The following is a 144,179-nucleotide window of genomic DNA, read 5'->3' as shown; positions in this document are numbered from 1 at the left end:
TGGCACAGAGGGTGGTGAGTGTCTGGAACGTACTGCCAGAGATAGTGGTGGAAGCAAGTACAATTTTGTCATTTCAAAAACATTTGGATAGGCACATGGAAGGGATAGGTATGGAAGGATACAGACCAAACACAGGCAAATGGGACTAGTTTAAATTGTGAAAACTGGGCAGCTAGACAAGTTGGGTCAAAGGGCCTGTTTCCATGCTGTAGACCTCTATGACTGTATGGGTCTAAGAACAGAAGTGAAGGACCGCATACTGACAAAATATCAGCGAGATAGCGCTGCACTGTTGGGAGTGGTGAGGGAGTGCTGCATTCCTGGAGGTTGAGTACGCGCTGTCAAAGGGTCAGTATTGTGGAACGGCTGCACAGTTGGAGTGTCGATCCTGTTGGATTGCTGAACCTTCTGAGGGTCAATGCTGCAGTATTGGAGGTCATTACTCAGGTATTGACACACTGTCTCATAGTAAGTGGTGAAAGCACTAGTGTGCTGGCCATCTCCATTTTCTGATTTTATACCGAGACCCAGTCTGCTGTCTCCTGCTGGTGGATGTAATTGGTTCAAGGCCAATATTCCTTTTGAGGAAGTGCTAGAAGTTTGCCCTGAGTGTCAAAATATGTATCTCGGTCACCAAAAAAAAATGCAGGACATGTGGTATATTGCATTTTTTTTAGATCCTCATTGTGTGAAAATTAGCTCTAATGATTCCTATGTGTAAAACAGTGACTACATTTCAAAACTATTGTTTGCAAAGTCCAATTTAATGTCCCCAACCAGGTATGAAACACTACATGGATTCTGGGCCCACCTGCTCGGAGTTGCAGGTTCTCACCCACTGAACCCCTTCTCTGGGAGGGACATTGAGGCTCCTGATTAAGATCTCTTTTTGACATTACATGTCATTTACTCGTTCTCTCGCCTGCCACTCCTATAACCGACACACTCATGTGCTGGAGTTTTCTTCCATATAAGGTATGGAATGTGGAGAGTCTCTGCAGTTTCCGTTGGGGCAGGTTCCTGCCCTCAGGGTTCTCTCTGCCTCACACACTCTGCCTTCCTGTGTGTCTCACTGGCCCGTGCTCAGGCTTGTCTCAGACTCTCCAACTTTTCAATGTATGCCTCAAAACTTTTAAACTGTTTTCCACTATTTGCTTGTTTGTGGTTGGCATAGAATTTACAACCCGGAAACAGGGCATTCAGATGTCTGGTCTGTGATAGTGGTTTTTTTCACTTCTTTCACAGGATGTGGGTATTACTGACAAAGTCAGCATCTGTTGTCCGTCCCTAAATGCCCTAAAACTGAGCGGCTTGTTCAGTTGTTTCAGAGGACAGTTAAGAGTCAACCATTTTGTTGCAGATCTGGAGTCACATGCAGGCCAGGCCGAGTAAGAACAGCAGATTTCCTTCTCCAGAGAACACTATTAAACTAGTTTACATTCTACATAAGCCACCTCTTTGCCATTTCACAACTGATTTCAGCAAAGAAGGATAAAAGGATTGACCAAGGGGGAGAAATAGAATAGGAGCGTAAGCTTGCCAGGACCATACAAACTTGGTGAGGGACAAAAATACTGTGGATGCTGGAATCCAAGGTAGACAAGTAGGAGGCTGGAAGAACACAGCAAGCCAGGCAGCATCAGGAGGTGGAGAAGTTGAAGTTTCAGGTGTAATCCTTCTTCAGGACTGATGAAGGAGCAGCGCTCCGAAAGCTAGTGCTTCCAATCAAACCTGTTGGACTATAACCTGATGTTGCATGCTTTTATAGATCTCTATAAGATCATCCTTCAGGCTCCTGTGCTCCAAGGACAAAAGGCCCAGCCTTTATAACTCTTCCAATCCAGGTAGCATCCCAATAAATCTTTTCTGAACTCTTTTTCGTTTAATGATATAGTAGGGTGACCAGAACTACATGCAGTACTGCCAGTGTACCCTCACCAATGTCTTGTACAGCTGTCCCAATGCCCATACTTAATGCTCTGACTGATGAAAGCAAGCACACCAAAAGCCTTCTTCACGTGTCTACCTGTGACTCTACTTTCAAGAAGCTTTGAACCTGTACCCCTAGATCCCTTTGTTTTTTAACATTTCCTTACAAGTGCTGCCCTGGTTTGACTCACCAAAATGCAACATCTTACATTTATCTAAATTAACCTCCACCTGCCATGCCACAGCCCATTTGATCAAGCACATGTATATATCCAGATAATCTTCTTCACTGTCAACTATACCAGCCAGGCTTGGTGTTGTCCTCAAACTTACTAACCATACCTCCTAAATTCTCATATAAATCATTTGTATAACTGATGAATGACAGTGAACCCAGCACCTATCACTGTGGCCCACCATTGGTCACAGGCCTCCAGTCTGGAAAACAGTCCTCTGCCACCACCTTCCGTCATCTACTGTCAAATCAATTTTATAGAACATAGAAAAATACAGCGCAGTACAGGCCCTTCAGCCCTCGATGTTGCGCTGATCCAAGCCCACCTAACCTACACTAGCCCACTTTCCTCCATATTTGAAAATGTGTTGCTGGTTAAAGCACAGCAGGTCAGGCAGCATCCAAGGGTTCCAGCATCTGCAGACCTCACTTTTTACACTTTCCTCCATATGCCTATCCAATGCCCGTTTAAATGCCCATAAAGAGGGAGAGTCCACCACTGCTACTGGCAGGGCATTCCATGAACTCACTTTGTATTCAATCGGCTAGCTCTCCCTGGGTCCCATGAGATTTAACCTTACTCAACAACCCACTATGCAATATCTTGTCAAAGACCTTGCTACAGTCTACTGCACTGCCCTCATCTACTTTCTTGGTCACCCCAGTTGCTATACCAAGCTGTGATGCATCCCAACAGGATGCTTTCTGTGGTGCTAGGAGTCATTGTGGACATTTATGTAACGGCAGACCATATAATGACAAGGCCTGTTGTGTGCGGTTTGGGGTAAGGACATGGGAGGAGGTACCTCAAACCCTAAAATCGTTGAATTTGATATTGAATCAAGAAGGCTGCAGAGCTCAGCAGCAGAAAATGAGACCGTGTTCGTCCCGCTTGTGCCAAGCTGTGCTGGAACACTGCAGCCAGTCTGAGACAGAGATGTTGGCCAGGGAATATGATGGTGTGTTGAAGTAGCTCCTGGAACTGGAAGCTCAGGGTGATTTTTTTTGCAGACAGAATGTAGGTGTTCTGTGAAGCAGTCACTGAGTCTACCCTTTGTTTCCCCAATGTAAACGAGACTACACTGTGATCAGCGAATGCACTAGACTAGATTGAGTGAAGTGAAGGTAAATCACTGCTTCACCTGGAAGGTGAGCATGGGGCCCTTGGATACTGAGGAGGGAGGAAGTCAATGAGCAGTTGTTACACCTTCTGTGGTTACAGGGGAAGATGCTGTCAGGGGGATGTTGGAGTAAAGGTGGAATAGACCAGGGTGCACCGGAGGGAACGGTTCTTGTGGAAGGCTGACAAGCGAGGGGAGCATGTGTCTGGTGGTGGCAGCATCACCAGGAGCTGGCAGAAATGATGGGTAATGATCCTCTGGATATGAATGTTGGTGGGATAGTAGGCGAGGACAAGAGGGAATCCTGATGAAAGGTGCCGACCTGAAAGGTGGACTCTCCTGCTTCTCTGATGCTGCTCGACCTTCTGAGCTTTCTCCAGGTCCATACTTTATTGACGAGGATGCTATTGTGGGAGGGAAGAGAGAGGGTGAGGTCTGAAGTGCAGGAGGTGAAAATGGACCCGGCTTAGGGCCCTGTCAACTACTTTGGTTGAAGCAGGTGGACAACCTTGCGGCCCCTTTGTCAGAGTTAGCATCATCAGAATAGATGTGACAGAGACCGAGGAACTATGAGAATGGAACAGAGTCATTACGGAAAATAGGGTGTGAGGATGTATCGTCAAGATAACTTTGGAAGCCAGTGGTTTTGTAGTGGATATTGGTGGCCAGCCTATCCCCAGAAATGGAAACACAGACGTGGAGGAGAATGGAGGAGTCAGAAATTATCCAAGTGAACGTGAGAACAGGGTAGAAATTAGGAGCGAAATAGATAAACTTTTCCAATTCCAGATAAGGAAGGGAAGCAGTACTGATGATATCATCGACAGAGCTGAAAATGGAGGAGAAAGTGAGGTCTGCAGATGCTAGAGATCAGAGCTGAAAATGTGCCAGGCAGCATCCAAGGAACAGGAAATTCAACGTTTCAGGCATAAGCCCTTCCTCATATCATTGACAGACTAGAGAAAGTGTTGTGGGTGGTGACCAGAACAGGATTGAATAAGGAACGTTCCACACACTCTACAGACAGACATCACTGGGGTGTGCAGATGGGTCTGTTTCCATGCTGTACGTCTCTATGACTCTATGTTAAGAGCAAAGACAAGCTCTGCCAAATGGAGGTGGAATAAAGGCCCAAATTATCTTCATCCTCCACCACCCTCCTCATCCTTGAGGACCTTCTGACAAGGTGTGTCCAAATGTCTTTTTCAATGTTGTAGTTGTACTCCCCTCTACAAATTTGTTCAATTTACACACTATTCTCTGGAAAAGTTACCCCTCAGCTCCCTTTTAAACCAGAGATGAAGTTACTAGGGGTGGTAATGAAAATTGTAAATCATTGAAAATGGACCAGCTAAGCTGGGAACTCATACAGGACAGGACCTAGAGATATATGGGGTAAGTAACAAGCCAGGAAGAGGGTGGTTCACATTCTGATATTGTAAAGCTGGAGGGTAGCTGGCTGGAAGAGGAGAGGGTCCTCCAGCTTGTGTTAAGCTTTGCAGTAGGCCAGAGACAAATGTTAACAACAACACAACAGCATTGATGTGGCAGGCCCCTGGAAGCTGTGATTTTTTTTTTTAAAAAAACCATGTCTTTCTCTATTTAAGCAATATCTTACAGGCCAAGACCAGATTTAGGCCATTTAGCCCAAAGTCTCCTCCACCATTTGATCATGATGTTTTTCCACCTCATTAAGATGGGTGGAGTGGCCTTCTTGAAGGAGTGACCCAAGAAGAGGGAATGCATTGGTGGGCATTTCCAAAATTCTGTAGACTACAAAACAGTCCCCCCACAGTGGTGGGTGGCTAACATTGCCTCTTGTATGCAAGAGGCAGAGGAAGGTAAAACCAGAAATTACAGACTGGTCAGCCTGGTGTCCATAGTGGGAGAAGAATGTAAAGATAGACTAGAGGTTTCTGTTGACTGGCAAAATTCAAACTAGAGGCTACAATGGGCCCCGTTTTATAGGGATAAAGTTAAAGGCATAAGGCTGAAATTTAGAGAATTTCTTTGGTGGTGAACCTGTGGCATTATTTGCCATGAAAATGCTTCAGACAAAATTGAATATTTAAATAAAGTTACATATAGCACAAGAGGAATCAAATCATACAGGGGTAAAGCAGGAACAGGCCAAGTTATAGGATCATGAGGATTGTAGAGCAGGGTCAAAGGCCAACTCTTGTTTCTGTCTGTTCCTTGTAAAGTGATTAGAGTCTTTTTAAAAAAAAAAAATTTAGTAATTGACAGAGCAAGTAATGATTGAGACAAGATATCCATGACCAAAAGTCCATTTTATTATTCTACAATTGAACATGTATAAACAAACAGTTATGTAACATTTCATAGTTTATAAGCTTCCAGAAATCCAGAACATTGGGATTGGAGCAAAAAGGCAATGCCTGCAAGCTCCAACATCCCAAAAATCTTCCAATCCTATCATGAGCTATTGACAGGTTTAAGTGATTTCTTGAAGATGCTACTTGGTAGTGTGCACAGCTGCATACAGGCAAGGTTTCTGTTACTATCAGAAGTTGCAATTGGAAGTTCTCATGTTGGGTCTGATTCTCAAGTGGAGCATAAATGCTGCTTTCATTCCCACCACTGTCTTTAAAAATTTAAAGACAACTCTTGGCAGTCATTCCAAAAAGGAACAAAAAACTTAGACGTTTCACTGAAAAAAAAAAGCAGGCTTCAATATTTCACACATGCCATTTCACCCAAGAATCAAAAGATGATCTTGGATTCAAGTGGGTTTCAATGTGGCAAGGTGAAAGTTAGACCAACCAAATTCATCAGTAGAAAAAAGTTTTTGGGGAAAGTGACAATCAAGACAAGTCTAAATTAGTTCTGACCCCTACAGCAAGTTAGAAGCACTTGCGATGGACAATGGATGGCCCAGACTCATCATACTCCTGCTTACTGATCCACATTTGCTGGAAGGTGGAGAGAGAAGCCAAGATGGAACCTCCGATCCATACTGAATACTTCCTCTCGGGGGGAGCTATGATCTTAATCTTCATTGTGCTCGGAGCCAAGGCTGTGATTTCCTTCTGCATCCGATCAGCAATACCTGGGAACATGGTGGTTCCCCCAGACAGGACAGTGTTAGCATACAGATCCTTCCTGATATCTACATCACATTTCATTATACTGTTATAAGTGGTCTCGTGGATACCAGCTGACTCCACACCAATGAAGGAGGGCTGCAACAGGGTTTCTGGGCACCTGAAGCGCTCGTTGCCGATGGTGATGACTTGACCATCAGGCAGCTCGTAACTTTTCTCCAAGGCTGAGGAGGTGCTGGCTGTCTGCATCTCAGCTTCAAAGTCCAGGGCCACGTAAGCAAGTTTCTCCTTGATGTCACGCACAATCTCCCTCTCGGCTGTGGTCGTGAAGGAATACCCACGTTCGGTCAGGATCTTCATCATGTAATCAGTGAGATCCCGGCCAGCCAAGTCCAATCTCAGGATGGCATGAGGCAAGGCGTACCCTTCATAGATGGGCACAGTGTGGGACACACCGTCACCAGAATCTAGCACAATGCCAGTCGTACGCCCGGAGGCGTACAAGGACAGCACGGCTTGGATGGCGACGTACATGGCTGGTGTGTTGAAGGTCTCAAACATGATCTGGGTCATCTTCTCTCTGTTGGCTTTGGGGTTGAGGGGTGCCTCCGTGAGGAGAACAGGATGCTCCTCTGGGGCCACTCGCAATTCATTGTAGAAGGTGTGGTGCCAGATCTTCTCCATGTCATCCCAGTTGGTCACAATACCATGTTCAATTGGGTACTTCAGGGTCAGAATGCCCCTCTTGCTCTGGGCTTCATCTCCAACATAACTGTCTTTCTGACCCATTCCAACCATCACCCCCTAGAACAAAACAGAGGATGGAACAAATCAGGGTATTCTCAGGAGGCAGCTTGACTGACAATCTTGGGCTGTAAGTGGTTTTGGAATTCCTTTGTATTGGGATTAAGATCATGTTCTAACTTGTTACTACACCTAGTGATTAATAGGCCATTTCACATGTTTAGCCATTATTCAGCCAACCTTTTACTAACTAGCGCAACAGGACCAACTAGATCTTCCTTCCTAGTGGAGGGATTAATTGCAATTCAAGTTTGGTGAGAAAGTTTTAAACTACAAAGGAATTAACAAGCTAGTACAAAAGAGTCATGGTATAAAAAGACTGCTTGCTAGTTTAGTCTACAGGGATATCACATCTGAAGAGACAAGTTCACTTAATTAACAGTTTATTTATGGCTGTGGCCCAGAAGTGTTTAAACTCCTTTTCCCTGACCCCCTAAATTTCCAATAATTAATAGGCAAAGAAAAAAAAAGTGAGGACAGCAGATATTGGAAACCAAAGTTCAGATTAGAGTAGTGCTAGAAAAGCACAGGTCAGGCAGCATCTGAGCAGGAAAAACAACAAAAAAAAAAGTGTTTTGGGCAAAAGCCCTTCATCAGGAAATCACCTAGAAAGTTGACTTGCCTGCTCCCCGAGCTGCTGTGCTTTTCTAGCATCACTAATCTAAACTTTGCAGATTTCTAGCAAAGTGGGAATTGGGGCTTAGCCAGGATAGTGTTTATGAAACACTGAGTTTCAATAATAACACATTGTTATCACTAACAGTTCATAGCATAGAAAGGAGGCAAAGCTTAAGCCTACAGTGAATTCAATTTATACCTTCCAGTGATTAATTGAAGGTGTTCTGTACAGATGCAAGGGTGGACAAAGTCAGAAAATCAATGCTGGGGGACTTCACACAAAAAGGAACAGCACTCAAAGCTTGTAGTTTCAAATAAGTCTGTTGGACTATAACCTGTTGTGACTACTGACTGTGCTCCACACTAACTGGTGATTAAAAGTACACTTGAGTACTGGGAATCAAATTGTACAGTTTGAGTGCGACTACTTCAATTGGAACATCCCACAGACAGTAAGCCAGTGTTTGAAAGATCTTAGAGGAGACATTTACATAATGAAATAGGAATTCCTCACAGCTCTAGGTATTTCCAGTACCTGAGGAGATGCACAACTTTCTGAACAAAGGTAGGCACCTCTTAGACAGCCCAGCATTAGAGCTTATCCACAGGGCAGACCATTACTGAAAAAAGTCTGTCAATTTTCTCAAACTGAAGGGCCATCACCTACATCAAGGGGAACAGCTAATTAATGACATCAAGTGACACCCATATTCCAGGAATTGAGTAAAATTAGCTAAACTGCCACTTTATGGGAGGGGCTAAGGGGAAAAGGAACACAGAGGTGCCATTCCCAGTCTATTCTGGGGAGACTACTCTTTGTACTAAAGTTGTATCAGAAGGGTAAGTTTTTTTTAAAAAAAGCTTAAACAAGCTTGGAAAGGTTAAGATACCAAGAGGCAAATCACCTAACACAGCTTTGATAAACTCAAGCCACCTCATGTTGCCAGTTTTGAAAGTGATAAGGTAAAATTTTGGTCCTGTTGTAACCCTCACTCAGTTGAAGTAGGCTCAAACCCTTGCTTCAAAAAAAAAAGGGTCAAAGAGAAGTCAATTACATCCCACATTTGTAGATAAGTTTCCCCATCACTAAGTGAATGAAATTAAGTGGACAAGTAAATCAGTTGTTCACATTTTCATTTCAGTAATTGAAAAGCACTACAGCTTTAAGTGACTAAATTAGTTCAAGTTAATTGACATTTACATCTTGAATAAGCCAAAAAGCAGTAAATCACTTCTCATTTAAAAACTCACCTGGTGACGCGGGCGTCCCACGATGGAGGGAAACACAGCCCTGGGAGCATCATCACCTGCAAAGCCAGCCTTACACATTCCAGACCCATTGTCGACCACCAGAGCTGCAACCTCATCATCTGCCATGGTTTAGAATCTGCAGGAGCTGACTGAAAGAGAAAAACAGGAAAGAAAGCCATTAAAAAAATGGCCAAAGTACACATTTACAGACCAAATTGATGTCCCCTCAAACACAATTTACAAGAATCCCAGCAACTTGCACAGTTTAAGAGTAACAGCATCAAGTTTTGGGAATAAAAACCTTCCCATCACCTTCTGGAAATGATCCTGTTTGAACTGTTACTTCCAAGGTAACAGATATGCTTCCTTACAGAGCCACTTTCTTTAAAGAGCATGAATCTCCACCCACATTCCCATCACATGAAGCAGCCAGCCAATGACGTGCAACCAGACAAGCCATTGATGTGCAAGTGGGTGGAGTTCAATCATGCAATTATTTTGTGACTTCCTGGTATTATTCATTCCTTGAAACATAAAATATCCCATCCCAAGCCTAATTTTGGTATTCATTTCTCATTTGAATTAATATTCATAATTGGATTTAACCATTTCGTGAGTGGACCTAGTAAGTCCACAATTCCCTGGTGACTATCAAGTGATTCTAAACTCAGGCACCATACCCTGGACACAGAAGGCATAAGCAGCAATTTGAAATGATGCTGGTTCATCCATTTTAAACACTGAAATATTTTTCACGAAGGATTACCAAACTGATTTATACACTGAATTAGTTAAACCGGTGGGTTTTGAAAGAGCTCCTTAAAGGATTGGGGAGAGGATTAGGGAGGGAATTTCAGAACAAGTAAAGCCACAGATGTCAAAGGTGCAATGATTAACATGGGGAGATGTCCAAGATGTGGCTGTGAAGCAGACATTGTGGAGTGTTGTGGTGCTGAGGAGGTTACAGAGATAGGGGATGAGTTGTAAAAATGGAGAGATTTGAAAAGAGAGGTAAGAATTTGAAAGTGAAGTGTTGGTGGAGCTGGGCCCAGTGTAGGTCTGTGAGGTTGGGGCATGATGATAGGAGAATGGGACTTGGAGTAAGAAATTTGCCCAGATATTCACTGTTGATAAGATGTAAAGGATACTCCAATCTTGAGCTGGTAGGTTTGGATCATAACACCTGACCTTTTATTTCTGTGCTCCGTTGAGTGAACCCGGCAAAGAAAGAGTAAGTCAGCCTTAAATTATCCTGAATCTCCCTGAGTAGGTTAGGGCTGGGGAAATAGAACATACTGTTGTTCATCAGTGGCTGTAGTGATCCTCACCAGAGAATGTTTCCTCTCATGCTCAATATTCACCGTTTGAGTTTTGGATGGAAAGAATGACAGCTCACTGCGAGCTGGCAGAATGTTCTTATAGCCAGCAAGTTTCAGTTCCAAAGGGCTGGGGAGCAATCAGTATCAGTACAATGGCAATCACCGTAAACCAAAGTGTTCCAGCACACAACGAGTTAAAGCACACACATTCCGTGCACTGTCTGACAAGTTGCACAGAATTTACCTTCTTTGGTAATTTACCTGCAGAGCTTGCTCAGCCACACCTTGATATTTAAAGCAACAGGCTAATGGAGAGCACCGAGCGAACTTTACACAGTGTTCTCTGGTCCCAGAGAGTCTCCAGCTCATGAGGGCACCAAAATGAAACCGGACTTGTGCCAAATTAATTGGTTTCCACAACAGCAATCAGCACTGTTTCTATTTCTTTTGTTTTGGGCAAAAGCCCTTCATCAGAAATGAGGCGGAGAGCCTTGTTCCTGATGAGGTGCTTTCGCCCGAAACATCGACTTTCCTGCTCCTTGGTGCTGCCTGACCTGCTGTGCTTTTCCAGCATCATACTAATCTAGTCCATGAAAAGATCAGCTATGATCTTATTGAATGGTGGAGTGGGCTTGAAGGCCCAGATGGCCTACTCCTGCTCCTGGCTCTTATGTTCTTATATGGGAGATTGATAAAGAAGGTAAAAGCACATCCGATCCAGGGCATATGGTGAGATGGATCCAAAACTGGTGTCATTGTAGGAGTCAGAGAGTGGTGGTGGAAGGCTGTTTGTGTGACTGCAGATTGGTGTTCAGTGGCATACCACAGGGACCTGGGCTGGGTTGCTTATTGTTTGTGATATATATATCAAAGAAAATGTGGGTAGATGATAAGTAAATTTGCAGACACAAAAATTGGCTAGTAGGACACTAGCAAGCTCAGAAGAACAGAGGAATCTTGAGATCCTTGTCCTCAGATCCTTGAAGGCAGAGGAGAGATTAATAAAGTATTAAGAAAGCATATGGGACACTTGTGTTTATCAGAAAAGGCAAAGATTATAAGAACAGGGAGGCCATGTAGAACTGTACAAAACTTTACTTAGGCCACATTTGGAGTATTCTGTGCAGTTGTACTCACCACTATATAGGAAGGATGGGATTGCATGGGAGGGGATGCACCATGTAATGTCCTGGGTTAAAGCATTTAATGATGAAGAGAGGCTGGATGGACTCAGGTTGTTTCTTTAGAGCAGAGATGGCTGGTTGGGAAAGAGATTATAACGGACAAGTACAGTGTGGATAGGAAGCAGCCGTTCCCCTTAGGTGAAGGGTCAGTATTGAAATGGCATAATTTTAAGATGAAGGGCAGGAGATTTATTGGGGATTTGAAGAAGAGCTTTTCTGATCGAGAGGGTGGTGTTAATCTGGAATGCACTGCTTAGAAGAGTAGTAGAAGAGGAAATCTTCACAAACTTTAAAGGTTAGTGCGACAAGCACAGCCTTCAGGGCAATGGGCCTAGTGCTGGCAAGTGGGATGAGTATAGATAGGTTGGTGCAGACAGAAGGGTGTCTTCTGTGCTGTAAGACTGTATGACTTCAGATGAAGAGGGGTGGAAGGGGGTGCATGTGTAGCCCCAACATAGATCTGTTTACATTTCTCATGTGAGAAGACATTAAACCTGAGTATCTATCAGCATTGTTATTTCTAATTGGCCTTTGTGTTTTTAATCTCAGCTGGGACAGGTATCACCAGAAAGGCTAATGTTGCCCTCCCCGGTTTCCCTGTTTTCAATACCATTCAGTAGTATTTTGGGTCACTTCAGAGAGTATAGAATGTTGGTATGGGTCTGGGGCCAGGTAGAATGGGTACGAACAGTAAGTCTCTCTCCCTAAAAAATGTTAGTAAACCAGTGGAGCTTTTGTGACAACCCAATAGTTAACTCTGCTTTCTTCCCACTGATGCTGCCAGACCTGCTGAGTTTCTCCAAGACTTACTGGATTTGTTTCAATATTTCATGGTTACCATTTCTGAAACTAATGTTTGCTTCCCTGATTTTTTTTGACAGAACGAGTCAGAGAAATGGGAAGGTGTGGCTGCAGAATGTAGGGAGGGGAGGAACCTGCCAGCGTAAGCACCAGGTAAACTCAGCATTCCTTACCTTATATGGGAAAAACCTCATGCACAGCAAGGAGTCATGTATCTGACGGTAAACAGGATGATAAGGGGGATGGGAATGCTGAAGGTGTATACTTTATTATCTGGGCAGTTTTTAAGTTGCAGGGAGCAGTGTCTCCTGGGCAATTTGTACAATCTGCACCATGAGACCTCACAATTTATGACAAAATCTTACTGTATCTTCCACCTTCTCCACTCCACAGACACACTCTAATTCCCTTACTCACACACATTCATGTACGCAGTCACTCATGGTCTCACACACATTCGTGCATTAACTCACCGCCCCTTACACATGTACATACACACACTGACACAGACTTTCACACAATAACTCATACATACACATAATGACATACGTACACATACATGCCCAATCACATGACAGATACATTCAGAAACATACTCTCTCAAATGCAAGTGACGTTCATGCACATTCAGACTGACACAACCCTTGCAGTTGATAGTACCACTAGTGGATAGTGGTATTGTCACTGGATTTGTAGTTCTGTGGTCCAGGTACGCGTGTTCAAATGTCACCACAGCAGCTGAGGAGTTTAACTCCAGTTAATTAACTTGAAACTAAAAGCTAATCAAATGGTGTCCATGGAAGTGCTGTTGATTTATCATGTGGTTCACTAATATCCATCAGGGAAGGAAATTTGAAGCCCTTGTTTGGTCTGGCCCACATGGGACTTTGGATCCACAGTAATGAGAGTAACTGTTAAAACATTCCCCTCTACGTCTGTCATCAGGATAAACACCACCTTAGCTGCTTTCAGTTCTGATGATGTGTCACTGAACTCAAAATCTTAACTGTTTTATCTCTCCACATCTGTTGGGTTTCTCCAGAACCTTCTATTTTTGTTTGTGAAAAAAAGGTGATTGGGTAGATGAAAGCCACTTGCTAGTTTGATGAGAAAAGCATCTTATCTTAAACAAGATGTAGTCTATTGCATGTGCATTATTAATTACAAGTCACACTGTCATGATTGACATTCTTACAAAGACTATGGGGTGAACCTTAACCTTTTTGGCTAAGTGTGAGTTATGTTAAATTCTTTTGGAGGGTTTTTGCAGTGAGGCTTGATGAGATTGCTCATCATTTCTTACCAAATTTGCATCATCAATTACCTACCCAACCCATAATGTTCATCAAGTCTAATTCAGGCCTTGTCCTATCACATGTGCCATTTCCAGAAAAACTGACCACTCAGCGGATCTCCACTAGAAGATGAGCACGTCTTGTATCCGTGCAGTATTTGATAGTATGTTGTACACCCTGACAAACACTATCATCCAGAGCTGCCTTGCACAGCTCGGGACATTGACTTCAGACATGATAGGCCAGATGTAATTGATGCCATGCTGTGCAGCCAGGGTGCTGGAGGTACTGCTGGTTGGGTGGAACAAAGGCAGAACTCCCTCTTACCCCAGGGCCAACAGTAGAGGCCGCAATATCAGACCATGCCAGCCTGGTCTGAGATTGCCACCCAGTTTAAAGCAGCCTCAGCTGTCTGCAAGAAGAAGGTCAATGACTTGCATTTTGGAGAGTCAAATCAAGGTAGGTGTTTCATGGTGAATGGTAAGGCCTTAAGGAGTGTCGTGGAACAGAGGGACCTTGGGGTTCAGGTGCATAGTTCTCTGAAAGTGGAGTCTGAGGTAGACAGGGCAGTGAAGAAGGCTTTTGGCACACTGGCCTTCATCAGTCAGGGCATTGAGTATAGACGTAGGGAAGTTATGTTGCAGTTGTACAGGACGTTGGTGAGGCCGCACTTGGAGTATTGTGTTCAGTTTTGATCACTTTGCTATAGGAAGGATGTTATTAAATTGGAAAGAGTGCAGCAGAAATTTACAAGGATGTTGCCTGGACTTAAGGGTCTGAGTTATAGGGAGAAGTTGGAAGCTAGGACTTTTTTCTTTAGCGCGTAGGAGACTGAGGGGGGGTTCTTATAGAGGTGCATAAGGTAATGAGAGGCATGGAAACAGTGAATGCACTCAGTCTTTTTTCCAGGATTCGGAAATCAAGGACTAGAGGGCATCAGTTTAAGGTTAGAGGGGAAAGAACAAAAGGGAATTTGAGGGGCAACTTTTTTAAACAGAGGATGGCACACATATGGAATGAGCTGCCAGCAGAAGTGGTCGAGGCAAGTATGTAAACAACATTTAAAAGGCATTTGGACATATACCTAGATAGGAAAGGATTAGAAGGATATGGGCCAAGTGCAGGGAAATGGGGTTGGCATGGATGGATATTTTGGTTGGCATGGACCAGTTTGGGCCAAAGGGCCTGGCTCTGTGCTATAGGGCTCAATGACTTTCTCCTCTCCAGCAGGGTAAGTGCCACCATCTTCTCTCTGTTATCTCACACTCACAATATCCCTGCTACTATCCTGGGACAGGCTAAGCAAAGACATGCCAGAGAATTCCTAGAGCCTTGGCACTCCAACCACAACGCCATAAACAAACGCATAGATCTAGGTACCATCTCTCAACCCCTCAGAAAACGAACAGGAAATGACATCACCACAAACCCTAGGAACCCCATCCAGGACAAACATATAAATAGAAAGCAGGAGACAACAGCTTCGTTTCACTTGGAGGTCGTCACTGATGATGTTACCTAGCCAGGTAATGAAACGTCTGGATATCAAACCTACAGCTCAGCGAGCAAACCTACACCCTAAACCTCATCCCTGCTACTGTACCCACTAAGGCTCAAATGCTATTATTTTCCCCAGTGCCTGTGATAACTTCGCTGACTCACTGTCACCTACCCTAAACCCCAACAGCACTAACCCCTTATGCAGCCTATCCACTCACTCAGGTCACTTCCCCACATGCACCAAAAGTAACAACTATGGCACCCACTTCCATTTCCCTTACTACCCACATTTTAAAAATTATGTTAATGGGTTGTGGGCATCGCTGGCTAGGTCAGCATTTATTGCCCACCAGAGGGTAGTTTAGAGTCAACCACATTGCTGTGGGTCTGGAATCACATGTAGGTCAGATCAGTTAAGAACAGCAAATTAAATAAAAACTGAAAGAATGCAAATGCTGTAAATGAGCAAAAAATCCAAAAATTGCTGGAAAAGCTCAGCAGGTCTGGCATCATCTGTGGAGAGAAATCAGAGTTAATGTTTAGATCCTGTGACCCTTCCTCAGAACAGATTTGTGGAAGATTTCCTTCTTTTCTTGAACCAGATTTTTTTATTTACAACAATTGACAGTGGTCTCATGGTCTCCATTCCAGATTTTCTTTTTGAATTCACACTTCACCATCTGCCATGGTGGGATTTGAGCCCATGTGCTCAGCGATAGGGTTCTGAATTGCTTGTCCAACTAAAATTATCACCTGTTACATGACCATATGTTCCAGTCACTCTTCCTGCTTTGTCAAAAGCATGAAAAAAACCCATCATTTTCCAACCTCTTCTAATTCCAAAGAATTCCACAGTCATATTGGACTTTAGACAGTAACTTTGCTTCTCATAGAGTCATAGAGATGTACAGCATGGAAACAGACCCTTTGGTCCAACTCGTTAATGCTGACCAGATATCCCAACCCAATCTAGTCCCACCTGCCAGCACCTGACTCATATCCCTCCAAACCCTACTCATATACCCATCCAGATGCCTTTTAAATGTTGTAAGTGTACCAGCCTCCACCACTTCCTCTGGCAGCCCATTCCATACACATACCACCCTCTGTGTGAAAAAGTTGTCCCTTAGGTTCTTTTTTATATCTTTCCCTCCTCACCCTAAACCTCAGCTCTCTAGTTCTGGACTCCCCCACTCCAGGGAAGAGACCTTGTCTATTTATCCTATCCATGCCCCTCCTGATTTTATAAACCTCTATAAGGTCACCCCTCAGCCTCTGACACTCCAATGAAAACAGCCACAGCCTGTTCAGTCTGTCCCTTTAGCTCAAATCCTCCAACCCTAGCAACATCCTTGTAAATCTTTTCTGAACCCTTTCATGTTTCACAAAATCTTTCCGATAGGAAGGAGACCAGAATTGCACGCAATATTCCAACAGTGGCCTAACCAATGTCCTGTACTGCTGCAATATGACCTCCCAACTCCTGTACTCAATGCTCTGACAATAAAGGAAAGCATACCAAACGCCTTCTTCACTATCCTAAATACCTGCAAATCTGCGTTCAAGGAGCTTTGAACCTACACTCCAAGGTCTCTTTGTTCAGCAACACTCCCTAGGACGTTACCATTAAACTTATAAGTCCTACTAAGATTTGCTTTCCCAAAATGCAGCACCTCGCATTTATCTAAATTAAACTCCATCTGCCACTTCTCAGCCCATTGGCCCATCTGATCAAGATCCAATTGTAATCTGAGGTAACCCTCTTCGCTGTCCACTACACCTCCAATTTTGATGTCATCTGCAAACTTACCATCTATGCCTCTTATGTTCACATCCAAATCATTTATATAAATGACGAAAAGTAGTGGGCCCAGCACCGATCTTTGTGGCACTCCACTGGTCACAGGCCCCCAATCTGAAAATCAACCCTTCACCACCACCTTCAGTCTTCTACCTTTGAGCCAGTTCTGTATTCAAGTGGCTAGTTCTCCCTGTGTTCCGTGAGATCTAACCTTGCTAATCAGTCTCCCATGGGGAACTTTGTCGAACATCTTACTGATGTTCGCGGCACGGTGGCACAGTGGTTAGCACTGCTGCCTCACAGCGCCTGAGACCTGGGTTCAATTCCCGACTCAGGCGACTGACTGTGTGGAGTTTGCACGTTCTCCCCATGTCTGCGTGGGTTTCCTCCGGGTGCTCCGGTTTCCTCCCACAGTCCAAAGATGTGCAGGTCAGGTGAATTGGCCATGCTAAATTGCCCGTAGTGTTAGGTAAGGGGTAAATGTAGGGGTATGGGTGGGTTGCGCTTCGGCGGGTCGGTATGGACTTGTTGGGCCGAAGGGCCTGTTTCCACACTGTAAGTAATCTAATCTAATCTGATGTCCACATAGATCACATCTATTGCTCTGCCCTCATCAATCCTCTTTTTTACTTCTTCAAAAAACACAATCAAGTTTGTGAGACATGATTTTCCACGCATAAAGTCATGTTGACTATCTCTAATCAGTCTTTGCCTTTCCAAATACATGTACATCCTGTCCCCCAGGATTCCTTCCAACAACCTGCCCACCACTGAGGTCAGGCTCACCGGTCTATAGTTCCCTGGCTTGTCCTTACCGCCCTTCTTAAACAGTGGCACCACATTTGACAACCTCCAGTCTTCCGGCAGCTCAGCTGTGACTATCCATGATACAAATATCTCAGCAATGGCCTTCCTAGCTTCCCACAGATGTCTCGGGTACACCTGATCAGGTCCTGGTGATTTGTCCACTTTCATGTGTTTCAGGACATCCAGCAATTCCTCCTCTGTATTATGGACATTTTTGAAGATGTCACCATATATTTCCCTACAGTCTATATCTTCCATATTCTATATTCTCCACAGTAAACACTGATGCAAAATGCTCCTTTAGTATCTCTCCCATCTCCTGCAGCTCCACACAAAAGCCGCCTTGCTGATCTTTGAGGGGCCCTATTCACTCCCTAGTTACCCTTTGTCCTTAATGTATTTGTAAAATCCCTTTGGATTCTCCTTAACCCTGTTTGCTAAAGCTATTTCATGTCCCAATTTTGCCCTCCTGATTTCCCTCTTTAGTATACTCCTGCCTTTATGCTGTTCTAAGGATTCATTTGATCTATCTTGTCCATACGTGACATATGCTTCCTTCTTTTTCTTAACCAAACCCTCAATTTCTCTAGTCATCCAGTTCCCTACAACTACCAGCCTTTCCTTTCACCCTAACAGGAACATACTGTCTCTGGTTTCTCGTCATCTCATTTCTGAAGGCCTCCCATTTTCCAGCCGTCCCTTTACTTGTGAACATCTGCCCCCAATCAGCTTTTCAAAGTTCTTTCCTAATACCATCAAAATTGTCCTTCCTCGAATTTAGAGCTTCAGCTGTTAGATCTGGTCTGTCCCTATTTTAAAATAAAAAGAATTATAGTCGCTAGCCCCAAAGTGTTCCCCGACTGACACCTCAGTCACCTGCCCTGCCTTATTTCCCAAGAGTAGGTCAAGTTTTGCACCTTCTCTAGTCGGTATAAATTTTGATGTTGTTAGGAAGTAACTTCTCTGGTAGGTACACCCACATACTGAATCAGAAAAGTTTCTCGAACCCACTTAGGAAATTCCTCCCCATCTAAACCTTAATACAGTGGCAGTCCCAGTCGATATTTGGAAAGTTAAAATCCCCGACCATAATTACCCTATTATTCTTACAGATAACTAAGATCTCCTTACAAATCTGTTTCTCAATTTCCTGCTGACTATTAGGGAGTCTATAATACAATTCCAATAAGGTGATATCCCCTTTTTTATTTCTCAGTTCAACCCAAATAACTTCCTTGGATGTTTTTCCAGGAATATCCCCCTTCAGTATAGCTGTGATGCTATCTGTTATCAAAAAGGTAACAGATAGCATCACAGCTTGTCTCTTGCCTCTCTTTCTGTCCTTCCTGTCACACCTCCACAGATGCTGAACTTCTCGAAAGCTTTCTGTCTCTTCTTCAGATCTGCAGCATCTGCATACTTTGCTTTCATTTTATCAAATATCCTTGATTACTTGTCTTGTAATTTAAAAATGGCCTTCAGATACACTCAGCTAAACATCAGCCTGGTTACATGTAAACAGAAACTCTGCAAAGTGATAAATCTAGCTGGCATTACAGTTGCATAGCTACACATGTTCCAATGCAATACTTACTGCTAATGATGTCCATTAGTCATATAGACTGTATTTGTAATGTACATTAAGACCATAACACACAGGAGCAGCCCTTTAAATCTGTTTTACTATTGAATGAAATCATGGCTAACCCTGCAGTTTCCTCATAACCCTTGATTCCCTGAATAATTAAAAACCTGTCTGTCTCAGCTTGAATATACTTAATGACCCAGCTTTGACAGCTGTGGCCAAAACATTCCCCAGATTCACTGCCCTCCGAGAGAAGGCATTCCTCCTCTTCTCTGTCTTAAATGTGCAATCACTCATTCAGAAATTACACCCTCTAGTCCTGGTTTCTCCCAAAAGGAGAAACAACCTAGCCATGTTTACCCTGTCAAGTCTTCGAAAGATCTTGTATATTTCAATAAGGCTGCTTCTCATCCTTCTAAACTCCAATGAGTACAAACCCAACATCCCCAAATTCTCCTCATAAGACAGTCCTTCCATACCTGATATCAGACTCGTCAAATACAGAAATTACTGGAGGAACTTGTAGTGACTGTAATGAGGTAAAATCAATGACTGCAGATGCTGGAAACCAGATTCTGGAAGAGCACAGAAGTTCAGACAGCATCCGAGGAGCAGTAAAATCGACGTTTCGGGCAAAAGCCCTTCATCAGGAATAAAGGCAGTGAGCCTGAAGCGTGGCTGCCTTTTTTCCTGATGAAGGGCTTTTGCCTGAAACATCGATTTGACTGTAATGAGGTCAGCCAGGTGGACAGAATATGAGTTCCCTGATTGAGTCTGTTAATCTGGTCCAATCACGGAGCCCTGGCTGACCGATATAAACAGGGGTGTAACAAAAAACGGGAAAAAATAAAAACATGGTCAAGACATTCATTTTAATGCAAAAAGCTTCTGTACTTTAAAGTTTATTTACAGGTATAATGCTTTTGTTAATTAGGTTTATTGCCACATTCACATAATTATTTTTTAGATTAGATTACTGACAGTGTGGAAACAGGCCCTTCGGCCCAACAAGTCCACACCGACCCGCCGAAGTGCAACCCACCCATACCCCTACATTTACCCCTTTACCTAACACTACGGGCAATTTAGCATGGCCAATTCACCTGACCCGCACATCTTTGGACTGTGGGAGGAAACCGGAGCACCCGGAGGAAACCCACGCAGACACGGGGAGAACGGTGGGCAGCACGGTGGCACAGTGGTTAGCACTGCTGCCTCACAGCGCCTGAGACCCGGGTTCAATTCCCGCCTCAGGCGACTGACTGTGTGGAGTTTGCACGTTCTCCCCGTGTCTGCGTGGGTTTCCTCCGGGTGCTCCGGTTTCCTCCCACAGTCCAAAGATGTGCAGGTCAGGTGAATTGGTGATGCTAAATTGCCCCGTAGTGTTAGGTAAAGGGGTAAATGTAGGGGTATGGGTGGGTTGCGCTTCGGCGGGTCGGTGTGGACTTGTTGGGCCGAAGGGCCTGTTTCCACACTGTAAGTAATCTGATCTTAAAAACATGCAAACTCCACACAGTCAGTCACTTGAGGCAGGAATTGAACCCGGGTCTCTGGCGCTGTGAGGCAGCAGTGCTAACCACTGTGCTACCATGCCGCCCAGCATTTTCTAAAGCATTTTCAGCCTACCTTGCCAGCACTTACTTTCTGAAATAGATAACCAATTCACCTGTTCCTTTTCCAGTGCCTGCAAATATGTCTTTTTAAAGTGTTTACCCAAATCTCTTTGAGAAATTACAACTGAATCTATTTTTTAGGTTTCAGTCTGGTTTTAGCCAGTTATCTTCATTCATGTTAGGAAAATATAAACAGGAGTGTCAGAGGTTTTGTTCAATCTGAGAGCTGGCTCTGAGGGAGCTGGATCAGTGTCAAGGACTCTCCATGTGTGATTAAAGGTGAACTTGGTGACAGGATACCAGTCTCTGTGGAGTTATTTCAAACTGAGCAGCTCTGGCGATGTCTGTGGAGAGAAATCAGAGGTAACATTTTAAGTCCAGTGACCCTTTTCCAGAACTGAAGAAATTTCTTTTTTTGTGTGTGTTTGAGATTTCAAACATCTGCAGTTCTTTGAAATATTATCAGCCAAGTGGACCTTTACTGAGTCAAAGAGGCATAGAGTTATACAGCACAGAAACAGACCCTTCGGTCCAACTCGTTCATGCTAACTAGATATCTTAAACTGATCTAGTCCCATTTGCCATCATTTTCTTGCAACTTTGGCAACATAAAGTGTTCTAAAGAGCACAAACAACTATGTAATGGAATATTAGCATCCCAACCATATTTATCACCTTTGACTGGATTTATGTGGACACCTTAGTGCTGACTCTCTGTGGCATTGCTCACAAACAAACCGCAGAGATTGAGAAATTGGGCATTCACCGTAAATTGCGACACTCATTTCCCGCTGTCGGAGGTGAACAAGTCATGTCAATTCTTGTCACACTGACCGTGGACACCAATCAAATGGCTCATAGAATGTTGTCCTTTGAGGTTCATAACCAAAAGGAAGGATTTAGTGCTGCTCCCATTTCTCATTAGAATCCTGTTGTAGCATTCTGGTCAGACTCCATGTGATCCCTGCACTCAGTCCTGAGCACTTCACCTCATGTTGGATAGAATGACTTCGAAGGGGATGCAGCCCCGGTTCACCCAGAATGATACTGGGGATAAAAAGGGTTAAATTATGAAGGCAGTTTAAGAAGACCAGGTTCGCATTTCCTTAACAGATTAAAGGGTGAGCTATTTGAGAAGCTGGAAATGTTCAAAGCATTGATAGAGTACAAAGAATTAATCTCTGTCCCTTGATTTGGGCAAAGGCACTTAAATGGAGTTTAGATACAGATCAGCTATTGAGTGGTAAAACAGCCTCAGGAAGCTGACTAGCTGAAGAATGCACCTAATCTCCTTTGGAGGCTGGAATTGTATCCACCCATTTAATAATCCTTTTACCTGGAGCATCCCATCAGGCCCTACCCCCTGTCTGGTGATCTTATAACAACAATCCGCTGGGCTTGCATTTTCTGCCATATAAGGTATGGAATGCTGAATGTAGCTGTTGCTTACGCCAGGACAGGTTCCTTACCCCGAGGCACTCTGCAAGGTAAAAACCTGTGTTCACCTGTCATTGCGCAGTTTGAGGTAGTTTTCAAGTCGCCCACATTTTTGGAATCATTTTGCATCACGGGCTCCACCCTCGCGGTGAGTGCCGACAGAGTGCAGGTGGTGAGGGCAGGGAGTTGTGAAAGATGGGAGGAAATTGGCCTCCTGCTGTGTAAACCAGGTTTGTATGCTGTACTGCAATAGCGTATCCTTTTCCAAAGTTCATATTTTAAGTCTGAGTGAGTTGTTCTCCCCACCAGAACTCACTGCAAACAATTTACATGTGTGTTACTGTAGCATGTGCTCACCTCTCTGGAAGTGGTTCACAGTCAATGAAATAGTTTTGAAATGTAGTTATATTATACTGTAGAAAATACAGCAGCTAATTTGCACTGAAGCAAATTCGCCTGCACATTGAACATAGAACAGTACAGCACAGTACAGGCCTTTTGTGCCAACATTTTATCCTACTCTAAGTTCAAACTAACCTACACACTCTGTTCTCCTTTGAATAATGCCTAGACATCTTTTACATTAATTTGTCAGAACACATGAAGTCTTGGTTTAATGGTCCTATCTGAAGCAGGAGACTTTTGATAGTGCAACACAGTTTCTGTACTGCTTGTCCAAAGTGCAGTATTCCTTTGATCAGGACTGATCCTCCAACAGTGCAAAGCTGTGTTTGCACTATCCTCTGACAACTCAGCTTTTCCTCTGTACTTACACTCCGACAGTGCAGCATTCCCTCATCATTGACAACACAAAGGTGTCAGACTTCCTCAGACTGACTCTCTGATCATGTGGGTCTCCCTCAGTACTGACCCTCTGTCAGTCAGCTCTTCCTCAGTACTGACCTTCCCTCAGCGTGGCATTCCTTCGACATTGACTGACAGTGTGGCACTCCCTCAGCATTAATCATCTGATAATGCGGTGCTTCCTCAATACTGACTCTTCGACAGTGCAATCTTCCTCTGTACTGAACCTCTGAGAGCGCAGCACTTCCTCAGCACTGACCATCCAACAGTGTGGCACTCCCTCAGCACTGACCCTCCGACAGTGTGACACTCCCTCAGCACTGACCCTCCGACAGTGCGGCACTCCCTCAGCACTGACCCTCCGACAGTGCGGCATTCCCTCAGCACTGACGCTCCAACAGTGCGGCACTCCCTCAGCACTGATCCTCCGACAGAGCGCCAATCCCTCAGCGCAAACCCTCCGAAAGTGCGGCACTCTTTCAGCACTGACCCTCCAACAGTGCAGCACTCCCTCAGCACTGACCCTCCGACAGTGCGGCACTCCCTCAGCACTGACCCTCCGACAGTGCGGCACTCCCTCAGCACTGACCCTCCGACAGTGCGGCATTCCCTCAGCACTGACGCTCCAACAGTGCGGCACTCCCTCAGCACTTATACTCCGACAATGCAGATCTCCCTCAGCACTGATCCTCTGACAGTGCAGCAATCCCTCAGCCCTGACCCTCCAACAGAGCAGCACTCCCTCAGTGCGGACCCTCCGACAGTGCGGCTCTCCCTCAGCACTGAACCTCCGACAATTCAGTCTCCCTCAGCACTGACCCTCCAACAGTGCAGCGCTCCCTCAGCATTGACCTTCCAACAGTGTTGCACTCCCTCAGCACTCACCCTCCAACAGTATGGTACTCCCTCAGTCCTGACCCTCCGACAGGGCGGCACTCCCTCAGCATTGACCCTCCAACAGTGCGGCACTCCCTCAGTATTGACCCTCCAACAGTAGGCACTCCCTCAGCATTGACCCTCTGACAGTTCAATCTCCCTCAGCACTGACCCTCCAACAATGCGGCACTCCCTCAGCGTTGACCCTCCAACAGTGCGGCACTCCCTCAGCACCCACCCTCCAACAGTGCGGCACTCCCTCAGCACTGACCGTCCGATGGTGTGACACTCCCTCAGCACTGACACTCCGACAATGCAGATCTCCCTCAGCACTGACCCTCCGACAGTGCGGCACTCCCTCAGCACTGACCCTCTGACAGTGCAGCAATCCCTCAGCCCTGGCCCTCCAACAGAGTGGCACTCCCTCAGCGCGGACCCTCCGACAGTGCGGCGCTCCCTCAGCACTGACCCTCCAACAGTGCAGTGCTCCCTTAGCATTGACCTTCCAACAGTGTTGCACTCCCTCAGCACTCACCCTCCAACAGTACGGTACTCCCTCAGCACTGACCCTCTGACAGAGCGGCAATCCCTCAGCCCTGACCCTCCAACAGAGCGGCACTCCCTCAGCACTGACCCTCCGACAGTTCAGTCTCCCTCAGCACTGACCCTCCAACAGTGCAGCACTCCCTCAGCATTGACCATCCGACAGTTCAGTCTCCCTCAGTACTGACCCTCTGACAGTGTGGCACTCCCTCAGCACTGACACTCCGACAATGCAGATCTCCCTCAGCACTGACCCTCCGACAGTGCGGCACTCCCTCAGCACTGATCCTCTGACAGTGCAGCAATCCCTCAGCCCTGACCCTCCAACAGACTGGCACTCCCTCAGCGCGGACCCTTCGACAGTGCGGCTCTCCCTCAGCACTAAACCTCCGACAATTAGTCTCCCTCAGCACTGACCCTCCAACAGTGCAGTGCTCCCTCAGCATTGACCTTCCAACAGTGTTGCACTCCCTCAGCACTCACCCTCCAACAGTACGGTACTCCCTCAGCACTGACCCTCTGACAGAGCGGCAATCCCTCAGCCCTGACCTTCCGACAGAGCGGCACTCCCTCAGCATTGACCCTCCGACAGTTCAGTCTCCCTCAGCACTGACCCTCCGACAGTTCAGTCTCCCTCAGCACTGACCCTCCAACAGTGCAGCACTCCCTCAGCATTGACCATCCGACAGTTCAGTCTCCCTCAGTACTGACCCTCTGACAGTGCGGCACTCCCTCAGCATTGACTCTCTGACAGTTCAGTCTCCCTCAGCACTGACCCTCCAACAATGCGGCGCTCCCTCAGCATTGACCATCCAACAGTGCGGCACTCCCTCAGCACCCACCCTCCAACAGTAGGCACTCCCTCAGCATTAGACCATAAGACCATAAGACCATAAGACATAGGAGTGGAAGTAAGGCCATTCGGCCCATCGAGTCCACTCCGCCATTCAGTCATGGCTGATGGGCATTTCAACTCCACTTACCTGCATTCTCCCCTTAGCCCTTAATTCCTTGAGACATCAAGAATTTAACAATCTCTGCCTTGAAGACATTTAGCGTCCCGGCCTCCACTGCACTCTGCGGCAATGAATTCCACAGGCCCACCACTCTCTGGCTGAAGAAATGTCTTGGCATTTCTGTTCTGAATTGACCCCCTCTAATTTTAAGGCTGTGTCCACGGGTCCTAGTCTTCTCGCCTAAAAGAAAAAAATTTCATAGCGTCCACCCTTTCGAAGCCATGTATTATCTTGTAATTGACCCTCCAACAGTAGGCACTCCCTCAGCACCCATCTTCCAACAGTAGGCACGCCCTCAGCACTGACCGTCCGACAGTGCAGCGCTTGTTCAGCACTGACTATCTGACAATTCAACACCGGCCATCCCAGTTCACAAGGTTCTTCCTAGATGGAACACAATTCTAACAATTGAGAGTAGTTACTAAATCTATTCTCAGAATTGTCATTGGCAGGGCCAGAACAATTAATCCCATCATGTACATATGTCTCACTTTAAGACCAAATCACCGAGTACCACTCCCTTATATTTCCCCGTAGTCTGCAAATGTCCACTTTTCAGATAATCATTCAGTCACTTTAAAATGCTTCGATTGAACATATCTCCAGCACATTCCCAGAGCCTGAGCACTCAGTGCATGAAAATAGTATTCCTTTTATCACCAACTGAACTCAAGGTGCAGTGCAGATTAATAGACATGTTGTGCCATTTTAAACAAAAGGCAAGTGCTGCCAAGCATCTAGGAGAGATTCTAAGAATCTTTTTAGTATTTCCTCTGTCTTCCCCTACATTAAAGGGAGGAGGCAGTGGTGGCGACAGAGTTGCAATGTTAATGATCTAGCAATCCTCAGTCCCACAGTAAGCCCTGGAGGGCATAGGTTCAAATCCCACCCTGGTGAAATTTGAATAAAATGAAGAATGCTGTCTTAATAATTGACTGTTGTAAAACCCATATAGATCACTAATGTCCTTTAGGGAAGGAAATCTGGCTACATGTGACTCCAGACCCACAGCAATGTCATTAACTGGGATTAGGGTTTGGTAATAAATACTGACACTCACATCTTCCAAATTAAAGCAAAAGGACAGTGGCCACTTGAGACTTGAGAATGGGACCTGGCAGGGACGAAGCCAGCTGTAGTCAATCAGACACCGTACACAGACCAAAGTTGCAAACAGAACCCCACTCACAGTCCTGCCAATGTCCTTGTTGTACCATTGCAGTAAGGTGCATTCACTGTTGTACTCCAATCCCTCTTGTACGAAAGCTAACATAGCATTTTCCCTGTTGATTGCTTTCAGAGTTTGTATGTTTAATTTCTATGATGCATAAGTTGAGGGTAACTAAGCATTCTGGAGATGAAGGTACTTTTATTTTTTAATTTTTGGTCCCACATCCCTTCATGGACTTCATTTGGGATTAATTTGTAACACAGTTTCTGGGATACCAAACCATGAAAACTTTCGTATAGCTCTGTTTTTCTTGTCACCGTCCCCATGTGCCTTCCCTACTCTGCTCTTATGCGTACTTTACCATCCCATTGCCTGGTGTTCTTTATTTTACTTCGTAAGGGATGTTAAATCTGAAGTACAGTCAGGTCTTTCTGAATACCTAGTCTCTTGAAATTCTGCTCCTTTATTTTTGTTTAGAATTAATTAGAATCCCTACAGTATGGAAACAGGCCCTTCAGCCCAACAAGTCCACACCGACCCTCCAAAGAGTAACCCACCCAGAGCCACTCCCCCCCCATATTTACCCCTGACTAATGCACCTAACCTACACATCCCTGAACACAATGGGCAATTTTAGTGTGGCCAGTTCACCTAACCTGCACACCTTCAGATTGTGGGAGGAAACCCACGCAGACATGGGGAGAATGTGCAAACTCCACACAGACAGTCACACAAGGCTGGAATCGAGCCTGGGACCCTGGTGCTGTGAGGCAGCGGTGCTAACCGCTGAGCCACCGAGCCACCGTGCCACCGTGCCACCCACATTAATCTGTCAAAGTGAATGCAGTCATTTGTTGCCAGACAGTTACTCCTTGAGGAACTCCAGACAGTTCGCCATTTTGTTGAATGGTGGGACCAGTGACCAGGCTCAAGGAGAATCTTTGACCCAGGCTAGAAAAAAGGTAACTTCAGGGAAACAAAGGATCCTACAACAGAATAGAGAGGATAGCAAAGCTCAACTGTCAACAGGTGCTGGTTCTAAATATTGAGGAACTAACAGGATTTACAGTCAGTCAACCAGCCACACCCTTTCACCTAATCTGTTCAATGTGGAAGGAATGTACTTCTATAGTGCCCTTCACCTCAGGGTGTCTTTTGAAGTCTCGTCACTGTTATAATGTGGGAAATACAGTGGCAATTTTATGCACAGCAAGATCTCACAATAGCACATGTAAACTTATAAATGGAGATAGGAGTAGGTTGTTTGGTTAGCTCAGTTGGCTGGATGGCTGCTTTACAATACAGATTGACACCAGTAGTGTTTGTTCAATTCCTGCTCCAGCTGAGGTCATCATGAAGGTCCCACTTTCTTGGCCACACTCCTTGCCTGAGGTCTGGTGACTCTCAGGTTAAACGTTTTTTTATTTCAAAGATATACTTCATTCATAAAATAATTTGATGGTCTGTACAGTTGATCATGCCATACATATGTAAACGTTTACATACAGAGATCAGAATTTATCATTTTTTATATACAGGTCTGTACGTTTATCAATCATACGCCCATATATTTAGCTGAGGCGTCAGCAGAGCCCAAATGACTGCGTGGGCCCCCTGTTCTTCTTTAGGCAGGCAGATGTTACACGGTGGTCTTTCCCCACCGCGCCTTGGCGGCAGCTGCCCCAAGCTTCAGCGCATCCCTCAACACGTAGTCCTGGACCTTGGAATGTGCCAGTCTGCAACACTCAGTCGGGGTCAACTCCTTCAGCTGGAAGATCAACAGGTTTCGGACAGACCAGAAAACGTCTTTCTCCGAGTTGATGATCCTCCAGGTACAGTTGATGGGTTAAACCCGCCACCAGTGCTCACTGTCCAATGAGAGAGTGGGACTATGGCTATGTCCATTTGTAGACTCCTCATTTTCTGTTCACGCTCTCAGGTTCCTGTGAGCTACCCAATTGACTATCCATGTTAATATGTCAGTCCTTACACAAATGTTAATTGCTCAGTGAACACTGTTCAGTTAATCAATAAAGTGACAATGAGCTGTGTTTTTAGCTACATTGATGGAAAGACATATATTGACCAGGATACTAGAGATAACTACCCTACTCTTCAAGGATAGCGGTGGGCCATTTTATTTTAACAATTTCTTTGGTATTATTGCCTGGGCTTACTTCATAACCATTCCTAATTGCCTTGAGAAGGTGGTGATGAGCACCTTCTCAAACAGCTGCAGTGCATTTGGTGAAGGTAGACCCACAATGTTGTAAGGAAGTGAATTCCAGGGTTTAGACCCAGCAACAGTGAAAGAATGGATTGATATATTTCCAACACAGGATGGTAAGTAGCTTGATCAGGAACTTGCAGGTTTCCATGCATTTGCTGTTCTTGTCCTTCTATATCGTTGTGGGTTTGGAAGGTTCTATCTCAGGAGCCTTGCTTAATATCAGCAGTGCATCTTGTAGATCGTGCACACTGCTGCTCCTGAGCGTCAGTGCTGGAGGGGTGAATGTTGAAGGTGAATTGGTGCAATCCTGGCATTTGTGATGCTGGAAAGCACAGGAGGAGCCTGTGGACGGATGCATGTATTGGGCACTCTTATCATTGAGGGTGCGGATCTTTCTTGAGTCTTCTTCTCCTGTTAAATGTTTTATTGTCTACCACAATTGATGACTGGATGTGGCAGGAGTGCAGAGCTTAGATTTGATCCATTGGTCATGGGAACTCTTACTTCTGCCTGTTACTTGTTACTCATGCAATGTAGCATGCAAGTTTGGTAGCTTCACTCGGCTGACACTTCAGTTTTAGGCATGCTTCATGCTGCTCCGGGCATGCCATCCTGCATTGTCCATTGAACTAAGGTTGATCCCCCGGCTTGATGGCAATGGTTGAGTAGAGGATATGCTGTGCCATGAAATTGTAAACTACACTGGAATATAATTCTGCTGCTGTTGATGGCCCACAGTGCCTCACGGATGCCCGGTCTTGTGTTGCTAGATCTGTTCAAAGTCTGTCCCATTCAGCACGATGATAGTGTCACACAACATGATGGAAGTTATTCTCAGAGTGAAGCCAGGACTCCACCTCTACAAGGACTGTGCAGTGGTGGCTCTTACCGATACTGTCATGGATAGATGTATCTGCAGTCGTCAGATTGGCAAGGATGAGGTCAAGTAGTTTTTTCCTCTTGTTGGTTCCCTCACTACCTGCCGCAGACCCAGTCCAGCAGCTATGTCCTTTAGGACCCAACCAGCTCGATCAGCAGTACTGCTGCCAAGCCACTCTTGGTCGTAGACATTGAAATCCCCTAGTCCTATGGATCTCTGGGAATTTGGCAACTTTACTGAGATTTTAATATTAGGTTCATACTGAATTTGAATTTCAAATGTGGAACTGCTTAATTCCGTGTAACGCAGGCTGCATCTCCTTTTTGGCATGGAAGTAATCCAGTATTGTAGCTTCACGTGTGGTATCTTATTTATGGTATGCCTCATGCTGCTCCTGGCATGCTCTCCTGCATTGAACCAGGATCGATCTCCTGGCTTAGTGGTAATGGTAAAGTGGGAGATCTGCCAGGCCATGTTGTTACGGATTGTGACTGAATACAATTTTGTTATTTTTGGTGGTATTATCTCATGGATGCCTGTTTTGAGTTGCTAGCAGGACTTATACACTTAATGGTAAGGTCCTAGGGAGTGTTGCTGAACAAAGAGACCTTGGAGTGCAGGTTCATAGCTCCTTGAAAGTGAAGTCACAGGTAGATAGGATAGTGAAGAAGACGTTTGGTATGCTTTCCTTTATTGGTCAGAGTATTGAGTTACAGGAGTTGGGAGGTCATGTTGCAGCTGTACAGGACATTCGTTGGAATATTGTGCACAACTCTGGCATCCCACCTATAGGAAGGATGTTGTGAAACTTGAAAGAGTTAAGGTAAGGCACGGGCGGCACGGTGGCACAGTGGTTAGCACTGCTGCCTCACAGCGCCTGTAGACCTGGGTTCAATTCCCGACTCAGGCGACTGACTGTGTGGAGTTTGCACGTTCTCCCCGTGTCTGCGTGGGTTTCCTCCGGGTGCTCCGGTTTCCTCCCACAGTCCAAAGATGTGCGGGTCAGGTGAATTGGCCAAGCTAAATTGCCCGTAGTGATAGGTAAGGGGTAAATGTAGGGGCATGGGTGGGTTGCGCTTCGGCGGGTCGGTGTGGACTTGTTGGGCCGAAGGGCCTGTTTCCACACTGTAAGTCTAAGTCTAAGTCTAAGTCTAAGATTTACAAGGATGTTGCCAGGGTTGGAGGATTTGAGGTGTAGGGAGAGGTTGAATAAGTTGGGGCTGGAGCATGAAGGCTAAGAGGTGAGCTTATAGAGGTTTATAAAATCATGAGGGGTATGGAGAAGATAAATAAACAAAATCCCTTCCCTGGGGTCGGGGAATACAGAACTAGAGGGCATAGATTTAAGGTGTGCGGGGAAAGATATAAAAGAGACCTAAGGGCAACTTTTTCACACAGAGGGTGGTACGTGTATGGAATGAGCTGCCAGAGGAAGTGGTGGAGGCTGGTACAATTACAACATTTAAAAGGTATTTGGATGGGTATATGAATAGGAAGGGTTTGGAGGGATATGGGCCCGGTGCTGGCAGGTGGGACTAGATTGGGTTGGGATATCTGGTCGGCATGGACAGGTTGGACCAAAGAGTCTGTTTCCATGCTGTACATCTCTATGACTCTCTCACTCTCTATGACTTACCTTTCCCCAGCAATCTTTGTAATTGCCTTTGTGATGTCCCTTGTCATCATCTTCAGTGATTGAGGTTCCTAATGCTGTGGTTGGCAGGATGCCATCTTTCAATCATGTTGTTCATAAAAATTGACAACAGAGGGTGATGGTGGTGTAGTGATAATATGACTGGACTCATTAATGGGAGGTCCAAGCTAATGTATCAAGTCCCATTGCAGCAGCTATGGGCTGGAATAATTCATCAAAGAATGAAAATAAAGAAATGATATTTTATTGTTAAAATCCCCAGCTGGTTCACTAATATCTTTCAAGTGAAGAAAGTCTGCCATCCTTACCCAGCCTGGTCTACATGTGATTGCCAATGATATCCACCTCCAGTGAAAGAATTTTTAAAAATAACAAGTTGCATCTGATCCCATTCACCTGCTATACATGTGGCTCTCTGACCCACGCCATGTCAAGCTTTGGTGACATCTCAAACATACAATTCTCCTGTGTTTAAATTGCACCATTACCTTCCCTGTCTCTGTAAATCCTTCCAGTCCTATGATTCCACAAGATCTCTGCAAAACTCCAACTTTGACCTCTAACACACCCATTTTTTTAATCACGGCATCATTGTGCCGTCAGCTGCTGAGACTCTAAATTGTAGGATCCTCTCCTTTAAGCTATTCACCTCTCTAGAATCTACGGATTATTACAATCCTGCAAGCCATTCTGTCTATGCTGGCCCTCTGAAGGAGAATTCAGCCAGTAGCAACTGCCCTGTCTTCTCCCATAACCCTTCAATTTTCCATTTTTCAGATAATGATCTAATTTCCTTTCTAAGGCCTTGTCTGAATCATTCTCCAACACATTCTCAGGCAGAGCATTCCAAAATAAAAGCGCAGATGCTGGAGATTTGAAATAAAAACAGAAAGTGCAAGAGAAGCTCTGCAGGTCTGACAGAGAGAGAAACCAAGTTAACATTTCAAGTCCAAAGACTCTTCGTTACGTCTGAAGGAGTGAGAGAATTTCTGAAGAGACATGCCAGACTCAAAACACTAACTCTGACTCTCTCTCCGCAGATGTTGCCAACTTGCTGAGTTTCCAACACTTTCTGTTTTATTTTGGTGCGTCCATAATCTGAACCACTTGCTGTGTGAAAATGGTTTTCCTTATGTTACTGTTGCTTCTTTTTGCCAATTACCTTAAATTTGTGTCTTCTTGGCTGTAACTGTTCCCCCAATGGAATTTCCCATTCCAGTTTATCTAGGGCCCCCTCAATTTTCCAGACTTCTATTAAATCTCTTCTCAACTTTCTGTTCTCCAAAGAAACAGTCCTCACTTCTCCATTGAGCCTCAGAATTGAAGTTCCTCTTTCTTAGAATCAGTAAATTTTTAATTACAGATTTAGCATAACTTCTTTGCTTGTGTACTGTATGCCCATCTTGATATATAATGTTTTAACTAGTTTCTCAGCCTGTCCTGCCACCTTTGACAATTTGTGTACATATACACCCTGTTCCCTCTGCTTCTACAGGTCCTACAGAATTGCAGTTTATTTTATATAACTTGACCTTGCTCTTCCTACCAAAATGAATTGCCTCATGCTTCCCTGCACTAAATTCCATAGAGTCAGACAACATAGAAACAGGCCCTTCAGCCCACCATGTCTACGCTGACCAACAAATAACAAACTACACTAATATCATTGCCTGCACTTGGTCCATAGCCCATCATGCTGTGGCATTTTAATTGATCATATGAATGCTTCTTAAATGTTGAGAATACCTGCTTCCAACACCCTCTTAGGTAGCATGTTTCATACTACCTTCCAGGTGAATTGTTTTTCTCAGATCTTCTCTAAGCCACTTAGTCCTCACCTTAAACTTGTGGGCTCTGGTCTTGGCAATGTCTGCCATGAGGAAAAAAATCCTCATGATCTACAGTGTCTGTGCCTCTCATAATTTTGTATACCTCAATCAGATTCTCCCTCAGCCTCCTTTGCTCCTAAGAAAACAAACCCAGCCTCTCCAGTTTCTCCCCATAACTGAGACTTTCCATCCAGGCAACATTTGGCTCAAACCCCTCTATATTTGGCTTGCTGTCTTTCTCTCCTCTGCGCTCTCTCGCTGTCCCTCACGATGGCTCAATCTCTTCGCAGAGGGTAAGTAGATTAAAGTAAGAAAAAATGCTGTGAAGACAGGAAAAATAGTAAAATCAAATGAAGCAGTTGAGCTCTGGGCAGGAGCATGAATACATTGAGGGTAAAAGGATAATTAGGGAAAGAGGATGTAGGTAAGGTTCTGAACGAATAATTTGTGTCGGTGTTCTCTAGTGAGAGGGATGATTTCGGCTTAGAAATCAGAATAAGAACCATAATGTACTTAAATTAGCAGAGACAGGTTCTGAATGACCTGGCAGGCTTAAAAGTAGATAAATCTCCATGGCCACATGAAATATATCTCAGGCCATTGAGTGAGGTGTGGGAGGAAATATTGGGGTCACTGACAATCATTTTCAATTGCTCTCTGGCCACAGGAGAGGTGCCAGAGGTCTGGGAGGTCAGGCAATATGGTACTGTTATTCAGAAGAAGGGAGGAACAGATAAATCAGGAAACTGAAGGCCAGTCAGTCTAACTCCGGTAGTGGGGAAACAATTCTGAGGGACAGAATTAATCTGAATTTGGAGAGGCAGAAATTAATTAAGAAAGGTTAGCGGATATAATGTCTGACCAGTTTGATTGAATTTTTTGAAGTGGTGACCAGAATTGTAGTTGAGAGCATTCAACACAGTCAATTTGGACTCCAGCAAGACTTTTGATAAAGTCCTGCATGGGAGACTGAGAGTGAAGTTAAGAGTTCAGGGACTCCAAGGAAATGTGGCCAGTTGGATCTACAATTGGCCAAGGCACAGGAAGCAGAGACTGATCATTACTGTTTATATCTAAATGATTTAGATTTGAATATGGGAAAGTTGGTCAGTAAGTTTGCAGATGACATGAAAATTGATGGGTGAAGAGGATAGACATAGATGACAGGTGGATGTAGCTGGGCAAATGGAATTCAATCCAGATAAGTGTGAGATGATACATTTGGGCAGGACAAACAAGGCAAGGGAATACATGGTGAAGTGTACCTGGAAAGTACTGAGGATCAAGGGTCCTACATGGGTATGTACACTGGCCCCTTAAGGTAGTGGTACAGGGAGATAAAGTTGTTATAGAATGCATATGGGATGCTTAACAGTATTAGCTGATGCGTAGAATTTAAATGCAGAAAGGTTTTGCCAGAGCTGTATAAAATGTTGAGTCGGCCATGGCCAGAGTATTGCTTACAGTTCTGGAATCCACATTATAGGGAGGATGCATTAGCACTGGAGATGTGTACAGAGGAGATTTAGCAGGATGTTGTCTGGGCCAGAAAGTTTCAGTGATGAAGAGAGATTGGACAGACTAGGGTGGTTTTCCTTAGCACAAAGAAGATAGAAGGGGACATGATTAGATGTAAAAAAATTATAATGGGCACAGGTAAGGTAGAAATGAAGATACTGTAGATGCTGGAATCCAAGGGAGACAAGCAGGAGGCTGGAGGAACACAGCAGGCCAGGCAGCATCAGGAGGTGGAGAAGTCAACGTTTCGGGTGTAATCCTTCCTCAGGAATGTGGGTGGATGTAAGGGGAGCTGCAGATAAAGGGTTATGGGGGGGCAGGGTGATGAGGTGGGGATAGGTGAAGGCAGGTAGAGGGTAAGACCTGGTTGGTCAGTGGGAGTAATTAATCCAGTTGGTATCTGGAAGGAAGGGTGGATGAGAGGAATGGAAGCGAGGGGGGAGGGGCTGGGAATGGAGTCAGGGGATGGGAAGGGAGGTTATATGAAATTGGAGAAATCAATCTTGAGTCCTCTCAGCTGTTGGCTGCCCAGGTGGAAGATAAGGTGTTGTTCCTCCAATAGATAGGGTAGGTAGGAGGAACTTTTGGGAGAGGGATCAATGACTGAGGCAAAGTAAGGAGCAGTAGGTTTAGAGGGGATATGAGGAAAAGTGTTTTCACCCAGAGGGTGGTTGGTATTCTGGAGCTCACTGTCTGTAAAGCTGGTAGAGGCAGAAACCCTCAGAGCATTGAAGATGGATTTAGATGTGCCAAGGCATACCAGGCTATGGGTTTGAGTGGTCTGTGCTGTAGATCTCTATGACTAAGGCAGCTCACCATCATCTTCAGCAGGACAATTAGGATGCCAGGGACACCCACATCTTATGAATTGATAAATAAAAAAGGACTTGTTTCTCAATCTTATTATCCATTTGACATCAGTCATAAGTATACTTCTCCTTTTACATTCCCCTGTCTCTTTGAGCAAGCTTTGAGTCACTTGCCTTAATATTTCCTTATATGGCTTGTTTCAAATCATATTTGACAATGCTCATGTAAATTGCCCTAGGATGTTTAACTACATTTGTGGAACTATATTAGCATATTTTTTTTGGTGTTGGTTTTTGTGATGAGCTGATCAATCTCTTTTCCCCTTTGTCGAATGGTTTGGAACCCTCAGCAAGCTGTGTTACATTGGTTCAACCCTCAAAGTGTTGTAAGTTCGCTTTTGTGGTTATCCTGTTTCATCACGAACCATTGTGCTGCCCGACTTAAAATTGTGACCATATATGGTAGCGCAGTAGTCAAGTTGCACAAGGCTAGCAAGTCTGAAGAGTACAATTCTCAGAATGCATTCAAACTGGCAATTTGCAGCCCAATTTGCCAGATCTGGTGCAGGTGTCAGGTTGTACCTCGCATGGCCTGGCTTTTAAAATAATCCAGCAGTTTTCATGATATGGGCCCAAAACACAGCATCCACACTTTAGTTTCTGCTTGTCATTTTTGTTTCCTTTCCGAATCATTTTAAGGTGTGCCCCCTCATTCCTGATCCCTTCACCAGCAGGGACAGTTTCTCCCTGTCTGGTTTGTAACGTGAATTAGCTTCCATGTTGAACACCATTTGGAGGAAACACTAAAGGTGACAAAGACATGGTATGTTCTGGGTGGGGGGCCTCAATGTTCATCCCAGAGTAGCTCAGTAGCAACACCATTGTCTGCGTACCGAAGGATGTAACAGCTAGACTGCATCTGCGGCATGTGGTCAGAGAACCAATAAAAGGGAGAAATCTATCTGTGCCCTTCATCAGCTCCCGTTGAAATTATATCTTTCCGTTAGAGTATCAATAGCAACAGCCACCGCATGGAGATAGTGTTCTGCCTTCACATTGAGGTTACCAGCCATCGTGTTGTTTGACACTAACACTTTGCTAAATAGGACAGACTTCAAACAGATCTGTCAGCTCAAGTCTGGGCACTATAACCAAGTCAGAATAGGTTAAAAATTCTGCAGTGAATAACTCACCTTCTGGCTCCCCAGAACATGTCCGCCATCGATAAGGCAGAAGTCAGGAGTGTGCTGGAATGCTGTTCAGAATTAGAATTAAAATTAGATTTTACTCTCACATGTACTCAAGTACAAGAACACATTGCTGGTGAAAAATGTACAAAGAGTAAAAAGTGAGGTCTGCAGATGCTGGAGATCAGAGCTGAAAATGTGTTGCTGGTTAAAGCGCAGCAGGTCAGGCAGCATCCAAGTAACAGGAAATTCGACGTTTCGGGCATAAGCCCTTCATCAGAAAAATGTACAAAGTCAACATTGCTGGCGCCATCTTAGGTAAAAAGGTACTTAAGTACAAAATCAGATAAATTAGAAAAAAATAAGGAAACAAAGTAAACGGTTCAGCGTTACTGTTTTTCTAAAACAGAGCATTCCAAAAAAAGATGCACACTGGGCCTTACTGTGAGGATGGCAGTCTGCTCTAGGCCTCACTGTGAGGATGGCAGTCTGCTCTGGGCCTCACTGTGAGGATGGGAGTCTGCTCTGGGCCTCACTGTGAGGATGGGAGTCTGCTCTGGGCCTCAGTGTGAGGATGGGAATCTGCCCTGGGCCTCACTGTGAGGATGGAAGTCTGCTCTGGGCCTCACTGTGAGGATGGGTATCTGCACTGGGCCTCACTGTGAGGATAGATGTCTGCTCTGGGCCTCAGCGTGAGGATGGGAATCTGCTCTGGGCCTCAGCGTGAGGATGGGAGCCTGCCCTGGGCCTCAGTGTGAGGATGGGAGCCTGCCCTGGGCCTCAGCGTGAGGATGGGAGTCTGCTCTGGGCCTCAGTGTGAGGATGGAAGTCTGCACTGGGCCTCAGCGTGAGGATGGGAGTCTGCTCTGGGCCTCACTGTGAGGATGGAAGTCTGCTCTGGGCCTCACTGTGAGGATGGGAGTCTGCTCTGGGCCTCACTGTGAGGATGGGAGTCTGCTCTGGGCCTCAGTGTGAGGATGGAAGTCTGCACTGGGCCTCAGCGTGAGGATGGGAGTCTGCTCTGGGCCTCACTGTGAGGATGGGAGTCTGCTCTGGGCCTCACTGTGAGGATGGGAGTCTGCTCTGGGCCTCAGCGTGTGGATGGGAGTCTGCTCTGGGCCTCAGCATGAGGATGGGAGTCTGCTCTGGGCCTCAGCGTGAGGATGGGAGTCTGCCCTGGGCCTCACTGTGAGGATGGGAGCCTGCACTGGGCCTCACTGTGAGGATGGGAGTCCATTCTGATCTTCACCTTGGAGCTTGGTGACCTCGAGTCCGTGCTGGGCCTCACTAAAGTTCCACTCTGGCCTTGGTATAGTGTCCACGCTGGCTCAACTCACTGCCAGTGATGCCATCTGAGAATGGAAGGTAAGTAGAAACAAAAAGAAATGAAAAGTGAAAAATCAAAGAAAGGAAATGGCCGAAGAAGAGGAATGTTCTGTTGCCTGGATGAATGCAGCTCCAATAACATTCAGGAAGCTCGACACAATTCAGGAACCTACTTAATTGGCACCCAATCCACCACTCTCAACATTTATTTTCTTCACCAGTAACACACACTGGCAACAGTGTGTGTCATTTACAAGATGCAATGCAACAATTCACTGAGGCTTCTCTCACATACCTTCCAAACCTGCAACCTCTACCACCTAGAAGGACAAATCAGCAGATGCATTGGTTTAATGGAGGGTGCCAGGAGGCTGTGACAGGAGAAGCAACAAGCTTACCCAATGAAGGATTACTTGTGAGCCAATCCATAACCACTGGATCAGTTCTAAACACTGCAGTCCGGCCACATCCACCTTTGAATGGTAAAACTCCACAGTCTGGAAGCATCGTGGGGAGAAAACAGAGTTAACATTTCAAGTCTGATGTCTCTTCAGCAGCACAGTGATCATTCCTCGTTATATTAAGAAACAGATGGAGACTCTGGATACTACAAAGTATAGGCCCTGGCAACATTCTGGCAACAAAGTTGAAAACCTGTTCTCCAAAACTTGATTTGCCTCTAACCAAACTGTTCCGGCATCACTACAACATTGGCATCAGACCATCACGTCAAATGAAAGGCAGTCGTTCAGCCCATCACGTCTGCTGTGCCATTGCTGATCTGATAATTACCAACTCCATTTTCCTGTCTGTTCCCTTGAACTGTTGATTCCCTGACTAATGGCAGGCAGTGACCAGTGGGGTACTGCAAGGGTCCGTGCTGGGACCCCAGCTTTTTACAATATATGTTAATGATATAGAAGATGGTATCAGCAATAACATTAGCAAATTTGCTGATGATACAAAGCTGGGTGGCAGGGTGAAATGTGATGAGGATGTTAGGAGATTACAGGGTGACCTGGACAAGTTAGGTGAGTGGGCAGATGCATGGCAGATGCAGTTTAATGTGGATAAATGTATGGGTTATCCACTTTGATGGCAAGAACAGGAAGGCAGATTACTACCTCAACGGAATTAATTTAGGTAAAGGGGCAGTACAGAGAGATCTGGGTGTTCTTGTACACCAGTCAATGAAGGCAAGCATGCAGGTACAGCAGGTAGTGAAGAAGGCTAATAGCATACTGGCCTTCATAACAAGAGGGATTGAGTATAGAAGCAAAGAGGTGCTTCTGCAGCTGTACAGGGCCCTGGTGAGACCACACCTGGAGTACTGTGTGCAGTTCTGGTTGCCAAATTTGAGGAAAGACATTCTGGCTATTGAGGGAGTGCAGCGTAGGTTCACGAGGTCAATTCCTGGAATGGCAGGATTACCTTACACTGAAAGACTGAAGCGACTGGTCTTGTATACCCTTGAGTTTAGAAGACTGAGAGGGGATATGATTGAGACATATAAGATTATTAAAGGATTGGACACTCTGGCAGCAGGAAACATGTTTCCGCTGATGGGTGAGTGCCGAACCAGAGGACACAGCTTAAAAATACGGGGTAGACCATTTAGGACAGAGATGAGGAGAAACTTCTTCACCCAGAGAGTGGTGGCTCTGTGGAATGCTCTGCCCCAGAGGACAGTGGAGGCCCAGTCTCTGGATTCATTTAAGAAAGAGTTGGATAGAGCTCTCAAGGATAGTGGAATCAAGGGTTATGGAGATAAGGCAGGGAGCAGATACTGATTAGGAATGATCAGCCATGATCATATTGAATGGCGGTGCAGGCTCGAAGGGCTGAATGGCCTACTCCTGCACCTATTGTCTATTGTCTACTGTCTATACTTAATGACCCATGCTTGACAGTCCTCTCCGTTAAAGAATTCTACAAATTCTCTACTCCCTGTCTTAAATGTGCAACCCCTTATTCTGAGATTATACCCTCTGGTCCTAGACTCCTCCTTTTCACATTTTCTCTGTCAAGTCCCCTAAAAGTCTTGTATACTTCAGTAAGGTCGCCTCTCATTCTTCAATAACTCGACAACATGGAAAATTACTCCTTGTACAAAAGGACAAATCCAACCAAGTCAATTACCACCCCATCAATTTACTCTCAACCATCAGTAAAGTGATGGAAAGTGTCACCAACAGTGCTATCAAGCAGCATCTGCTCAGCAAAAACCTGCTCAGTGACGCCTAGTTTGGGTTCCACCAGGGCCACTCAGCTTCTGACCTCAATACAGCCTTGGTTCAAACAAAGGAGTGACAACCCTTGACATCAAGGCGACATTTTACCATATAATGGTATCAAGGACCCTTAGCAAAACTGGAATCAATGGGCATCAGGGGCAACCTGTCTGCTGGTTGGAGTCATACCTGGTTATGGTTATTGGAGGTTAGTCATCTCAGCTCCAGAACATCCCTGGAGATACTGAAGCAGTCCGTCTTCAAATGCAACAGTATCCAGGCTTAGGCTTTACGTGCCACACAAATGCCAGACAATGACTATCAGAGATAATCTAGCCTTTGCCCCTGACATTCCCTGGCATTACCATCACTGAATCCTGTACAATCAACATATATGGGGTTACCATTGACCAGAAATTCAACTAGACTAGCCATATACAGAGGCTAGGAATCCTGCACTGAATAACTCACTCCCAAAGCCTGTTCATCAGCTACAAGGCATAAGTCAGGTGTATGATGGAATGCTCCCCACTTGCTCGGATGAGTGCAGCTCCAAGAACACCCAAGATGCTTGACACCATCTCGGACCAGCAGCCCATTTGATTGGCATATATTCACAAACATTCACTTCCTCCATCACTGACACTCAGTAGCAGTCGTGTACTATGTACAAGGTGCACTGCCGAAATTTGCTGAGGCACCTTAGACAGCACCTTCCAAATCCACAATCCCCACTACTATCTAAAAGGACAAATGCAGTAGGGAACACCATCCCACCAAGTTCCTCTCCAAGCCACTCAACATGTCTTGAAATTCTATTGTTGTTATTTCAGTGGCACTGGGTCAAAATCCTGGAATTCCCTCCCAAACAGCATTGTGGATGTTACACACCTCAAGAGCTGCAGCTGTTCAAAAGGCAGCTCACCACCACTTTCTCAATAGCAACTAGGATTAGATAGTGAATGCTATCCCTGTCATCAAAAATGTTTTACAAATCCTTCAGCACTAACAAGCCAACAGAGCAATGCCCCCTCAGACTGGTTGTCCCATAGAACACTGACCCTTCAAAAGTGCAGCTTGTTTTCCAAACTGACCCTCCAACTTCCATGGCACTGACCCTCTGACAGTGCGATGCTTCCTCAGCACTGACCCTCTGACAGTGTGACGCTCCCTCAGCACTGGTCCTCCGACAGTGCAGCACTCCCTCAACACAGGTCCTCCGACAGTGCCCACTCCCTCAGCACTGACCCTCTGACAGTGCGATGCTCCCTCAGCACTGACCCTCCGACAGTGCAGCACTCCCTCAGCACCCACCCTCCGACAGTGCGGCGCTCCCTCAGCACTGACCCTCCGACAGTGCGGCGCTCCCTCAGCACTGACCCTCCGACAGTGCGGCGCTCCCTCAGCACCCACCCTCCGACAGTGCGGCACTCCCTCAGCACTGACCCTCCGACAGTGTAGTGTCCCTTAATATGTGAGTGTGGGCTTCGGTTTAATGCACAAGTCTCAGGTTTGGGGCTGGAATCCAGGAGCTTCAGAGCTCGAGAAGTAAGTGCTACCCATTGAACCTCAGTTCTGGTGCCATTGTAACCCCTCATGCGCAATGCCTTTCACCGATCCACACACCCCCCCCCCCCACTCCTTTTATGTTTTATATATTGATCAGCTTGTTGTCTTTCTCTGCCTGCAAGGTTTTGTTCCAGGTTTGGGTGTTTGCTGGGTCTTATGGGGGATATACTGTGAGCTTCCAGCAACACTCAGCCCTGTTGCAAGAGTGCACACAGTGAATAGTCTCAGGCAAGAAAACAGGAAGAGTGGTTAGGTCAATATGTTTAGGAACAAAGCTGTCATATGACTTCCCATCAAAAAAGATTGACAGAAGTTTCCTCATATTCAACGACAAACAGCACAAAATACAAGAGGAAACCACATTGTGGCGAAACTCTGATTGGTGGAGCTGTTCCTCTTTCACCACACTGCATCCTTTTCATGTCATCCTTCTCCCCCCCCTCCCCCATCTCAAAGGAGACAGAGTTTGAGGGCACAGAGTGCAGACTGATCTAGTTGTGAAATGGGCTATCCCGTTGTTCCTCTGTAATGCAGTAAGCCTTTAGAATTTAAATTTTCTTTTCATTCCATCATGACTTTCCCCTCATGAAATGCTAAATCAACTTACCTGCATTAAATAGCTCTGAAATGAACCATTGTTGTAATGTAAGAAATGTCACCGCCAATATGCACAAGATAAACTCAGAAAAACAACAAAGCAATCATGGTCCAGGATTCTCTGCTGTAGAGTGATGTTGGGTGAGAGATATGTACTGACCCAGGAAAATGCAGGAGAATGCCTTTGCTCAATATTTTCAGAAACATGAATAAATGTGGAGTTGTACATTTCAGTCTGAAAAACAGAAAGGAAGAATATTATTAAAATGGTGTTTTGTTGAGAGGAGTGGGTGTACAAAGGGATCTGAGTGACTTTGTACAAGTAGACAAGCAGGTGCAGCAAGCAGTTAGGAAGGCAAATGGTACCTGGGTCTTTATTGCAAGAAGATTAGTGTTCTAAAGTAGGAATGTCTTATTGCAGGGCCTTGGTGAGGTCACGCCTGAAATAATCTGAGCAGAGTTGGTCTCCCTTCCTAAGAAAGGATATAGTTGTCATAGATGGAGTGATACAGAGATGGCAGCACTGTTGTATGAGGAGAGATTGGTTCGACAAGGCCTTTTTCTCAAGAGTTCAGAAAAATAGTGGGGGTTCTAATTGAAACATATTAAAATTCAAATAGAGCTGGACAGACAAGATGGAAGAAAGATGCTTTCCCTTGGGGAGTCGAGAGCTAGGATACCTTAGGACTGAGATGAGGAAATATTTCTTCAATCAGATGGTGGTCAACTTATGGAATTCTTTCTTGGTCACTGAGTATATTGGAGTCATAGAGATGTACAGCACGGAAGTAGACCCTTTGGTCTAACTCGTCCATGCCGATATTCCAACCCAATCTAGTCCCACCTGCCAGCACCTGGCCCATATCCCTCAAACCGTTCCTATTCATATACCCATCCAAATACCTCTTAAATGTTGCAATTGTACCAGTCTCCACCACTTCCACTGGCAGCTCATTCCATACACGTACCACCCTCGGTGTGAAAAAGTTGCCCCGTAGGTCTCTTTTATATCTTTCCCCTCTCACCCTAAACCCATGCCCTCTAGTTCTGGACTCCCCAATCCCAGGGAAAAGACTGCCTATTTACCCTATCCATGCCCCTCATACTTTTGTAAACCTCTATCAGGTCACCCCTCAGCTTCCGACGCTCCAGGGAAAACAGCCCCAGCCTGTTCAGCCTCTCCCTATAGCTCAAATCCTCCAACCCTGGCAACATGCTTGTTAATCTTTTCTGAACCATTTCAAGATTCACAATATCTTTCCAATAGGAAGGAGACCAAAATTGCACTCAATATTCCAACGGTGGCCTAACCAATGTCCTGTACAGCCGCAACGTGACCTCTCAACTCCTGTACTCAATACTCTGATCAATAAAGGAAAGCATACCAAACACCTTCTGCACAATCCTATCTACCTGCAATTCCACTTTCAAGGAGCTATGAACCTGCACACCAAGGTCTCTTTGTTCAGCAACACTCCCTAGGACCTTACCATTAAGTGTATAAGTTCTGCTAAGATTTGCTTTCCAAAATGTAGCACCTCGCATTTATCTGAATTAAACTCCATCTGCCACTTCTCAGCCCATAGGCCCATCTGGTCAAGATCCTGTTGTAATCTGAGGTAATCCTCTTCACTGCCCACTACACCTCCAATTTTGATGTCATTTGCAAACTTACTAACTGTACCTCTTAAGCTCGCATCCAAATCATTTATGTTAATGACAAACAGTAGAGGTCCCAGCACCGATCCTTGTGGCAATCCACTGGTCACAGGCTTCCAGTCTGAAAAACAACCCTCCACCACCACCCTCTGTCTTCTACCTTTGAGCCAGTTCTGTATCCAAATGGTTAGTTCTCCCTGTATTCCGTGAGGTTCCGTGTCTCATGGGAACCTTGTCGAATGCCTTACTGAAGTCCATATAGATCACATCTACTGCTCTGCTCTCATCAATCCTTTTTGTTACTTCCTCAAAAAACTCAATCACGTTTGTGAGACATGATTTCCCATTCTCAAAGCCATGTTGACTATCCCTAATCAGTCCTTGCCTTTCCAAATACATGTACATTCTGTCCCTCAGGACTCCCTCCAACAACTTGCCCACCACTGAGGTCAGGCTCACCGGTCTATAATTCCCTGTCTTGTCCTTACCACCCTTCTTAAACAGTGGCACCACGTTTGCCAACCTCCAGTCTTCCGGCACCTCACCTGTGACTATTGATGATACAAATATCTCAGCAAGAGGCTCAGCAATCACTCCTCTAGCTTCCCACAGAGTTCTAGATTATACCTGATCAGTTCCTGGGGATTTATCCACTTTTATGTGTTTCAAGACCTCCAGCACTTCCTCTTCTGTAATATGGACATTTTCAAGATGTAACCATCTATTTCCCTACAGTCTATATTTTCCATATCCTTTTCCACAGTAACTACTGATGTAAAATACTCATTTAGTGTCTCCCCCATTTTCTGTGGCTCCACACAAAGGCTACCTTGCTGATCTTTGAGGGGCCCTATTCTCTCCCTTGTTACCCTTTTGTCCTTAATATATTTGAAGAAACTGTTTGGATTCTCCTTAACTCTATTTGCCAAAGCTATCTCATGTCCCCTTTTTGCCCTCCTGATTTCCCTCTTAAGTATACTCCTACTTCCTTTATACTGTAAGGATTCATTCGATATCTCCTGTCTATACCTGACATATGCTTCCTTCTTTTTCTTAACCAAACTCAATTTCTTTAGTCATCCAGCATTCCCTATACCTACCAGCCTTTCCTTTCTCCCTACAGGAATATACTTTCTCTGGATTCTCGTTATCTCATTTCTGAAGGCTTCCCATTTTCCAGCCGTCCTTTTACCTGCGAACATCTGCCCCCAATCAGCTTTCGAATGTTCTTGCCTAATACCATCAAAATTGGCTTTTCTCCAATTTAGAACTTTAACTTTTAAATCTGGTCTATCCTTTTCCATCATTATTTTAAAACTAATAGAAATTGACTACTTTTTTCGGTATTAAAGCTATCACGGGGGAGGGAGAGCTACAAGGAAATTAGCATTGTGTTGGATGATCAGCCAAGATCATATTGGAAGGTGCAGCAGGCTTGATGGGCCAATTGGTCACTCCTGCTCCTACTTTCTACGTTTCAAAGCTTGATGACCAGTGCAGACATAATGAGCTGAAGAGCTTTTCTCCATGCTGTTAAAAGTTTGTTTACTCTAAAATTCTATGTACTTTCACCTATTGGCATGGAAGGAACAGCAGTAGATTTTCAAGTCAGAATGGTGAGTGCTTTGGAGGGGAACTTGCAGGGGGTAGTTTTCTATTGCATCTGCTGTCCCTTTCCTTCTAGCAGCCATGGGTTTGGAAACTGTTGTTTAGGATACTGTAGAGAATTCAGTTGCTTCATCTTCCCTGCTTCAGAAGGTCAGAAGTGGGGATGTTCACTGATGATTGTACATTCTGAACTCCTCAGATACTGAAGCTGTCTAAGTCCAAAGATCTGGATAATATCCAAGCTTGGTCTGGAAAGTGGTAAGTAACATTCTTACCACATAAATGCCAGGTGTCACCCCCCACTGATGGAGCATACTGGAAATCAGAGTCATCACAAAAGATAAAGACTTTTAAAACTCCATAAAATTTCTCAATTTACCTGTCTTTCACACACAGGTTGACAAAAAGCATAGACCAGGCCTCTGTACTTAACAAGAATGACTATTTATCCCAAATAAATACTCTAGCTACAGATAAACAATTATGAACCTTCAGCATATAATTTACATGTTAAAACTCTAATCCCACTCCTCTTTATAAACTCCTAATTGTATAAGCAGTACACACAATGCTTTTAAAAAGTGCAGCAGTCCTTCAACAATTCTTTGTTTCTGAGATAGTCCTTTAGCTATTTCAATTCACAATCAAAAAATCAGAAAAATATGAAGATAGAATCTTTACACAGGCTCATCTTTTATGAGACAGAACCTAACCACCACCTCTTGACATTCAATGACATTATCATCACAAAATCTCCCAAAATCAACATTCTGGGATATCATTGACCCAAAACTGAATTGGATCAGATATAAAAATACTGTAGCTCCAAAAGCAGGTCAGAGGCTAGGAATACTGCATTGAGAACTCACCTTCCTGACTCCCACAAGCCTATCCACCATCCACAAGGCATAAGTCAGGAGTATGATAGATAGATGCAACTTGAATAACACTCAAAACATTTGACACTATCCAGACCAAAGCAGCTCCTGCTTAATTGGCACCACATCCACCACCTTCAACATACATTCGCGTCGCCATTGATATGCTGCGGCAGGGGATGTAGTATCTACAGGATGCGCTGCAGTAACTCTCAAACTTCCTTTAACATCATGTTCTAAATGTATAAGCTCTACGACTCATTTAACCTGTGGCTTAGTTTTCATTTTCTTGGCTTGCCTGCATATATGAGTACATCTTTGGGTTTCAATCAGTTTAACAAAACGTTATTGAGACTTCAGTGATTGATCCCAGTCTTTACTAATAATCAGGTGGAAGAAGGGCTTATGCTGAAACGTTGATTCTCCTGCTCCTTGGATGCTGCCTGACCTGCTGCGCATTTCCAGCAACACATTTTCAGCTTTACTAATAATCAGTCAACTTAACCGTCTAAAGATTCTGTTGTTTTTTTGTGTGAACTATGTCCCTCATGCAAAGTTCATGCTGCATTTGGGATGTCAGACAATGGTGGGACATATTATCCAATTCTCTCTCACCTCGGGTTGTTTCTGAATAATTGCCTTCACCTTGCTATTGCTTATCTGTGGTTTTCTCCCACCCTCAAAATCAGCTTTTACAAGATGCTTTAACTAGAAATTTCAGCTTTGGAACTTGTTATCCAAGGTCTTATTAGAGGCAAAAATTGTCTCAGTTCTCCCTTTGTCAGATTCCATTGGAAATTAACAGGATCTTTTAGGTGTTGGAAGCAGAAAAACACATAGATGAGCAAAGGTAGCTGAGATGATGATTTCATAGGCTTTTGGGTTAATTCCTTAGAACTGCACGTTCTGGGGCCAACCAAAGTGGAGGCTATAATAGACTTGTATTGTGCAATGAGATAGGACTCATTAATGACTTTCTCATGAAGGTGCTGTGACACATCAGTGATCATAGGAAGGTTGAGTTTTACATTCAGTTTGAGGCAAAGAAGTGTTGTCCATGTGGTCCAGGACATTCAACCTCGGACCTTCGGGTAACTATCCTACAAAGTGGACTTTGGGATAGGCAACAATGCAGAGTGGCCAAGCAGAGGCTGATAGCCAAGTTCAGTACCCATGGGATGGCCTCAACCGGGACCTTACACTACAGGTGACCCCGCTGCATTATACACACAGACGAACACACACAGAGAGACACACAGACACTCAGACCCTCTCTCATACATTCATGCATATACTCCCACACACAACCTCTCACAGACTTAAACCCATTTACACTCACAAACAAACACACACACTGACATGCACAAATACATATATAAGGTTGTGGCGTGAATTTGTATTTGCAGAATTACATTTTACTTTGCTCAAAAACTGCATGAATCCATGTAAGATTCTGAAAATCCCTTGTTTAGAATCAGTCTGACCATTGTGGCACAGACAGCCTCACGGAGTTAACACCTTCAGTACCTTATCTGGGCCGACATGACACCGATTGTTAAAGTGCACTTGAGAATGTAACTTTTTAAAAAAAGTTTTGCGATTTACATTAGAAAGAACTGAGACCAACATGGTCATTTTAAAAGATGAGAGACTTAACAAACAATTGAGTGTTTTTCAATATATAATTTCAGTTACATCACACTGGAAATAAATTCTGTCTTACAAACTTATTCTCCACAATCAGCTGTTGAAGGAGCAGTGCTCCGAAAGCTAGTGCTTCCAATGAAACCTGGTGTTATGTGATTTTTAACTTTGTACTACCCGGTCCAACACCGCCGTCTCCAAATCTTGTCCCAGACTGGCTTTCAATACTTAAAAAGGGCAACTATGAGGGCATGAAAGCAGAATGAGCCAAAGAGAACTGGGAAATTACATTCAAGGTTAAGTCATTAGAGATACAGTGGCCAAGATTTGAGGGTCTTTTCAGAATATACTCTCTCAAACTGAATGTAAAATTTATCATTACTACAACTGCTGATATGTAACAGCACCTTCAATAGAAAGGCATTCATTAGTCCCATCTTGTTGCACAATACCAGGTCTGTTATAGCCTCCTCTTTGGTACATTCCAATGAGAAAGAAAAAATTCAGGGAAGGATCTGCCACCTATGGTTAACTAAAACATTAAGGATGGTACCAAACTTAAAGAAGAAGCATATTGTGTAAAGAATCACATAGGTAAGAGACAAATCAGAAGATTTGACAGAATATTTTAAAAAGCAAATAATGACTAAAATATTAATAACGAAAATGAGAACACAAGAGAAAGGCAGCAAAAAATAAAAAAAAAGTTAGTAAACATTTCACCAGTTATTTAAATTGAATTGAATTGATTATCATGTGTACAGAGGCACAGTGAAAAGCTTTGTTTTGCGAGCAATACAGGCAGATCACAGTTAAATAGCACAGACAGTAAATAATAGGTAACCAGTGACAGAAACAAAAACACAGGTACAGGTGAATGCTAAGTGTTTGAGATTCCATTCAGTATTCTAACAACAGTAGGGTAGAAACTGTTATGAAACCGGCTGGTGCGTGTGTTCAGGTTTCTGTGCCTTCTCCCCGATGGTAGAGGTTGTAGAAAAACGTTGCCAGGGCGGGATGGATCTTTGAGAATGCTGGCGGCCTTTCCTTAACAGTGGGCCTGGGAGATGGATTGTATAGATGGGAGGTTGGCCTTTGTGATTGTCCGGGCTGAGTTCACCACTCTCTGTAACCGTCTCCGATCTTGAATGGTACAGTTGCCATACCAGGTAGTGATACATCCAGACAGAATACTCTCAATGGTGCACCTATAAACGATGGCAAGGGTATTCGCCATCATCCTAAATTTCCTCAGCTGCCTGAGGGAGAGGAGACGCTGTTGGACCTTTGTAACCAGTGTGTCCGAAACCAAAGGGGTATGAACATGGGTGTTGGTCCTAAAGAAAATGTTTTGGGGTATTAATGATGGGAAATAAGGAGAAGGGCGGTGAATTTTGCATTGGTCGTCACTATACAGATTACAAGGAACATCCCAGAAATAGTTGTAAGTCGCAAAGTGGAAGGGAGGAAGGGGCTCAGGAAAATCACAATCACCAGAGAAGTGATTTTGAATAAATTGTTGAAGCTGAGGGCTAGCAAGTGCCCAGGTGCTGATGGATGTCGTCTGAGGATCAGAAATGAAGTGGCTCGTGAGATGGTTCAAGTCTTGGTTTTCATTTTTCAAGATTCCCCAGATTCTGTGAGGGTTCCATTAGATTGGAAAGTAGCAGTGATAAATCCTTTATTCAAAAAGGATGGGAGACAGAAAACAGGAAAGTACAGGCCAGTTAGCTTAACAGCTGTCAAAGAGAAGGTGTTAGAGGTTAATATTAGCAAGGTACCTGGAAAAATTCGAGGTAATCAGGTAAAACCAACAAGGTTTTGTGAAAGAAAAATCTTGTTTATTTGCAGAAATAATGTGTGTTGTGGGATAAGGGGATCCAGTGAAAGTACTTAAAAGGTACTTGATAAGTGTTGCATCAAATGTAATTGCAGAATACAAAAACTCATCTTGTAAGGGGAAGCATGTTGGCAAGGATAGTGAACTTTCCAGCAAACAGAAAGTAGGTGTAAATAGATTGATTTCTGGTTGGGAAGATGTAACAAGTAGTGTGCCCAGAGAGCAGTATTGGGGTCTCAACTGTTTAGAATTTATCGACATTTTGGATGAAAGGACAAATGTTTTGGTAGCTAATTTTATTGATGCCATAAAGTTAGGTGGGAAAGTGAAGAGGACATGATGTTTGAAAGGTGGGACCTGCATGGTAACATCAGTGGATTTAGGAACTAAACCTGTGCAGTTGATATCACTCTACATTATGAACTAGCTGTCCAGCCAACTGAGCCAAATGACACTCCCTTGCCCCCTCCCCTTGCCCACGACATATTGAAAAGGCTACAAACATATAGAAAGATTAAGTGAGTGTGTAAAAATCTGGCAAATGGAATACAATGTGGAAGATGTGAAATTGTCCATTTTGTCAGGAAGAATAAAAATGACGCATATTATCAAAATGGTGTGAGAGTGCAGAACTCAGAGATGGTATCGCAGTGCTCAAACTGCAGAGCTTCATTTACAGATGTAGCGTGTAATTACGAAAGTTACTAGAATGTTTTCATTTATCACAAAAGGAAGTCAATACAAAAGGAGGGAGACTATCTCTCACTTATAAGGGCATTGGTGGGACTACATCTGTGGTATTGTGCACAATATTGGTCTAGGAAGCATGTAAAAGTATTGGAAGCAATTTAGAGATGGCTGATTAAGCCAATAGCTGCAATGATCGCATTGTCTTGAAGGATCTTGATAAGGGAGGTGTGATAAGGGTATTTCCTCTTGTGAGAGAATCTCCAACTGGGGTCACTGTTTAAAAGTAAGGAAATGCTATTTGAGATAGGGATGAGGAGAGATTTTCCCTGTCAGAGGCTTGTGAGTTTTTCAAACTCTTTTCCTGAAAGAGTGGAAGCAAAGTTGTTGAATTATTTTAAGGCGGAAGTAGATTGATTCGTGATGAGCAAAGGGAGTGAAAGGTGATTGGGTTTGGTGGAAATGCAGAGTATTCAAATCAGCCATTGTTTCATTGAATGGTAACGGAGATTCAAGGATCCAAGTGGCCTACACATGCTTCTGATTCCTACATTCATATGTTCATCTGTTCACATGGAGTCTTGTCATCCCAGGAATTAGTCTTCTGTTTATTTTCATTCTATCCTTGTCCTTTAAGAATTCTGGTGATCCAGTTAGTTTTTAATAGCAACCTGCAAGTTTCCCTGGTGAATTTTCATCCTGCTAGCCCACAAATTTGCATCAATCCATTTTCACAATTTGCTTTAAACACCAAAGATCAGACTTGCAACCATTTACTTCCCTCTCTGTTTTACACTCAGTAAAAAAAGCTCAGTCACTTCCCCTTTCCTGGTCCTGTTTCCTCATTTTGAAACTTTTTCTCCTGGCATTTGGTTGATTTCAATCACATCTCCCCATCAGCTCCACAACTTCCTGATGTTAATAACATCATTGACTCTCACAGCATAGAAGGACACCATTCGGCCCTTCTAGCCTTTGCCGGCTGTTTGAAAGAACTATTCAATTAGTTCAAATCTACTGCTCTCTCCTCAGAATTGCTTTGTGCATATTTCATCTTAAAGCACTTCTCCAGTTCCTTTTGAAAGTTACCATTGAATCTGATTTCATTTCCCTTTTGAAGAATCCATTCCAGCCCAGAGGAATTCACTGCGTAAGACTCCCCATCCTACTCTTTAGGCAGTTGCCTTAAATCTGGGTCCTTCGGTTAGCAGATCTCCAGCCAGTGAAAACAGTTTCTTTTTATCTTTCATTACAATTCAAGATTTTGAATAATTCTACTAAATCTTACATTAGGTTTCTCTGATCTAAGCAGAATGATCTCAGCTTTTCCACTTATTCCATTAATTTTTTGTTCATTTAGGAGTATTGCTGGCTGGGCCAACGTTGATTGCCTGTCACTAGTTGCCCCTGAGAATTTGATGGCAAGCTGCCTTCTTGAACAGCCACAGTCCATGTATTATAAGTAGACCCACAATACCCTTAGGGAGGAAATTCCAGGATTTTAGCCCAACACAGCTGAAGGAACAGCGTAATACTTCCAGGTCAGGATGGTGAGTGGCTTGGAGGGGAATATGCAGATGATGGTGTTCCCATGGATCTGCTGCCCTTGTTCTTCTAGATGGGGCTTGGAAGGTGTTATGTAATGATCTTTGGTGAATAACTACATTGCATTTTGTTGATGGTGCACCCTGCTGCTACTGAAAGTCAGTGGTAGAGTAACTGCAAGTTTCTGGTGCCAGTCAAGCAGGCTGCCTTTCCCTGGATGGTGTCAGGATTCTTGTTGAAGCTGCGCTCATTCAGGCAAGTGGGAAGTATTCCACCATACGTCTGACTTGTGCCTTGTAGATGGTTGACAGGCTTTGGGAATCAAGAGATGAGTTACTCATTGCAGTATTCTGAACATTTAACCTCTCTTTTCTGCATTTATATGACTAGTTCAGTTCAGTTTCTGATGAATGGTAACCCCTAGAATACTAGCAGTAGGGTATTCAGTGATGGTAACACCATTGAATGTCAAGGGGTGGTGGTTAGATAGTCTCTTATTGGAGATGATCATTACCTGGCATTTGTATGGCACAAATGTTACTTGCCATGTTTCTGGATATTGTCCAGGTCTTGTTGCATTGGACATGAACTGTTTCATTATCTGGGGAGTCACAAGTGGTGCAAAACATCTTCACTTCTGACCTTATGATGGAGGAAAGATCATTAATGAAGCATTTAAAGATGGTTGGACCTAGGACATAATCCTGAGGAGCTCTCACAGAGATGTCCTGAAGCTGAGATGACTGATCTCCAAACATCACAATCATCTACCTATGTGCCAGGTATGACTCCAACCAGCAGAGAGTTTCCCCAATGATTCATAATCCTCCTTGATGCCACACTTGGTCAAATGCGGCTTTGATGTCAAGGACAGACACTTTTATCTCCCCTCGGGATTTCAGCTTTTCTGTCCATGTTTGAACCAAGGCTGTAATGAGATCAGGAGTTGAGTGGCCCTGGCTGAACCCAAGCTGGGTGTCACTGCTCAAGTTATTGCTAAGCAACTACTGCTTGATAGCACTGTTGATGGCATCTTTCATCACTTTACAGAGCAGACTGAGGGGGTGGTAATTGGCTTGGTTGGATTTGTCCTGGTTTTATGTACAGGACATACCTGGACAATTTTCCACATTGTCAGGTAGGTGCCAGTATTGTAGCTGTACTGGAACAGCTTGACTAGTGGCTAGTTCTGTACTATTGTGGTACTATTGTCATAATATTGTCAGGGCTCATTGCCTTTGCAATATTCGGTGCCTCCATCCATTTCTTAATATCAGGTGGAGTGAACCAAATTGTCTGAAGACTGGTATCTGTGATGCTTTGGACTTCTAGAGGAGGTTGAGATGGATCATCCACTTGGCACTTCTGGCTGAAGATTGCTTCAAAGGTTTAGCCTTATCTTTAGCACTGATGTGTTGGTCCCTTCCATTATTGAGCATGGGGATGGATTGTGGAGCCTACTCTTGAGTTGTTTAATTGTCCAAAACCATTCATAACTGGATGTGGCAGGACTGTGGAACTTAGATCTGATCAATTGGTTGTTGGATCATTTAGCTCTGTCTATCAGTTGCTACTTATACTATTTGGCATGCATGTAACCCTGTTTGGTAAGGTCATCAGGTTGACACCTCATGTTTTAACTATGCCTGCTACTACTTCTGGCATGCCCTCCTGTACTGGCCATTGAAGCAGAGTTGTCCCCTGGCTTGATGGTAATGGTTGAGTGGGGGAGTATGCTGGGCCATGAGGTTACAGATTTTGCTGCTTTTGATGCTGTACAGCGCCTTGTGGATGTCCAGTCTTGAGCTGCTAGCTCTTTTTGAGGTCCATCCATTTAGCATGGTAATAGTGCCACACAAAATGATGTAAGGTATTATTAATGTGATGGCGGGACATCATCTCCACAGGGACTATGTGGTGGTCACTCTTATCGATACTACCATGGACTGATATATCTGCAGCGGCAAATTGGTGAGGATAACATCAAGTGTTTTTCCCTTGTCTTGGTTGCCAAGTTTCCTGCCACAGTCTAGCAGCCTGTCCTTTGGGGCCTGACCAGCTCCAGCGGTAGTACACCAGTCTTGGTGGTGGACATTGAAATCCCCCCACCCAGAGCACATGTTTGTGTCTTTGCTATCTTCAGTGCTTTCTCCAACATGGGGGAAACACAGAATCATAAGGATGGTATATGATAATCAGCAGGAGGTTTCCTTGCCCATGTTTGACCTGATGCAGTGAGACTTTTATTGAGGCCCAGAATCAGTGTTAAGCTCTCCAAGGACAACTCCTACGTGACTGTGTACAATTGTGCCTCCAGCTCAGCTGAATCTGTCTTGTTGGTGGGACAGGACATTACCAGGGATGGCATAGTGGTGCCTGGGACATTACAAGGTATGATACCATGAGTGTGACTATATCAGGCTGTTAACTAGTCTGTGAGACTGCTCTCCCAATATTGACACTAGTCTCTAGATGTTAATAACTTTACAAAGTCAACAGGGCTGTTTTTGCTATTATCATTCCTAGGTCAATACGAGGTGGTCTATCTGGTTTCATTTCTGTTTTGAGACCTCATAGTGATTGATACAATCAATTTACAGAACAGTAACTATGCATCTGAAATCACATGAGGCCAGACCAAGTAAGGATGGCATATTTCCTTCCCTGAAGGACATTAGTGAACCAGATGGGAGGCAATGGTGTAGTGGTATTATTGTTGGGCTGCTAATCCAGAGACCAAGGTAATATTCTGGGGAATCGGGTTTGAATCCTGCCCTAGCAGATAGTGGCATTTGAATTCAATAAAAATCTGGAATTTATGGTCTAATGATGACCATGACTCCATTATCAATTTTTGGGGAATCCCCATCTGGTTCAGTAATGTCCTTTAGAGAAGGAAATGGCCATCCTTACCTGGTCTGGACTGCATGTGATTCCAGACCCACAGCAATGTGGGTGACTCTTAGCTGCCCTTTGGGCCACTAGGAACAGGCAGTAAATGCTGGCCTGGTCAGCAATGTCCACATCCTGTGATTTTTTTTTAAAATGGAGTTTTCCTGACAATTGGCAATAGTTTCATGGTCATCATTAGATTCTTAATTCCACCATTGCCAGCAACTCGGGTCACCTGATTAATAGTCCAGCGAATACAACTAGGCCATTGGCTTCCCTTAAGTGAAGTCCCTCCTGTCTTTGTTTTTTTTTAAATTCCTGTCAAAGATGTGAGTGTAAGTGGCAAAACCAACATTATTCCCCATCCCTAATTCTTTTTGGGTAGCTGGGTGTGAGCTGCCTTCTTGAGCTGCTGTAGACTCACAATGCCCTTACAGAGGAAGTTCCACAATTTTCACTTAGTGACTCTTAAGGAATGACGTTATATTTCCAAGTCAGGATGGTGGTTGGCTTGGACGGGAACTTGCAGATGATGATGTTCCTATAGAACATAGAACATTACAGCGCAGTACAGGCCTTTGGCCTTCGATGCTGTGCTGACTTGTGAAACCAATCTGAAGCCCATCTAACCTACACTACTCCATTTTCATCCATATGTCTATCCAGTGACCATTTAAATGCCCTTAAAGTTGGCCAGTCTGATGTATCTACTGGTCTTGTCCTTCTAGATGGTAGTGGCCATTGGCATGGAAGGTGCGTTTGAAAGAGCCATGTGAGATGCTGCAGTGAATCATGTATTTAATATTGGTGTAACTGTGTGGTGATAGTAGAAAGAGCAAATGTTGAAGCTTGTGGATGTGGTGCCAATCAATGGCTGCATTGTCTTGAATGGTGTCAACTTCTTGAGTGTTATCAACTTCTTGACTTGGGTCTTGTAAATGTCGGACAGGTTTTGGAGAGTGAATTGCTACAGGATTCCTAGTCTCTGACCTGCTTTTTAAACTGTTGTATTTATATGGCTGGTGCAGTACAGTACCTGGTCTTTGTCATCCCCCAGGATGTTGATAGTGGGGGGTTCAGTATTGGTGATGGCATTGGATGCCTAGGAGAGATGTGATATTTACTCTTGTTGGAGAAAGGCATTGTCTGGCACTTGTATGGTTTGAAAGTAATGTGTTATTCATGATTTGTTGTGATTGGAGGTTACACCAAGTGAGCAGGTGACTTTGGTTCTCAGGTTCCCAAATCTCACAAGCACCTCAAAGAACATAGAACATTACAGCACAGTACAGGCCCTTCGGCCCTCGATGTTGCGCCGCCCTGTCATACCAATCTGAAACCCATCCCACCTACACTATTCCATGTACGTCCATATGCCTGTCCAATGACGACTTAAATGCATGAAAACTTGGTGAATCTACAACCATTGCAGGCAAAGCATTCCATACCCTTACTACTCACAGAGTGAAGATTTGTTTTTGCTCCCTCTCTCTGACTCAGGGCTTGTTTCTGAGCAGACACACACTTGCGTGTAAGGGGCCTGCAACACTGCAGAAGCCTCCTGCCTCCCCCTCCACCCCCCGTCAACGGGATTGACACAGCGAGCACTTGCTAAGTCTGCTCCCAGTTCAGGAGATTAGGCAGCTGCCCACCGCATGGGAGCTCCTGCCCCCACCTCACCCTCGCCCCCCTCAACCCTGTCCAAACCTGCCTCCCATCTAACCCCCACACAGAGAGAGCGAGAGATCAGTCATTTGGAGATGGTGCCTGGACTCCCACCAATGTCCAGGACTGCTCTCAGCAGTATTTCAGTAAGCCGAGATCATTTCAGTCTGGGTCTGCCGTGACTTGGATTGACCTTAAGACCATAATACGTAGCAGCAGAATTAGATCATTTGGTCCATTGATTTTGTTCTGCCATTTGATCCTGGCTGATATATTTCAAAAATGTGGTGCTAGAAAAACACAGCAGGCCAGGCAGCATCTGAGGAGCAGGAGAATCGACGTTTCGGGCATAAGCCCTTCTTCAGGAATGAGGCAGGTGTGCCAAGCTGGATTGAGGTAAAAGTAGGGGGGAGGAAATTTGGGGGAGGGGTGCTGGGAATACGATAGGTGGGTGAAGGTGAGTGTGATAGGCTGGAGAGGGGGTGGGGGCGGAGAGGTTGGGAAGAAAATTGCAGGTCAAGAGGGCGGTGCTGAATCAGGGGGTTGGGACTGAGATAAGGTGGGGGGAGGGGAAATGAGGAAGTTGGAGAAATCTACATTCATCCCTTGTGGTTGGAGGGTTCCTAGATGGTAGATGAGGCACTCTTCCTCCAGGCATCATGTGGTCAGGGTCTGGTGATGGAGGAGGCCAAGGACCTGCATGACCTTGGCGGAGTGGGAGGGGGAGTTAAAGTGTTCAACCACGGGGCGGTTGGGATGGCGGTGCGGGTGTCCCAGAGGTGTTCCCTGAAACGTTCTGCAAGTAGGCAGCCTGTCTCCCCTATGTAGAGGAGACCACATCGGGTGCAACAGATACAGTAAATGATGTGTGTGGAGGTGCAGGTGAATTTGCGTCGGATATAGAAGGATCCATTGGGGCCTTGTAGGGAGGGGAGGGGGGAGGTGTGGGTGCAAGTTTTGCATTTCTTGCGGTTGCAGGGCAAGGTGCCGGGAGTGGAAGTGGGGTTGGTGGGGGGTGTGGACCTGACGAGGGAGTCACAGAGGGAGTGGTCTCTCCAGAACGCTGATAGAGGTGGGGAGGGAAATATATCCCTAGTGGTGGGGTCTGTTTGGAGGTGGCAGAAATGACAGAAGATGATACAAGGTTGGTGGGATGGAAGGTGAGACCAGTGGGGTTCTGTCCTGGTGGGGATTGGAGGGGCGGGGTTCAAGGACGGAGGTGCGGGAAGTGGAGGAGATGTGGTGGAGAGCATCGTTGACCACATTGGAGGGGAAATTGCGGTCTTTGAAGAAGGAGGCCATTCGGGCTTTTCGGTATTGGAATTGGTCCTCCTGGGACCAGATGCGGCGGAGGCGGAGGAATTGGGAATATGGGATGGCGTTTTTACAGGGGCAGGGTGGGAGGAGGTGTAATCTAGGTAGCTGTGGGAGTCGGTCAGTTTGTAGTAAATGTCTGTGTTGAGTCGGTCGCCCGAGATAGGTAAATTTGAGGTCTGGGTGGAAGGTGTTGGTAAAGTGGATGAACTGTTCAACCTCCTCGTGGGAGCACAAGGTAGCGCCAATCCAATCATTGATGTAGCGGAGGAAAAGGTGGGGGGTGGTGCCAGTGTAGCTGCGGAAGATGGACTGTTCCACATATCCAATGAAGAGGCAGGCGTAGCTGGGGCCCATGCAGGTGCCCATAGCTCCTCCTTTGGTTTGGAGGAAGTGGGAGGATTGGAAGGAGAAGTTGTTAAGAGTGAGGACCAGTTCAGTCAGTCAAAGGAGGGTGTCAGTGGAAGGGTACTTGGGTCGGCGGGAGAGGAAGAAGCGGAGGGCTTTGAGTCCTTTGTGATGGGGGATGGAGGTGTACAGGGACTGGATGTCCATCGTGAAGATAAGGTGTTGGGGGCCGGGGAAGCGAAAATCATGGAGGAGGTGGAGGGCGTGGGTGGTGTCCCGAACGTAGGTGGGGAGTTCTTGGACTAAGGGGGACAGGACAATGTCGAGGTATGCAGAGATGAGTTCGGTGGGGCAGGAGCAGGCTGAGACAATGGGTCGGCCGGGGCAGTTGGGTTTGTGGATTTTGGGCAGGAGGTAGAAACGGGCGGTGCTGGGTTGTGGGACTTTGAGGTTGGAGGCGGTGGATGGGAGATCCCCTGAGGTGATGAGGTCCTGGATGGTCTCGGAGATGATGGTTTGGTGGTGGGAGGTGGGGTCATGGTCACGGGGGCAGTAGGAGGAGGTGTCCGCGAATTGGCGTCTAGCTTCAGCGGTGTAAAGATCGGTGTGCCAAACTACCACTGTGCCTCCCTTGTCTGCCGGTTTGATGGTGAGGTTGGGGTTGGAACTTACGCCAATACAATCATCGATTTAGCGGAGGAAAAGGTGGGGGGTGGTGCCAGTGTAGCTGTGCTACGCCAATACAATACAATACGAGGAGGTTGAACAGTTCATCCACTTTACTAACACCTTCCACCCTGACCTCAAATTTACCTGACCATCTCAGACTCCTCCCTCCCCTTCCTAGATCTTTCCATTTCTATCTCGGGCGACTGACTCAACACAGACATTTACTACAAACTGACCGACTCCCACAGCTACCTAGATTACACCTCCTCCCACCCTGCCCCCTATAAAAGCGCCATCCCATATTCCCAATTCCTTCGCCTCTGCCGCAGCTCACCTTGTGTGAAAAATTTGCCCCTTAGGTCCTTTATAAATCTTTTCCCATTTACCCTAAACCTATGCCCTCCAGTTCTGGACTCCCACAATACAGGGAAAAAAACCTTGTCTATTTACCCCATCCATGCCCCTCATGATTTTATAAACCTCACCGCTCAGCCTCTAACACTCCGGGAAAACCGCCCCAGCCTGTTCAGCCTCTCTCTATGGCCCAAACCTTCCAACCCTGGCAACATCCTTGTAAATCTTTTCTGAACCCTTTCAAGTTTTACAACATCCTTCCTATGGGAGGAAGACCAGAATTGCTCACAGTATTCCAAATCCTTCAGAACTCCATTGACTACAGACATAGAGTCCTCAATTGCTCCTCATATGATGAACCCTTCATCCCTGGGATCAATCGTGTAAGCCTCCTCTGGACCCCTCTAACGCTAGCATGACCTTCCTTAGATATGGGGCACAGAACTCACCATATTCCAAAATATAGGCAGCATGGTGTCTCAGTGGTTATCACTGCCGCCTCACTGTGTCAGGGATCTGGCTTCAGTTCCACTGCCTGAGCGACTGTCAGTGTGGGAGCTTGCTCATTCTCCTTGTGTTTCTTATGTGGGATTTCTCTGGGTGCTCCAGTTTCATTCCACAGTCCAAAGGTGTGCAGATTAGGTTGGATTGGTCATGCTGAATTGCCCCTAGTCCAGGGCTGTGCAGGCTACGTGGATTAGCCATGGGAAATGTAGGGCTACAGAGATAGGGTAGGAGATGTGGTCAGGGTAGGATCCTAGTTAAAAACAAGGGCTGCAGATGCTGGAAACTAGATTCTAGACTTGAGTGGTGCTGGAAAAGCACAGCAGTTCAGGCAGTATCTGAGGAGCAGGAAAATCAACGTTTCAGGCAAAAGCCCTTCATCAGGAATAGAGCCTGTTTGGAGGGTTGGTGTATACGCAATGGGCCAAATGGCCTCCTTTCACACTGTAGGGATTCTATTCTATTCCAAATATAGGATCTCATCAGAGTCTTGTACAACCTCAGCAGTTCATCTCAGCTGTTGTATTCTAACCCTCTTGAAATTAATGCCAACATTGCATTGCATTGTATTGATAGTCTTTTGCCTTCTGGCTCCCTTCCTTCTTAAACAGGGGTGTTATATTAGCCATTTGCCACCCCTCTGGGTCTTGCTGCCACATCTCTGTGATACCCACAGTATCACACCTGCCAATTTCAATCTGCATCCCCCTTCTCATAGTTGTCCCCTTATTGGCTGTGCTTGAAGTTAGATACCTGACCCTTTCCATAGTCCTTGTCTTGTTATTTGTTCTGGAAACTTTAACAACCTTTGCTGAGCATCCCACACACCCCTTAAATTTCTCCATAATATTTCAAGCAACTGAACACAACTCCCCCCCTCCCCCCCAACTCAGTATTCGGTTTAAAGTGCTATCCACAGCCCTGGGTATGTGATTCGTCCCAGCGTGGCTTAGGTGCAGCCTGTCCCACTGGAAGAGCTCCTTCTTTCCCCAGCACTGCTGCCAATTTCCCATGAATTCAAACCCGTTTCTCCTAACCAAATCCGGAGCTACCCATTTATCTCTTTAATCTTGTGGATAGTCTTTGGGGACAGAAAACAGTGTCTATTCCCTGACTATGCTATCCCTGATTCCAATTACATTTGTCTTTTCTCTCTTCCTTGAATGGCTCCCTGTACTATGGTGCTATGGTCAGTTTCCTCATCCTCCCTACAGCCACCATTCTCATCCACACAGGAAGCAATAGACAAGCTCAAAGGCTGAGGCTCCTTCAGCACTACCTCCTGGATCCTTCCACCTGCCTCTTCTGTCCCTGACCACTGACTGGATTCGAGTTAGTGAATCTGAGGGGTGTGACTGCCTCCTGAAACACTGCACCCAGATAACCCCTTCCCTGAGGTGTTGCAGTGTTTGAAGCTCAGACTCCAGCTCATCAACCCTGAGCCAGAGTTCCTCAAGCAACCAATATTTGCTACGGATGTCGTCACAGAACCATAATAGAGTGCACCCCTATCTTCCATATCATGTAGGTACAACACATCATCTGGCCTGCATCTCTATTTTAATTAGTTTGTTCTTAATATGATATGAAAACTTTTTTTGCTGGTCTTGTAATTTACAGCCTGCAAATATTTACCTTATTTACTTTTAATCTGAAAGTATCATATAAAAGGTAGTCAAATTAGTAGCTGTCACCAGTCGATGAACTTATGGTTCAACTATCATGTCAATTCTTTGTGGTGGGCACCTGATCCTGGGCTTCAATTTATCCTGTTAAAGAAAGACTACCAAACTGTGAGCCAAAAAAAGGCTGAAAGCACCTCCTCCCCTTTGCACTGAATTCCCAGATTGCCTTCAAATTCACCAAATTACAAACTCATTTGGGCTGTGTCTCACTATGGATAGGATCTCTCCTTCCTGCCTGTGTGAAAGTAATTGAGATTGATATGCATTAGTTACATTATTGTTGTATCACATGATTAACAGAACAATGTATGGTGAATTAGATCAAGCTTAAAAATCACACAACACCAGGTTATAGTCCAACAGGTTTAATTGGAAACACTACCTTTCAGAGCGCCGCTCCTTCATCAGGTGGTTGTGGAGGATACAATTGTAAGACACAGAATTTATAACAAAAGTTTACAGTGTGATGTAACTGAAATTATACATTGAAAAATACCTTGATTGTTAAGCCTCTCACCTGTCAGAGTGACCATGTTAGTTTCCCATTTTTTCATATGTAAATCACAAAAGTTTTCTTAAAAGTTACATTCTCAGGTTAACTGTAGCAATTGGTGTCAGCCCAGATGTGTTGAAGGTGTTAGCCCCCTGTGTTCCCTGTCTGTGCCATAATGTTTAGACTGATTATAATCTAAAAAAGAATTAACAGAATCTTACATGAATGCGTGCAGTTTTTGAGCAAAGTACAATGTAACTCTGCAAGTACAAATTCACCCACAAACATATATTTGCATGTGTGCATGTGGGTTTGTGTGTGTGTGTGGGAGGGTGGGGGGGTTGTGAGTATCTGTGAGAGAGAGTGTATATGCATGTGTGTGAGTGTAAGAGGCTCTGAGTCTGTGAGAGGATGCATGTGTGAGTGAGGGAGTGTGTGTGTTTGTGTATAGGAGTGTCTGTGTCTGTGTGTGTGTGAAGTAAGAGTGCCTCTGTCTGTGTGTATGTGTGTAGGAGTGTCTGTGTGTGTGTATGTGTGTGTATATAGTGCGATGGGGTCACCTGTAATGTGACATGAACCCAAAATCCTGGTTGAGGCCCTCCCTATGGGTACCGAACTTGACTATTAGCCTCTGCTTCCAATTAAACCTGTGGGACTGTAACCTGGTGTTGTGTGAATTTTAACTTTGTACACCCCAGTCCATCTCCAAATCTCGATCAAGCTTGATCTTTTTTCACTCCTGTGATTCCTTTCTTTTGATGTTTCCATTTGATATTGCCGGGACTTTGTGTTCAGATTCCTCTGGCATTTGTTAGTCTCATCTTATCTAGGCCTTGGCATGGATTTCTGCCCTCTCCAGCCTTGCATTGATAAGTGGCACGTTACCATTTGCAGTAATGAGGCACATTTCTACTCCATCAATGCTGCAGGTCTTCTGATCAAACATTAGATCAAAGAGATCTATTTGGTGTCAAAACATCAATACTGCTTCCAAACCACATCCAGGTCAGTGTCTGCATACACAACAACTATGATCTTTTTGTTAATATCCAAGCTCAAAGCATGTGAGTACTCGTCATTCCACATTGCTGGCCAGAAGCCTGAGTTGAACATTGTCAGCTGTAGCTCAGTGAGTAGCATTCACATCTTTACGGCAGAGTGGCCATCTGGAGAAGACTTTGCTGAGTAAAGACAAAATAGTGATATGCCCATATAGCAGGTTATTGCAATTGCATTCTGATTGGTGGAGGTGTTGCCATGGAGAATGCATCCATTAATGCTGATTCACAGTTAACTGCCAAGCTCTGTTTAAATGTAGAACCAGGCAGTTTGACTAACTTCTCAGGGCATTGATCTGAGAACTGAACAACCCTTGTTGCTACTGCAGAGTAACAGCTAGCTTCACCTGTTCGCTCACTTGGAAAAAGAATGGATCTCAAAACTTTCAGCAGTAGTTGAAGTGAGCTGTTTCATGCTGCTATTCTGCAGCAGCAGTTCTTGTGGTGTTCACCACGAACAGGATGCTGCCAAAGAGGCGTCCTGTCTATCACACAAATGAGTAATGTGGTATTTGAATTTCAGTTCCGGTGCGATGCTAGATATTTAGGCTATAGATCTCAGTGACTGATAGATTCCATCAAACAGCATGTCTCTTTTTTGCTGTTTGCTGTAAGCAAGGCACTGACTGTATGCAATCAGACTGCACTTGTAAAAATCATAATCATGTCCAACATTCGGTGTGATTCTGTAATTGGTCAGCATGTGCTGAAATCCTGAGCGTGTGAAGAAATACATTGACAACCAGTAGTTTAAATTGTCAGTCTGGTTTGCAGTGGGCAGTGCTCACATATACTGAATCAGCATCTCTCCCAAAGTTCGCACTAATGAATGTTACTGATTATAACGAGGTCAGCCAGGTGGACCTCATAGAGTATGAGTTCCCTGATCAGGAGTGTTAACCTGGTCCAATCAGGGAGGCCTGGCTGACAAATCAGAACAAGAGAGTCTAAGACATCCGACTTGCTCTGACAGCTGGCTCTGAGGGAGCTGGATCAGTGTCAAGGACTCTCCACCTGTAAATAAAAAGGGACTTGGTGATGGGATACCAGCCGCTGTGCACTTATTTCAGTCCAACCTACCCATGCCAACCAGATATCCCAACCTAATGTAGTCCTATTTGCCAGCACTTGGCCCATATCCCTATTTACAGAGTCTGACATGGATTCATGCAGTTTTTGAGCAAAGTAAAGTGTAATTCTGCAAGAACAAATTCACCCCACAAACTTATATGGGCATGTGTGCGTGTGGTGTGTGTGTGTGTGTGTGTGTGTGTGTGTGTGTGTGTGTGTGTGAGATGAGTGGCTGTAAGAGAGAGAGAGAGAGAGAGAGTGTGTGTGTGTGTAGTGTGATGGGGGTCACCTGTAGTGTGACATGAATCCAGGGTCCCGGTTGAGGCCATTCCCTTGGGTACCGAACCTGGCTATCAGCCTCAGCTTGGCCACTTCTCGTGTTGCCTGTCCCAAAGTCCACCTTGGAGGACGGTCACCCGAAGGTCTGAGGTGGATGATGCCTTGTCACGGTAGATGCTGCAAGACATGTCAGAATGTCGCTACCACCATTACGCATGGGGACACCTCCCACCATATACGTGGCAGGTACTCCTGCAACTCAGCCAATGTTGTCTATCTCATACACTGCAAGCAAGGATGCCCTGAATCAAGATTAGAGTGTTTTTGCCCAAAATGTCAATTTTCCTGCTCCTTGGATGCTGCCTGACCTGCTGTGCTTTTCCAGCACCCCTCTAATCTTGACTCTAATCTCCAGCATCTGCAGAACCCACTTCTGCCAAGAATGCCCTGAGGCATGGTACATTGGTAGACCAAGCAGAGGCTACGGCAATGGATGAATGGACATTGCACAACAATCAATGAACAGGAGTGCTCCCTCCCTGTCGGAAAGCACTTCAGTGGTATGGGACATTCAACCTTGGGCATTCGGGTGGCCATCCTCTAAGGTGGACTTTGAGATAGGCAGCAACGTAAGTGGCCAAGCAGAGACTGATAGCCAAGTATTGAAATTCATATACACCACACCAACTGCATTTCCCTCATCTATCTATTTGGTCACCATCTCAAAGAACTCAATAAGGTTTGTGAGGCCAGACCTACCCTTCACAAAACCGTGTTGACTATCTCTAATCAACTTATTCCTCTCTAGATGATTATAAGTCCTATATCTTATAACCTTGGGATTGATGGAATATGGGCCGGGTGCTGGCAGATGGGACTAGATTGGGTTGGATTATCTGGTCGGCATGGACAGGTTGGACCAAAGGGTCTGTTTCCATGCGGTACATCTCTATGACTCTATGACTTTACCCACAACCAAAGTAAGGCTCATTGGTCTATAATTACCAGGGTTGTCTCTACTCCCCTTCTTGAACAAGGGACAAGGGTTTAATTTATCTAAATTCAACTCCAACTGCCACTCCTCAGCCCATTGGCCCATCTGATCAAGATCCTGTTGTAATCTGAGGTAACCTTCTTCAATGTCCACTACACCTCCAATTTTGGCGTCATCTGCAAATGTACTAACTATACCTCCTATTTTCATATCCAAATCACTTATGTCAATTTTGCAAAGTAATGGACTCAGCACAGATCCCTGTGGCATACCAGTTTTACATTGAAATAGCTAGTTCTCCCTGTATTCTATGAGTCCTAACATTGCAAACCAGTGTCCCATGGGGAACCTTGTCGAACGCCTGACTGAAATCCATATAGATCACATCTACCGCTCTGCCCCCATCAATCCTCTTTGTTACTTCTTCAAAAAACTCAATCAAGTTTGAGAGACATGATTTCCCATGCACAAAGACTATCCTTAATCAGTTCTTGCCTTTCCAAATACATGTCCCTCAGGATTCCCTCCAACAACTTGCCCACCACCGAGGTCAGGCTCACTAGTCTATAGTTTCCTAGCTTGTCCTTACCACCTTTCTTAAACAGTGGCACCAAGATAGCTAACCTCCAGTCTTCAGGCACCTCACCTGTGACTATCAATGATACAAATATCTCAGCAAGAGGCCCAGCAATCACTTCTCTAGCTTCCCACAGAGTTCTAGGGTACACCTGATCAGGTCCTGGGGATTTATGCGTTTCTTTTCCCTGGGGTGGGGGAGTCCAGAACTAGAGGGCATAGGTTTCGGGTGAGTGGGGAAAGATATAAAAGAGACCTAAGGGGCAATATTTTCACGCAGAGGATGGTACGTGTATGGAATGAGCTGCCAGAGGAAGTGGTGGAGGCTGGTACAATTGCAACATTTAAAGGGCATCTGGATGGGTTTATGAATAGGAAGGGTTTGCAGGAATATGGGCCGGGTGCTGGCAGGTGGGAGTAGATTGGGTTGGGATATCTAGTCGGCATGGTTGGGTTGGGCCGAAGGGTCTGTTTCCGTGCTGTACATCTCTATGACTCTAAGACTAACTGAGCTGTCAGGCTTCACAATTGGTACAACTGGTGCTGCCCATTCTGCAATCTGCACTGGTTTAATGATTTCTTCGGTCTCCAGCCTCCTGTGTTCCACCTCTACTTTTACCCAGAAGGCTAATGGTACCAGGCAGGCGTTGCAAAACTGCAGAATTGCTTCTTGGTCAACATGGAAAGTGGCTTTGGCCCCTTTGATATTCCAAGCCCTTCCTGAAAAGTCCTGGGTATTTCACTAGGACTTCACTGAGGCAGCCATTTTGTATTCAAAAAATGTTGAGCCTATCAGGGTGAATCCTTCTCAACCAATTGCTCCAGTAGGCTTGGCATGAGTCTTTTACTACCATCAGTGGTAACTGTACCAACTGCTTCTCATAGGAGACCGGAACCAAAGTCATAGCCTTTATTTGCAACGGTTCCCCCGTGTATGTGCTCAGTCTGGCTGAGGTTTTGTGCAAACTGAAGGGTTGGAGTCCCAAATGAATCTTGTTAAAGACAGATTCAGCAACCACATAAAGCTGGACCAGTATCAACCTCCATAGGAACTGGGTGACCATTTAACCAAACATTAATTTTAATCGGTTTCAATTTGGATGTTGCTAAGCCATTTAATTGTTCCAACCCACATATAGAGGAATTTTCCAAGGTGTGCACTCTCCTGGGTACCGGCCTGTGAGTTGTCTTACTCAAGACAGACCGTGTAAGACTCCTTTGCTGTTTAGAGTCCACATACTGACAGCAACTACAATGGTTTGTCAGCCCAGATCCTGAAGAAACTTTTAACCATTTGGCTGAGCCTGGCTTTTTTGTGGGGTTCTGCTGTGGGTTGGCCTAGGGTCCCTCTGCTCAGGATATGTCCTGCGTGAAACTCTTCACTCAGGTTTCCCAGGCTCAGCTGGACAGGTGAGGGTGACTACTTCCGTTGGGATGCCCTGCAGCTCCCATGCTCCACTTGTCACATTTCCTTATGACAAGGCCAGCTGCAGTGCCTGCTTGAAGTCCAGTTGGGCTTCAGCAAGTAGGCACCTCTGCATGGTTACGTGATTAATCCCACATACTAAACAGTGTCTCCCCATCTTGTTCAGAGTTAACCCAAAATCACACGCCTTTGCCAGTCTTCTTAACCACGTTAAAAATCCCAATATGGATTCCCCTGGTTCTCATCAGCTAAATAAAACCAATAGTGTCTTTTGATTAGAGGAGGTTTGGAAATTTTAGTGTCTGGTGCCTCTGGGAAAGTTAAGCCCCTTGTAACCAAAGAATGCTGTGGGTCCAAAAGCAGTAAGAAGGATTACTCGTTGCTTTTCATCTGCCTGCAAAAGATATTGCATTCTTTCCAAATACTAGGCCCAGTCTTCGATAACAGGCTCAAACCAGTTGGACTTAAGAGTCTGTTTCTGTGTTGTACACCTCTATGATTCTATGAGTCAAGCTTTCCAAATAAAGGCATGATGCCAAAAATGCTTACCCCAACTCCAGATGACTGTTCCAAGCGAATGTTCTTGAAGCACATCCTGTTTACCCCTGTCGCCACTGAAATATCTGCATAGAGGCCGGTATCCTGTCACCAAGTCACCCTTTAGTTACTTGTGCTCAGTACACTGGGCTGTGACCTGCCAGCTCAGAGTCAGTCCCCAAACTGAGGAGATTCTAAGTCTCCTGTTAAATTTGTTTTGTATTTACATGTTTTATATTATTTTTTAATGTGATAACCATTTAATTTGGGCCAGTTAATATTTGAGAATACACCCATAACAAATCATGGAATCAGAGTTTACAGAGATACTCATATCTTGCTGCAATTGGTTCCTCTGCAGCCTCAGTGAAAGGAACGCTGCAGTCAGCCTCAAAATTACACACCCTTCTGTTCCCTCTGAACTCTCCACAATGTCTCAGCACTCTTTCTCAGCTGGGCTACTCATCATCTTTCAGAATTTGATTGATGACATCAGTTACATCGTCTGCACTGAATACATATGACAGGCTGAGGAAGACTTCATCCTCTATGCCATACGTACCCTTTACCACGCTGGATACTGGGCAAATCTGTTTCAAATTCTTCCCAATGGGTTCAGTCAGTTCAGCAACACTGAGGCCAGTGGCCCAGTTAGGATATCCTTTCTGTTTAATCACTTCATAAACACCATCTGTCACCATTTTGTGGATGTCTTTCCAGTTCTCTTTGTCCTGAGCAGTTCCAACATCAAGGCTCAGCTGCTGTAGTCCAACTCCCGCTACATTGACAACACTCCAAACGGAAACAGTAGAATCTCCGTGTTCACCGAGCACAACCATGGCAACTGGATGGATGGAGCCCACGTTTCTCAGCCACCAGGTAATGAAATCGAGCAGACTCCAAATTACAGCTGCTACCAATCACACAGTTCTTTGGAAATCTGCTCATCTTCCACCGTATGTACGTCAGAATATTAACTGGGTTGAATACCACAATGAGTGTGCAGTTGACGTTGTACTTTACAATCTGGGTATGATAAATTTAAAGATATTGACATTTCTCTGGACCAGATTCAGACGGCTTTCACCCTCTTGTTGACAAGTTCCAGTTACAACCACAACTCAAGAATTCGCAGTTAACATATAATCTTTATCAGCCATAATCTTTGGAGTTTTGAGAAACAGGCTGCCAAGAAGAAGATTCATCATTTCTCCCATCCGTTTGTCTTCCAGAACATCAACAAAGGCCACCTCATTGGTTAGTTCCCTTAAAAGAATGCTAACAGCACACGCCATCCCACCTGGCCCATACCTACAATGGTGACCTTATTTCTTGAGGCTTCAGATCCATCTCAAGAAACAGGATTGATAAGTTTCTGCAGCACTGTTGCCATGCTGTCTTCCAGAAGTTTGCAATTTGGCATATTGGTTGACCACGGCTTCCTGATTGGCCTAGGTTACAACCCCAATCATAGTCAACAAGGTCCGCCTGATTCCAATCACTACAATTCCCAAGTGGAAAATGAGGTACTGTTCTTCCAGCTTCTGCTCACTGCAGCAAACCTGAGGCAGGGATGTTGACCAGGGAACATGATGGTTTGTTAAAGTGGCAGGCAACTGGAAGCTCAGGGTCTTTTTTGCAGACAGAACGTAGGTGTTCTGTGGAGTGGTCAGGCAGTCTACGCTTTGTTTCCCCAGTGTAGAGGAGACCAAATAAGTAGCAAATGCTATAGACTAGATTAAGGGAAGTGCAGGTAAAGCACTGCTTCACCTGGAAGATGTGTTTAGACTGTTGGATACTGAGGAGAGACAAAGTAAATAGGCAGGTGTTACCCCTTCTACGGTTGCCAGGAAAGATGCTGTGGGAGTGATGTTGGGATTGAAGGTGGATTGGACCCGGTGTGTCCGGAGGAAACGGTCTTACAGAAGGCTGACAGGGGAGGGGAGGTGGCACCCCCTGGAGGTGATGGAAATGGCAACCAATGATCCTCTGGATGTGGATGTGGATGCTGGTGGGATGGTAGGTGAGGATAAGCGGGTCTCTATTGCTGTTGTGGAAGGAAAGAGAAGGGGTGAGGATAAAGTGCAGAAGATAGATCAGACCCAGTTGAGGGTGCTGCCAAGTACCATGCTGAGGAATCCTCTATTTAGGAACAAGATGGAAATTTTGGAAGCCTCTTGTCAAAGTTGGCATCATCAGAACAAACATGACAGAGACAGAGGAAGTGGGAGAATTGAATAGAGTATTTACAGGAAGCAGGGTGTGAGGATGTGTCCTAAGGGAACTATGGAAATTGATTGGCTTGTACTGGACATTGCTAGCCAGCCTATCCCCAGAAAAGGAAACACAGATGTTGAGGAAGGGAAGGGAGGAGTCAGATTTGGACCAAGAGTGGGGTGGAAACAAGAAGTAAAATTGATAAACATTTACACTGTCAGGTGAGAGGGGGAGCAGCATGGATGATATCATTGATATCCTGGAGAAAGTGGGTTATGGGTGGCAGCCAAAATAGGATGGAACAGGAAATGTTCCATGTACCGCACAAAGAGACAAGCAGAGCTGGGGCCCTGAAGAACTCCTGAAGAAGGGCTCATACCCGAAACATCGATTCTCCTGCTCCTTGGGTGCTGCCTGACCTGCTGCACTTTTCCAGCAACACATTTTCAGCTCTGACCTCCAGCATGTGCAGTCCTCACTTTCTCCCATGCAGGTACCCTTCTGACTTGAAGAAAATTAGAGGAGTTAAAAGAGAAGTTATTTAGAGTAGGATGAGCTCAGCCAGGTGGAGGAGGGTGCTGGTGGATGGGGATGGTTCAGCCTTTTTTCCAGGAAGAGGTCACCACATTAGATGACCCATTTGGCTGCAGAGTCGACAAGACTGAGTTATGCCCATTGGAATCAAAGGTGTCCTGGCTCCCACGTCTATACTGGATCCCTGATGATCCCTGTAATGGTAGGCCTAACATATGATGAACGGTTGAGGATCCTGGGATTGTATTCATTAGAATTTAGAAGGTTGAGGGGAGATCTAATAGAAACTTACAAGATAATGCATGGCTTAGAAAGGGTGGACACTGGGAAGTTGTTTCCGTTAAGCGGGGAGACAAGGACCTGTGAGCACAGCTTTAGAATTAGAGGGGGTCAATTTAGAATGGAAATAAGGGGACATTTCTTCAGCCAGAGAATGGTGGGCCTGTGAAATTCATCGCCACGGACCATGGACCACAGTAGAGGCCGGGATATTAAATGTCTTCAAGACAGAGATTGATAAATTCTGAATCTCGCAAGGAATTAATGGCTATGGGGAGTGTGCGGGTAAGTGGAGTTGAAATGCTCATCAGCCATGATTGAATGGCGGAGTGGACTCAATAGGCTGAATGGCCCTACTTCCACTCTTATGGTCTTATGGAGCTTAGGTCTTTCCTTGGGCTAATGAAAATTATTATGAAAAGTTCCAACATAACCTGGCCTTCATCCTGATATTGTTGCACTAACTCTTAAAGAAGGGTCAGCCTTGGAAATGGTCACATAGCCAAACTATAGCTTTCAGGGAAGTGAAGAATCTATCATCCAGTAAGGCATTGGCACATTATGACCCCAAGTGAGATCTTTATTGACATGTGATGCCTCCCTGTACAGCATTGGCATAGCATTAGCTTCTAGTTGGCCCGAGGGAGAGGAACACCCAATTGCGAATGCATTCAGGACTTTGGCTAATGCAGAGCATAAATAGTCCAGGTAGAGAAGGAAGATTCAATGGTCATATTTGGAGTCAGGAATACCATTAAGGACATACATTTGTAATAATAACAGACGACAAACCCCTAGTGGTCTACTTAAAGAGGAAAGGCAGTGCTGCCCATAGTTTCAGGCCGAATTCAGTGCTCAGCCCCAATTCTAATTGGTGTAGAGTTGCAAGTTGGAACACCAGTAGCAAATGCAATTACATTGAGCCACCTCCTGATACCACAACCAGAAGAGTCTGGAATGGTTTTAAATTTTCTGGGCACACTTCCAGTCACAGCTGCCAATATCAGGATTTGGATACAGAAAAATCCAGGCCTGGCATAACTGAAACAGCTGCTGGTGATGCAGGAAATCAAAGGGCTGTAACAACCCGAACTGAAACTTCTTTGGACCCAGAGAGACCCGATCACAGGAGAGGATGGCATATTATGGGAGCAAGAGTGATTACCCTGGTCAAAGGTCGTCGCCAGATACTGGTTAAACTCCACCAGGGTTGTCCAGGAGTTTCCAACGTGAAGATGTTGGTGAGACATTATGTCTGATGAACAGGATTAGATGCAGACATAGCTCTGTTGGTGGGGCAGTGCCCAGAGTGCCATCAAGGACAGAAATTGCCAGCACTCGTCATTTTTGTGGGAACAGCCAGATAAACCCTGAACTTGGTGACACATTGACTATGCAGAATCTTTTAGGCTACATGTTCTTAGTCATTATGGAGGCCCACTCAAAGTGACTGGTCCTTCATAGAATTCATTCGTCAATCATAGGGATGACAATAAAAAACTGCGTGCATCTTTTGGAATTCACGGAATCTTGGAAGTGTTGGTCACAGACAATAGGGCTTCATTTACCAACAGGTAATTTGAGTATTTCCTAAAGTTGAATGTTATTCGGCATATAGGGACAGCTCCATACCATCCATCATCCAATGGTCTGGCAGGAAAAGGAATCTGAACTTTAGCAGGCTTGAAAAACAGCCTAAGGTTTTACTAGATACCAAACTGTCCTGGTTCCTGTTTGATTATAGGACCACCTCATATACAACTATAGGCATAGCTCCAGCAGAGTTGCTAATGAGAAGAAGACTGCGAATCCTCTTGCAAGGATGCCTTCCTTGAAGAAGCTCTCTTCCTCCTTCTACAAGGATTTCAGTGAGTCTCTCTCTCACTGCACCCCCCAGGTCATCTCCTCTGCACAGAAGCTCTTCAGCCACATTCTCAAACAGGAATTTCCTGTTCCATGGATGCTGCCTGACCTGCTGCGCTTTAACCAGCAACACATTTTCAGCAACATCAGGTTATAGTCCAGCAGGTTTATCCAGAAGCACTAGCTTTCAGAGCGCTGCTTCTTCAGCAGGTGGTTATGGAGCAGGACCTTCTTCAGGACCTGATGAAGAAGCAGCGCTCCGAAAGCTAGTGCTTCCAGATAAACCTGCTGGACTATAACCTGGTGTTGTGTGATTTTTAACTTTGTACACCCCAGTCCAATACCAACTCCTCAAAACTTAAGACGTGACAAATTGTCTTTTTTGTTGAAGTATTAGGTCATTCAATCCCCAGATTAATCCACTGATCCATAAATGATTAGACAAGAAAGTAATTTTATGTTTTGCTATGGGAGGACTATCTGGTGCCAGGATTGGAGATGTCACTGAGAAGCTGCAGGGCACCCTGAAGAAAAAGAGTGATAAGGAAAACATTGTACCAACGATATAGGTAGAACAAGGGGTGAGGTTTTGCATGAAGTGTTCAGGAAGATAGGCAGTAGAGTAAGAAACAGGACCTTGAAGGTTATAATGTCAAGATTACTTCCAGTAAAGAAATAAGGGAGTAAAGCAGATGGATGCATGCCTCAAGAGTTGGTGCAACAGGGAGTGTTTAAGATTCCTGGGACTGTTTCTGGAAAATGTAGGACTGCTACAAATGAGACGGTCTGAACATGAACCAGAATGGAATCAACATCTTTGTGGGAATGTTTACTAGTGCTGTTGGGAGCATTTTAAACTAGTTTAGCAGGGGCAGGAGGCACAGTGCATTAGTTTAATGTGACACAGCATAACTTAGAAAAGGAGACAAGTTCAGCCATGTGGTGCCTCAAAGGCAAGTCTGGATGGCCTCTACTTTAATGCCAGGAGTATTAGAGGTAAGATGAGTTAAAGGTATGAACTGACACGTAGGACTGCAATGTTGTCATTGGAGAGACGTAGTTGAGGGAGGGACAAGACTGACAACTTAATATTCTGGGATGAAGGACCTCCAGGTTGGACAGGGGAGAGTGTAAAGGTGGAGGTGGTGTTATGTTATTAGTTAGCGAGTTAGTTACTGCAATAAGGCCAGATAATACGTTGGAAGGGTCATCAAGTAAGGCTCTGTTGGTAGAGTTTAGGAATAAGAAGGGAGCAGCCACATTGTTAGGAATGTACTATAGGTCCCCAAACACTCAGTGGGCAATTGAGGAGTAGGTATGTAGACACTTCACTAAGGCATATAAAAATAATAATAGGGAAATATTAGGGAATTTTAACTTTCCTGATAATTGGAATAATCAGAGTATAAAGAGGTTAGAAGGGGCAGAATCCTTGTAATGTACTCAGGTGAGCTTTTTATCTTAACATGTAGAAGGTCCAACAAGGAACAGTATGGTGTTGGAGCTAATTCTAGGGATGAAGCCAGACAGATGTTTGAGATGACAGTGGGAGCATGTTAGTGATAGAGAAACCCCATATTGTATTGTTTAGATTTGTAATGGAGAAGGAGAAAGGGGATCTGCAAAAGAGAGTTTTGGATTGGAGTAAGGCAGATTTAATTAAATTAAGGCAGTATCTGGCCAGAACAATTGGGAATAGCCACTTGAGGGTAAACCGACAGCAAAACAGTTGGAGGCATTAAAAAGGTCTGGGGGGAGTACTGGCCCAACATGTTCCCTTTAGGATGAAATGTAGAAGCAAACAGCCCAGAGAAGCTTGGATACTGAGGGCTGGACAGAAAGGAAACGAGAGCTGGAAATAGGTACAATGGGAGCAGAACAATTGAGGCCCAGGAGGAGTATGGGAAATGTGGGAGGGACTCAAAAAGCAAATGGGAGAGCAAAGAGAGGATTGAAGTAACACTGACGGACAAGTTTAGGGAGACTCCCAAAATATTCTACAAGTATATTAAGGGAAAGAGAATAACCAGGAAAAGAGAAGTGTCTAATCAGAACCAAGGAGGCAGTCTATACTTGAGGCTGGAGGTTATTGGTAGAGAGTTAAATAAGTATTTCACACCTATCTTTAATCAGGATACGGAGGGTGTAAGTACAGAATTCAAGAAGATGGACTGTGAAGTTTTTGAGCAGATTGACAAAATAAGCAAAGAGGTATTGGATTTAAAAGGGGATAAATCCCCAAGTCTGGATGAGCTAAATCCCAGAGTGCTGTGGGAGATGAGCGAGGAAGTAAAACAAAGTTTGAAATCATCTCTGGCCATAGGGGAGGTGCCAGAGGACTGGAGGACAGTTAAAGTGGGTACACTTTACAACAAGGGTGGTAAAGATAGACCAGAGAACTATAGACAGTCAGACTCACTTCAGTGGTAGGGGAACTATTGGAGAAAACACCGAAGGAGAAAGTTAATCTCCATTTAGAGAGGCAAAGTTTGATCACCAGTAGTCAGCACAGCTTTGTCAGAGAGAGACCATGCCTCACAAATCTGGTGGAAGTTTTCAAAGAGGTGACCAAGTGTTTGGATGACGGTAGGGCAATTGCTATGGTGTATATGGGTTTAAGCAAGGCCTTTGACAAGGCCCCACATAGGAAATTGATGAAGAAGATAAAAGCTCATGGGAGTAGAAAGTGAGGACTGCAGATGCTGGGATCAGAGTCAAGAGTGTGATGTTGGAAAAGTGCAGCAGGTCAGGCAGCATCCGAGGAGCAGGAGACTCAACACTTCTGGCATAAGGCCTTCGTCAAGAATAAAGGGCTTATTCCTGATGAAGGGTTTATGCCCGTAATGTCAATTCTCCTGTTCCTCGGATGCTGCCTGACAGGCTGTACTTTTCCAGCACCACACTCTCAACACTAAAAGCTAATGGGATCCAGGATAACTAGGCAAGTTGGCCAAGTGACAGGAGACAGAGGGTGGTGACACAAGGCTGTCGGTGTGACTGGTGCATAGTGGGTGGTGATGTATGATAGGGATCAGTGTTAAGGTACAGGAGGATATAAATGGATTGATCAGATGGGCAGATCAATGGCAGATGGAATTTAACTCTGATAAATGAGAAGGGACACAGAAGGAACTAGACAATGAAGTACTCAATGAATGGCAAGACATTAGGAAGCTCCGAGGATTTGTGGGATCTTGGGGTAAATGTTGCACAACAGGTTAGTAGGGTAATTAAGAAAGCATACAGGACACTTGCCTTTATCAGAAATGGATAATACGAGCAGGGAGATCATGTTGGAGCTGTGCAGAACTTTGGTTACTACAGCCCTCCTTAACTCTTCATGTTCCTCCAACTCCACATAATTCCCAATCCACATTCAGCTCCTTCAACCATCCTTATCTCTGTAAACTCCTCCAAACTCCTGCAGTGCTACCTGCCTCCAAAATCTCTTCCAGATCCTACATCATTCCCTTATCTATGCAACTCCACCAGCCTCTATATCCACCCCATCTCTTTAAGATCATAACATACATGAGCAGGCCATTAAACCCAAAGAGTCTGCTCTGTTATGTAATCGTAGCTGATACATTCTTCAACTGCATTCTCCTGCCTTCTCCCCGTAACCCTTGATCCCCTTACTAACCAAGATCCTATCTATCTCTGTCTCAAATACAAGGATTTAGTCTCCACAGCCTCTGCAGCAATGGGTTCCACAGATTCCTCATCTCCTTTCTCAAGGGTCGCCCTTCCAATTTGAGGTACTTGTCTCCCTTGTCAGTGAAACCATCTTCTCCATGCCCACTCTATCCAGGGCTGTCAGTGTTCTGTAAATTTCATTGTTCTAAACATTGAGTACCGACCAAAAATCCTCAAACGAATCTTGGAATCATCACAGAATCCATACAGTGTAGAAGCAGGCCATTTGGCCCATCGAGTCCACCCCTCCAAAGAATATCCCACCAGACCCACCCCCCCTACTCTAACCCTGTAACTCTATTTCCCATGGTTAACCCACTAAGCCTATACATGCCTAGACATGATGGGCAATTTAGTATAGCCAATCCTCCTAACATGCACATCTTTGGACTGTGGGAGGAAACAGGACCAATTGGAGGAAACCCACGCAGACATGAGAAGAATGTAAAACCTTCACACAGACAGTTGCTCAGATCCCTGGTGCTGTGAGGCAGCAATGTTGTCTGTGTAAACCTTGTCTGGACCCCCTCCTAGGCTAAAACACCCTTTGTTTGATATGGGGCCCAAAACTGCTTGCAATTTTCCAAATAAGTGGTCTGTGCAGAACATTGTGAGAAACTTGGGCCGTGTATCTAAGGAAGGATGTGCTGGCTTTGAGAGGGTCCAGATGAGATTCACAAGAATGATCTTGGGAATGAAGGGCTTGTCTTATGAGGACCATATAAAGATGGTCCCAATCTCTCTTAACTCCTCCAATTCTTACAACTATACTCCATCTCCACAATCTCCCCACATCCTTGCATCCCTCCCTATCTCTTGACTACCTCCAGTCCCCTCAACCATCCTAACTCTGCAAGCTCATTCAGTCCTTCTTCATTATGGGAGGCTGTTGTGTAGTAGCAATGTAATTTAGTTAGTTACCAGAACTCCAGGGTAATGATCTGGATATATGGGTTTAAATCCCACCTTTAGCAGATGGTGAAATTTGAACTCAATTGAAACTAAAAGCTAGCCTAACGCGAACCACAAAGCCATTATTTAATTTTGTGAAAACCCATCTGGTTCATAAATGCCCTTTAAGGAAATCTGCCATCCTTACCTGGTCTGGCCATATGTAACTCCAGACCCACAGCAACGTGGTTAAATCTTAACTGCCCTCTGAAATGACCTAGCAAGCCACTCTGTTCGAGTTGGAGATGGCAACAAATGCTGGTCTAGCCAATGAGGGTCACATCCCTTGATCGAATTACAACAAAATCATTCCTATCCATGTAATGTATTCTAACCCTGTGTTCCCTTTCTCTGTAATCTCCTTTCGACCCACAGCTGACTGACATCTCCATCCTTCCTTAATTCTGGTCTCTTAAACAGTCACAATTTTCATCAATTTACCATTAGTAACCATGGTATCAGAGTTTGGGATGCAAGGTCTGGAATTCTCTCCCTAATAAATATTTAAGGTGCTTCTTGAAACCTAACTCTTGGACCAAACTTTGAGTCACTTCTCCTAATGCCTTGTTGGTATTTTTTTTCTGATGATGCATCTTGCAAAACCTTGCTATATCAACGGCGCAATATACATCAAGTTTGATGTTGATGCTATTGTCGTATTTATATTCAAAGTCATATCTATCCGCAGACATTCCTAGTAATAAAAATCCCAGAAGGTTGGGGATGGGGGAGGAAGGGTCTGGTTGTGGTTGGTAAGACTGGCATGAAGACAGAGGGAAATGTGGTGGTGAGCCTCTGAGCTCTGTGACTAAGTCAAATGGAAGCCACCATGGAAATCTTGTTGCCTCCTGGTCTCCTCAAATTACATGGCGCCAGGTGAAGCAATATTATGGAATCCTCCCACCCATTATGACTACCTAAAAACCACCACCAAGATTCCTCGCCTTACATTGAGAGGGTACAGAAGTGATTTACCATAATTGTTTCAGGGATGAGGGATTTTAGCTACAAGATTTGTTTGGAGAAACTGGGGTTGTTCTCTTTGGAGGAAAGGGGATCAAGGAGAGAATGAACAAACTTATGGCGGTTTGAGATAAGATGGACAAAGGAAAGCTGTTCCCATTAGTCGATGATCGATGGACTAGGGGACACACATTTGCGGTGATAGGCTGGAGATGTTGAGGAGAATGTGAGGAAGAACATTTTATCTCAGCGAGTGGTGACAACTTAGAAACCAGTGCCCACAAGGATGATGGAGTGATGCCAATTAATGATTTCAAAAGGAAGTGGGAAGGGCACTTGAGAGCATGCAGAACAACAGGAATGGAGCAGGCGATTGGGCCGAATTGGATTGCTGTATAGGGAGGCAGCGTAGACTCCTTGGGGCAAATGCCCTTTTCTGTGTCACAATGAGTCCTTGGCTTTGTGACATGCTTTATAACTGTGAGCAGAGTAAAGTATTCCTCCTTGTGCTTGTTGCCCAATTCCTATAGTTTACATAGTTGAACACAGTGTGAGGAAATGCCATTCAGGTAGATGATCATCCATGGCTTCAAATGACAGAGCAGCTTTCTGGGACCAAATGGCCTACTCTGCTCCCATGTTCCTATTCTCCTCCATTGCCTGTCCTCCATTCAGAAAATGTTAATTTTGCTTCTATTTGTCCAGCCATAACCAGACATTCTACTGCAATGGTTTCCCTCCACTGCCTCAGCACAATTATATCAGTAACCCCCCACATATCTATACTTAGCTCCCTGCTGTTTCTCAGTTTGTGCTGTTTCCCCAGCACATCATCACAAAATACAGTGTTAGCTTCCATTGTTGATCACTCTAAACTATATCACTCTTTTTATCTCTTCCAACCTGTCCAGTTCATATTACCCAGAGCAACTGCCATGTAACAACTTTACTTTAAACAGGAAGGAGACAAAAAAAGAGGTCACTCTGTCAGCCAGTAATCCCAATGTCTGTTATTGGGAAAATGTTAGAATTAATGTTAAATGATGTAGTAACAGAACATTTAGAAATGCATTAAATGATTAAGCAGTCAGAGTGACTTCATGAAGTAAAAGTCATTTCTGAGAAATTGACTAGAATTCTTTGAGGAGGTAGACCATTCAGCCCCTCAAGCCTATTCCAACATTCAATGAGGTCATGGTTGATTTGTGGCCTAATTTCATATACTTTCCTTTGGCCTATATCTCTTAATACTTTTGCTTAAAAAAGAATTATCTCAGGTTTAAAACTAACAACTTACCTAATATCAACTATAATTTGTGGAAGAGAGTTCAAAATCTTTACAATTCTTTATGTGTAGAAGTGCTTCATAATATCTCTCCTGAACTGCCTGGCCCAAATTTCCTTGACACCCAAAGAGAGCACCAGTGGGCAGTTTAGTGATAAGCAAATGCAGCTTAGTAGTCCTGTCGATGACACCTTCCTTCGCTGTTTCAGGATGGGGAGATCACTGACTGGACTGGATTTTCCTGCTGTTTGTGGAAAGTATTTGGACAATTGTTTTTACATTATTGAGTAGCTGCCAATGTTGGAACTTTACTGGAAAAGCTAAGATGAGATGGAGCTAGCTCTTGAACACATTTTCATCTAGAATGTTAATAGGTGCATAAACATAGCTGTATCCAGTACCTTCAGCCATTTCTTGATACCTCATAAAATGGATTGAATTGAATTGATTGACTGAACATTGGTCTATGCAAAAAGATCTCTCGCTGAAACTCAAAAGAAGAAATCCAAGTCAATTGTTGGAACAATCTTGTTATTATCATCCAGAAAGCTGGGTAATATCAAGAAGAACAACTAGAGATGCTGAGATGGATGTGCGCCATTTTGGTCTCTGCATTTAAGGAAGAATGTAAGTGCATTAGAGACAGTTCAATGGAGATTTTCTCGATTAGTATCTGGGATTATTAGGTTGTCTTTTGAGGATAGGTCGAATGAGACTGGGCTTATTTTCATTGGAGTTTATAAATGCAAGGCATGATTTGATTGAAGTGTATAAGATCCTGAATGGTCTTTGATAAGATGGAAGTGGAAAGGACTTTTCTTCTTGTGAGTCAGCTCAGAACTCATAGCACTGTTTAAAATTCAGGGTCACTCTTTCTGGACAAAGATGAGAAATACTTTCTCTCAGTGGATTGTGCAACTTTGGAACTCTCTGCATCAGAAGACGATGGAGGTTGGATCATTTAATATCTTTAAAGTGGAGGTAAGGCAATCGGGGGTTAGTGTAGGAGGTGAGAATGTGGAATTCAAACACAAACAGATCAGCCATGATCTTACTGAAAGGCAGGGTAGGCTTGAGGCATCAAATGGCTTATTTCTGCTCTTACTTCGTGTGAAGAACAGCAACACTTAAAATAATGAACCAGCAGAGGGTCGGTGAGAATCGTGTGGACAAAGAAAGTAGAAGAGATTGGATTGGTCTGGTCACCTATTGAGATGACAAAGAGGAAAAAGGCGTGTGTGTATGAATGTTTGAGATGGAACTGTCAGGAAGAAGGGGAAGACAACAGCCAATGGAAAGGTGAGGTGGTAAGAGACTATTATATTGAGGGGTTGGAAAGGGAATGACAGGAGGAGATGAATACAGAGGTGACCAACTCTAGTTGTGACTTCATATGAAATGGGAGAAAAAGATGACAACAGGATAACATGGAGGTGGGGATTTCATTCGGGGTCTGAGACTGATAATTCATTTAGCATTTCTCACTTTGCTTTTGTATTGACCTGCTGACCATCAATGATAGGAACGCGGAGAGTTCAATAAGTCATTTGATGAAGACCCTGATCATAGGCAGTTAACTAAAATTGAAGCTTATGAAGTGGAGGGCAAATTATTGATCAAAGGATGTCCTCTCTAATCTTGCAATAGTCTCCACAACAACAGTATGGTGGTCACTCCGACTAATACGGTCATGAACAAATGCAGGTAGTGTGGTGAGGATGAGGGCAAGTAGGTTTTTTTCTTCCTCTGTTACATTGATTGTTCCATCACCTGTACAGACCCAGTCTAACAGTTCTGGGGTGGCACAGCGGTTAGCACTGCTGCCTCACAGCACCAGGCTCCTGGGTTTGATTCCAGCCTTGGGCAACTGTCTGTGTGGAGCTTGCACATTCTCCCCATATCTGTGTGGGTTCCCTCCGGGTGCTCCAGTTTCCTCCCATAATCCGAAATATGTGCAGGTTAGGTGTATTAGTCAGGGGTTAATAGTATGTAACAGATGTATGGTGATAGGGACTGAATTCCCCTCTCCAGACTACACACAGTCTCTTTGTACCAGCCTTTGTGATGCTCAAGGAAGGTTCATCAGTAGGATGAAGGGAGCAGGAAGTAATCATTGGGAGGTTTCCTCACCCACATTTAATCTGTGCCAAGAGACATCGTGGAGGCTGGAGTTGACTGTCAGGATCAGTTTCTCCTGTGTTATTGTACTACTGAATAGAGGTGACATTGAGACAGGACCAACCAAAGGCAGTACTGAAGGATCCTGGGAAATTGTCTGTCAGGCAGTAACTTAGAACAGTGCTGCTTTGTTAGCTTCAAGCTGTAGCTTGTCCCACTGTCTCTCCTGACATCCCCAGTTACAGACTAAGGGAATGCAACAAGGTTGCCTATGCTGTGTCTTTATGGAGTCAGTATCAAGTGGTTTGTCAAATCTTATAAAACCGCTGAATAGCTTGCTAGGGCAGTTCAAAAGATATTTACCTTTAAAGTAAATGGTCATTCCAAATTTGTTCTAACATACCCCACTTCTAGAATGAGATTTTAAACTCCTGTTCCAAGACCATTAGCTCAATGCTCCGGATTGCCCTTATATCCTCATTATCCTCCTAGACAGTTATTAAAATTTAATTCTTCACAGCCTAAGTGTATTGCTGACAAGGCATTTCTAGATAATAGACTATCATGCAGATGGGATGATTAGTGAAACCCATTCGAAGGTTACAGATTAGAAACATCTGAAGTACTGTTAAAACTGAAGCTAATAAACACTGAAGGTACCAACTAAATTCAGTTGATAGAACTGTTTTAGCAGGTCATATGACTGGTGTGACTACTTCGATTAGACTATGGCTCTACAGAACTAGTGTCATCCATACATTTAAACAAAGTCCTCCCAAATATTATGGAGTATCACAATTAAAAACAGTTTAAAGGTCTTTTAATACTCACTTATGATGAGGCATTTCATTAGTGATGTGTGTTTGCTGCTGTGTCCATTCTCAAAAATGCTTTCACATGAGCCCAGAGGCAAGGAGAATCCAGAGTGTCTGGGTAAACGTGGCAACTGTAGTCAATAACCAGTGCTTTTGCATTTTTATTCTTTGCTGCAGCTAGCCTAGAATATTTATCATGAGTTAGGTATCTCCCTCTTCTTCCGATATAGGGAAGAAAAGTGAGGACTGCAGATGCTGGAGATCGGAGTCTGGATTAGAGTGGCGCAGGAAAAGCACAGCAAGTCAGGCAGCATCCACAGAACAAGGGGGAAAAAAAAAAAAGCAGCCTTTTGGGCAAAAGCCCTTCATTCATGATGAAGGGCTTTTGCCCAAAGTGTCGATTTTCCTGCTCCACAGGTGCTGCCTGACTTGCTGTGCTTTTCCTGCACCACTAATCTAGACTCTGAAGGAATGATATAGGTTAAGAACCACCGAAACCAAATAAGCTAGTGAGCCCAGTATGTATCACACTGTCAACTGAGCTAATTATCCCTTTCATTTACATAAAAGCCCTTGAATGAAAGGGTAAGCTTAGCAGTTATGACTTCTAAACTTCAGCATTTCCACTGAAATCATGACTTCCATTCTGTATTAGAAATTTTCATGGACTGTTATTGAGTGGTCAAGATGGCTTTTCCTAGCCATTTTGAATAAGGTAACCAGTTGGTTATCAATTTGCTTGAATTTTATGGCTGTTTGTATGTAAATGGCAATCTACACTTAATACAATAAGCTAAAGGATCAGAACTAAATAGACCAGAGGTCTGGGCCTGCATATTTGACCTTTATCTCCATGTCCAAGGCCATTACATGCTACTGTTTATGATAAACCTGACTAGCTAACTTACATGGCAGATTGACCAAATAGTTACAATGAAGAATCACAACATAGCTGCAGTCTTCAAGAGGTCCATATTTCATCAGTATAGCCTTATTCATTGCAAAAGTCAACATCCCTATCCCTGCTGCTGGGTACTTAAACCTAGAAATCAGTTTAAATTCTTAAAAAAAAAAGGAAGAGAACAAGAAATCAATTCAAGAATTTTTATTTCGGAATGTCAAAGATAAAATACAGACTCATTACAAAAGCAGATTTCTCAACTGTAGCACTGAAGCCTCGAGACTTGCATAATCCTGCCTGCTCCCTCTGAAATATTGGTATTCCTTGAAGCAAACTCTGGAACAATTATACCATTTCATATCTCAGACTGGTCTCCATTATCTATTGGAATATTAAACAGCTGTTCTCCTAGCTTTGAACAGAATTTAGAGGGAAGGACGTAAAAAAAAGGCACTAGGAAAGGCAGGATGTATGCAACATGTCACAGTGCGCAGATGGAGAATTGACAACCTGTGAAACAGCAGAGACTTAAAGTCACGTTGAAAGTGACTAAGCTCTGTACAATGGCTAGAGCCCTAGAAGCAAGTTAGAAGCACTTGCGATGGACAATGGATGGCCCAGACTCATCATACTCCTGCTTACTGATCCACATTTGCTGGAAGGTGGAGAGAGAAGCCAAGATGGAACCTCCGATCCATACTGAATACTTCCTCTCGGGGGGAGCTATGATCTTAATCTTCATTGTGCTCGGAGCCAAGGCTGTGATTTCCTTCTGCATCCGATCAGCAATACCTGGGAACATGGTGGTTCCCCCAGACAGGACAATGTTAGCATACAGATCCTTCCTGATATCTACATCACATTTCATTATACTGTTATAAGTGGTCTCGTGGATACCAGCTGACTCCATACCAATGAAGGAGGGCTGGAACAGGGTTTCTGGGCACCTGAAGCGCTCATTGCCGATGGTGATGACTTGACCATCAGGCAGCTCATAACTTTTCTCCAAGGCTGAGGAGGAGCCGGCTGTCTGCATCTCAGAGTCAAAGTCCAGGGCCACGTAAGCAAGTTTCTCCTTGATGTCACGCACAATCTCCCTCTCGGCTGTGGTCGTGAAGGAATACCCACGTTCGGTCAGGATCTTCATCATGTAATCAGTGAGATCCCGGCCAGCCAAGTCCAATCTCAGGATGGCATGAGGCAAGGCGTACCCTTCGTAGATGGGCACAGTGTGGGACACACCGTCACCAGAATCTAGCACAATGCCAGTCGTACGCCCGGAGGCGTACAAGGACAGCACGGCTTGAATGGCGACGTACATGGCTGGTGTGTTGAAGGTCTCAAACATGATCTGGGTCATCTTCTCCCTGTTGGCTTTGGGGTTGAGGGGTGCCTCCGTGAGGAGAACAGGATGCTCCTCTGGGGCCACTCGCAATTCATTGTAGAAGGTGTGGTGCCAGATCTTCTCCATGTCATCCCAGTTGGTCACAATACCATGTTCAATTGGGTACTTCAGGGTCAGAATGCCCCTCTTGCTCTGGGCTTCATCTCCAACGTAACTGTCTTTCTGACCCATTCCAACCATCACCCCCTAGAAAAAAAAGTGAATCAGTTCACAATGAATTCAAATAAGTTTGAACTCTAGCCATCAGGGACCCAGTGATGAGGAATATTCCAGATATTGTGCTAACAATTGAATTTTCTCAGATAAGGTTAGGCATTGTTTAGAGAGATTTCTCAAAAGTTGCTTATCACCTTTAAGGACAGTGAATTTTTATTTTAACATCCAGGGACTGCACATCACTTGGTAAAAGAGGTTGCAATGCATTTTGGGACTGAGATCAGAAACTTTTATTTCTACAGCTGCCTTTTACAATTATATTTTGGTGATCATCTTTACTTCATTTCAAGAAATGAAGATTCAGCAAGAGAGAGATAGTGACAACAGCAAAAGAGCAGGCAGATCCAAGCTGGTTAGTAGTGGACATTGAAGATTTTGGATAAACGTGTTATGGATATTCAAAATGGTGGTGATGGAGTTGATTCGTTTAAAAGCAGAACTACTTTGTTTAAGGTGGACTGGGATCGTCCAACACTGCGTGTCACTATAAGACAGGACCAGACAGTCAGCATTTACAAAAGTGATGACTGCTTGACAAATCTACTAGAATGAGGATGTTGAGTAGAGTTAACAAAGGGGAGCCAGTGTTGTTTACATGGACTTTCAGAAGGCTTTCTGTAAGGTTGTACATTAGCTTGGAAAGTTAAAAGTATGGGATTGGGAGTCATTTACTGAGAACTGGAATAAGGCACAATGCTAACAGATGCTGGTCTAAGAAAACGAAAGAGAGATAATATAATTAATGTTGAGTATGGCATGTCCCTTCAGTTCCATGTATCATACTGGATTAGAAACACCTTTCTCTGCAGGTGCTGCCCAACCTGCTGATAAGCACAGATTTGGAGATACCTTAAGATACCTGGGCAGCACAGTGGTTCAGTGGTGAGCACTGCTGCCTCAGCACTAGAGTCGATTCCAGCCCCAGGTGACTGTGTGGAGTTTGCACATTCTCCCCGTGTCTGCATGGGTTTCCTCCCACAGTCCAAAGATGTGCAGGTCACGTGAATTGGCCATGCTAAATTGCCCGTAATGTTAGGCACATTAGTCAGAGGGAAATGGGTCTAGGTGTGTTACTCTTCAGAGGGTCAGTGTGGACTGGTTGGGCTGAAGGACCTGTTTCCACACTGTAGGGAATCTAATCTAATCATTAAGTGTGGTAGATTTGGGCCATTTGACCCAATGGCAGATGATATTCAATCATAGCTGATTGTTTCTCAACCCAATTTTCCTGCCTTCTCCCCATAAACCTGGATCCCCTTACTAAGGAGAGGCCCCACCTGTCTTAAAAGGCCTCCACAGCCTTCTGCAGCAGTGAGTTTCACTGATTCACCACCTTGGGTAGAAGGAACTCCTCAGTCCTAGAGGGTTGCTCACTTGTGCCCCCGGGTCCTCATCGCTCCTATAATGGAGAGATGTTCTCCACACCCACTCTATTCGGTCCTCAATTTGAGAATTTCAGGAGATCACTCATCCATCTAAATTCTATTGAGTACAGATCCTTATGTCTCTGTTGCTCCCCATAAGTCAAGGCCTTAATCCCAAGTTCATTCTAGTGAAGCTCCTCTGGACCTCTCCAAGGCCAGCACATCCCTCCCCAATCTGCTGACTGTTTCAAATGCAGTCTGATCAGGGCCTTATAGCCTCAGCAATAGTAACCCTTAGAACTGAGCTGCTTTTGTATTCTAGCTTTTCAGATGAATTGCATTTTCCTTCTGACTACCTGATGCTGCAAGTTATCCTTAAAACTGGAGCTAGGATTCCATCCCTTTGTACTTCAAAGATCTGAAGCCCTTCCCATTTGGAAAATAGACTATACTTCTTATTCCTGTCAAGTACATTAGCTCACTTTCCCTCATTAGGAAAAAGTGGCAGGTGGCACACATTCTCCTAGCAACCTCCCCACCTCAACACTACTGTCCCTACACTCATGTAGTATCTGCAAACCTAGCCACAAAGCCGTCAGTTCCATCTTTCAGATCATTACAGTATAATGTGAATAGTTGTGGTCTCAATTCAGACCCCTGCAGAACTCAACTAGTCACCAGCTGCCATCCAGAAAAGACCCCTTACCCCACCTCTGCTTGCTGCCTGAATTGCTGTGCTCTTCTGGCACCACTGACCCAGAATCTGCTTTCTGCAAGTCAGCCAATCCATTATCATGCCAGGAGCTTGGCTCTGACACCATGGACTCTTATTTAGCAGCTCCTGTGGCACCATGTCAAAAGCCTTCTGGAGATAGAAACAGAGCACATCCACCAACTTTCCTCTAACTTGCTCATTACCTCAGTTCCAATAGATTTGCTAGACATGACCTTCCCTTGAAGCCATGCTGACCCAGCCCTATTTTACCATGCACTTCCAATTACTTCACAATCTCATTCTTGATAATGGACCCTGAAAATCTTACCAAGAACAGAGGTCAGGCTAATCAGTCTATAGTTTCTGGTCTGCTGCCTCCCTCCCTTAAAACTGTTTTGGGGGCGGGTGTGGCAATGGGGTGTATTAGCCATTTTCCAGTCCGCTGGGATCCTCCTAGATTCCCATATTTCCTGGAAGATCAACATCAATGCCTCCACACAACCTCCTCAGTTATCTCCTTCAAAAGGGGGATAAGTCCATCCAGTCCAGTCTTTCAGCTTCCCAGCATGTTCTCCTTAGCAATAGTCACCGCAATCACCACTGTCCCCAACCACCCAAAGATCTGCTAAAACTACAGTGCATCAGTTTTCATGGTGGAATACAAAGTACCTATTCAGTTCCTCCACTATTTTGTTTGCTTATTCCAACTTCACCACACATTTTCCAGAAGTTTAACAACCACTCTTCCTATTTCCCTTTACATAGTCTCAAAATAACTTCTATTCTTTTGTTTTATTCACTAACGTACCATATTTCATCTCACCCCCCCACATTGCTTTTTAAAACTTGCCCTCTGCTGGTTTTTAAAAAAGGGCTTCAAATCCTCTGATTGGAGAGAAATCTTAACCATGTTGTTTACTTTCTCTTTTGCTTTTAAGTTGTCCCTGACTTCCCTCAGCCACAATTGCCTCATCCTCCCAGGAGATGGTTTCTTCTTTGGGACACAAATTTTTGCTGTGCCTCCCAAATTATCCCCAGAGCCTTCTAACATTGCTGCTCCACCACTATCTTTCCTACAAGATGCTCCTTCCAATCAATTTGTCCCTCACATTTCTGTAATTACCTTTACTCCATTGTAATCCTGTTATATCTGCTTCCAGCTTCTCCCTCTCAAGCTACAGGGTTAATCCTATCATATTGTGGTCACTGCTCCTCAGGAGTTTATTCATTCATTGGATGTGGGTTTCTCCATAAGGCAGACTTTATTAGGAAGTCAAGCATCACTAAAATCCAGAATTGCCCATTTCCTAGTGGGCTGTACCACAAGCTATTCCAAAAACCCATCCTGTAAACATTCCATAAACTCCTTTTGTTGGGACCTAGTATTAACCTGGGCTTTCCCAGTCCAACTACATATTGAAGTCCCCCAGGATAATTATTGTTAAGTCTTTCTGACATGCCTTTTTATCTCCTGCTTTATTTTCTGCCTCTCATCCTACTGATGGGAGGCCTGTACAGGGTCTTTTTCCTTGGCAAAGAACTGGTTTGGAAGACAAAAAACATCAATTAAAAAAGTATCTGTTTTCTGAGTGGCAGGCAGTGCCTAGTGTATTACCACAAGAATCGTTGACTAGATGGGGCCCAAGCACTATGTATTAATGATTTGGATAAGGGAACCAAAAAGGTAATACCTCCAGGTTGCAGATGACAAAGCACATAGGATAGTGAGGAGAGACAAACAGAAATGCTTCAGTGTGATTTGGGTAAGTTTTGTTTCAGACTGAAAAGGAGAGATCGGATCAGTTTGTAAAAAGCAACAGACAGGATGCAGAGCTGGGCTGAGAAGTGACAGATGGAGTTCAACCTGAATAAATGCAAAGTGATGCATTTTGGAAGGTCGAACTCAAATGCTGAATATAGGATTAAAGACAGGATCCTTGGCAGTGTGGAGGAACAGAGGGATCTGGGTGTGCAAGTATGTAGATCCCTCAAAGTTGCCACCCGAGTGGATAGGATTGTTAAGAAAGCATTTGGTGTTTTGGTTTTCATTAACAGGGGGATCAAGTTTAAGAGCCGTGAGGTTTTGCTGCAGCTCTCCAAGTCCCTGGTGAGACCACACTTGGAATATTGTGTCCAGTTCTGGTCACCCTACTATAGGAAAGATACAGAGGCTTTGGAGAGGGTGCAAAGAAGGTTTACCAGGATGCTGCCTGGACTGGAGGGCTTCTCTTAAGAAGAAAAGGTTGAATAAGCTCAGACTTTTCTCTCTGGAGAGAAGTAGGAAGAGAGGAGACCTGATCGAGGTATACAAAATAATGAGTGGAATAGATAGAATCAATAGCCAGAGACTTTTCCCCAGGGCAGGATTGACTGGTATAAGGAGTCATAGTTTGAAGATATTAAGAGGAAGGTATAAAGGAGACGTCAGAGGTAAGTTCTTTACGCAGAGAGTTGTGAATGCATGGAATGTGTTGCCAGCTGTGGTGGTGAAAGTGAAGTCATTGGGGACATTTAAGCGACTACTGGACATGCACATGGACAGCAGTGAGTTGAGGGGTGTGTAGGTTAAGTTACTATATTTTACATTAGGATTAAATCTCAGCACAACAGCATGGGCCTGAGGGCCTGTTCTGTGCTGTATGTTTCTATGTTCTGTGTCTATTGACTGAGTTTAGAAGAATGGTTACAGTAGAGGTGGGAGTAAGAGGGACAGAATCTTAAAACTCTACAGTACTAGACAGAGTAAACATTAGGAAGAGTTTCCCTGTTGTAAGGGGAGTCCAGAACCAGGGGTCACAGTTTATAGATGCCAGATGACTATTTACAAGAGAAATGTCTTCACCCAAAGAATGGTCAACCTGTGGAACTCACTGCCATAGAAAGCAGTGGAGGCTAAACATTGAATATTTCCAAGAATTAGATATATTTCTTAGGGCTAAAAAGGGACCAAAAAAAAAAAATAGGGTACGGGAGAGAAAGTTGTAACAGGGTACAAGTTTGATAATTAGCCTCAATCTCAGGAACAGGCTTGAAGGGCTAGATGACCACTCCTGCTCCTACTTTCTAAGTTACTAAAATTAGAGGGGGAAAAAGAAAAGGGACAGGGTTAAACCACTGGGACGAGACTATAGGTTGATTTTAAAATTTGTATCATGATTGACCAGGTTTGAGGGAAGACCATCTGAGCTGTACATAATGAACAGGAGTCTGCAAGCAGCATTAATGTGAATTTCAAATCACTCCGTTATGCAGGAAATATCTTGCAATGAAAACACACCCTATTCAACAGGTTGGGAAGGTTGTTGCAATAATCCAATACAGACATGGGCAGAGCTGAAACACTACTTACTTCAAACAGCCACATTTCACAGGCAAGAAGAAAAAAAAAAGAGGGGGGTTCCTTAGCAAGACAGGGCAGCATGTTAGCTCAGTGGTAAGCACTGCTGCCTCACAGCACCAGGTTAGATTCCAGCCTCGGGTGACTGTGTGGAGTTTGCACAAATTCTCCATGTCTGCGTGGGTTTCCTCTCAGTCCAAAGGTGCGGCAGGGCAGGTGAGTTGGTCATGCTAAATTGTCCACTAGTGTTAGGAGGGAAGTGGTTCTGGGTGGGTTACTCTGAGGGTTGATGTGGACTAGTTGGGCCAGAGGGCCTGTTTCCACACTGTAAAGGAAATTAATCCTCCATAACATTTCCCCAACCCAGCTCCAAAGTGGAGATCAAACAAAATCATGTCCACAAAACAGACCACTGTTGCTTTGTTTATCTAGACTCTCCTTCCACTGGAAGAGCTCTGCCCTACTGCCCTTTCATTCTTCCTGTTAAACTTCTCAATCATTAGGCAGTCTATTGCTGAACTTCACAATCATCCCCCATTCTCCACCTGGAAACTTCAAAGATCCCAGCCACTGGTCTGTTTCTCTAAACCTTGTCTAGTAGAATTGAACAGGAGGTATTCAGCCCCTTGATCTGTTTTCTCAAAAATATTCAATTTCCCCCAAAGACCTTCCCTGTAGCATTCAAATGCAAATATTTCAGTTTAAGTATGGTCAAAGTCCTTTGTCAGAGGCATCACACCCAGCAAATTTTGGAATTTTCCAGGTGGTGTTCAGGTATGTAGGTGTGGATGGTGCAGCTATGCTTGCACAATACCACTAGTTTTGACAAGGTCCCACATGGAAAACTGAAAGGCCATTAATGCCTTTGGGATCACAGGGCAACTTGGTAAGATGGATCCAAAATTGGCCGTGTGGCATACCATAGGGTCGATCATTGTTTGAGATACATTTAAAAGAAATAAGAATGTTGGGTAGGGGAGATGTATTAATTTGCAGATAACACTAAGTTGGCTAATAATAATGAATGTACTCTTGGGCTGACAAAGATTAGACCGCTTTGTGGCTCAGTTGTTAGCACTACTGCCTCACAGCAGAGTCAAGGTTCAATTCCAACCTCAAGTGACTGAGTTTGTACATTCTCCCAGTGTCTGCGTGGGTTTCCTCCCACAGTATAAATGTGAAGGTTAGGTGAATTGGCGATGCTAAAGTTGCCCATAGTGTTTAAGGATGCTTAGGTTAGGTGCATTAGTCAGGGGTAAATAAATAGAGTAATAGAGTTGGGGAATGGGTCTTGGGTTACTGATCAGAGGGCCATTTCCATGCTGTAGGGATTCTATGCTTGATCAGGTAGGCAGAGCAGTAGCACATCAAGTTTAACCTTGAGAAGGCCAGAGCTGAGGACAATGACATTATACAGAGCCAGGCCAGAGGTTAGATCAGGAAGAATTTCTAACAGGTGAAATTCACTACAAAGCCAAATAAAGTGTTGATACAAGTGGTAACGGAGGAAGTACTTCACAATTTAAAACAGGCCAATCAGCATCAGTACACAAGCATATCAACCCATATAAAGCAAGGTTTCAGATAACCAAAAACCACAGCCTAATTTGAATCAGAGAAGTGGTTCAAGGAACTGAGTAACTTCCTCTCACTGCTTCTCAGGCACATTGAACCATTTACTGACAAGGTTAAAGCACAGCACAGAGATTATAACTGTACAGAATGAAGAGGAATCCTAAGGGAGGAGTAAACATCTCCTGGAGCAGTGTTTCAGGCAAAGAGACTGGGAAAGGAATGCCTAGGTATAAGCTAAATCATCCTACACCTGGCTCAACCCTGTCCTGGCCACAATTCAAGGCCCAAAAAAAAATCTAGCTTTCAGCCATTGGCAGTTTCCCCACTGACACCAGATAAGGCCATCTGAATTTGCCAGAAACAGGAACAACTCAGTAAAGGGATCAGATAGAACCCTAAACAGGAACAACCCCACACTGATGGCCACACCCAAACTGCAGCAGTAGGAGCTAGCAAGGGTTAAAGTCAAACCCCAGTCTCTAAAAGGAAAGAGAATGCAGACCACAAAGTGCAGCAAAAGATGAAGCCGTAACAAGTGACAAGTTTATAGTTACAAGAAACAACAGTCTCTACATCCAAAGCAGAAAGAAAAACCCAGTCATAAAAGGATAGGGACATCAAAAGACATCCCCAGAGAGCTCACCTGGTGACGGGGGCGTCCCACGATGGAGGGAAACACAGCCCTGGGAGCATCATCACCTGCAAAGCCAGCCTTACACATTCCAGACCCATTGTCGACCACCAGAGCTGCAATTTCATCTTCGGCCATGGTTTAGAATCTGCAGGAGGTGACTGAAAGAGAAAAAAAGAGGAGATGCCCATTGACATGGACACAAGACAGAGGAATTTAAAAAAAGCACTAACACAATACAGGAAGAGACATGGCTCACTAACTTGAAACAGACTTTATTGCAACTTCTGGAACTTCCTTTTTTTCCCCAAAAGAACAAACCCCAACACAAGCTACAGACCCCCTATCCAACCAATGTCCCCGCGTTCAAAACTGAGAGCCCATTAGACACCCTCTGGGCATGGGCAAGGGCAAAGACAAGCCTTCACTCCTACCACACCTTACTTTCCAAGCAGCACCTACCTCTCACACAAAATGCTGCCTCTGCTTCTGCAAGAAGGAAATGAGACTGTTACTCTGCCTGCCTGTTGTCTTTATTAGTACTGAGCACACCCCAGAATCATCACTCAGCAGCCAGCCAATGAGCTGCAAGGGGAGGAACTGGTCCAGTTCAGGCTGCCTGTCAGGCAGGAGCTTCCACCTTCACCTTTTCGACCAGGGCTTTGGTGCATTATATAGCATAGCAGAGAGGGTGTGCTGCACTGTCAGAGGGTCGTAACTGTGGGTGTGCCACATTGGCAGATGGTCCATTCTGGGGGAATGCTGCACTCTGCTGTCAGAGGGTCAGTGCTGAGGGAGTGCCACACTGTCGTAGGGTAAATGCTGAGGGAATGCCACACTGTTGTAGGGTCAATGCTGAGGGAATGCCACACTGTTGTAGGGTCAATGCTGAGGGGGTGGGCACTGTCAGAGGGTCAGTGCTGATGGAGTGCTGCACTGTCAGGAGGGTCAGTGCTGAGGGTGTGCCGCACTGTCAGAGGATCAGTGCTGAGGGAGCGCCGCATTGTTGGAGGGTCAGTGCTGAGGGAGAGCTGCACTGTCGGAGGGTCAGTGCTGAGGGAGTGCCGCACTATCAGAGGGTCAGTGCTGAGGGAGCGCCGCACTGTCGAAGGGTCAGTGCTGAGGGAGTGCCGCACTGTCGAAGGGTCAGTGCTGAGGGAGTGCCGCACTGTCGGAGGGTCAGTGCTGAGGGAGTGCCGCATTGTCAGAGGGTCAGTGCTGAGGGAGCGCTGAACTGTCGGAGGGCCAGTGCTGAGGGAGTGCCACACTGTCGAAGGGTCAGTGCTGAGGGAGTGCTGCACTGTCGGAGGGTCATGTTGAGGGAGATTGGCACTGTCGGAGGGTCAGTGCTGAGGGAGTGCCGCATTGTGGGAGGGTCAGTGCTGAGGGAGTGCCGCACTGTCGGATGGTCAGTACTAAGGGAACGTTGCACTGTCGGAGGGTCAGTGCTGAGGGAGTGCTGCACTGTCAGAGGGTCAGTTTTGAGGGAGATCAGCACTGTCGGAGGATCAGTGCTGAGAGAATGCCACACTGCCGGAGGGTCAGTGCTGAGCGAGTGCTGCACTGTTGTGGGGTTCAGTGCTGTGGGCACACCTTACTGTCAGAGAGTCAGTGCTGAGGGAACGCCACACTGTTGAAGGGTCAGCGCTAAGGTAGTGCCGCACTGTTGGAGGGTCAGTACTGAGGGAGTGCTACATCATCAGAGGGTCAGTGCTGAGGGAATGCCACACTGTTGGTGGGTCAGCGATGAGGGTGTGCCGCACTGTTGGAGGGTCAGCAATGAGGGAGTACCGCACTGTCCAGAAGGTCAGCACTGAGGGAGTGCCACACTATCGGAGGGTCTGTGCTGAGGGTATCACCGCACACCAGGGGGTCGGTACTAAGGGCAGGCTGCACTGTCTGGGGTCAGTGCTGTTGGCACACCAAACTGTCAAAGAGTCAGTGCTGTGTGAGTGCTGTATTGTTGGAGGGTCAATGCTGAGCAGCAGTTACACTGTCAGAGGCTCAGTGCTGAGGTATCAATACAATGGTGGGTAAATTAGAGTCATAGAGATATACAGCGCAGAAGCAGACCCTTCTGTCCAGTGCTGAGGGAGTGCCACACTGTCAGAGGGTCAGTGCAGAGGGAGATCTGTACTGTTAGAGGGTCAGTACTGAGGGAGTGCCACACTGTCGGAGGGTCAGTGCTGAGGGAGAGCTGCACTGTTGGAGGGTCAGTGCTAAGGGAGTGCCGCACTGTCAGAGGGTCAGTGCTGAGGGAGTGCCGCACTGTCGGAGGGTCAGTGCTGAGGGAGTGCTGCACTGTCAGAGGGTCAGTGCTGAGGGAGCGCTAAACTGTCGGAGGGCCAGTGCTGAGGGAGTGCCGCACTGTCAGAGGGTCAGTGCTGAGGGAGTGCCGCACTGTCAGAGGGTCAGTGCTGAGGGAGCGCTAAACTGTCAGAGGGCCAGTGCTGAGGGAGTGCCACACTGTTGGATGGTCAGTGCTGAGGGAGCGTTGCATTGTCGTAGGGTCAGTGCTGAAGGAGTGCCGCAGTGTCAGCAATGAGGGAGCACTGCACTGTGGGAAGGTCAGTGCTGAGGGAGTGCCGCACTGTCGGAGGGTCAGTGCCGGGGGAGTGCCGCACAGTTGGGGGGGGGGGGGCGGGGTCAGTGTTGTGGGCACACCTTACTGTCGGAGGGTCAGTGCTGAGGGAGTTCCACACAGCCTCAGGATCAGTGCTGCAATATCAGAGGGTCTTGTTATGCTAGATCCACAGTCAGATGGTCAGTATTGAGAGAACACTATTGTTGATGGCTCAGTGCTGAGAGGATGCCACACTGTTGCAGGTTTAGTTATTAGGAATGGTTGCCATGTCCGAGAGTCAGGTGTTTGGGGGGGATGGGGTAGGGAGTATGGTGGCAAAGTGATTAAGGCTGCTGCTTCACAGTATCAGGGACCAGAGTTTTATTCCAGCCTTGGGTAACTGTGTGTAGTTTTCACAATCTCTTCATATCTGCGTGGGTTTCTTCCAGGTGCTCTAGTTTCCTGCCACAATCCAAGGTGTGCAAGTATGTAGATTGGCCATTGAATACGCAGGGTTACAGGGAGAGGGTAGGGGCGAGATGCTGTTCAGTGGGTTAGTGTGGACTCAGACTGTTTCACCTCTGTCAGAGACTCTCCATGCCAAGTGAGCACCAGAGTTTCAATGGTGGAAATATTGTCACTCACCGCTATTCCAATCTACTGTGGATCCCCTCTATTTTTCCACAGTCCTACAACTCAAATCTTGTCTCATGTCCTTCTGTGCACTTTATTTCAACCCTAAAAACCAACCCAGTTTGGTATCAGCATGTACTAAGCCCTCCCACACCATTCTCATCAATTTTAAAAAATTTTTTAATTACGAAGAGGTGGATCTGTTGATATTCCTTGCCCATCCCTAGTTACCCTGAAAAAGCAATGATCACTGTACTGCTATCCCCCTCCACATATGTTGCTTATTCCAGACCTAAGCACTCAACTAAGTGTGGGTAGCCACCTTAGTGTGTTATGAGAAAAGCAATCTCTAGAAAAAAAAAGTATAACCTGTGAATAGTTGCAGTCAGGTGAAGGCTTTTCTAGAGCCATGGCAGTTGGAATACATCGCAGGATCAATCTGGAGGCTCTGCTTCAGGTTGTTTCTTGTCTTCTTCAGTGTTATGAGTGCAGAGATACTAATCAGGTAATTTTTTCAGTTAATTGTGTTATGAAGCTTTCGTGATTCACTTGCAGTTGTGGTTGATGTAAAGAAGCAAATTTAGATTACTCTGTGGAAACAGGCCCTTCAGCCCAACAAGTCCACACTGACCCACTGAAGCACAACCCACCTAGAGCCATTCCCCTACATTTACCCCTTCACCTAGTACGGACAATTCACTAGACCTGCACATCTTTGGACTGTGGGAGGAAACTGGAGCACCTGGAGGAAATCCATACAGAATGGGTGTGGAGTTTGCACACAGTCACCTGAGGTGGGAATTGAACCCAGGTCTCTGCCACTGAGGCAGCAGTGCTAACCACTGTGCCAGCAGTGCTAACCACTGTGCCAGCAGTGCTAACCACTGTGCCAGCAGTGCTAACCACTGTGCCAGCAGTGCTAACCACTGTGCCAGCAGTGCTAACCACTGTGCCAGCAGTGCTAACCACAATTTCTGTTGAATGTTCCAAAGTATGACAGATTGTCAAAGTACAGGAAATAGGAGCAGGACCAAGGAAAACAATTTATATAGTACCTTTCACAGGCAGGCATCCCAGAGTGCCCATCCCTCAATTATATACACTTGAAGGCAACTCAGGTGGAAAGGTGTCAAAGTCTTTAAACATCAAGTGTGAGAATGGCTCAGTAATCTTTTTATAATCCCCAAGATAAAATTTCTTCAGGTCAGGTAGAAAAAAGGTTTCCTATGATCTCAGTGCAATGAGTGGGGAAACATTCAAGCTTTGGGCAAAAGCTGTAGTGGAATGGGAACATTTGAAAATAAAATGCAGGGAGTGGTAGTGACTGAATTCTCTACCCAAAACCCCCCCCCCCCCCCAAAAAAAAAATTGGAAACAGACAAATCAGTTTAGAAAATTCACCACAGACCAAGGGCTTGTAGTAAAATGGGACAGCTGGATGGCTCTGAGACTCCTGCTACATAGCAATAACTCAAAAAGGATAATCTGCATGCTCTTAAATTGTGTCAGCTTGATGGCATCCTGAGAACTACATCCAACCCTACAGCAGAGTAGGAGGACAAATCAATGTTCAAATCCTGGGATGGGAACCCACAGCCTTTCACTCAAAACTAGAAGGATGCCCAAGTTAGCTGTCAGCCAGAATAATTACTGACTTAACACTTCCCTCACATCCCCCAAATTCAGTTTTAGGTGATTTAATGTTTAAATTGACATTTAAAGTGTGACTTACAATATCCTTAAAGGGTTGAATGGAAGTTGCCACATTCAGGTCTCTATACTTTAGAAACTATGACACATGACAATTAAACATCAGCCAAAAGGAAATCTGAACAATTTATTTCAGACGGTTTATACATTACAATGAAACAAATTCGAAGCAAACCCTCAGCTTCCCATGGAGATATCCTTCAAGTAGATGATCAGGCAGGCAAAGTGAAGCTGCTTTAAAAAAAATGGCAATCTTCACTGGCAATTGGACCCATTTCACAGCTCACATTAGCACTGTGTCCATTACCCATCTATCAGTGGTCTAGAGCAGAATCTGCACAAGTGCAGAGGAATGGAAGAGGAAGCAGGAGGAACGGGGCAGAATGCATTAGATCAGGCTGGGCAAAGGCAGAGCTGTGAAAAAACTGATTGCTTTCAAAAAAGACAACCAAGCCCTGGATGGTGACAGACACCCTAGAAGTTAGAAGCACTTGCGATGGACAATGGATGGCCCAGACTCATCATACTCCTGCTTACTGATCCACATTTGCTGGAAGGTGGAGAGAGAAGCCAAGATGGAACCTCCGATCCATACTGAATACTTCCTCTCGGGGGGAGCTATGATCTTAATCTTCATTGTGCTCGGAGCCAAGGCTGTGATTTCCTTCTGCATCCGATCAGCAATACCTGGGAACATGGTGGTTCCCCCAGACAGGACAGTGTTAGCATACAGATCCTTCCTGATATCTACATCACATTTCATTATACTGTTATAAGTGGTCTCATGGATACCAGCTGACTCCATACCAATGAAGGAGGGCTGGAACAGGGTTTCTGGGCACCTAAAGCGCTCGTTGCCGATGGTGATGACTTGACCATCAGGCAGCTCATAACTTTTCTCCAAGGCTGAGGAGGAGCTGGCTGTCTGCATCTCAGAGTCAAAGTCCAGGGCCACGTAAGCAAGTTTCTCCTTGATGTCACGCACAATCTCCCTCTCGGCTGTGGTCGTGAAGGAATACCCACGTTCGGTCAGGATCTTCATCATGTAATCAGTGAGATCCCGGCCAGCCAAGTCCAATCTCAGGATGGCATGAGGCAAGGCGTACCCTTCATAGATGGGCACGGTGTGGGACACACCGTCACCAGAATCTAGCACAATGCCAGTCGTACGTCCGGAGGCGTACAAGGACAGCACGGCTTGGATGGCAACGTACATGGCTGGTGTGTTGAAGGTCTCAAACATGATCTGGGTCATCTTCTCCCTGTTGGCTTTGGGGTTGAGGGGTGCCTCCGTGAGGAGAACAGGATGCTCCTCTGGGGCCACTCGCAATTCATTGTAGAAGGTGTGGTGCCAGATCTTCTCCATGTCATCCCAGTTGGTCACAATACCATGTTCAATTGGGTACTTCAGGGTCAGAATGCCCCTCTTGCTCTGGGCTTCATCTCCAACATAACTGTCTTTCTGACCCATTCCAACCATCACCCCCTAGATGAAGAAACAAACACAAAGAGGATGAGTTCACAATGAACTCCATCAAAGGTTGAGCTACAAGCCAATCGGGAACCTTCTGTTGAGGAATACAGCAGCATAATTATGTGTTCTTCAGTGCTAACAGTTGAGCCTGCTCACAGACCTATAACTGATCATGACATGCTTTCAAGTTGTTGATCACTTCATACAGGGCATATAGAATGTGTTTTACAGTCCATTTCATTTATAGACATTTTAGGATTTTGAGATCAGAAACTTACATTTGTCTCCCTTCTGCAATTACATCCTCATGATCTTTACTCCATCCCTTTAGTGAAAAGGTACAGCAATAGAGATCATGATGTCAGCAGGAGAGCAGAGAATATAAGCTCTAGATAATAGTTTACATTGGACATTCAAACTCTGGTGACAAAATGGAATTGATTCAATGTTAATGCATGAAGCAGGGACTCAGGAATAGTGTCCCTATATCTTTGCCAGGAGGACTGGGTTAAAGTCAATTTAAAAAATGAACTTGAACATATAGTTCAAATGGGTCAACCATTTGTGAATGAGTCTACGAGCTACATTAATGTGAATCTGTTACTGTAAGGGTCTCGAAAAAACATCCACCCTACCCAACAGGTTGGGAAGATTGCGACAATAACCCAATGCCGACACTGAAAGCTCACATCAGAATAACAGACAGACAAAAGTCAAATGGGACTGGAACAATTTGTTGAGCTGAAAAAAGACATTAGGCAGTATCTGAGAGGAGTGCGACATTTTGGGCATAAGCCCTTTCTCAGGAATGTACCCCCAGCACCGCCCCCCCCCCCCCCACCACCCACCGGGGGGCAGGTTGGAGGGGATAGTAACTTGAAAGGAAACAAGTGAATGCAGGTGGGGAGCAATGGTGATAATCAGAGTGAGGGCGGAGTAGACAGGTGGGAGAAGTTCACAAGGGCAGTGCTGAATTGGAGGGTTGGATCTGGGATAAGGTTGAGTGGGGGTGGGGTAGGGGGAGGTGTGGCAGGGAAACAGTGAGGAAGCTGGTGAGATGGATATTGATGCAATGTAGTTGGAGGGTCCCAAGGCAGATGAGGTGTTCTTCCTCCAGACATTGGGTAGCAAGGATGTCAGTGGAGATGGCTTCGGACTTGGATGTCTGTGTAATGGAGGGGGAGCATGGAGTTGAAGTGTTTAGCCACAGAGCAGTGAGGTTTGGGTGCATCTGAGAGATGCAGAGCATTTGAAATAACACCTCCAGAACACATGCACCCAACAACCCTACTGCCAACCACTTCAACTCCCAAGGACATGCAAGTCCTGGGTCACCTCCACCAACAAATCCTAGCTACCCAATGCCTGAAGGAAGAGCACTTAGTCTGTCATGGGCCCCTCCAGCCACACTGCATTAACATCTATTTCACCAGTTTCCCCATCTCTCCTCCCCTACTCTATCCCAGATCCAACCCTCTGAATTTGTACCACCCTCTTGAACTTCTCCCACCTATCTGCTCCACCTTATCACCCCACACCTGCATCAACCCATGTTCTAAGCTACCTTCCCCACTGCTATTATCTCAGCCCCATAGCCTTCTACCACCCCCTCCCCCAATAATTCTGATGAAGGACTTAGGCTGAAGAAAGAGTCTCCTGCCTCTGATGCTGTCTGACCTACTGTGCTTTGCCAACACCACACTGATCTCAAGCATCTGCAGTTCTCACTTTCTCCTGGAACAAATTTGAGTCACAAAATGAACATTTATCAATGAGCTTAGTCCATAATATTTCCCCAGCCCAGCTCCAGAGCAGAGATTAGTCAAACAGAATCACTTCCATAAAAGTTTACATTATTGACTGGGAACAGTGTAGAGCCTCTCCTTCCACTGGAAGAGCCATGTCACACTGCATTTTCACTGCTCCTGTTATTAAAGCCTTCTGTGCTTTATGCATTATTGCCAAATTTCACCCAATCATCCCCTACCCAACACTTTAAAGATCACAGCACTGGTCTGTTTCTCTAACCTTGCTTTAAAAAGGTCCAGTAGATTCTCAGTGCACAAGGAGAATATCAACTCCTTGAAAGAGGTAGAGTTTCTCCCACACCTAGGTGTTTCCCTGTAATATTCAAATTTTCCATTTCAGTATGGGCAATTCCTTTTTGAAGTGCTCCTGTTGGATCTCCATCTCCTATGGCCATACAGCATTATCCAAACCAACTTGTTTGGAGAAAATCTAAACCCCAACGGCATCCTTCTCCCATTGTGTTCCCCACCCAGTCTGGCGAGCAATGTTGGAGAAACTCAGAAGGTCTGGCAGCATCTGTGGCAAGAGGAACAGCTAAAGTTTCAAGACGGACATGACTCAGCAGAAATGGAAGCAGCTGGAATGGTGCTTAGTTTTTTTAAAAGTAGTGTCGATGACCAAGGTGGGGGGATGCTAATGAAAGGGGAGGAGAAGAAACATTTGGTGGCACCCAGAATAAAAAAAGAGACAGGCATGCTAAGGAGTGAAAGCGATCTACAATAGGTATGGGTCCTCTATGCAGAGATCAAAATCAAAAAAGGTAGAGGAGAGGGATGAATAAGATTGGAGAACAGAGGCCATGTTTTGTGTAACTCTGTATGGAATACATCTGTAAAGGGACTAGGTATTACTCCTCCAGCTTGCAAACAGCTTGGTTGGTACCCTGAAGCAAGAACAGGACAAAAAGCATGCTAACATAGCCTGTCATTGCCTTCAAGTCCTGGACCCAGGGGAATTGTTAGCAAACACCAATTATCGTTATTTGTGCCAATGGGAATGTTTGCAAGTGTCTACTTCAAGATGACAAACCACTTAGTTTCGTGTTGTTTTGGGATTCTCAGAGCAATACCAACACGTTTCTCTGCTGTGCTTAATGAAGGACTCTTTCTCAACCGCCCCCCTCAGAGGCATCATGACCCTCAGGTTAAACTACCAGTCACCTTTCTCTAAGAGAGCAGTCCTCTGGGATTATGACAACTTTATTCTTTAGTGTTGACTACATTGGTGTATCTGGAAAGCTACTGGGCTCTCAAACCAACTGAAATTCAACAGTAAAGCCTATGACTGACTAGCAACTCTAACTTCGAGAGTGAAAACTGCAGATGCTGTAAAGTTAGGTTACAGTATGTGACTTTCCAGATCCACTATCTACAGCAATAATATTTTGGGTTGGATACAGTGGATATCAATTCTTAGCAACAATTTACATAATTCACTGATTTTCCTTTGAAAGTGTAACCTGGAATTTAAGTTATAGCAGAAGATTTGAGGGGTCTCCAGTGGGGATGAAGCACAGATACACCAGAAAGATACTGGGATGTGGTGGGATAAGGTGACCCTGGATACAACTTACTTCAGCTTTCCCACTGTGGGAAGGGGTGGCAGTACCAGATAGAGAAGCCCAAAAAAAGGAGGAACAATAATGTTAAAATACAGAGCCAGACCAAAGGGTACCAGGAAGCACTTCTTCAGAACACAGGAGAAACCCAACAAAACCAAATAAAGTGTTGATACAAGTGGTAACGGAGGAAGTACTTGACAATTTCAAACAGGCCAATCAACATCAGTACACAAGGATATCAACCCATATAAAGCAAGGTTTCAGATAACCAAAAACCACAACTAATTTGAATCAGAAGTGGTTCAAGGAACTGAGTAACTTCCTCTCTCTGCTTCTCAGGCAGATCGAACCACTTACTGACAAGGTTAAAGCACACCAGGGAGATTAAAACTGTACAGAATGAAGAGGAATCCTAAGGGAGGAGCAAACATTGCCTGAAACACTGCTCCAGGAGGAGAGACTGGGAAAGGAATGCCTAGGTATAAGCTAGATCATCCTACACCTGGCTTAACCCTGTCCTGACCACAATTCAAGGCCCAGGTTTCAGTTCCCTCAGCTTAAAGCTGGTTTTACAGAAATGGAGCATGTTACTGCCCAAGGAGAGAGAAACTCTGTACTGACTCATTCCAACAACAAAGCCATTAGTCCCACTTCTAATATCCCTGCAACACCAGCTGGGAGAGATATTTAAGTTAACCTTCAGCAGTTACTATTACCACTATAGCAAAATCAAACTGCATTTCAAAATGTCACCCATATTGTGTATATATTTCAGCCTTATTTTATGGAAAAAAAGCGACCTCAAAAGGGTTCTCTTTTATGTGAAGGCTAGAATCTAACTTTCAACATTGACAGTTTCCCCACTGACACCAGATAAGACTATCATGATTCGACAGAAACTCAGTAAAGGGGGTGAGATACAACCCCAAACAGGAACAACCCCACACTGATGGCCACACCCAAACTGCAGCAGGAGGCACTGGCAAGGGTTAAAGTCAAACCCCAGTCTCTAAAAGGAAAGAGAATGCAGACCACAAAGTGCAGCAAAAGAGGAAGCCGTAACAAGTGACAAGTTTACAGTTACAAGAAACAACAGTCTCCACACCCAAAGCAGAAAGAAAAACCCAGTCAAAGGATAGGGACATTGAAAGACATCCCCAGAGAGCTCACCTGGTGACGGGGGCGTCCCACGATGGAGGGAAACACAGCCCTGGGAGCATCATCGCCTGCAAAGCCAGCCTTACACATTCCAGACCCATTGTCGACCACCAGAGCTGCAATTTCATCTTCGGCCATGGTTTAGAATCTGCAGGAGGTGACTGAAAGAGAAAAAAAAGAGGAGATGCCCATTGACATGGACACAAGACAGAGGAATTTAAAAAAAAGCACTAACGCAATACAGGAAGAGACATGGCTCACTAACTTGAAACAGACCTTACTGCAACTTCTGGAACTTCCTTTTTCTCCCAAAAGAACAAACCCCAACACAAACTACAGACCCCCTATCCAACCAATGTCCCCGCGTTCAAAACTGAGAGCCCATTAGACACCCTCTGGGCATGGGCAAGGGCAAAGACAAGCCTTCACTCCTACCACACCTTACTTTCCAAGCAGCACCTACCTCTCACACAAAATGCTGCCTCTGCTTCTGCAAGAAGGAAATGAGACTGTTACTCTGCCTGCCTGTTGTCTTTATTAGTACTGAGCACACCCCAGAATCATCACTCAGCAGCCAGCCAATGAGCTGCAAGGGGAGGAACTGGTCCAGTTCAGGCTGCCTGTCAGGCAGGAGCTTCCACCTTCACCTTTTCGACCAGGGCTTTGGTGCATTATATAGCATAGCAGAGAGGGTGTGCTGCACTGTCAGAGGGTCGTAACTGTGGGTGTGCCACATTGGCAGATGGTCCGTTCTGGGGGAATGCTGCACTCTGCTGTCAGAGGGTCAGTGCTGAGGCAGTGCTGCACTGTCGGAGGGTCAGTGCTGAGGCAGTGCTGCACTGTCAGAGGGTCAGTGTTGAGGGATAGCCGCACTGTCGGAGGGTCAGTGCTGTGGGAGTGCCACACTGTCGTAGGGTCAATGCTGAGGGAGTGCTGCACTGTCGGAGGGTCAGTGCTGAGGCAGTGCTGCACTGTCGGAGGGTCAGTGCTGAGGGAGTGCTGCACTGTTGGAGGGTCAGTGCTGAGGCAGTGCTGCACTGTTGGAGGGTCAGTGTTGAGGGAGTGCCGCACTGTCAGAGGGTCAGTGCTGAGGGAGAGCTGCACTGTTGGAGGGTCAGTGCTGAGGCAGTGCTGCACTGTCGGAGGGTCAGTGCTGAGGGAGTGCTGCACTGTCGGAGGGTCAGTGCTGAGGGAGTGCTGCACTGTCGGAGGGTCAGTGCTGAGGCAGTGCTGCACTGTCGGAGGGTCAGTGCTGAGGGAGTGCTGCACTGTCGGAGGGTCAGTGCTGAGGCAGTGCTGCACTGTCGGAGGGTCAGTGCTGAGGCAGTGCTGCACTGTCGGAGGGTCAGTGCTGAGGGAGTGCTGCACTGTCGGAGGGTCAGTGCTGAGGCAGTGCTGCACTGTCGGAGGGTCAGTGTTGAGGGAGTGCTGCACTGTCGGAGGGTCAGTGTTGAGGGAGTGCTGCACTGTCGGAGGGTCAGTGCTGAGGCAGTGCTGCACTGTCGGAGGGTCAGTGTTGAGGGAGTGCTGCACTGTCGGAGGGTCAGTGTTGAGGGAGTGCTGCACTGTCAGAGGGTCAGTGCTGAGGGAGAGCCGCACTGTCCGAAGTTTGTCTCTCTTTCCCTTCATTGCCTTCTTTTGTTATTTTAATACATTCATCTTGGTAAGTCCTTGTTTCAATCTTTGTTTGCTTGTTATGGCCAGCCAGTGACTCCTTCCTCTCAGTGTACTGGGAACATACAACATCTCTACCACTTTCTGATTTTTACTGATAATATCAACATTATCAATTTTGGGGAATCCACATTGGTCCTGATCACTTTTTTCCCTAATCTCTTTGTATTTATTTGCCTTGACTTAATCTTTGCAAACTCCCATTTGAAAATTTTCCTGTTTCTTCAGTTTCTTTATTGCTCTTCCATTTGCCAAAGTTTGTCAAGATTAGCTTACTTCTATTCCTTTTTACTTTCATAACCAAACTTGGTGTTTTTCTGTTGTCCCTGAGCACATTATTTATCAACAGCACTACATCCTGGTAGGAGAGCTGTGGTCTCCTATAAATGTGTTTGTTCACATTGATTTCTTCTCTTGAAGACTTTCAACTAATCTTGTCACTGTTGGCCATGAACAGATGGGCCCAGTTTACTGTGGATCCTGTCAGTTGCGATGTACATTGAAATGAATTGAACTGAGGCACAGTGAAAAGCTTGGTCTTGCAAGCAATACAGGCAGATCACAGAGTTAAGTCGCACAGATAGTAAATAATAGGTAAACAGCAGCAAAAACAAAAACACAGGTACAGGCGAATGTTAAGAGTTTGTGAGTCCATTCAGTATTCTAACAACAGTAGGGTAGAAACTGTTCTGAAACCGGCTGGTGCGTGTGTTCAGGCTTCTGTACCTTCTCCCCGATGGTAGAGGTTGTAGAAAAACATTGCCAGGGTGAGATGGATCTTTGAGAATGCTGGCGGCCTTTCCTTAACAGTGGGCCTGGGAGATGGATTCTATAGATGGGAGGTTGGCCTTTGTGATTGTCCGGGCGGAGTTCATCACTCTCTGTAACTGTCTCCGATCTTGAATGGTACAGTTGCCATACCAGGCAGTGATACATCCAGACAGAATGCTCTCAATGGCATACCTATAAAAATTAAGTAAAAACAATGACTGCAGATGCTAGAAACCAGATTCTGGATTAGTGGTGCTGGAAGAGCACAGCAGTTCAGGCAGCATCCAACGAGCAGCGAAATCGACGTTTCGGGCAAAAGCCCTTCATCAGGAATTGGTAAGGGTATTCACTGTCATGCCAAATTTCTTCAGCTGCCTGAGGGAGAAGAGATGTTGTTAGGCCTTTGTAACCACATGAAGAGTCCAAGAAAGCTTGTTGTGGATGACCACTCCCAGAAATTAACACTCTCCACTCATTCCATCTCTGTGCTGTTAATGTGGAGGGGGGCATGGGTAATATCCCGCCGAAAATCAATAATGAGTCCCTTGGTTTTGCTGGCATTGAGAGCTCGGTTGTTCTCAGTGCACCATTTTTCCAGGTCTCCCACCTCCCGTCTGTAGTCTGTTTTATCACCATCTTGAGATTTGACTGACTATGGTGGGGTCATCAGCGAACTTGTAAATGGCATTAGTCTGGTAAGTCATTGAAGGCAGAATTAGCTAAAGGTAGAACTTTAGTCACTGTTTCATGGTTCTCCCTCTGAAACACTATGTTGTAATCTTTAAAACACTATTATTTAAACTGCTGATATCTTTTTCCTCCTATCTTTCCTGTATCCCTGATATTCAGGAATTTTGATTATCCAGGCCTCTTTTCTGGACTGGATCTCAGTGAACATTTTCCTATGTGATTACTTGTGATGGAAACATTGCTACACTAACTTCCATTCCAATCTACTTTGGACCGTATCTGCTGTCACCCAATTCCATATTGTTTCAAGTTGTTTCTCCTACTCTTCTGTGTACCTCATTTCAACTTTAATTCACGCTGATACCAAAACTAATTAATTTTGAATCATCTCCATATTCTCATTAATTTTTAAAAAATTGATGGGATGTCGGTATTGCTGTCTGTACCAGCATTCATATCCGCCCGCCCCATCCCTAATTGCCCGAGAGAAGATGATGGTCACAATGTGTACTGCCATCCACCATTTCTAAGTGCCTTGGTTCATTCCTGTTTAAATGCCAATTTTCAGTTTAGCAAGAAGAGGCTTATAAAGTAATTAGGTAGTTTCTTTTGCATCTCTGAAACCAGTTATAAGAATAGACTTGCCCTAACTACAAAGACTATGGGGAGGTCTGTCACCCAGAAGGTCTTATTTTACTCTAATCTTAAATCCACATGATATTATCACCATGTTTGGTGCTTATTGAACTCAATAAAAAAAAATCCTTCACATTCATGGAGAATACTGGGGAGCTGCCTTCTTGACTGTTCACAGCTCCTGCAGTAGGTATGCGCACACTGATGTTGCAGGATCTCGAGGCAGTGACAGTGAAGGAGTGACGGTCTGTTTCCAAGTCAGGATTGTGTGTGGCTTGGAGGGAAATATTCTTTTGGTATTATCCCCACTCACCTGCTGTCCTCATCTTTGAAATGCTACAGGTTGCAGGTTTGCAAGATGCTGCTGAAGGAGCCTTAGTGAGTGGCTGCAATGTCTTTTGTAGAAAATACACATATTTGTCAAACTACATCCTAGGTGGAAGGAGTGAAGGTGTAAGGAGACAATGCAGGATGAATAGAATGGGATACCAATCCCAGCAGGCTGCTTTGTCTTGGATAGTATCAAATTAGAGTTGCACTCATCCAGGAAGTGGAAATTATCCTTTCACATTCCTGACTCCTCTTGCTGTGGCAATGGTCCAATTCAGTTGTTAGTCAATAGGAACCCCAAGGATGTTCAGGCCTTTGAACATGTTTTCAATAGCCAACCTCTTATTCTGAGATGATGCCATCTAGTTCTAGATTCTCACACAAGGGAAACAACCTTAGGAGCGAATTAACACAGATGCTGAAACCTGGACTGAAAACAAAAAATGCTGGAGATCACGGCAGGTCAGGCAGTATCCATGGAGAGAAAACAAGCTAATGTTTCAAGTCTAGATGACTCTTCATCAGAGAAACAGCCTTTCTGCATCTACTTTATATCAACTTTCTAAAGAATCTAATTTATTTCAACAAGCTCGCCCATTTCCAGCAGCTACAGAAGCGGGGAGAGCGAGGACCGGGGGGCTGCTTGGAAGGTAAATTTCCCCCCAAAAGGACTTACCTCAAGAGTCAGGGAGAGCGAGGAGCTGAGTGGGAGTGGTCGAACTGCACTCTGGGAAGGTGACTGAACTAATATATTTGGGCAACAGCTGAACTCGAGATACGACGTGTGGCGTCTCCCACCTGCCGCCTCAGGTGTTGATAATGTCAGGGTTTTCTATTTCTTTTTTATTGTGTGATCGGTAAAACATTTTCTTTTTCTCTCTTACCTATTATTTGATATTATGGTTTGACTAAGTTAAGTTTAAGATTAAAAATGGCAGGAGATCTCAGACCCGTGTTATGTTCCTCTTACTCAACGTGGAAGTTCTGGGACGCGGCTGATGTCCCTGGCTCCTTCACATGGAGGAAGCGTGTCCAGCTACAGCTCTTGTTAGACCGCATGGAGCTGCAGATACACTCACTTTGGAGCACCCGTGATGCTGAGGTAGTCACTAACTACTTTTAGTGAATTGGTCACATCACAGATTAGGATTGCTGAGGGAGAAATAGAATGGGTGACCAAAAGGCAGAGAAAAAGCAGGAATGCAGTGCTGGTGTCCCCTGCAGTCATCTCCCCCCAAAACAGGTGTACCGCTTTGGACGCTGTTGGGTAGATGGCTCACCAGGGGAAGGCAGCAATAGCCAGGTTCATGGCACCATGACTGGCTCTGCTGTACAGAAGGGCAGGAAACAGTGGAAGGGCTATAGTCATAGAGGATTCAATTGTAGTGGGATTAGATAGGTGGTTCTGTGGTCAGAAACGAGACTCCTGAATGGAATGTTGCCTCCCAGGTGTACAGGTCAGGGATGTCTCCGATTGGCTGCAGAACATTCTCAAGGGGAGGGTGAACAGCCAGTTGTCATGGTGCATATAGGCACCAATGATTAAAGATAAAAAACAGGATGAGGTCCTACAAGCAGAATTTAGGGAGTTAGGAGTCAGTTAAAAAGTAGGAGCTCAGAATTAGTAATCTCAGGATTGCTAACAGTGTCACATGTTAGAGTAGGACTGAAACAATAGGCAGGATGAATGCGTGGTTTGGGAAATGGTAGGGGAGGGAGACGGTCAGAGTTTTGACAACGGTTCTGGAGGAGGTGGGGCTATTACAAATTGGACAGTCTACACCTTACAGATAACACCTCAGACACCGCCTTTACCATCCCCAGATAAGTCCCGTCCCATTGGCAGTGAAGACCCAGCAGAGGTGGTGGCACGGCGGTATACAGTCGGGAGGGAGTGTCCTGGGAGTCCTTGACGTCGACTTCGGACTCCATGAAGTCTCATTGTTTCAGGTTAAACATGGGCAAGAAAACCTCTTACTGGTTACCACGTACCGTCCTCCTATGGCTGATAAAGCAGTACCCCTCCATGTTGAACATTACTTGGAGGAAGCACTGAGGGTGGCAAGGACACAAACTGTCCTCTAGGTGGGGGATTGCAGTGTCCCACCACCAAGAGTGACTCAGCAGCAGCATGACTGATCGAGCTGGTCGAGTCCTAAAGGACATAGCTGCTGGACTGGGTCTCCGGCAGGTGGTGAGGGAACCAACAAAAGGGAAAAACATACCTGACCTCATCCTTACCAATCTGCTGGCTGCAGAAGCATCTGTCATGACAGTGTCAGTAAGAGTGACCACTGCACTGTCCTTATGGAGACAAAGTCCTGCCTTCACAGTGAGAATACCCTCCATCATACTGTGTCACATTAAATGGGACCATGCTAAATGGGATAGACTTTGAACCAATCTAGTAGGCCAAGACTGGGCATCCATGATGCATTGTGGAGTGGTTAGCACTGCTGCCTCACAGCACCAGAGACCCGGCTTCAATTCCCGCCTCAGACAATTGTCAGTGTGGCGTTTGCACTTTCTCCCAGTGTCTGCACGGGTTTCCTCTGGGTGCTCTGGTTTCCTCCCACAGTCCAAAGATGTGCAGGTTGGGTAAATTGGCCATGCTAAATTGCCCGTAGTGTTAGGTGAAGGAGTAAATGTAGAGGAATGAATCGGGGGAGTTGCTCTTCGGAGGGTCAGTGTGGATTTGTTGGGCCAAAGGGCCTGTTTCCACACTGTAAGTAATCTAATCTAATCTAAACTGTATTCCAGCACAATCTATAACCTCACGGCCCGGTATATCCCCCACTCAACCATTACCACCAGGCCAGGCGATCAACCCTGGGTCAGTGGAGAGCGCAGGAGGCCATGCCAGGAGCATCAGGCATACCTGAAAATGAGGTGTCAACCGAGTGAAGCTCCCAAACAGGACTACTTACCAAACAGCATAAATAGTAAGTGACAGACAGAGCTAAACGATCCCACAACCAACAGATCAGATCTAAGCTCTTCAGCCCTTCTACTTCCAGTGGGGAATGGTGATGGAAAATCAAATCACTCACTGAAGGAGGAGGCTTCACAACTATCCCCATCCTCAGTGATGGAGAAGCCCAGCACAGTAAGGCAAAGATAAGGCTGATACATTTGCAGCAATCTTCAGTCAGAAGTGCTGAGTGGATGATCCATCTTGGAATCTCCTGTGATCCCCAGCATCACAGATACCACACTTCATTAGTTCACTCCACGTGATATCAAGAAAGGGCTGGAGGCACTGGCAATGGGCCCTGAGAACATTCCGGCAATAGTACTGAAGATGTGTGCTCTAGAACTTGCCGCTCCGCTAGCCAAGATGTTCCAGTACAATTCCAACACTGGCATCTACCTGACAATGTGGAAAATTGCCCAGGTATGTCCTGTACATAAAAAGCAGGAGAAATCCAACCCAGCCAATTCTTGCCCAGTCAGTCGACTCTCCATCATCAGTAAAGTGATGGAAGGGCTCATCAACAGTGCTATCAAGCAACACCTGCTCAGTGATGCCCAGTTTGGGTGTTGCCAGGGTCACACAGCTCCTGACCTCATTACAGCCTTTGTTCAAACATGGGCAAAAGAGCTAAATTTCAGAGGTGAAGTGAGAGTGACAGCACTAGACATCAAGGCTGCATTTGACTGAGTATGGCATCAAGGAAAGGAACATGATGAATGTTGAGACTAAAGTTAGAAGTTTGATTAGTTTGGATCACATTGACATAAGTAAGGAAGATGTGTTGGATAGGCTAAAGGATATTAAGGTGGACACATCCCCAGAACCGGATGGGATCTATCCCAGGTTGCTGAGGGAAGCGAGAGAGGAAATAACTGGGGCCCTGGCAGATATCTTTGTGGCATCCTTAAATACAGGTGAGGTGCCGGAAGACTGGAAGGTTGCTCATGTTGTCCCCCTGTACAAGAAGGGTAGTAGGGATATTCCAGGTAACTACAGACCAGTGAGCCTGACGTCGGTGATGGGGAAGTTGCTGGAGAGGGTACTGAGGGACAGGATATATTTATATTTAGAAAACATGGTTTTGTGTGGGGGAGATCGTGCCTTACCAAATTAATAGAGTTCTTTTGGGAAGTGACCAAGTTGCTAGATGAGGGGAGGGCTTTTGAGGTTGTATACATGGACTTGAGTAAGGTGTTTGATAAGGTTCCCCATTGTAGACTAATGGAGAACGTGAAGTCACATGGTGTGCAGGGTGTTCTAGCTAGGTGGATAAAGAACTTTTTAAGCAACAGGAGACAGGGAGTAGTAGTTGAAGGGCGTTTCTCGAAATGGAGAAAGGTGACCAGTGGTGTTCCACAGGGGTCAGTGTTGGGGCCACTGTTGTTTGTGATATACATAAATGTTCTGGAAGAGGGCACTGTTGGTATGATCAGCAAGTTTGCAGATGACATGAACATTGGTGGAGTAGGAAAAAACATAGGGGGCTGTCAGAGAATACAGGAGGATATAGATAGACTGGAGAGTTGGGCGGAAAAGTGGCAGATGGAGTTCAATCCAGACAAATGTGAGGTGATGCATTTAGGCAAGACTCATTCTAGAGTGAATTATACAATGAACGGAAGAGCCTTGGGAAAAGTTGATGGTCAGAGAGATCTGGGAGTGCAGGTCCATTGTACCCTGAAGGTTGCTGCACAGGTGGATAGAGTGGTCAAGAAAGTAAGCTTGCCTTCATTGGACGGGGTATTTAGGATAGGAGCTGGCAGGTCATGTTAAAATTGGACAAGACATTGGTTCGGCCGCATTTAGAAAACTGTGTGCAGTTCTGGGCGCCACATTCCCAAAAGGATGTGGATGCTTTGGAGAGGGTGCAGAGAAGGTTTACGAGGATGTTGCCTGGTATGGAAGGTGCTAGCTATGAAGAGAGGTTGCATAGGTTAGGTTTATTTTCATTAGAAAAAAGGAGATTGAGGGGGACCTGATTGAGGTTTACAAAATCATGAAGGGTATAGACAGGGTGGATAGAGATACACTGTTTCCTAGGGTGAAGGATTCAATAACGAGAGGTCATGCTTTCAAGGTGAGAGGTGGAAAGTTTAAGGGGGATACATGCGGCAAGTACTTCACACAGAGGGTGGTGGGTGTTTGGAACGCGTTGCCAGCAGGGGTGGTAGAGGCAGGCACGGTAGATTCATTTAAGATGCGTCTGGACTGATGCACGAGTAGGTGGGGAGCAGGGGGATACAGATGCTTAGGAATTGACCGACAGGTTGAGACAGTAGATTTGGATCGGCTCAGGCTTGAAGGGCCGAAGGGCCTGTTCCTGGGCTGTACATTTTCTTTGTTCTTTGTTCTAAGGAGCACTGGCAAAACTGAAATCAATGGGTCAAGAGTGTGGTGCTGGAAAAGCACAGCAGGTCAGGGAGCATTTGAGGAGCAGGAAAATCGACGTTTTGGCAACATCAATTGATCAGGCAACATCAATTTTCCTGCTCCTTGGATGCTGTCTGCCTGCTGTGCTTTTCCAGCACCACATTCTTGACTCTAAACTCCAGCATCTGCAGTCCTCACTTTCGCCTGTAATCAATGGGTATCAGGGGGCAAGCACTCCACTGGTTGGAATCATACCTGGCACAAAGGAAGATGGTTGTGGTTGTGGAGAGTCAGTCATCTCAATTCCAGGAGTCCCTCAGGGTAGTGTCCCAGACCCAACACTCTTCAGCTGTTGCATCAATGACCTTTCCTGTGTCATAAAGTCACGTGGGGATTGTTAGCCGATGACTGCACGACTCCTCAGATACTGAAGGCTTGGGCCAACAAGTGGCAAGTAACATTTACACCACACAAATGCCAGACAGTGTCCATCACCAAGAAGAGACACTCTAACCATCACCCCTTAACATTCAACAGTATTACCATCACTGAATCCCCCACTGTCAACATCCTTGGGGTTACCATTGACCAGAAACTCAACTGGACTCTGGCTACTAGAGCAGATCAGAGACCAGGTACACTGCAGCGAGTAATGCACCTCCTGACACCCCAAAACCTATCTACAAGGCACAAGTCAGGAGTGTGATGGAATACTCCCCACTTGCCCTGAATGGTGCAGCTCCAACAACATTCAAGAAGTTTGACATAGTCCAGGACAAAGCAACCCACTTGATCAGCACTAATCCCTCCACCACCGATGCTCAGTAGCAGCAGTGTATACTACCTATAAGGTGCATTGCAGAAATTCACCAAAGATCCTTACACTGCACCTTCCAAACCCACAACCACTTCCATCTTGATGGACAAGGGCAGTAGGTACTTGGGAACACCACCAGCTACAAGATCCCCTCCAAGCCACTCACTACTCTGACTTGGAAATATGCCGCCATTCCTTCAGTGTCGCTGGGTCAAAATCCTGGAATTCCCTCCCAAGCAGCATTGTGGGTCAACCCACAGCAAGTGGACTGCAGCGATTCAAGAAGGCAGCTCACCCCCACCTTCTCAAGGGGTAAACAGGGATGGGCTACCAATGCTGGTCAGCAAGCAACACATAAATCCCACAAATTAATAAAACAAACTTTGGGCCAGACTGGAACCAAGTCCTTGGGGGTGCTTTTGCTAATGCTGTTGGGGAGGGTCTAAACTAATGTGGCAGGGGGATGGGAACCAAACGAGGTGGTTAGTGGACAGTAAGGAGGCAGTAACTAAAGCCTGTAAGAAACTAGATCATGAAGTCAGCGTGACTAAGGGGAAGAGTAGGCAGGGAGCAGATGATGAACACAAAGGGACAGCTGGTCTCAGATGTATTAGTTTTAATGTGAGAAGTGTAGTCGGTATGGCAGATGAACATAGGGGTTGGATTAGTATCTGGGAGTATGATGTTATTGCTATTACTGAGGCATGGTTGAGGGAAAGGCATGATTGGCAACTAAATATCCCAGGATATAGATACTTCAGGTGGGATAGAAAGGGAGGTAAAAGGAGTGGAGGAGTTGCAATACTGGTCAGAGAGACTATCACAGCTGTGCTGAAGAAGGGCATTATGGAGGACTCGAGCAGTGAGGCAATATGGGCAGAACTCAGAAATAGGAAGGGTGCGGTAACAATGTTGGGGCTATACTACAGACCTCCCAATAGCGAGCGTGAGACAGAGGTACAAATTTGTAAACAGATTATGGAAAGATGTAGGAACAGCAGGGTGGTGGTGATAGGAGATTTTAATTTTCCCAACACTGACTGGGATTCACTTAGTGTTAGAGGTCTAAATGGAGCATCCAGGAAGGTTTTCTAAAGCAGAATGTAAATAGTCCAACTTGGGAAGGGGCCATACTGGACCTGGTTTTGGGGAATGAGCCCAGCCAGGTGGTTGAAGTTTCAGTCGGGGATTACTTTGGGAATAAATGATCACAATTCCATATGTTTTAGAATATTCATGGACAAGGACAAGAGTGGTGCTAAGGAAGAGTTAAATTGGGGAAAGGCCAACTATATCAAAATTCGGCAGGAGCTGTATGTGAATGTAGATTGGAGCAGCTGTTTGAAGGTAAATCCATATTTGATATGTGGGAGGCCTTCAAAGAGAGGCTATTAGAATGCAGGACAGACATGTCCTTTTGAAAATGTGGGATGGAAATGGCAAGACTAGGCAACCATGGTTGACAGGTGAAATTGTGAGACTAGCTCAGAGGATAAAGGAAACGTACATTAGGTCTAGGCCACTGAAAACAGACGAAGCTTTGGACGAATATCGGGAAAGTAGGACCAATTTGAAATGAGGAATTAAGAGGGCTAAAAAGGGTCATGAAATATCTTTAGAAACATTTTATTCATATATAAGGAGTAAGAGAGTAATGAGAGAAAGGGTTGGCCCACTCAAAGGAGGAAAGTTATGCATGGAGTCAGAGAGAATGGGTGAGATTCTTAACGAGTACTTTGTATCAGTATTCACAGAGGAGAGGACATGATGATTGTTGAGGTTAGGGATAGATATTTGATTACTCTAGGTCAAGTTGGCATAAGGAGAGAGGAAGTATTGGTATTCTAAGGTGGACTAGTCTCTAGGTCCGGATGGGATCTATCCAGGTTACTGAGGAAGAGAGGAGATAGCTGGGGCCTTAACAGATATCCTTGCAACATTCCTGAACACAGGTGAGGTCCGAGAGGACTGGAGAATAGCTCCTGTTGTCCCCTTGTTTAAGAAAGGTAGCTGGGATAATCCAGGTAATTGTAGTCCAGTGAGCCTGATGTAAATATTAGGAAAGCTGCTAGAGAAGATATTGAGGGATAGGATCTATGTACGTTGGGAAGAAAATGCGCTTGTCAGTAACAGGGAACATAGTTTTGAGCAGCTTAATAGAATTTCAACTTAATAGAATTCTTTGAGGAAGTGACAAAGTTGATTGATGAGGGAAGATCTATAGATGTCATGTACATGGACTTCAGTAAGATGTTTGATAAAGTTCCTCACAGTAGGCTGATGGAGAAAGTGAAGTTGCATGGGGTGCAGGGTATACTAGCTGGATGGATAAAGAACTGTCTGTGCAGCAACAGACAGAGTAGTCGTGGAAGTGAGTTTCCCAACATAGAGACCTGTGCCCAGTGTTCCACAGGGATCCGTGCTGGGACCACTGTTGTTTGTGATATACATAAATGATCTGGAGGGAGGTATAGGTGGTCTGATTAGCAAGTTTGCAGATGACACTAAGATTGGTGAAGTAGCAGATAGTGAAGGGGTCTGTCAAAATACAGCAGAATATAGTGAGATTGGAGAGTTGGGCAGAGAAATGGCAGATGGAGCTCAATCCAGGCAAATGCGAGATGATACATTTTTGAAGATCCGATTCAAGAGCAAACTATAAGGTACATGGAAAAGCCATGGGGAAAATTGATGTACAGAGAGATCTGGGTGTTCAGGTCCATTGTTCCCTGAAGGTGGCAATACAGGTCAATGGAGTGGTCAAGAAAGCATACAGCATGCTTTCCTTCGTCAGACAGGGTATTGAGTACAAGAGTTGGCAAGTCATGTTACAGTTGTATAAGACTTTGGTTTGGCCACATTTGGAATACAGCGTACAGTTCTGATCGCCACATTACCAAAAGGATGTGGATGCTTTTGAGAGGATGCAGAGGAGGTTCACCAAGATGTTGCCTTGTATGGAGGGTGCCAGCTGTGAAGAGAGGTTAAGTAGATGAGGATTATTTTCATTAGAAAAACAAAGGTTGAGGGGAGAACCTGAATGAGGTCTACAAAATTATGAGAGGTATAGACAGGGTGGATAGGAAGAAGCTTTTTCCCAGAGTGGGGGTCTTAATTACTGGTCACGAGTTCAAGGTGAGGAGGGAAAATGCTAAGGGAGATATGCTTGGAAAGATCTTTACGCAGAGGGTGCTGGGTGCCTGGAACATGTTGCCAGTGGATGGGTAAAGGCGGGCACAATAGCATTATTTAAGATGTATCTAGACAGATACATGAATGGGCAGGGAGCAAAGGGATACAGATCCTTTGAAAATGGATGACAGGTTTAGGTAGAATCATAGAATCCTTAGTGTGGAAACAGGCCCTTCAGCCCAACAAGTCCACACCCTTGAACACTATGGACAATTTATCATGGCCAATTCACCTAACCTGCACACCTTTAGATTGTGGGAGGAGACCGGAGCACCCGGAGGAAACCCACAGACACTGGGAGAATGCGCAAACTCCACACAGACAGTCACCTGAGGCTGGAATTGAACTCTGATTCCTAGCGCTGAGGCAGCAGCACTAACCACTGAGCCACCACGTTGCCCCTAAGGAGAGGATCTGGATGTTTCCAAAGCCTGTGTATATAAGGACGGAGATTAAGTGAAATTGCTTCATCCAGAGAGTGGTGAGCCTGTGGAATTCTATGCCATACAAAGCAGTTGAGGCCAAAACACCGAATGCTTGAGGAATTATCAATTTTGTTTTTAAAAAAGGTTCACTTGTGGGATGTAGATGTCACTGGCTGGACCAGCATTCATTACCTGTCCCGGGCTGCCCTTGAGGAAACAACGAACTGTCCTTTTAAAATCACTGCAGTCCATGTGCTGCACATGGAGACTGAGGGCTAAACATATCAAAGGGTGTGGGGAGAAAGCAGAAACAGGGTATGGAGTTAAACGATCAGCCATGATTACACTGAATGAGTTTGAAAAATGAGAATCTCCTACTTATTTCTTAGGATGAGGACTCCTAAATCCCTCGGTGCTATATAGCTTTCTGCATTCTTCATCAATTTAAATAATATTCAGCACCTTTATTCTTCTTGCTAAAGTGCTGAACCTCACATTTTAGTCTGTCAAGTATTTTGCCTACTTACTGGTCTCTATCTTTCCACCTACATCCTCCCACTTATTTTTGTCATCTACATTCTTAGCTACAGTGCTTTAGTTTTCCTCATCCAAATTAACTTGCTACCCCAGCACGGAGCTATAGATTTTCTCTTTTAGGAGAGAATCAGTCATTGTCTGACCGACAAGTATTACTTCTCACTTAATCAGCTCAAGCCAGCAGGGATGTTGGTTTCGGTGTAAGGTTCTTCATCTGCACTAGCCCCCACTACCACAGAACATCTACTGCTTTCCCTGGGGAGGCATACCTCCCTCTCTCACCTTGTCCCAAACTGACACAAGTCTGCCATATCTTCAAATCTATTCTCCTATTGGTACAGCTATGCACATGTAGATTGAAGGCCTTTTTAGGTATGGCACGTTATCTGCCAGATTTTAAATCTCTTCCTCTCCACCGTATTGCTGCAAGTGTGAAGCCAGGTTAGATCCTTCATTGTGGTTAGTGATGGGCTGATTGGTCACTGTCGCTGCATAAAATTTTGCTCTTAGATCTTCAGTCCTGCTTTTATTTGTCAAAAATCCAAACAATTCACTATTGCCAGTTTAAAAAGGGGAAAAGCAGTTAATAATACTGCATGAACAAGTTAGTAGAGGTGTTGTCATTACACAGTCTCCATGGTCATGTTTCTACTAGAGGTCAGTACTTGCCATCCAGTCACTATTCTCCTGCACAAAACAGCCTTCCCCTTAACATCACTATTTCTTAGTTGTCCTGGTAAATACAAGATGAAAACCTTGCAGCGTCCTTTTTGTCAAAAGAAAAAAAAATTAAGTAAAAATGTTTGTTGTGAAGAATCTAAGGAGGCCATTCAGGTCCTTGAACCTGACCCAATATTTGACAAAAATTAGGTCTGACCTGCCTATGCCTTGGCTAATAGGGAGCCTCATCATGGACCTGGTTTTAAAGAAAAACAATCCCTTTCAAGTGCTTTGATGGCAGCTACAGCATTTACAGTTGTGCTTTAAATGCATGTGTAGATGGCAAGGAATCTCTAGAGAGAGGACATAATGTGCTCTAGTTGGAGAAATCTCCCTCAAGTGGAGGCATCAAGTGTTGTTTACATAAAATCCTATTAGATAATGTAAAAAAAAATCCCTCAGACTTCAAGAAAGCAGGAGCAAGAATAAAGACTGCAGCTTTTGTGAGCAGAAACTCTAGAGTGTACTAGTGAACAAAGTGCAGTCACCAAAATGGGACAGCAAACTGCTACATGAAAACCAAGGTGTCTGATTAAGACACCACTTAGAGACAAAAGTAGAAAGTGGAGTACTGTAGATAAATACTGTTCTTGTTATGAAAAGAGCTTCAGCCAACTGAAGCCACACAATGCTGAATGTGCTCCTTCAGGCAACAGCTTGCTAAATAAGATGTCCTCTAATCAGCATTCCTGATGAAGGGCTTACGCCCGAAACGTCGAATTTCCTGTTCCTTGGATGCTGCCTGACCTGCTGTGCTTTAACCAGCAACACATTTTCAACTGTCCTCTAATCAGTCCCATTAAAATTCATTTTAGCAGTTATTAATATAAATTACTGCATCTGCTATCTTAAAATGAAAGTTGTTGCAGTGAGGAGAACTGTAAATTTGAAACGGAGTCAAATTCTCAACCGGACACTGACCGCAAAACTCACTGAATTCATATTTCCTGTTCTCAAAAAAAAATGATTATCCAGAAAACAAATTGTTGACAAAGTGATTTATTTTCACATTATGATAAGTAACATTCACCATTATGTAAACCTTCAGTGTCACAGACATTACCCATCAGTTCATGAATTAAAGGACAGTAATGCTGCTTTTAAAAAAAAACCTTCTTCACTGGCAATTAGAGCCTATTTCAGATCATAATGGTTATGGTCTCCATTGCCCAAAAAAGGAGATATTCAAACTGCACATGACTAAAGAGGAAGTGGAAGAGGAAGCGGGAGGATCAGGGCAGAATGTATTAGATCAGCCTGAGCAAAGACAGATCAGAGAGAAACAAAACATTATTCTCCAGGGTTTGGTCACTTTCAACAGCTAAAACCCTAAAAAGTTAGAAGCACTTGCGATGGACAATGGATGGCCCAGACTCATCATACTCCTGCTTACTGATCCACATTTGCTGGAAGGTGGAGAGAGAAGCCAAGATGGAACCTCCGATCCATACTGAATACTTCCTCTCGGGGGGAGCTATGATCTTAATCTTCATTGTGCTCGGAGCCAAGGCTGTGATTTCCTTCTGCATCCGATCAGCAATACCTGGGAACATGGTGGTTCCCCCAGACAGGACAATGTTAGCATACAGATCCTTCCTGATATCTACATCACATTTCATTATACTGTTAAAAGCGGTCTCGTGAATCCCAACACACTCCATACCAATGAAGGAGGGCTGCAACAGGGTTTCTGGGCACCTGAAGCGCTCGTTGCCGATGGTGATGACTTGACCATCAGGCAGCTCGTAACTTTTCTCCAAGGCTGAGGAGGAGCTGGCTGTCTGCATCTCAGCTTCAAAGTCCAGGGCCACGTAAGCAAGTTTCTCCTTGATGTCACGCACAATCTCCCTCTCGGCTGTGGTCGTGAAGGAATACCCACGTTCGGTCAGGATCTTCATCATGTAATCAGTGAGATCCCGGCCAGCCAAGTCCAATCTCAGGATGGCATGAGGCAAGGCGTACCCTTCATAGATGGGCACGGTGTGGGATACACCGTCACCAGAATCTAGCACAATGCCAGTCGTACGCCCGGAGGCGTACAAGGACAGCACGGCTTGGATGGCAACGTACATGGCTGGTGTGTTGAAGGTCTCAAACATGATCTGGGTCATCTTCTCCCTGTTGGCTTTGGGGTTGAGGGGTGCCTCCGTGAGGAGAACAGGATGCTCCTCTGGGGCCACTCGCAATTCATTGTAGAAGGTGTGATGCCAGATCTTCTCCATGTCATCCCAGTTGGTCACAATACCATGTTCAATTGGGTACTTCAGGGTCAGAATGCCCCTCTTGCTCTGGGCTTCATCTCCAACATAACTGTCTTTCTGACCCATTCCAACCATCACCCCCTAGAACAAGATAATAAAGATAAGAATAACTCAAGCACCGATTAATCTTTTAAAAAAACACTCCTATTCAGATTATTTCAGTTGACGTACCAAAGTAGTCTTTTTAAAAAGCCACTGCTGGGACAGTCACTGGGTCAACATTTCCCCTGGATTTCACTTTAAAATGGTGAACTGCCTCAAACTACTGTAGTTGCAAGGTGGTGTCAAAACTGTACCATTAGAGGTAACCCCTAGATGGAAATATACTGCTGCAGTGTCATTCAAAGACAGGAGTCAGTGTGGTTTGTCTGCTGCACTGGTCCCTTCAGATGGATCTAGATTTGGCATAACCTCCCCATCATTGAGTGTACCTGGGCAGCATGGTGGCACAGTCATTAGCACTTTTGCCTCACAGCACCAGAGACCAGAGTTCAATTCCCACCTCAGGCGACTGACTGTGGAGTTTGCACAATCTCCCAGTGTCTGGGTGGGTTTCCTCCAGGTGCTCCGGTTTCCTCCCACAGTCCAAAAAAAAGTACAGGTCAGGTGGATTGGCTATGCTAAATTGCCAGTAGTGTTAGGTGAAGGTAAAACGTAGGGGAATGGGTTTGGGTAGGTTGCGCTTCAGCGGGTTGGTGTGGACTTGTTGGGCCGAAGGACCTGTTTCCACACTAACTAATCTAGTCTAGTCTAAATTAGACAACTCAGAGGGTAGTAAGTGCTGGCCAACCATTGAAGCCTACCTTCCATAAAAGGAATTACAAAGACTTTGGCATAAGGAACAAGATATCCTGCAAGATAATGGCTCTCATGAAGAGGATCTAGGCTACCTCCTTCATTCTGAGAAAGAGGCTATTTTCAGGATTAGGCAAAAAAGCTCATTTCACAAACAGGTGAAGTTAGCTTATGGAGTAATATTGCAAGTCACACTCACCAACTATGCTGCTGTCAAACCAAGACCATTTATTGCCTATTACACAATGATATGGATAGGTGAATTTCAGGGCTAGGTTAATAGCGGGCACATTAACCATGTATCCACACACTAGTGTTTGGTATCAAATAGGTAGTTTACAGGAGATAAGGTATGACTTTAATTAGGTTACACTGAAGATTCTAATATCCAATTGTAGTCCCATAAGTGTTGGATAGCATTTGCTGAATAATCCAAGAATGCTAAATAATTGTAGAAAACCCAATTTAAATAGACTCTTCAGCTCAGTTGCTTGTATTGGGTGTTCTGTTAGCATCCAGCCCCTGTCTTGGCAGGCAAGCCTATAAACAGCAGTTTGAACAATTCTGCTTCATTCTTCAGAACAGTTCCTTTAGTGAAGTTATATTTAAAGCAAACTCTGTAGTTAGTGATCAAATATTTAAATAGTGCATTCTCCATGGTGACACCAGTTAGTATTCTTGTAAACTGTCTGTAAGCTTGGACTTTCACCATTCACACTAATGCAGTCATAATGGGGTGTACCATCCACAAGTTGCCTTGTAGTAATGGGTCAAGTCCCCTTGGCAGCACCTTCTGAACCATGACCACTATCACATGGAGGAAAAGGCAGATGACACCACTGCCAGAAAACATCACTCCAATTCACACCATCCTGATTTGGAACACTGTTCTGCCACAAGTCAAACCCTGGAGCCCTTTCCAGACAGCAACTGTGGCTGCCTCCATACACCCAAGAGACCATAGAAATTCGAGTGAGCAATACCTTCATCAATGAGCAACAAATGTTGACTTTAGCATCACTACCTGGATCTCAGTTAAACATAGCCCAAACATTGCACTTTAAACCTATGTGCACATCTCAGCTCAGGTGAATCCAACACCAAAAATGAAAGAAAGGCAAAAAAAAAAAGACAACCAGATCTATTTGGAGTCTGGATAAGTCGTTTCCTTTTCAGGGAAAAATGCCCCAGAGTGGCTCGTGTAACATCTGAAAACTTTGCAGTTACATCAGGAAACATGTTGCACAATACCAGAGAGTCAGGGTACACACCCAAGAAAGGGAGATCAGTTAGGAATTTCGAAACTGGTTGCTGAATGAGGCTTGTAGAACACTGGCAGTAAAGTGGAGGAGGCTACAGACAGACAAACAGCTGAACAGCCTCCTCCAGATTCCACTGGGAAGAGAGAGAGAGAGAGAGAGAGAGAGCAGGACATTCAGGAAATGCAGAGCTTCAAAAGAGGAAGAGGAATTCTATGGGAGGGACAGACAGCCAACCTTTCTTTTCAGCAGGATTGAGGAATCAGGAAAGGAATGGTCACATAATCTGACCCATTCCACCTCTACCCTCAGCATATGCTAGACTAAAAAGCAAAAATACCAGGTTTTAGTCCAGCAGGTCTACTTGGAAGCACTAGCTTTTAGAGCACTGCTTCTTCATCAGGTAGTTAGATAGTATAACATTGTAAACTTTTGCTATAAGTAGTGTCTTACAGTGTGATGTAACTGAAATTCTATATTGAAAAAAGATCTGGATTGTTTGCCAATTCTCTCAGCTTTTAGATTGAACATGTTGGCTTCAGTGAAAGAAAGCAACTTGAAAAGTTAACTTTAAAAAATTGGCATCATGTCAGCCCAGATAATGCATTTAAGGTGTGAGGCTCTGTGCCAGTGTTCAAACTGATTCTAATCTTAAAAACCCAGATTTAGGGACACTAAATACACCCCCTCTCATTCACTTCCACTGAGTTGTACCCCTTTACACACACCCCACCCATAGGGTGAATTTGTACCTGCAGAATTACATTTATTTTGCTCAAACTACATGAATGGATGCAATATTCTGTAAATTCGTTTTTAAAGATTAGATTACTTACAGTGTGGAAACAGGCCCTTCGGCTCAACAAGTCCGCACTGACCTGCCGAAGCACAACCCACCCATTCCCCTACATTTACTTAACACTATGGGCAATTTAGCATGGCCAATTCACCTGACCCACACTGTGGCATGACAGTCTCACACAGGGCACCTTACCTTCAATGTTTTATTCAGCAGACATTACACCCACTGCTAAAGTTCACTTGAAAGTGTAATTTAAAAAAAAAGTTCTGTAATTTACTTCAGAAATAACTGAAACCAACATGTTCATTTTAAGAGGTGAGACTTAAGCAATCCAGGTCTTTTGCAATATATGATTTGTTACATCACAGTAAGCTTTTCCTATAAATTCTGTGCTTTACAATCTTGTTCTCCACAGTACCTGTGGAAGGAGTAGCACTCTAAAAGAGAGTGCTTCCAAATAAGCCTGTTGGACTAACCTGGTGTTGCAAGATTTTTAAAACTTTGTCCACCCCAGTCCAACACAACTAGGGAACAGCTCAGGTTTCAGGTCTTCAAGTGATTTCAGTCTGCTTTGATGTTCATTAGAAATATCAAACACAAACTGCTACTACAACATACTGCAGTTAAAAAAAAAGGAGATTGCCTCCAGTTTTGTAGTCTATGTTGTTATGTTTACATGAGAGATCAAGTTCCCCACATAGCACCAGAGGAGGAACAAAAGATCTTTTTGTTAAAATCAGAGCTCACCTGGTGACGGGGGCGTCCCACGATGGAGGGGAACACAGCCCTGGGAGCATCATCGCCTGCAAAGCCAGCCTTACACATTCCAGACCCATTGTCGACCACCAGAGCTGCAATTTCATCTTCAGCCATGGTTTAGAATCTGCAGGCTAGAGGAAAGACATTTTCTAAATCATAATACATTTTAGATTAATTTTTAATAAAAATCATCAAAATAACATCAGCCAACATGCCAGAACCAGCCCTTTGACTTGAAAAGGGTTACAAAAACATTATATTCAACACAAACTAAAGTCTTTAAAGCCACAACAAACATCACAATATTTAAAGTTGAAACAGAACTTATGCCAACCAACTTAGTTAAAGCACAAATTCTACTTCCTCATACTCCTTAATTGCCAAACCCCACTTACTATCTCACAGAGAACAGCAGGATTGTCTAACCAGGAAGAACACTGCATTAGGATACTTCCACTTCTGCCTTTATTGGTGTTGGTCCCCTTCATAGCCCGTCTTAGAACAACCAATCACTGAGGCTGAAGAAGGCGGAGGCATGCCAATGCAACCAATTGAAAACTGGAGTGGGGTGGAGAGAAGAATAGCTAATTAAGGGAGGATGGGTATCACTAAAAGCAGTTGAAAGTCGAGGGGAAAAAAAGTGCCTGGATCAGAACTAAGAATCTCATTCATTCATCTTTTAAATTTCTTTGAAGAATTGTTCACTTTGTTAGTTGTTTTTAATATTCATATTTACATCGAGGCTGCTGCTCACATGAACATGCAAAAAAGGAGTAGGCCAATCAGCCCCTTGAGCTTTCTTCTTCATTTTATTAAGATCATGGTTGATTTAACTGTAACCTCAAGCACGCATTCTCTCCTACCCTTGGTAATTTCAATACCTTGCTTGATAAGCATTTATCACCTCACAATAAAAACATTCAAGAAGTCAATTTAACAGCAGGAGCCTCTGTCTTTCTCCCCCCTTTCCCCCTTCACTTTCTATCCTTCTCCCTGAAAGTATTTTGTACTCGTGTGGTTTCTAGACCTAAGGGACATGGTTTCAAAATGAGACATCTCCCATTTAAGACAGAGATTAGGAGAAATTGCTTGTTTTTGAGGGTCATAAGTCGACCCCTCCTGGGCAGCGGACACTACGTCATTGAAATTATACAAGGCTATGTCAGTCAGATTTTAGAGTAATGAATAATTTGGGATTAATGTCGTATCAGATCAGCCATGATCTTATGGAATAGCTGATCAGGCTGGAAGGGCAAAATGGCCCACTGCTCCTGTCATGTTCTTATATGGAGGTTCTTGACTCAACAGTTCGTGCAGGAGTGTGGAAACATAACCTTGTAACAGTCTGAGGAACATTGTTAGTATCTTGCTTCATCTTTTATGCTTTTCACAAGAAGCGTGGTGAGTTTCTCGCTAGGCAGCAATGAGTAACCTTTTAAGGAAGATTTTTGCTAATGAAACACCCTGTTAACAGTCCAGCTGACCTCATTAATATTCAGCTTCCTATATTACCAAACAAGCAAGACATCAAGAAAACTCTTCATAGATTTCGGAATGGTTGGCGGCTGAATTCAGCTTGCTACTCGTTCTGAAGAAAACCATTTAAACAGCAACTTAGGGCACAATCAACAAGCACCAGCTGCATCCAAGGACATTGCTGTCTGCCATTTACTGCCATAGCTCCCATATACTTGCAGCACATTCAGGAAAAAAAGTCTGGCATTGCAGGGCTCACCAGCAACTAACATTGAAAAACAGCAACAGAGAGACTTTGTGCACAGAGCCAGGGACCCTGCTCACCATTGACTGTATCTCAGGTGTTCACGTCGGTGGTGGGCAAGTTGTTAAAGGGAATCCTGAGGGACTGGCTGTACATCTATTTGGAAGGACAAGGATTGATTAGGGATAGTCAACATGGCTTTGTGCATGGGAAATCATGTCTTACAAACTTGATTGAGTATTTTGAGGAAGTAACAAAGAGGATTGATGAGGGCAGAGCAGTAGATGTGATGTATATGGACTTCAGTAAGGTGTTCGACAAGGTTCCCCATGGGAGACTGGTTAGCAAGGTTAGATCACACGGAATACAGGGAGAACTAGCCATTTGGATACAGAACTGGCTCAAAGGTAGAAGACAGAGGGTGGTGGTGGAGGGTTGTTTTTCAGACTGGAGGCCAGTGACCAGTGGCGTGCCACAAGGATCGGTGCTGGCTCCACTACTTTTTGTCATTTGCATAAATGATTTGGATGCGAGCTTAAGAGGTACAGTTAGTCAATTTTCAGGTGACACCAAAATTGGAGGTGTAGTGGGCAGCGAAAAGGGTTACTTCAGATTACAGAAGTGGCAGATAGAGTTTAATTCAGATAAATGCGAGGTGCTACATTTTGGGAAAGCAAATCTTAGCACGATTTATACACTTAATGGTAAGGTCCTAGGGAGTGTTGCTGAACAAAGAGACCTTGGTATGCAAGTTCATAGCTCCTTGAAAGTGGAGTCGCAGGTAGATAGGATAGTGAAGAAGGTGTTTGGTATGCTTTCCTTTATTGGTCAGAGTATTGAGTACAGGAGTTGGGAGGTCATGTTGCGGCTGTACAGGACATTGGTTAGGCCACTGTTGGAATATTGCATGCAGTTCTGGTCTTCTTCCTATCGGAAAGATGTTGTGAAACTTGAAAGGGTTCAGAAAAGATTTACAAGGATATTGCCAGGGTTGGAGAATTTGAGCTACAGGAAAGGCTGAACAGACTGGGGCTGTTTTCCCTGGAGCGTCGGAGGCTGAGGGGTGTACTTATAGAGGTTTACAAAGTTATGAGGGGCATGGTTAGGGTAAATAGGCAAAGTCTTTTCCCTGGGGTTGGGGAGTCCAGAACTAGAGGACATAGGTTTAGGGTGAGAGGGGAAAGATATAAAAGAGACTTACAGGGCATCCTTTTCACACAGAGGGTGGTACGTGTATGGAATGAGATGCCAGAGGAAGTGGTGGAGGCTGGTACACTTACAACATTTAAGAGGAATTTGGATGGGTATTTAAGTAGTAAGGGTTTGGAGGGATATGGGCCGGGTGCTGGCAGGTTGGATTAGATTGGGTTGGGATATCTGGTCGGTATGGACGGGTTGGACCGAAGAGTCTGTTTCCATGCTGTACATCTCTATGACTCTATGTTCGATGAAGCTGAAAACGGTTGGGCCTAGGTCACTACCCTGAGGAACCCTTGCAGAGATGTCCTGGAGCTAAGATGGCTGATCTCCAACATCCACACCAACTTTTTATATGCCAACCCATTAATTGCCATTGATTTTTGTTTTGCTCGGGTTCCTTGATGCCACAGTCAGTCCAACACAGCCTTGATGTAAGCCACTATGTATGATATCAAGGGCTGTCATTCTCACCTGTCCTCTGAAATTCAGCTCTTTTGTCCATGTTTGATCCAAGGCTGTAATGAGGTTGTGAAAGAACCCAGACTGGGTGTCACTGAGCAGGTTATTGCTGTGTAACCTGCTGTTTGATAACATTATTTATGACATCTTTAATCACTTTACTGATACTTGAGATTTGGAGTTGTTGGTGCTGGTTTGGGGTGGACAAAGTTAAAAATCACACAACACCAGATTATAGTCCAACAGGTTTATTTGGAAGCACTAGCTTTCGCAGCGCTGCTCCTTCATCAGGTGGTTGTGGAGTATAAGATTGTAAGACACAGAATTTATAGCAAAAGTTTACAGTGTGATGTAACTGAAATGATATATTGAAAAAGACCTTGATTATTTGTTAAGTCTCTCATCGTTTAGAATGACCATGTTAGTTTCAGTTCTTTCATATGAAAGTTGCAAAACCTTTTAAAATGTAAGTTACATTCTCAAGTGACCTTTAACAATTGGTGTCAGCCCAGATAATGTATTGGGTATTAGCACCTCTCTCTGCTGCTATCTGTGCCATAATGTTCCGACTGATTCTAATCTAAAAAATGAATTAACAGAATCTTATTGGATTCATGCAGTTTTTGTGCAAAGTACAATGTAACTTTGCAAGTACAAATTCACCCCACAAACATATATGTTTATGTGTACATATGTTTATGCGTCGCTCCGAAAACTAGTGCTTCCAATTAAACCTGTTGGACTATAACCCGGTGTTGTGTGATTATTAACTTTGCATGAATCCATGTAAGATTCTGTCAATTGATTTTTTAGATTAGAATCAGTCTAAACATTATGGCACAGACAGCAGCACAGAGAGGTGTTAAGACCCAATACATTATCTGGGCCAATGTGACACCAATTGTTAAAGTACACTTGAAAATGTAATTTTTTTAAAAACAAGGTTTTGCTATTTCCGTATGGAGGAAGTGAAACTAATATGGTCACTCTAACAGGTAAGAGACTTAACAAACAATCAAGGTCTTGTTCAATGTATAATTTCAGTTACATCACACTAAACTTTTGCTATAAATTCTGTGTCTTACAATCGTGTCCTCCACAACCACCTGATGAAGGAGCAGTGCTGCGAAAGCTAGTGCTTCCAATTAAACCTGTTGGACTATAACCTGGTGTTGTGTGATTATTAACTCTGATAATTGAGAGTAGCCTGATGGCTGGATTGCAATTGTCCTGCTTTTTGTATATAGAGATCTGTGACATTCCTGATGAAGGGATTAAACCCAAAACATTGATTCTTCTGCTCCTTGGATGCTGCCTGACCTGCTTTTCCAGCACCACACGTTTCAAGTCTGACTCTCCAGCATCTGCCGTCCTCACATTTTCCCAATTTTGCACATTGTCAGGTTGATGCCAGTGTTGTAGCTGTACTGGAACAGCTTTACTAGGATGGAAGCAAGTTCAGGACTCCAAGCCAGCAGGACTATTGCTGCTCTTAACTTAATTCTTAACTTCCCTCCAAGCAATTAGGGATGGCCAAGAAATTCTGGCCTCCCCAAGATGCCAATGAATAAAAAAAGTCCGATGCTTCTTACCATTCCTTGACATTACATGAATTAGCTGAAGACTGGAAGCTGTGATGATGGGGACCTCTGGTGGGGGGAGAGATGGATCAGCCACTTGTCACTTCCAGCTGAAGATTGCTGCAGATACTTAGCTTTTGCACTGATATGCTGGGCTCTTTCATCATTGAGGATGTTAATATTTATGGAGCCTCCTCCTCCTCCAGTGAATTGTTTAATTGTCCATCACCATTCATGAGTGGATGTGGCAGGACTGCAGAGTTCAGATATGATTCATTATTTGTGGGATTGCTTAACTCTAGTTATCACTTGATGCTTATGCTGTTTGATATACAAGCAACCCTGTTTTATAGCTTCACCGGGTTAGAACGCAGAACATAGAAACGTACAGCACAGAACAGGCCCTTTGGCCCACGATGTTGTGCCAAATATAGTAACTTAACCTACGCACCCCTCAACTCACTGCTATCTATTTGCATGTCCAGCAGTCGCTTAAATGTCCCCAATGACTCTGCTTCCACCACTTCAGCTGGCAATGTATTCCATGCATTCACATCTCTCTGCATAAAGAACGTACCTCTGACGGCTCCTTTATACCTTCCTCCTAACACCTTAAAACTGTGACCCCTCATGCCAGTCAATCCTGCCCTGGGGAAAAGTCTCTGGCTGCTGCCTCACAGCGCCTGAGACCCGGGTTCAATTCCCGACTCAGGCGAGTGACTGTGTGGAGTTTGCACGTTCTCCCCGTGTCTGCGTGGGTTTCCTCCGGGTGCTCCAGTTTCCTCCCACAGTCCAAAGATGTGCGGGTCAGGTGAATTGGCCATGCTAAATTGCCCGTAGCGTTAGGTAAGGGGTAAATGTAGGGGTATGGGTGGGTTGCGCTTCGGCGGGTCGGTGTGGACTTGTTAGGCCGAAGGGCCTGTTTCCACACTGTAAGTAATCTAATCTAATCTATTGATTCTATCTATTCCTCTCATTATTTTGTACACCTCAATCAGGTCTCCTCTCTTCCTCCTTCTCTCCAGAGAGAAAGGTCCAAACTTAGTTAACCTTTCTTCATAAGGCAAGCCCTCCAGTCCAGGCAGCATCCTGGTAAACCTTCTTTGCACCCTCTCCAAAGCCTCTGTATCTTTCCTATAGTAGGGCGACCAGAACTGGACACAATATTCCAAGTGTGGTTTCACCAGGGACTTGGAGAGCTGCAGCAAAACCTCACGGCTCTTAAACTCGATCCCCCTGTTAATGAAAGCCAAAACACCACACGCTTTCTTAACAACCCTATCCACTGGGGTGGCAACTTTGAGGGATCTATGTACTTGCACACCCAGATCCTGCTGTTCCTCCACACTGCCAAGGATCCTGTCTTTAATCCTATATTCAGCATTCAAGTTTGACCTTCCAAAATGCATCACTTTGCATTTATCCAGGTTGAACTCCATCTGCCATTTCTCAGCCCAGCTCTGCATCCTGTCTATGTCACACTGCAGCCTGCAGTAGCCCTCGATACTATCAATGACGCCTCCAACCTTAGTGTCATCTGCAAATTTACTAACCCACCCCTCAACCTCCTCATCCAAGTCATTTATAAAAACTACAAAGAGCAGAGGCCCAAGAACAGAACCCTGTGAGACCCCACTCACCACTGACCTCCAGGCAGAATACTTCCCATCTACAACCACTCTCTGCCTTCTGTCAGCCAGCCAATTCTGAATCCAGATAGCCAAATCTCCCTGTATCCCATACCTCCTGACTTTATGAATGAGCCTACCATGAGGAACCCTATCAAATGCCTTGCTGAAATCCATTTACACCACATCCACTGCTCGACTGTCATCAACCTGTCTTGTCACATCCTCAAAGAACTCAATAAGATTTGTGAGGTATGACCTGCCCCTCACAAAGCCATGCTGACTGCCTTTAATCACACTATACTTTGCCAAATAGTCATAAATCCTATCCCTCAGAATCCTTTCCAAAACTTTGCTGACCACAGACGTAAGACTGACTGGTCTGTAATTGCCAGGGATTTCCCTATTACCCTTTCTTGAAAAGAGGAACAACATTCGCCTCCTTCCAATCCTCCGGTACGACTCCCGTGGAGAGTGAGGAGGCAAATATCCTCGCCAGCGGCTTAGCAACCTCCTTTCTCACTTCCCGGAGCAAACTAGGATAAATCTGGTCTGGCTCTGGAGACTTATCAGTCTTAATGTTTTCCAAAATCTCTCGCACATCAACTTCATCAATCTTGATCTGGTCAAGACTGTATCCCAGCTCCTCAAAGTTTTCATTTACAACAAGTTCCCTTTCCTTGGTGAAAACCGAAGCAGAAACTCATTTAGGGCTTCCCCTATCTGCTCAGACTCCACACACAAGTTCCCTACTCTATCCCTGATCGGCTCTACCTTCTCCCTGATCATTCTCTTATTCCTCACGTATGAGTAAAATGCCTTTGGGTTCTCCCTAATCCTTCCGGCCAAACCTTTTTCGTGCCCCCTCCTGGCTTTCCTCAGTCCATTCTGAGCTCCTTTCTAGCAAGCCTTGCTTCCTCCACCTTACGTAAGCTGCCTTCTTCCTGTTGACGAGACATTCCTCTGTTCTCATCATCCAAGGTTCCTTAATCTTACCCCTTCTTACCTGTCTCAGAGGAACAAATTTGTGCATCCCTCGCAACAACTGCTCCTTAAACAGTCTCCACATGTCTGCTGTGCCCTTTCTGTGGAACAATTGCTCCCCAGTATGTACTTCCCAACTCCTGTCTGATAGTGTCATAATTTCCTTTTCCCCAATTAAATATCTTCCCTCAGTAACTGCTCCTTTCCCTCTCCAAGGCTATGGTAAATGTGAGACTTACCTCAGGCGTTGGGGCCTCCATTTGCTGAGAGATATGAGGGAGGAGTGAAGTAATTCTGAGAAATGTTTAAGTGGGTGAGCTCTAAACCCGAGACCAGCCACCTCCTCTAACCTGACTAAGAGTCTGTTAACTTGGTAAGTTGTCAGGTTTCTCTTTTTTTTCTTCTCTTCCCTTTGTTTAATCCTGTGCGGGCTTTCAGAGTGACGGGATATGGATGTTAGGGCAGTTACATGTTCCTCCTGCAGAATGTGGCAGGTGAGAGACACTTCACATCTCTCTGTCAACTACATCTGCAGGAAGTGCACCCAACTCCAGCTCCTCGAAAACCGAGTTAGGGAACTGGAGCTGGAGCTGATGAACTTCGGATCATCCGGGAGGCTAAGGGGGGAATTGAGAGGATGTACAGGGAGGTGGTCACTCCCCAGACACAGGATAAGGACAGCTGGGTTACTGTCAGGGGGAGGAAAGGGAACCGACGGTCAGAGCAGGGATCCCCTGTGGCTGTTCCCCTCAGCAATAAGTGTACCGTTTTGGATACCGCTGGTGGGGACGGCCTACCGGGGGAAAGCCATAGTTGTCAGGTCTCTGGCACTAAGCCTGGCACTGTAGCTCAGAGGGATGGGGGGAGAATAGAAAAACACTAGTGGCAGGGGACTCAATAGTTAGACGGATTGACAGGAGATTTTGTGGTCAGGAACGAGAAAGTATGTTGCCTCCCTGGTGCCAGGGTCCGGGATGGCGCCGATCGAGTTTACAGGATTCTGAAGGGGGAGGGGGAGTAGTCAGAAATTGTGGTACATATTGGCACCAATGACATAGTCAGGAAAGGGATTGAGGATCTGAAAAGTGACTACAGAGAGTTAGGTTGGAAGCTGAAGAGCAGGACGAGTACAGTATTGATCTCAGGTTTACTACCGGTGCCACGAGACAGTGAGATGAGGAACAGGCAGCAAGTGCAGCTTAACACATGGCTGTGAGGCTGGTGCAGGAGGGAGGGCTTCAGCTACCTAGACCATTGGGATACCTTCTGGGGAAGGTGGGACCTGTACATGAAGGATGGGTTGTACCTGAACTGGAGGGGCACAAATGTCCTGGGTGGGAGATCTGCTCGTGTGGTTCGAGAGAGTTTAAACTAGTTTGGCAGGGGGGGTGGGAATCAGAGCCACATATCTGAGAGGGGGTCAGTTGGGGATGTAGTGAATCTATCAGGAAGGTTTTTCACGCGATGAAACAATGGGATCGGTTAAAGTGTGTCTGCTTTAACGCAAAGAGTGTCCGAAATAAGAGTGAGGAACTTACAGCATGGATCAGTCCTTGGGACTATGATGTTGTGGCCATAACAGAGATGTGGGTTTCACAGGGGCAGGTTTGGTTGCTTGATTTTCCAGGGTTTAGAACGTTTAAAAAGAACAGTAAGGATGGAAAAGAGGAGGGATGTAGCATTGCTAATCAGAGGGTTGTTGTTATGGGTGATTTCAACTTTCCCAATATCGTCTGGAACCTCCTTAGTGCAGATGGTTTGGATGGAGCTGTTTTTGTCAGGTGTGTTCAGGAGGGTTGCCTTACTCAGTATGTAGACAGGCTGAGGAGGGGAGAGGCCATTTTGGATTTGGTGCTCGGCAATGAGCCAGGACAGGGGTCAGATCTCCCGGTAGGAGAACACTTTGGGGACAGTGACCACAACTGTCTCACATTTACCATTGCCTTGGAGAGGGAAAGGAGCAGTTACCGAGGGAAGATATTAATTGAGGAAAAGGAAGTTATGATGCTATTAGAAAGGAGTTGGGAAGTACAGACTGGGAGCAATTGTTCACAGAAAGGGCACAGCAGACATGTGGAGCCTATTGAAGGAACAGTTACCGAGGTTGATATCTAAATTTTAATTATGACTGGTGCTGCTCCTGGCATGTCCTCCTGCACTCTCCACTGAATCAGGTTTTATCTCCTGGCTTGATGGTTATAGGTTACAGATTGTGCTGGAGTACAGTTCTGCTGCTCTTGGTGACCCATAGCTTTTCATAGATGGCCAGTTTTGAATTGTTAGATATGTTCAAAGTCTGACCTATTTAGCACGGTGATAGTGCCACACAACACGGTGGAGGATATTCTCAGTGTGAACAGGGACTTCATCTCCACAAGGACTGTGTGGTGGTCACTTTTACTGATACATTCATGGACAGATGCATCTGCACATGGCACTTTGGTAAGGACGAGGTCAAGTACATTTTTCCCTTTTGTTGGTTCCCTCACCACCTGCTGCAGACCCAGTCTAGCAGCTATGTCCTTTAGGACCCGACCAGGTCAGTCAGTAGTGCTGCTATCCAGCCAGTCTTATTGGTGGAAAGTGGAATCTCTCACCCAGACTCAATGCCTTTGCCACCCCCAGGGCTTCCTGTAAGTGTTTTTCAACACAGAGGATTACTAACTCATCAGCCGAGGAAGGACAATACATAGTACTTAGCAGGAGATTTCATCGTCCATGTTTAACCTGATGCCATGATAATTCATGGAGTCCGGAGTCAATGTTGAGGCACTCCCTACTGTACACCACCTCTACTGGGTCATAGAGTGATACAGCATGGAAACAGACCCTTCAGCCCAACTTATCCGTATCGAACCTGTTTCCTAATCTGAATTAATCCCAAATGTCCGTGGTTAGCCCATATCCCTCTAAACCTTTCCTATCCATGTACCTGTCCAAATATCTGTTAAATATTGTAATTCTGCTCACTAATAGAGTCATAGAGATGTACAGCACGGAAACAGACCCTTCGGTCCAACCTGTCCATGCCGACCAGATATCCCAACCCAATCTAGTCCCACCTGCCAGCACCCGGCCCATATCCCTCCAAACCCTTCCTATTCATATACCCATCCAACTGCCTCTTAAATGTTGCAATTGTACCAGCCTCCACAACTTCTCTGGCAGCTCATTCCATGCCCGTACCACCCTCTGTGTGAAAAAGTTGCCCCTTAGGTTTCTTCTTTATTTTTCCCCTCTCACACTAAACCTATGCCCTCTAGTTCTGGATTCCCCGACTCCAGGGAAAAGACTTTGCCTATTTACCCTATCCACGCCCCTCATAATTTTGTAAACCTCTATAAGGTCACCCCTCAGCCTCTGACGCTCCAGGGAAAACAGCCCCAGCCTGTTCAGCCTCTCCCTTTAGCTCAAATCCTCCATACCTAGCAACATTCTTTCTGAACCCTTTCAAGTTTCACAACATCTTTCAATATTCCAACAGTGGCCTAACCAATGTCCAGTACAGCCGCAACATGACCTCCCAACCCCTGTACTCAATATTCTGACCAATAAAGGAAAGCATACCAAACGCCTTCGTCACTATCCTACCTACCTGCAACTCCACTTTCAAGGAGCTATGAACCTGCACTCCATGGTCTCTTTGTTCAGCAACACTCCCTAGGACCTTACCATTAAGTGTATAAGTCCTGCTAAGATTTGCTCTTCCAAAATGCAGCACCTCGCATTTATCTGAATTAAACCCCATCTGCCACTTCTCAGCCCATTGGCCCATCTGATCAAGATCCTGTTGTAATCTGAGGTAACCCGCTTCACTGTCCACTAACCTCCAATTTTGATGTCATCTGCAAACTTACTAATTGTACCTCTTATGCTCACATCCAAATCATTTATGTAAATGACAAAAAGTAATGGAGCCAGTACCGATCCTTGTGGCACTCCACTGGTCACAGGCCTCCAGTCTGAAAAACAACCCTCCACCACCACCACCCTCTGTCTTCTACTTTTGAGCCAGTTCTGTATCCAAATGGTTAGTTCTCTCTGTATTCCATGAGATCTAACCTTGCTAATCAGTGTCCTTGTTGAACGCCTTACTGCAGTCCATATAAATTCTAGATTAGAGTGGTGCTGGAAAAGCGCAGCAGTTCAGGCAGCATCCGAAGACCAGGAAAATCGACATTTTGGGCAAAAGCTCTTCATCAGGAATAGAGAATGAAGGGCTTTTGCCCGAAACGTTGATTTTCCTGCTCCTCGGATGCTGCCTGAACTGCTGCGCTTTTCCAGCACCACTCTAATCTAGAATCTGGTTTCCAGCTTCTACAGTCCTTGTTTTTACCTGAATTTCATATAAATCACATCTACCACTCTGCTCTCATCAATCTTCTTTGTTACTTCTTCAAAAACCTCAATCAAGTTTGTGAGACATGATTTCCCACGCACAAAGCCATGTTGACTATCCCTAATCAGTCCTTGCCTTTCCAAATACATGTACATCCTGTCCCTCAAGATTCCCTCCAACAACTTGCCCACCACCAAGGTCAGGCTCACTGGTCTACAGTTCCCTGGCTTGTCCTTACCACCCTTCTTAAACAGTGGCACCACGTTAGCCAACCTCCAGTCTTCAGGCAGCTCAGCTGTGACTATCCATGATACAAATATCTCAGCAATCACTTTCCTAGCTTCCCACAGAGGTCTTGGGTACACCTGATCAGGTCCTGGGGATTTGTCCACTTTTATGTGTTTCAGGACATCAAGTACTTCCTCCTCTGTATTGTGGACATTTTTGAAGATGTCACCATCTATTTCCCTACAGCCTATATCTTCCATATCCTTTTCCACAGTAAATACTGATGCAAAATACTCATTTAGTATCTCCCCCACTTTCTGTGGCTCCACACAAAGACTGCCTTGCTGATCTTTGAGGGGTCCTATTCTCTGAGGAGAAAGTGAGGTCTGCAGATGCTGGAGATCAGAGCTGAAAATGTATTGCTGGATAAAGCGCAGCAGGTCAGGCAGCATCCAAGGAACAGGAAATTCGACGTTTCGGGCATAAGCCCTTCATCAGGAATGAGGGGCTTATGCCCGAAACGTCGAATTTCCTGTTCCTTGGATGCTGCCTGACCTGCTGCGCTTTAACCAGCAACACATTTTGGGGCCCTATTCTCTCCCTAGTTACCCTCTTGCCCTTAATGTATTTGTAAAAACCCTTTGGATTCTCCTTAATCTATTTGCCAAAGCTATCTCATGTCCCCTTTTTGCCCTTCTGATTTCCCTCTTAAGTTTACTCCTACTTCCTTTATACTCTTCTAAGGATTCACTCAAAATTTTTCTGTCTATACCTGACATATGCTTCCTTCATTTTCTAAACCAAACCCTTAATTTCTTTAGTCATCCAGCATTCCCTATACCTACCAAGTTTTACTTTCACTCTGACAGGAATATACTTTCTCTGGATTCTTGTTATCTCATTTCTGAAGGCTTCCCATTTTCCAGCCGTCCCTTTACCTGCGGACATCTGCCCCCAATCAGCCTTTCCCCAATTTAGAACTTCAACTTTTAGATCTGGTCTATCCTTTTCCAACACTATTTTAAAACAAATAGAATTATGGTCGCTGGCCCCAAAGTGCTTCCCCACTGACACCTCAGTCACCTTCCCTGCCTTATTTCCCATCAGGTTTTACACCTTCTCTGGTAGGTACATCCACATACTGAATCAGAAAATTGTCTTGTACACACTTAACAAATTCTTCTCCATTTAAACCTTTAACACTATGGTCCCAGTTGATGTTTGGAAAGTTAAAATCCCCTACCATAACCACTCTATTTTTCTTACAGATAGCTGAGATCTTGCAAGTTTGTTTCTCAATTTCCCTCTGACTATTAGGGGGTCTATAATACAATCCTAATAATGTGATCATCCCTTTCTTATTTCTCAATTCCACCCAAATAACTTCCCTGGATGTATTTCCGTGAATATCCTCCCTCAGCACAGTTGTAATGCTATCTCTTATCAAAAATGCCACTCCCCCTCCTCTCTTGCCTCCCTTTCTATCCTTCCTGTAGCATTTGTACCCTGGAACATTAAGCTGCCAGTCCTGCCCATCCCTGAGCCATGTTTCTGTAATTGCTATGATATCCCATTCCCATGTTCCTCACCATGCCCTGAGTTCATCTGCCTTCCCTGTTAGGCCCCTTGCATTGAAATAAATGCAGTTTAATTTATTAGTCCTACCTTATTCCATTTCCTCTGGCAATTCATTCCATATACACGTCATTTTCTGTGTGAAAAAGTTACCAAGTGCCTTCCAAATTTTTTCCCTTTCATCTTAAACCTATGCCCTCTAGGTTTGAACTACCCTACCCTGGGAAAAACAAGTTTTCTATTCATCTTATCCATGCCCTTCATGATTTTATAAACCTCTATAAGGTCATCCCTCAGCATCCTATGCTCCAGGGAAAAAGTAGGCGAAAGTGAGGATTGCTGATTCTGGAGATCAGAATCGAGAGTGTGGTGCTGGAAAAGCACAGCAGGTCAGGCAGCATCCGAGCAGCAGGAGAATCGACATTTTGGGCAAAAACCCTTCATAAGGAATGAGGCTGGGGGCCGATGGGGTGGAGAGATAAATGGGAGGGGGGGGGGGGGGTGCTGGGGGGAAGGTAGCTGAGAATGTGATAGATGGATGGAGGTGGGGGTTAATGGTGATAGGTCAGATGGGAGGGTGGAGTGGATAGATAGGAAGGAAGATGGGCAGGTAGGACAGGTCATGAGGGTGGTGCTGAGCTGGAAGGTTAGACCTGGGATAAAATGGGGTGAGGGGAAATTAGGAAACTGGTGAAATCCACATTGATGTCGTGGGGTTGGAGGGTCCCAAGGCAGAAGATGAGGCGTTCTTCCTCCTGGCGTTAGGTGGTGAGGGAGTGGTGATGGAGGAGGCCCAGGACCTGCATGTCCTTGTTGGAGTGGGAGGGGGAGTTGAAGTGTTCAGCCACAGGGCACTGGGGTTGGTTGATGCGGGTGTCCCAGAGATGTTCTCTGAAGCGCTCTGCGAGTAGGCACCCTGTCTCCCCAGTATAGAGGGAGCATCGGGAGCAATGACATGCTTCTGGTCCCCTTTGAGAATTTTCTGCAACCACCCTGAGACCGCCATCAACCTGGCTTCAGGGAGGCAACACACCACCCTAAAGCCAAGGTATCAGCTGCAAAAACACCTGTCTGTGCCTCTGACTATCCAGTCCCCTATCACAATTGCTTGTTTGGACTTTGCCACACTCTGCTTTGCCAAAGACCTGCTGCTGCTGCTACATTCCACGTCAACAGTATCCAAAATGGTATTGGATAGGACAGGACACTCCTGCACTACCTTAGACAGCACCTTCCAAACCCATGACCACTTCCATCTAGAAGGACAAAGGCAGCGGGTATTTGGAAACACCCCCCCCCCCCCCCGCAAATTCTCCTTCAAGCCACACACCACCCTGATTTTGAAATATGTCACTGTTCCTTCCCAGTTGTTGGGTCAAAATCCTGGAATTCCCTCCGTAAGGGCATTGTGGGTCAATCCACAACAAGTGAACTGCAGTGATTTAAGAAGGCAGCTCACCACCGCCTTCTCAAGGGCAAGTAGGGATGAGCTATCAATACTGGCCAGACAGTGACTCCCAAGTCCCACAGATGAATTTAAAAAGAAACCTGCCTACCTTTCCTGGCAGTCAGCCATCTACCTGAGTGTATTTATGGTGTGACCACCTCCCTGAAACTCCGATCTGTCACATTGTCTGCCTCCTGTATACTCCTTGTTAAATAGACAATAGGTGCAGGAGTAGGCCATTCAGCCCTTCGAGCCTGCACCACCATTCAATATGATCATGGCTGATCATTCTTAATCAGTATCCTGTTCTTGCCTTATCTCCATAACCCTTGATTCCACTATCTTTGAGAGCTCTTTCCAACTCTTTCTTAAATGAATCCAGAGACTGGGCCTCCACTGCCCTCTGGGGCAGAGCATTCCACACAGCCACCACTCTCTGGGTGAAGAAGTTTCTCCTCATCTTTGTCCCAAATGGTCTACCCCATATTTTTAAGCTGTGTCCTCTGGTTCAGCACTCACCCATCAGCGGAAACATGTTTCCTGCTGCCAGAGTGTCCGATCCTTTCATAATCTTATATGTGTAAAAAATGAGGTCTGCAGATGCTGGAGATCACAGCTGAAAATGTGTTGCTGGTTAAAGCACAGCAGGTTAGGCAGCATCCAAGGAATAGGAAATTCAACGTTTCGGGCATAAGCCCTTCATCAGGAATGAGGAATCAGCATAATCTTATATGTCTCAATCATATCCCCTCTCAGTCTTCTAAACTCAAGGGTATTCAAGCCCAGTCGCTTCAGTCTTTCAGTGTAAGGTAATCCCTCCATTCCAGGAATTGACCTCGTGAACCTACGCTGCACTCCCTCAATAGCCAGAATGTCTTTCCTCAAATTTGGAGACCAGAACTACACACAGTACTCCAGGTGTGGTCTCACCAGGGCCCTGTACAGCTGCAGAAGCACCTCTTTGCTTCTATACTCAATTCCTCTTGTTATGAAGGCCAGCATGCTATTAGCCTCCTTCACTACCTGCTGTACCTGCATGCTTACTTTCATTGACTGGTGTACAAGAACACCCAGATCTCTCTGTACTGCCCCTTTACCTAAATTAATTCCATTGAGGTAGTAATCTGCCTTCCTGTTCTTGCCACCAAAGTGGATAACCATACATTTATCCACATTAAACTGCATCTGCCATGCATCTGCCCACTCACCTAACTTATCCAGGTCACTCTGTAATCTCCTAACATCCTCATCACATTTCACCCTGCTACCCAGCTTTGTATCATCAGCAAATTTGCTAATGTTATTGCTAATACCATCTTCTATATCATTAATATATATTGTAAAAAGCTGCGGTTCCAGCACTGATCCCTGTGATCCCACTGGTCACTGCCTGCCATTCCGAAATGGAGCCGTTTATCACTACTCTTTGTTTCCTGTCAGCCAATCAATTTTCAGTCCAATCTAGTACTTTGCCCCAAATACCATGCGCCCTAAGTTTACTCACTAACCTCCTATGTGGAACTTTATCAAAAGCTTTCTGAAAGTCCAGGTACACTACATCTACTGAATCTCCCTCGTCCATCTTCAAAGTTACATCCTCATAAAACTCCAGAAGATTAGTCAAATAAATCCATAAATTCCTTCATAAATCCATGCTGACTCTGTCCTATCCTGTTACTACTATCCAGATGTGCCGTAATCTCATCCTTTATAATAGACTCCAGCATCTTTCCCACCACTGAGGTCAGACTAACTGGTCTATAATTTCCTGCTTTCTCTCTCCCATCTTTCTTAAAAAGTGGTATAATATTAGCCACTCTCCAATCCTCAGGTACCGATCCCGAATCTATCGAATTCTGGAAAATAATCACCAACGCATCCACGATTTCCCGAGCCACCTCCTTCAGTACCCTGGGATGTAGACCATCAGGTCCCGGGAACTTATCAACCTTCAGACCTAACAGTCTCTCCAACACCAAACCCTGGCAAATACAGATTCCCTTAAGTTCAGGTCCTTCAGTCACTGTTACCTGAGGGAGATTGCTTGTGTCTTCCCCAGTGAACACAGATCTGAAGTACCCATTTAATTCTTCTGCCATTTCTTTGTTCCCTGTAATATATTCCCCTGTTTCTGTCTTCAAGAGCCCAATTTTAGTCCTAACCATTTTTTTGCCTTGCACATACTTAAAAAAGCTTTTACTATCCTCCTTTATATTATTGGCCAGTTTACCTTCGTACCTCATTTTTCCTCTGCGTATTTCCTCCACAGAGGCCGGTATCCTGTCTCCAATTCACCCTGCACTTACACATGGAGAGTCCTTGACATTGATCCAGCTCCCTCAGAAAGAACAGGATGTCTGACATGCCTGTTTATATCTTGTCATCCAGGGTTCCCTGATTGGATCAGATAAACAATCAGCCCCAATCAGGGAACTCATATTCCATGAGGTCCACCTGACTGACCTTGTAACAATCACTCCACCTCTGTGCTTCCAAAGGCTGCTCCGTCTGATCCATGTTGTCTGAGAGGAACCACAGCCAGTCACACTCTGTGCAGATATCAGCACCAGGGATAATCAACAGCTCCCTGAATTCCTATATTTGATAGGAAGGGTGTGCCAGTGAGACATGACATATGCAGGGATGGTGTTGGTGGTGTCTGGGACATCTGTTTCTGATCTCCTCAAGGCAGTTGCAGTCGTGTCATTATGATGCAGTTGCGTGATTGTGATGAGGTTTCTTGGAAATTAAACTCTCTGGTGAGTAATCGACAGAGTCCTTTGAATTCCTTGAGTCAGATACTTTGGTCATGTCAATGGATGCAATGAAGAATTTTTTTTGTTGTCATAGTTATATTTCTTGAATTTTTCTGGTTACAATGGCCATGACAGATGTGCTGCTAGAAGGTCTAAAGCTGCACTGAGTCTTTAGGAGGGTTTCCTCAGTCACAGGAAGGAAGTGAGTCAACAGGGAGGTGGTCAGGATCTGGAGCAGAGGGCACTAACCCAATATTTTCCACAGATGACTTTTCTCCCTTCTTGAAGGCAGTTAGAATGGTTTGTATCCCTGAAGTCAGGAATGGAGGAAGTTAATTTTCTTCCCAAATCCATAGGATGAGTGCACAACATTGTGATGTCAGCAAAATCCCACGACCAGCTTTGAAGTTCTTAGTTGGAATATTGCCAGGGCCAGCAACTTTGTTTTTTCCCATGTGTTTGAATGCTGTTGCAGCTCTCCATCGATTGGAATCCACTCATAGATTCTAACATACTTACCAGGGCTGCTGCTGGTACTTTACAGTTGAGCAGTTGTTGGAAATGTTCTTTCCAGTGTTGATGGATGGCACCATCATAAACTTTAAGAAGAAAGACACTGTCCAGTGAGTGAGGGAGATTTAGTCCATTTGACCTTGGCATCTTCAGACAAGCTTTGCATATTGTGATTGAACATAGAACATAGAACAGTATGGCTCAGTACAAGCCCTTTGGCCACAATGTTGTGCCAAACGTTTATCTTAATCTAAGATCGACCTAACCTACACGCCTCTCAATTTACTGCGCTCTGTGTGCTTGTCCAGCAGTCACTTAAATGTCCCTAATATCTTTGACTGTACTCTCACCACTGGCAATGCATTCCATGTACCCACCACTCTCTGCGTAAAGAACCTACCTCTAACATCTCCCCTATATCTTCCTCCAATCACCTTGAAATTATGACCCTTCATGACAGCCATTTCTGTCCTGGGGAAAGGCCTCTGGCTATCTACTCTATCTATGCCTGTCATTACCTTACACAAGTCTATCAACACCTCTCTTCCCTCTTCTCTCCAGTGTGAAAAGCCCTAGCTGACTCAACCTCTCTTCATAACGACAAGCCCTCTAATCCAGGTAGCATCCTGGTAAA

At 45.0% G+C, this 144,179-nt stretch overlaps 4 protein-coding genes, 1 long non-coding RNA gene and 1 pseudogene across 5 annotated transcripts in view; 1 reads left to right on the top strand and 5 right to left on the bottom strand.

Moving 5' to 3' along the window:
• Positions 1 to 69,124, top strand: part of LOC132815137 (uncharacterized) — a 70,362-nt gene extending 1,238 nt beyond the window's left edge. The window contains exons 2-3 of the long non-coding RNA XR_009644629.1: positions 12,408 to 12,480; positions 69,052 to 69,124. This is a non-coding gene — a long non-coding RNA (uncharacterized LOC132815137). The remainder of the gene's footprint in view (positions 1 to 12,407; positions 12,481 to 69,051) is intronic.
• On the bottom strand, positions 5,558 to 9,431 carry LOC132815134 (actin, non-muscle 6.2-like). The gene is made up of 3 exons (XM_060823932.1): positions 9,336 to 9,431; positions 9,024 to 9,172; positions 5,558 to 7,154 (listed from the first exon to the last, which is right to left on the bottom strand). Exons 2-3 carry the CDS (start codon positions 9,147 to 9,149, stop codon positions 6,150 to 6,152), a joined length of 1,131 nt encoding a protein of 376 aa, XP_060679915.1. The 5' UTR covers positions 9,150 to 9,172; positions 9,336 to 9,431; the 3' UTR covers positions 5,558 to 6,149.
• Positions 68,728 to 69,724, bottom strand: LOC132815136 (L-lactate dehydrogenase B chain-like; annotated as a pseudogene).
• Positions 69,725 to 84,142: 14,418 nt separating this feature from the next.
• LOC132815133 (actin, non-muscle 6.2-like) lies at positions 84,143 to 93,764 on the bottom strand. Its single transcript, XM_060823931.1, has 3 exons — positions 93,659 to 93,764; positions 93,209 to 93,357; positions 84,143 to 85,544 (listed from the first exon to the last, which is right to left on the bottom strand). Exons 2-3 carry the CDS (start codon positions 93,332 to 93,334, stop codon positions 84,540 to 84,542), a joined length of 1,131 nt encoding a protein of 376 aa, XP_060679914.1. The 5' UTR covers positions 93,335 to 93,357; positions 93,659 to 93,764; the 3' UTR covers positions 84,143 to 84,539.
• Positions 93,765 to 98,215: 4,451 nt separating this feature from the next.
• Positions 98,216 to 104,673, bottom strand: LOC132815132 (actin, non-muscle 6.2). The gene is made up of 3 exons (XM_060823930.1): positions 104,568 to 104,673; positions 104,117 to 104,265; positions 98,216 to 99,588 (listed from the first exon to the last, which is right to left on the bottom strand). Exons 2-3 carry the CDS (start codon positions 104,240 to 104,242, stop codon positions 98,584 to 98,586), a joined length of 1,131 nt encoding a protein of 376 aa, XP_060679913.1. The 5' UTR covers positions 104,243 to 104,265; positions 104,568 to 104,673; the 3' UTR covers positions 98,216 to 98,583.
• A 15,550-nt stretch (positions 104,674 to 120,223) lies between these two features.
• Positions 120,224 to 125,591, bottom strand: LOC132815131 (actin, non-muscle 6.2-like). The gene is made up of 3 exons (XM_060823929.1): positions 125,512 to 125,591; positions 125,105 to 125,247; positions 120,224 to 121,582 (listed from the first exon to the last, which is right to left on the bottom strand). Exons 2-3 carry the CDS (start codon positions 125,228 to 125,230, stop codon positions 120,578 to 120,580), a joined length of 1,131 nt encoding a protein of 376 aa, XP_060679912.1. The 5' UTR covers positions 125,231 to 125,247; positions 125,512 to 125,591; the 3' UTR covers positions 120,224 to 120,577.
• Between the last annotated feature and the right edge of the window lie 18,588 nt (positions 125,592 to 144,179).

The sequence above is a fragment of the Hemiscyllium ocellatum genome, chromosome 4, assembly GCF_020745735.1.
Source record: "Hemiscyllium ocellatum isolate sHemOce1 chromosome 4, sHemOce1.pat.X.cur, whole genome shotgun sequence".
NCBI classification, from domain to species: domain Eukaryota; kingdom Metazoa; phylum Chordata; class Chondrichthyes; order Orectolobiformes; family Hemiscylliidae; genus Hemiscyllium; species Hemiscyllium ocellatum.
The sequence above is the reverse complement of the archived record's forward strand: the minus strand, read 5'-3'. Positions and strand labels throughout refer to the sequence as shown.

Coding starts and splice junctions, on each gene's coding strand:
- LOC132815131 (XM_060823929.1), bottom strand. CDS start 125,230: ATGGCTGAAGATGAAATTGCAGCTCTGGTGGTCGACAATGGGTCTGGA. Junction 121,583..125,104: donor TGGGACGCCCCCGTCACCAG/GTGAGCTCTGAT, acceptor ATCTTGTTCTAG/GGGGTGATGGTTGGAATGGG.
- LOC132815133 (XM_060823931.1), bottom strand. CDS start 93,334: ATGGCCGAAGATGAAATTGCAGCTCTGGTGGTCGACAATGGGTCTGGA. Junction 85,545..93,208: donor TGGGACGCCCCCGTCACCAG/GTGAGCTCTCTG, acceptor TTTTTTTTCTAG/GGGGTGATGGTTGGAATGGG.
- LOC132815134 (XM_060823932.1), bottom strand. CDS start 9,149: ATGGCAGATGATGAGGTTGCAGCTCTGGTGGTCGACAATGGGTCTGGA. Junction 7,155..9,023: donor TGGGACGCCCGCGTCACCAG/GTGAGTTTTTAA, acceptor GTTTTGTTCTAG/GGGGTGATGGTTGGAATGGG.
- LOC132815132 (XM_060823930.1), bottom strand. CDS start 104,242: ATGGCCGAAGATGAAATTGCAGCTCTGGTGGTCGACAATGGGTCTGGA. Junction 99,589..104,116: donor TGGGACGCCCCCGTCACCAG/GTGAGCTCTCTG, acceptor TTCTTCATCTAG/GGGGTGATGGTTGGAATGGG.